Raw genomic sequence first — 144,179 nt, forward strand, 5'->3', positions numbered from 1 at the left:
CCTCCCACCCTCCCTGCTCTTTTTGTCTCGGCAGGAAGCCCGAGAGCTCTCCCTCCCTTTTCATTAATTACAAACATAACGCTAACAAAACCCTGAGCCAGCGAACACTTCTCACTTGGCTTTGGAGTTTATTCATCCCTAAGGTAGAGCTATTATTTCATAATTGGAAGCACCTCCAAGGGACTCTTTTATCAGCAGTTTAATAGATACTCACAGCTCTGCCACTGCTTCCTTGTGAATCTGCCTTGGCGTTAAAGGCTTTTATCTTGGCTCAGCTGTTTGCAGCTGCTCCGGGGCTGCCCCCTTCCAGGACATAGTTTCACCCTGACCGAAACCAGCATCCTACACAGACAGCTTCACTCTGTCCTGGCTGTTTCACCCTGACCGAAACCAGCATCTTACACAGCTTCACTCTGTCCTGGCTGTTTCACCCTGACCGAAACCAGCATCCTACACAGCTTCACTCTGTCCTTGCTGCAGACAGGTGCTCCCCATATTCCCTCCCGTGCTGCAGGAAGAGATCATGACCTCAGTTATGTAAAACAGTGGATGGAGAGAACATATGTACTGGTAAAGTCATGGTCTGGTATGCACAAGGCCTCTAGACTTTCTAATTAGGGCCTGAGCTAATTAGAACTGGCTAAAATGCCCATGTAGTGGACATGTTTTTATTTCGTGGGCTTCAAAAGAGATATAAGCCTCTAAAAGGTTTAGCATTTATTAAATTGAAACCTGACTTTTCAAATGAAGTCTGTGATTACATGAATCAACAATTTTTATGAGAGTTTGGGGATTGCTTTAATGGCTTTGATAAGGGTAAGGTGTTTTCACAAACATTTTTGGGAGTGAATAGCTGAGGCTGGGGGAAATGGCATGAGACCACAGCTATGGCAAAGAGGGGCAGTGCAGTGTCACAACCAACACAGCCTCTGATTTCTCCCTTTCTTTATTGAAGAGCAATTATAATGGTCAAACCATGACATGAAACATTCCAGGGGATCCTTTGCATCAGCTTGGGATGTAAAACTACACTGGCTGAGCCAAAATACAAAAAAAATTCCATTCTTTCTAATGAAACTTCTCTTTTACTATTTAAAAACCACATGAAAATAACAAAGACCCAGGCAATCCCCTTTAATCACTTTCTCCCATGGTTTGCTCTGTAGTGAAAAGCTGGAATGACTCATTTCTGGCTAGAAGCAGGTGAGACAGCAGCAGCACTGACTGTGTCACCTATGGCATTATTGCTAGGCCAGCCTTCGAGCAATGAAATTTTTTATAAGGGTTTCTGTTCACTTTTTAGTGGAAAGAGGAAGGAAAAACCAGCAGAGAAACTTGCAAGAAAGCAAACATAAGCCAAAATGTGGACTTGGATTCCTTAAGATATCTCTGTTTGAAGGAGTGATGGGCTGGAAAGGGTTTGGGCCCTGAACTCCAGTGACTCCTTGGGAATGGCTATGATATACCAAAATTACTAAGAACTCTGAGCCAGCACATAGTTTCCTTCATACCAGCCCACTCAGGGACTTGAAATAACTTTTTTTTTTTTTTTTGGTCAGAAGCAAAACTCAGAAATGAGAGAATGAAACACAGCTTGTCCTGGAAATGTTGTGACCTTCTACCTGACTGTTTCTGCAGTAGCTATTGGCACAGGAGAATTGTTTTTTTTCTTTTTATGAAGCAGAATGAAATTCAGAAGAGTTGGTGCAGGGGTTATGATGGAACAGAGGAACTGGAGAAGGAAGAATAAAAGGTGGCATCTGCACTAGTCAATTAAACACAGTCACAGGTGCTGGAACTTGATCATCCATAGTGTGAAATTGTGAAAGCAGTCCTCCCCATGGCTTTGGTGAGAGGCTAGCTTGCCATCTCCCACACATATTCTGCAATAGGACCATTCCCAGCCAAGCTTTAGGCTGTGATTTGCAAGAATGTTTACTCAGATGAATATCACAATTTGCAGATTAGGTATTTTTGTGAGTCACTGGGATGCATAGAGCGAAGCCTCTTCCACCAGGATTGCTCTCTGGTCAAGAACAGCCCCATGGTGACCAGGCAATGCCTTTAAGAGAAAATACCATGCTTATATAACAAAAGAATTTGGAGAACATCAGAAATAAAACATGTGTGTCTATTTTTCATATGATTTCAGGCAGCTGAAAATTAAAATCTAACTCATTTTTCTCTCATGAATTTGTCTAATTCTTTATGAACATGAAGACTTTTGGCATTCACCATTTCCACTGGCAGTGATTTCCACTAAGTACATGAACAGACTCTAGGGTGCAATTGATCTGATCACATATGGGTGCCTACCTTGAGATGAGATGAATTACTCCCCAGACTCCTTTGATTGTGATGAATAGAAGTCCACTGAGTCTGAAGGGAGCTTTGTCATCCATCTTTGATGTAGATACACACTAATAGATACCCAAAAAATACTTGTGCAGGATGAACCTCTCCTCTGACTTTTAGCTATGCTTATGAAGCTGAGGGGAAACCTATCCAGGCTGTCAGTTTCTGCTGTTCCTCAGAAAAAACCATCCAGTATTAACGAGACAGCCTCACGTAACTTCACTTTGAACATCCCCTGGGAGCTTTGCTGGACCTTGAGGAGCCTCTGTTGTTGCATGGGACCAGCAATGTGCAGTGTGAGCTGGAGCTCCCAGTTTCAGAGCACCCACCAGTGACTGGGTTGTTTACCAAGCCATGCCAGACCCTTGCCCTGAAGTGAATTCTGAGCTGCTGTGATTTGAGGAATCAGAAACTCCCCTGTGAACCTTCTCTAAGCCTGAATTTGGTGCAGTGGAATAAAATTTACTCCAACATGAGTAAAACATTTATCACACTAGATTGTATTTAATTCTTTTTGCAAAGCTATGTATTATTTAGATTCTGCCTATCAGTGGTTGATAGACAGCCCTTCCTTTTCATTAGAAAACATACAAGGTACGTAGAAATTAAAGACACTTATGTGGGACTATCCTTAATTCTCCAAGGTATAAATGGACATTTACATTGTGCCTTTGAATATGAGCACTTTTAATTATAGGTTCATAAGAATAGCTATTACTGTTAGAAGGATTAATTGCCTGTTAGCTCAAACCATGTTGAGATCAAGACACGACTAGCTGTGAAAAGATGCCTAAGATAGCTTAGGCAGAGGTCTTAGGCCAAGGTAGCACAAAGAAGGGTCTGCCTTCATCTACTGCAGGCTTTAGCTATTCAGTCAGAAAATTATTCATTACTTTTCTCCACTTTTAATTCTGTGCTGTGACTCAGAGGTATATTTTAGTGCTCCACACAGGAGTGATACAGTTTGGAATACAGTGCTTGATAAGAGAAAGGTGATAAACAGTTTAATTACACAGGTGAGTAGGGAACCAGCTCTTGGCAAGAGCAGAATCAAAAGATCTGTTAGACCAAAACAAATCTCACTTTGTTCTTTAGTAAGGCTGACAATCAGATAGCTGCAAAAAAATGTCCTTCACTTGCAAGCTGAGACTGCAAACACAAACAATAGGCATGTTTGAATTTTTGTTACAGCTTCCACTGGGTGCTCCAAGAGAGATGTGAATATTGAGGATCACAATGGTGACGTGGCTAACAAACAGAGCAGAGTGAAAAAGCATGTGTTGGCCACTGTCCACTCTGCCTAATACAATTTGCAAAAATAATCTGCTGGCAAAATGGAAAAATTTTACAAATTCCTTGCTGATTTTTCACAGTACAACAATTATCTTCTCTGAACTGTGGATAAAAGTTCCTCCTTAAGGCAGAAAATTCCTTTGTAGTGTCATGGTGAAAGAAGTTCTTTACTGAGTTGGTGAGAAATCTGGGTTCCTTTTTCTACAGTCTTTACTTTGGTTGTTCCCTCGTCAATTGATTTTCCATATAATGCACAGTTATATAAATAAAAATGGCTCATCTATTAGTTGAGTCAGGAGATGGGGAGTAAATTGACAAGTTCATGCAAAAAGCCCACAGCATCTGCACTTTGTGAAAAAGTGCTTTTGTAGTACAGAGAAAGAACAGAAAGAAGGAATTGATTGTATGTCTATGTGTAGGTGGTAAGAGTATTTTTAGATAGAGGTGAGAGGCTGGAAGCTGTCAAAAAACTGAGAGTAGGAGCAGAGTACACAGGAGATGTCCCAGGTAATGTGTTTTAGATCAGGCAAACTCAAACATTGTATAAAATACATTTGTAAGTAGGATTAAAAATAAAATAAAAATATATTCTATTTATATAAAAAATATTTGCTGAAATAAGTGCATTTGTCTAAATTCAGAATGGTTTCTCTAGAGCATATCACTGCTAAGGTTATTAGACCAAAAAGGGAAAAGGTCTCTAAAAAGGAATGAAAACTTGAGGGAATAGCAAAATGAGCAAGGTGGATATTTGCAGTATCTGCCTGTTAGATGTGACAAAGCTTTTTGTATTTGCCTTCTTAGTCATTTCCAAAAGAAAGAATCAACACAGTTCATAATGAGATTATGTTTGGTAAGGAGGGGTGGCAAACAATGAATAAACAACCCAGATTTAATACCAATCACGTTTTCAGCAGCACATTTCTGCTGGTTACCTAACACCAGTTCTGGCACTATGAGTAACAGGATGGCAGCAGCCACTCTCAGATACGCATTTCTAATTAATTAAAACATGACACACATCTAGAATTACTGTGACTGAGGCATAAAATAATGGACAGCTGAACTTGCAGAGATTTGATATAGACTCAGAAGAAAAAAAATAGAAAAGAAAAATATGGCAATTTCACCTTCAAAATGAATAGGCTCAGCTTTTTATGCATATAACACTAGTACTTGAGAACTTTGAATCTGAGAAGTGAAAGCAACATTTCTATGTCTTATTCAAACACCAGAAATGGATTTTTTCACGACTGGATTTTTCAGAACTGTGAAGCTTGTTTTCTAGGGATTTGTGTTTTATCATAGATAGTAACTATCATCTTTTTTCCCCCACAATTGCAGTGTTTATGATGTCACTTTCTTACGTAGATTCTTCTCCACCTCTATGTGGCTGACTGCTTCCACAGATCATGTGGGAGCTTAACCACATTTAAGGGAACTCCCTTTTGGCAAACACAGCTAAATTTGGACAAAGGTTTTGAAGGTTTGGCATAACAGAACAGATAGAGACTTCAAACACTGATGTTTCCTAAGGAACCAGTTTACAAAGAGAGAGATTGATGTTGTTGTGTGCAAGGTATGATGCAGAACAGTCAGAACACAATGGGTACATGAATTGAGTCCTGTACTCTCTACCATAGCTCTCGTGTACTACATAAAGCAATTATAGCTGGCAGTTCTTTCAGCCTGGGATTTGTGAGGTCAGTACATCTACTGCATGTTTCCAACTAATAAAGACATGCAGTCCCATATGAGGCATGAGTATGGCAGCATTCCTACATCTCTGGGAAAAACAAGTCACGGTGAGTAAAGGTTGTGAACTTTAGCTCTTTCTACTCCAGTGAAAGGGCAGAGAAATCCTTCATGGGCAGAATACGCAACAGATACTAAAATTGGAACTTGGGCTTGGGCTGGACAGTTTATTTGTAATGTGGAATCTTTCATGACTGCACTTGGGCAGGGACTCAAAATTACATATCTTCTGGCACCTTCAGCTCTATTATGCCTGTTGATCTTATGTGGGACCATTGGTTCAACCCTGACTCAGAGGGAAGAGTGCCTCAGACTGAATCACTAATGCCATATCCTGCAGCACTCTAGTGCAGCCTTGGCAGTAAGGAGGGATAATTACAATGTGGTTACTGTGACTGATTTTTGGGATGCTTTTATATACACCTCAGGCATGTCAGCAGGTAGAATGCAGTCAGCTTGCTCAGAAGTACCCAAGTGTCCCAAGCACATTATTTTTTACCACAAAACTGGGCATACAGATAGAATCCTGCTAGACAGAAACATCCAAAATTACTCTATATCCTTTTCACATATGTGTAATTTACAAAAGAGTGAGCATGAATAAAAAACTACTGTCCTTTTCACATTTATTTTGCCTTTTAAGGGTAACTAATGGACATCTACATACAAGATGTTGTTTCTCTTACAATAGAAGTGCTGGTGTCTAGTCTGTTTTTTCCAGACCCTGTGAATAACTGCTGAATGCATGGGTGTGACAGTGTTATCAGTCTTACAATACCAACAGAATTTTAATAATTATGTTTTGTGAACAGACAGCCCAAAGTCAAATGATCCTTGGAGTCAAGGGGACATTCTCACAAGTATTCAGGCTTGAGAAGAAAAAGCTTTAAGGTGTATGCAGTGTTTTCCACTTGTCTTGCAAATTTGTTGCATAACACACATGAGATTTCAAGGAACTATCAGTATTGAAAGTTCAAGATGGACTACAATTCCATATGAAAATATGTCCACATCTTCAATTAAACCTATTGATGCTGTTTTAATCTTTTCCTCAGTTAAAGTCTGTTTCTCTCTCTTAATAGCACTTCTCAGGTCTTTTCCCATTGCTTGTCCCTCCCTCAGCAAACCTGTTCTTTCCACCTTTTGATGGTTTTACTGTCTCCTTCCTCCTTCCGTGTGTTAAAATAGTCAAAAAAGAAGTTAGACCAGCATTATCCTTCATTAGATTAATAGAGAGCAGACAGTTTACACATCTCCATGCCATTGTTTCAGACTGTTTGCAGATTCATTCAGATACTGCTGTATCAGTTACAGTCAGTTCATGCTTTCAAGGTTATCTTTGCAACCAGGAGAACCAAATACTGCTTTTTCAAAGAGAAAGATAAGATTACTTACAATTTGAAAATGCTATGAAGGCCTTCTAAATATTTTCAAACATTGTTTGAAAACTTTTTTTAATATAGTAAGAGATACCAAGTGAGTTAACTCGAAATAAATGTCGAGAACTATTTATTATTATTTCACTTTGGGTAACTACTTAAAAAATGTGGTTTCTTCAGGTATCGTCTATTGAACAATCAGACCGAGCCTGTTAGCAGGGAGGAAGGTGTTTTTGTTTTCCCTCTGTTCGTTTCAGCAGGGACAGAGAGGCCCGGGTGTTTCACACACGGCATCACTCGGGCGCTGTTGGCATCGCCCCAGCGGCCACCCCGGAGCGCTCCGGCGAGGCGGACAGCAGGGCGGACGGACGGACCGGTGCGAGCGCCCATTTCCCACCGGGGGCCAGGCGGTCCCGGGCACCGCCCCCGCCCCACCCCCGCCCGGGCCCGCCCCGGCACGTGACCCGCGGTGACGCCGCCGTGCCCCGGAGCCGACACTCGCCGGGGCCGCGGCGGGAGCGGAGCGGGAGCCGCCGCAGCCGCAGCCGGAGGGGGCCCGGCCGGCAGGTGGGTGCGTGCGCCGCGCCCCTCGGCCCGCCGGGGAGGGAGGGCGGGGACGGGGCTGGGGACGGGGACGAGCGCGGCGCTGCCGCCGCCGGGACGGGCGGGCAGGGCTGGGTGGCCCCGCGGGGGAACGTCCGCGCCCGGGCCGGCGCAGGGGCCGCAGCCCCCCGGGCCGCCCTCCCGCCCCGCCGCTCCCGGGGCGCCTCGCGGAGCGCTCCCCGCGCCCGCCGGGCTCCGGGCGGCGCCGCCCCGCGCTGCCCCCGGCGGTGGCGGCTCCGTTCCGCGGGCGGCGCCGGGAGCGCCGAGTCGGCGGCGCCGGGAGGCAGCTCCGCACCTGGGCGCCGCCGCGGGCCGCGCTGCCGGGCCGGGCCGCCCGCGCTGCCGTGTGCGAGCGGCGCCCGCTCACCTGCGGGAGACAAAGGGAGGCAGCGGCGGCCCCGCCGCCCTTCCCGGGCGCCCCCGCCGAGCCGGGGGGATCCGCCGCCCTTGTGTGAACTTGAGCGCGGTAACTTGGGGTGGCTGGGCCGGGCTGGGCCGAGCCGCGCTATTTATAGCCAGCCCTCGCAGTCAACAACTTAACAAAAGCCCGCACCGAGGAGCGAGCGGGGCTGGCAGGGAGCGAGCGAGCGGGGGGAGGGGGGCGCGGGCTGCAGCGGCGCTGAAAAGTTGTCCTGACACTTGTTTAAAATGCATCGCTTATTCAGTGCTCTGAGTCACGGGCAATTATTAAATGGTTGCTTATTATGCCTCTAGCGTTTAAAGACGGGTGAGCTCCGGGTAGGTAGTTTACTTGCGAGTAGTGCTCGATTTCGAAGTGTGTTTGAGGAAAGAGCAAAGGGCTGAGCTTGTTTTCATACAGCTTGTAAGTTGTCTGTGTTTTGGTTTTATCTGTCGTTTCCATTTGCCTCTATTTGTGTGCAACTTTTGCATGCTCAGTGCGTGCTTTGCAGAGGGTGGCTCCTGCAGGCGCTGGTCTGCAGGAAAATACTGGCTGAGGATCAGGTGTGCTGGACAAGCAGTGGTGCCCCTTGGGAAGAAAGGTATGAATGGGTTTGAAGTCTGACAAGGGACCAGTCCCTCAGGTTGTGGTCATGCAGATACAGCCTGAACCCTTAAGAAAACTGCCCAGGGAGAAGCAGAATCATGGAATCTATTGCGGTGTAGCCAGGGCATCTCATCTGGCCTGAACTGTTAAGAATTTATCTTAAATTAGCCTTCGTAATTGAGTTTATTTTTGTATCAGCACTGCGCAAGGGTTCATTTCAGTAGTGGGTGAAGTTTGATGCTGAAAATGGAAAAAGATTACACAAGTCAACTGCTGCTGCTTTTTAGGACACTGTGAACAAGGTCACACAAAGAAATTTAAGGCGATCCGTTAGTACTCAGTAACACTTTTAACAATTTATCATCTTCTTGTATTGGAAAGTAAGTAACAATTCCCTGACCCCAGAAGGGGCTTTTTTTTTCTTTCTTTTTTTCTTTTCTTTTCCCTAGAGGAAAAGAAAAGAAATAGCAAAAAGTATTTTAGGTTATTTCCCAAGACTCAGTTACCTGGTTCATGAAGATGAGAAGTAAATCTTCTCATCTTCCAGAGATGCGCTGTGCCTGATAATTTCAAAAGAGAGAGTGGGAGTGAGTCTTGAATTCTAGGATAATGCTGAAGGTAGAGGTGATCATGTCTCATGCAATACATGAGCATACTATATGTGTATCACATATGATCATATTTATGATTCTGTGTCTTAGGACCGTGCTTCTTTCAAGCATTTCCATGGACTTGAGGATCAATCGAGGGAGTACCATTCTGTAGCTAAGGCTGGATGCTGTAAGGAGGTGAGGGTGCAGCTGCAGGGGTCAGGTTGCTCCAGGAAAGGCTGAGCTCTGAGCGGACCTACAGTTCTTGGAACCCTGCCTGTCTGAGGGCGATTGGAGCTGTCACATCGGCTCTAGATAAAAACGGTCTCGTTTTGTGGGGACGCGCATAAAAACGTAGCTAGAGGCGAGGGTTGGCATGCCGAACCCCTGGTGCACCCGCGTGTGGGGAGAGTTCTCCGGAGCCCCGAGTGCGGAGCGGGCCGGGCCGGCCCCGTGCCGGGAGGGTCCGATGGGGCAGGGCCGGCCCGGTGCTGGGAGTAGCGGAGCCCATGGGGTAGGGCCGGCCCGGTGCCGCGTGGATCCGATGGGGCAGGGCCGGCCCGGTGGATCCGATAGGGCAGGGCCGGTGCCAGGAGGGTCCGATGGAGCAGGGCCGGTGCCGGGATCATTGGAGCTCATGGGGCAGGGCCGGTGCCGATGGGGTAGGGCCGGCCCGGGCTGGGGCGCGCCCGCGGGCGGACGGGAGAAGGGAGGAGCTGACCTCTGCGAACACCCCGGGCTGGCAGCCTTAGTCAGCCTTAGCTGAGTAAGAGATGGGAACGGTTCCATGGCAGCCCGAGTCCGAAGGGATCTCCCTGCCCCGGTGCGGAGTGAGAGCCCTGCTCGCCTCTGCCGCACCCGGGGCCTGCCCTCGGCAGGCTCCGCTCCCGTGGGACAGCGGGAATGCTCCGTGAAATGCTGGCTTGTGTGTCCATGTGGGGATGTGACCCACCTTAGATCACCTGCCAGTAGTGATTGGGGTTTTCTTCACCAGGAGAAATGCGAGGTCTGAGTCTCTTTTAGTGTTCATGAACATAGGTTTTCTTAGTGAGGCCCTTTGTTATTAATCTCTCAATCAGATACTGAGACTTTATTTAAGGTATTAAGCTATGAAAGCTTACAGATGTTCTCTGTGGAAGTAAATGATTTTTCATACTGAGCATCCTCTAATTAGAGTAATTCAGCCTTCTTTACCAATGTGGATGCCATCGAACATGAAAGGTAAATGGTAAGGAATAGAAATACTGTGAGGTTACAAGGACTGACCAGCTGTGTCACTTCAGCTGTTGGCTGGTAGCACAGTGGAGTCAGTACTCCAGGTGTCAATATTGTGCATTCACACCTGCATTGTTATGGGCCTCTTACTGCAGAGGTTTGACCAAGGCTCCTGTTCTAAAACTGTTCTTAAAACTGTTCTATTTTCTTCTTTCTTCATGAAAGGACATTACAATTAGCTGTCCCCTGGGCTGTACAGAGAGTACATGCAGTCTACCTTCTGTGACACAAAAGCTGCATTAAAAAAAAAAATAAAGCAAAACAAAAATTAATTCATTTGAATCTGTGAAATCAAGGCCATGGTAGTTGTTTGCTGATCTTCAGGGTTAATTTCCTACCTGTACCATATGTATTTATTGCTTTTTTGGGTTGAGAAGGAGAATTAGAGCCTTGCTTGATCATGATGATGTGATCTGTTTGTAAATCTGTGTCAGTATTCTGGCTGAATGCAGCCTGTCTCTCTTTAATCATATGTTCAACATTACCAAATGTTTGCTATTGACTTGATAATTTTGCAGCTTGGATGAAAGACCAAAAATTGTGCTGCTTATTTTTGTTGTTTCTTTTTTGTTGTTATTTTTTGGAAATGGATTAGACTGCAAAAATTACTTCAAAAGTGGGTAGAGTTATTTCTGTAGCGGTTCTGTTTTATTTAACTTGTATTATTCAACATTTTGGGTTTTTTTAAGCATAACATGCAACCTGTTGAACCTTTCTGTCTCAAAAAAATGTTAAGCATGCATTCTCAATAAGTTGTCATATGGAACTGGCAAAAAAAGGAATGAAAAATCCAAGCTTTTAAACATTTGTTAGTCCTGTGGGAAACCAGAGGCTTATGTTCTCTCTTTGGTTTCTGTGTGGGAGAAAGATTTTGAATGGAACCTTGTCCTGTGGTTCAGCTTTTTGAGGTAACAGAGCTTTGAGATAGACTGCAGCTTGGTAAGACTTGCATTTTTCTGGTGTCTGACCTGGAAGCCTTGAAAGGGGTTGATAGCAGCTTTGAAGAAGTGTTGGAAGGAGTCAGGTTTGCTAAGAAGAAAAAAATAGCATTTGCATGGCAGAGCTTCCAAAACTGGGAAGAGAGTGGGAATAGCTGCAATTTGTTCATGTTTACCTTCTGCTGCTGTTGCTAAACAACTGCAGAGCTGCACTTGAAAACACCTATTTATGTAGACTACCAGGTAAGCAAGTTGTTTTGTACCAAGGCTGTAAATAGACTGAATGTCAATGTACCATTTTATGGTAGAGAGTAAACGCCAGAATCCTGGCATTCTTTTCTCCTGCTTTGTGTTCCTATTGTCAGCTTTGTTGAATGTGGTACCATCATTCCTTCTGTCAAGTCTTTGATAAAATTGTAAACCTGACCTTGTGGTTCAGTGTGGAACCTTGGAAACAGTGGTGGCTTCCTGGTTACCTGTAGGAAATGCTTCTTGGAAGTAAAAGAAGATGGTGTGTAGGAGAGAGACATAGATTAAAGATGGGCACTTCTGTCTTGGTGTAGTATTTGAGCTTTTTACCTTCTACTTTGTCTCTGAGTTATGATCTAAATGTATTTTTTCAAGGCTCAGATCAAATAACAGAAATGGCAAAAGAAAATTGAATGGTCCTTAGTGGTTTCTGCTTTAGATCTCCCCAGAAGTTCTCTTCTGTTGTTATTTCTGTCCTTGGTCCCGTTTAGCAGCTGAGTTCACTCTGCATGTGTGTGCCTGCATGGAATTGCATTAGTTCCACTCTGTGGCAGGGTAAAGGCCACAAATCTCATCACAAAGTCTTAACTTGCAGGGCTGCAAGTTTCTACATAACTCTTCTCATTCGTCAAATGTGCATTTAAGAATAAAGAATGTGTTTGTTAATCTTCATAAGATTAAATATGGCAGCATTTTACTTGAATTCTCCTACTTTCTGTGTGAATGATGGAGATCTTACATGCTTTGATTTTCAAGGTTAAAAATCCCACCTTTCATGTTAATTTACTATATTGTGTTCAGTGCAGGTTGGCAAGACTAATGCTTACCCAGCCATGAACTTGGACATTGATGGTACATGATTAAATAGAATTTGTTTGTAGGTGTGGATGCAGTGGCATTATCTGGATTATAAAGATGCTGAGAAGTGCTTTTTAGAATTTTCATATATTAGTAATTATTTCATTACCCGTTTTGGTTCATAGTCCTGTTTTGTCACTGTGTCACTGTGTTTTGTTTGCATTTTAATTTCTAGCCCTTAAATATTTGGTTAGATCAGGTTTTCTGTAAGGTAGATAAGTCTGCTTTGGAATATTTTGATTAAAACTAGTGTATTAACAGTTCATTTAAGAAATTAAGCCTATATGTAAGCAAGAGATTGACTCAGATCAGTCCCCTCACCAAATCCCCAGTGGTTAATCAATATTAATCAGTAATAGAAGCAATAACTAATTAATTAATGAAGCTAATGAGCCACTTGATAGCAGGAGGCTTGTGTGAATAGGACAGTTCAATCAGTGACCTAAGTTGTTCTACTGATTTTCTATCTCAACACGCAGAAGGATATCTGAAAATACTGCATTTTTCATCAATTAGTCTATGTAGGCAGGATTTCTTCAAAATTATTTTTATCCAAAGTGCTCTTAAACAGCCACTTGATTACATATACTGTTTTTTTTTCTTACAGCTCTGAACATCAACAGGAAAATAACACTGAAGCAGAATGTCGCTTACCTTTTGTCTGAAAAGGTGAAATATCTTCAGATAGAAATGGCTGATAAGGGGGGGAAGATGCTTCCAGGACAATTTTACATTCAAGTGGAGTATGACTACGAGTATGAGGCCAAGGATAAGAAAATTGTGATCAAGCAAGGGGAGAAATACATCTTAGTGAAAAAGACTAATGATGATTGGTGGCAAGTCAAAAGAGACGAAAATTCCAAACCCTTTTATGTGCCAGCTCAATATGTGAAGGAAATACCCCGGAAAGCACTGATGCCACCTGTGAAGCAGGCAAGCATGTTGCCAAATAACACCTTGAAGTTGACACATGGATTACAGAGATCAACAGAAAATGTGAATAAGTCACCAGAGCTTTCTAGTTTTGGAAAATCTTCTCCAGTTCAAGTGTCTTGCTTAGTTCGAGATGCCAATCAAAACCTGGGACCCAACAATAGCCCCTGTCAGACTTTTGGTCTGAGTCTGGACCTTACCCAGAACAATGGAAAACTTAACAATGAGTTGCAATCTCCCAAGGTTTCCAATCAGATTAGAACCATTTCCATGGGTCATTTCCCATGCCCAGAGTTCTTGGAAATAGAGAAGACCAGCTTTTTGCATGAACAGTCTTGTGATTCAGCAGGAGAAGGCTCAGAAAAAATTCACCAAGATTCAGAGTCTGGAGATGAACTCAGTAGTAGTTCCACAGAACAAGTGCAGGTAAGCTGAAAAATGGCCACCATGTCTGGTTTGTTTTCTTTTGTTATTGCCATAATTGTCTGCTACTGTTTTGAGATTTATTCCCAAAGTTTCCAGTTGTTCAAATAAAAATATTTCTCTCAGCATGAAATTGTTACTAAAATCAAAGCAGTTCATGTGTTTAGTTCTTGCAGAATTTCTGTGCTATGGGAATTGATTCCATTCACATTATTCTGTGATTTAAAGAGAGAACAATAGTGTTTCCATATTAATGTTTTTATATGACATGGAATTTGAGTTGTATTTTCTTTCAGAGGAAGGGAGCCTACTGCTGTAACTCCTCATGACTTGGCCTGTTGAAATGTGCAAGTTACTGTCACTTTTCCCTAAGTGTGTATAGATAACATAAGAACTGTAAATCAATGTCTTGGTGGGTTTAATTACACTTAAGAATTATATGGAGTTGAATTTTTGGCTTGATCATTTTATTTGTAGACTGCTTTAATGAGTCAGCCCTGCCAATTTTGCTTCTCACAACTTTACTCTGGATTAAAACTCAAAACATGTGAGTTTGTTAATTAGTATGGAAGAATCTCAGGAATGATGTACTCCTACTTCTGGTTCAAACTGAGCATTGACGGCCTTTGTCCTTGGTAGAGCAGTTTCTCTCACTTCTTAATTTTTTTTTTAACAGGCAACCCCCACCCCCATCAAAAGATTAGAACTGTGACTTAATCAGGTCGCTTCTGGTACGGGTAACCAAGTTAATTAGTCTGTTGTAATCCAGGTTTGCTCTTAAACCAGTGATGTATGTGTGCATACACATAGTTATATATTTACATATGTGTGTATGTAGATAATTCCCCCACCTCACACTTGCCTTCCCCATCTTTCCTTAGGGACATGTTCAATTATTTTAAATTCTGTTCAAAGCTCCCTACTCTTGAATTTAAGCTGTATTGTGAAACTGTTTTTGCTTGGATAAAAAGTGATTGTTACAGTAAATCCCACTTGGCAGCATGTGTTCAGAGTACCAGAGTATCTCAAATCAAACTTGATACTAACATTAGATGTGAAAAGTTTTACCATTGAGAGCTGTGAATCAGTACTTTGCTAATAAGGAACAATGAAGGCAAAGCTGCTTAGGAACGAGTCAATATGGGAAGATCTTAAAGATACAAGATTGATTAGGTGAATTACAGAGTCTTGAACTGTGTGTATGTATATTTATTGTAATATTTAGAATCTGTAGTTTTCAATATCCTACTATGTTCTTGGCCTCATTCTTGATGTTCAGTTTCTATAGTTATAGGTCACCATGTCTCTAATATTTGTATATTTTATGTTAGTTTTAACTTTATCACCCCTCCCCCAAATATTATGGAATGAATAGGATTACTGAATTTAATTTCTTTTCTTCAGTGATGTCTTACACAGTGTGAGAATCCATGAGCTTTCTTGCACTTTCTTTGCAGCACTGCCCTAGCTCAGTGTAGTTGATATGAACCACTCAGAGCTTGGCACGATAAAGTGATTAAATAATTAGATATTTATTTTAGAAGTGTGTGTTGGCATGTTACTGCCATATTGATCAATTGCCAAACAAATTATGAAAATACCAAGGAATGTTTAGAAAATATATCCTACTTTAAATAGTTTACTACATTAAAATTCCTATTACATGGTAGGTCAGTTCCTTCTTCTGTGTTGACTATAATTTGATGCATTTCCTTCTCTAAAGCAGATGGAATTAATATTACATGGGTGTCTTTTGTCAATAATAAATATATGACCTGCAGCTCAGTTTCCACTGGACTTTGTGCCTCTTGATGCAGTGACACTTAATCTGTTCACCATTCTCCTCTCTCCCCACTATACTTTATTCAACACTACAACTGATTTATAAATTTATATTTGAGTGGGGCAGCAATGCATGTATTGTAGACACTGTGTTACACGTCTGAAATGGGGGAGTTTTCCCAGTGTTTAAGAGTGACAAATGCTAAAAATGCCACATTTTGGCTGTGTAAAATGCTTGGCAGTTTCACTTGCCATTATGAGAATCTTGGGCAACAAGAGTGTGGATGCTTGCTATGCCTTGCAGTTTGCCTTATTTTGTAACTTAATCTCATGGTGCACAATTGCAAGCTCTTTAAATACAATGAAAATGTTTGACATTTAGTAGCCGTGGGGATTAAAGCAGTGGTAGAACTGATGTCACTGTTAGCTCAGTCTAGATGTTCAGAGTGCCAGCCTTCTCACTGGAACAGCTTGGCAGTTTTTTTAGAATTCTTTCAATAATGAGCATTGTTTAGTAGAAATCAGCTGTGCAGAAATTAATGGCTCAGAAAGCTGTTTTTATTGCTCCTAGTCTGTAGTGAGAACATCAAGTTCCTGGCTTTCACGCACAAACAGGATTTCACTTCACAAGACTGACTGCTTCTCCCTCCCCTGCCTGCTGTGGAGTTCAGTTTTATGCAGTCTGCATTATAATAAACTCTAAGCTACAGGTGTTTTCTCTTAAATTTGTAAGATTAGAAGTTAGAATTACCTTATTAATGCCTTCATTAAGTAATTTTTTGGTGGTGTTGAGGTGATAGCATTCAGTTTTAGCCGGACCTTCAGTGTGTTTTCACTGTCCTTGAGTACAAATATATGAGATATAGAAGAATGCTTCTCTTGTGAGATCTTTGTAAGAAGTGGTTACATTATTCTCTGAAGATTATCCTCCTCCTCCTTTCCAGTAATGAAGTGCTGGTTCTGCAGCTGTACAGTCCTGAAGTCATAAGCTTGCTGGCTGTGGAAATACTGGAAGATCCAGAGCCTCCAAAGTAATGCAAAAAGGAAGGATTTTTTAGCAGATGAAATATGTGAAGGACAGAGAGGTAGCAGCGTGAGCAGAAGGATTTGCTAATGAAGATGTAGCAAGGGATTTGGTCGAGAGAAACATCAGGACTGGATAATAAACATTTTTGATGTTTTATGCAAAGAAATGATAACTATTGTTTGCCACTCTGGCGGATAAGGCATTGTAAGAACCATAGGTTAGTTTATGGACTTGAACTGTGAGAGGCTGGAGGTAATTAGAGGAAGTAGGGCTTGAGAGGAAACAAGCTTCAGTTTAACCAGATTTAAATCTCTGGTGTTGTCAGTAACTGCAGGTCGAATTGGAACTGAATGAAATGGTTTGGGTGAATGCACAGCTGGCTGTAAGAATCACTGAGACAATGGTGGCACTCAAAGCATCAATGAAGTTCAATGAAATTTCAGGAAAATGGTGCCAGGTGTCATGTTCTGATCCCAAGGAAAGGGCAAAAATATTCCTCAGGGAGGCCAAGCATATGGGGAAGAAGGAAAGTTCTGAGTGATTCTTTAGCAGATATGGACAGTACTTGAAAGAGGCAGATGGGATGTCTGAGCAGTATGCAGTAGAAGCAGAGACCTGGGTAATTGTTCTGAAGTAAAAAAAGAAAAAACAAAAAAAGGACTTACACATTCAGGCATGCCTAAACAGGCAGGAAGAGCTGAAGCAAAAGAAGACATTAAAATGGTCTTTAAAAACCACCATGGGCAATGCTTCCCTTCTTACCAAGTTTTGAAAGAGAAGGTGTGCAGACAGGGAGAGTTGGATAAGTTCAGAGATCATGTTAAGAATGTTTAGGTGATATCTTTGAGGATGATACTTTATGATAAAATTACAGACAGAAATAAAAATCTGCTTGTGGCAATGCTAATGGATAACCTATGGGAAATAACTTTGTTTCTGATGCATGTTACCTCCTCTTTTGTCATAGGAGACATAGAATGTATTTAAGAGTAAATACATGGCACTGTCTAAATGTTACTTTTTATGCTTATTAAAAGTTACTTTTAGCAGCAGGTTGGTTTTAATCATTATAAATATAGACAGTGACCTATTTGCAAAGATTGTTCTGTCTTTCATCCTCTTTAGTAATTGACTATTGCATAAACTGTGAAGCACTAAAGGGGATTATCACTAGGATGGCTGTTTTGCTTTGATTAATTCTGAGTAGTAAAGATCTTAAAGAGCTCTTTCTGTCTTGCCTTTGGAATTTCTATGGGATTGCAGTAACTTTTTAGTCTGGAAAATAAAATATTTTCCGTTTCTGTGGATGTCAGCATATCTTCTGGAGGTCTTGGTGTTCTTGGCTTTGTCACTTAGTTGAAAGACTGGTGGCAGGTTTTTAGTGTTAGACTGCCTTGCTGGTCAAACATTAAACCTCTTAAATAAATGGCTATCACTGTTTTGCTGGCCACAAAATCAGTTTGCTTCTATGATAAAAAATTTAATATTACTTTTTTTATTTCATTCATTTGTCCAAGAGATGAGTAATTTTACAGTATGAAGGAAGCATGCAAAATTTTTTTTCTTAATAAAACTGAACGTGTTTGCAGATTCATGGTGATATGTATAATGTAGTAGTTTGAATTATGTTTGAAGTACCATCCTTTAGTCTCTTACCTTCTTAAAAACAGCATTTGTTATTCTAATGATGTTAAATGCTGAAATATGCACATTATAATGAGGTGAAGAATAACTTTCAATGACAAGGAACTAAAAGCTTTATAATTTAAGGAGTTTTATAAAACATTAATTTAATATTTTTTTTCTGGGATTTCGGTAACTGCTGCTAGAGCTTTGTAAACAGCAACAGCTTGAAATGTTTGCTAAATTATGTTAATAACTGAAAGGTTCTGGACAGATAATATTAAGGAATATTTTTCCTGGCTGGTTTTGTGTATGTGTTTTTTTTTTTTTTTCCTATGCAGTGTCAACAGGTGTGGATAGTTTTACTTTACAGTGCTGCTGTTTGTGATCAGCTCAGCCTCTGTAGTTTTAATAAGTAATTCAGGTTGCTGATAGTTCTCCCTCTCGGTCCAGGTGAGTAAATCTGGATTTAGGTGCCTTAAAATGAGTAACCCTTGTGTGCCACAAATGCTGTCTACAGTCCATATCCCATGCTTCTCTGCACATCCCTGCTGCAAATCAGATTGAGCTACCTTAAAAAAATAAACAGCAAGCACCAGTGTTATCTGTGTGAGGCAGGCGTCAGAAAATCACGACCTGTGAGACAAGTTGGTTTTAGTTGAGTGCCTTGTTCTAATACTGGTGTTGGAATGCTCAGCTCAGTAAGCTACAGATCTGCTTGTACATGCAGCTTTGTGTTCTGCTCTCAGACTTGAAACAAACATCTAGTGCACTGTCAAAATTCTGCAAGTGCCAATGCAGTCTTTTGACTCTTGTACCCCTATTTACCCTAATTTCATGCAGGAAATGATGAAGTGGAACTTTGAAGGCACTGGTTTAGATGAATAAACCTGTGGTTTTTATCCTGGTAGAATTACTTCCTAGCTCAAATACAGCTCAAGCTGCGCTGCCTAAGGAATAATAGTCATAATATGGAATTGATTTTTCTGTTTTTACCTAGAAAAGTGTAATTTCTGGTGTGCAATGTGTAAGTTTTGGTGCATGCTGTCCCACCTGTCTTTTCTTTTGAATTCATGCCAGGTGCCAGCCTCAGCAGGGTGATGACAGAGTCTTTAGGGATGGTGGAGTAAATGCTTTAACAGGAAAGCAGCCCTAGGAAAAGGAATTTGTCTCGCTGCTGCCTAAGCTGAAAGCAGCTGGAGATGCTGGGGACTTGCTCTTTCTCGTTGGCAGTGCTTCTGTCATTTGAAGTAGGAAACCATCAGACACAGGAAGGACTGTGATAGGTAAAACTCTGCTTGAGACTGTTTTGATAATATTTGATCATCTCTTGTTCTTTCACATAACTCTGGGTACAAACAATTGCTTTTGCTATGTCTTTACCTGGTTACAATCTAGGCAGTTGTTGAATATTGCAGTGCTTGCCTATAGAACAAAGGTGCTGTTATTCTGTGGAATCCTAAAGAAAGTATCATTTGTTTCACAGCAGTGTGACAAAACATCAGGGAACGTATGACTCTGTAGAATAAAATGCAAAACACTTTTTTCAGGCAGCTCTCTGGAATAGTAGACATTTGTGTTTAAAAAAAAGGCAAGCAAAATCTGTGCATATCTAGTACCCAAGCAGCTGATATGTCTCTGACAGGCCTTGCCAGGTATGTTTGCTTTAAAAACGATAGGGGCAAATGGGTTTTGCCTTTATGGGGAGTTTGTTCTAAAGCTGAGGACAATACTTCTGGACAAAACACTCTTTCAGGACAGTAAGAACTGAGGATTTTCAAATGACTTCTGTGATTGTGAGTAACTGGACAACATACAGTTAGAATATTTGTATCAATTTTGAATTTAGCCTATCTTAAAGGTTTTCTGACCTAGCTCTTGGGAAAGACAGTAGGCTTCTAGTAGGTTATGGTTCTATTCTGGTGGATATGAAAGTGCTAGGTTAGTGCAGAGAGGCATTCAAACAAGCATAGAGAATGCCAGTAGTAGGAAATGGTGCAGAACGAAGATGCAGAATGCAAATTTCTTGGTGTTTCTGTATTAGAAATAACATGCAGTTGCTGGCCTCTCTAATCTTGAGAAGGAGGTAATTTTGGTATGCTTTTCCTGCATCTTTTGATAGTTTGTCCTAAGTGTTCATAAACTCTTTTGACAGAGATTTGGAGCTTGTGCACAATGATGTTGTGAAGACTGGCATAGATGTTTGTAGTCTGTATTTTAATACATTCTAGTTTTCCATCTGATAAGTTTTGTAAATGAAAGCTAGAAGCTGAGGAGCTGTCTGAATGAATTTAGGTTATTGTTTATGTTGAGTTTTGATGTTAAATTATCTGGCTTCACCTGCTTATAATCAAAATCATGATTAGAAACTTGGATTCCTATTTTAAATCTGAAATTGCATATTACATTTTGAATTTAAATAATATCGTTCTAATTATTCCTTTTTAAAATAGTTTACCTAAGGCTTCTGGATGATCTTTAGATCATCTAGTTAAATTTAAGTGACTTCCCTGTATTTTGTTTAAATGCAGTGCTGAAGAGCAGAGGTTTATGTCTGTTTTCTGCAGGTGTGTAGTGTACACAGTTGCCATCTTTTGCTTTTGTGGATGGTTGTTCAGCTCCAGTCACCACCTGGCTCTACAAATATTTATTTCCAGTGCTGCAGGGAGGTGGTGGTGCTGGCCTGGGCAGCGTTGTCACGAGTGTGTCACTGGCCTGTAAGGAGCTCCTTTATGGCAGTCTGGATAGGCACAGTCTGGTGCAAAGTCAGCAGATGTGAAGGACTCGAGGACACACTTGCCTTTTTACTGTCACTGATGTGATGGGACTCGGGCAACAAGTGTGCTTATGCAATACTGTAATAAAATGTCATGTCTGATAAAAACAAAAATACAGTTAGCAAACTCTCTGGACTCTCAGCTGGTTGTTCAGCATGTCTAGTAATATTGCATGCTCATTTATTTTCTAGAGAGCTTGAAAGATCAGCAGGATATTGTTTGGAAACAATTCATGGTACCACAGAAATGTTACAGAAAGTGTTGCACATAACTATTGTTTGTGTTTTAGATATTTTCTATTTATAGGTGAAGCTTCTTCCTGCACTAAAGTGTTGCAACAGTAAATGAGGTTCTTGAGTGACTTGGATTTGCTTTTCCTATTGAAATTGAATGCAGGTGTATTTCCCTCCTCCCCCCAGCTCCCACCACTGAAGATTTATCAACATGCTTGGCACTATCCTTATCAATTCTTGGGTATCTTCATCCAACTGGAAAAGCTAAAATAGATGTTTGTCATGCATAACTGCACTGTGCTTGAGGCACAGGGAACTCTGTGTGTGTGTGTGTGTATCTATATACCCATGTTCTCTGTATATATGACATATAAAAAAACAGGGGCAGCTATTCTGTTTCTTGATAGCCCTTTGATCTCGATTTGCACCTTATATAGTGTGACTACCAACTTTAAGCTTTCTCACAACAACCTCAGGAGATGTTCTCATCAGTACTGTCATTTTCTGCCATCCAGATGTCCTGGCTGTGACTTTGCTGTGTTGATCCCTCCTGGGTGCTGCACTCTAACTTGTAATGGCATTTTCATGCTTCCCTGAGGCTGTGTGCTTTTCCTGCTGCAGGATGTGTTCCCCCATGCTGCTGCTGCCCACCAGCTATGCCAGGGACCTGCAGTGCCTCCTCCCAGGAGAGCTTTTCACAGCCAGGCTCTGGGGCTGCCTTGCCTTGGGCAGGGAGCAGGAGCTCTGTCAGGGGCCTGGTGCTCACACAGCTCTGTCCCTCTGTCCCTCTGTCCCTCTGTCCCTCTGTCCCTCTGTCCCTCTGTCCCTCTGTCCCTCTGTCCTTCTCACATCAGCTCACTGAGCTCCTCACAGTCACCCATTGCAGCTCCCTCTCCAGCCTCTCTCTTCCCTTGCTTTCATTTTTGCCTTTACCAGCCTGAAGGCTCATGCTGCCTGAAGAGACATAGGGTGAGGGATGCTCAACTTCAGATAGTTTTTCTTTTTGTTTTTCCGTTTTTCCACACTTCAGTCTCCAAGAGAGACCTGTCTCGGTGTTTCACAAGTTTGTGGGTTGTGGTCCACCATGGTGTAAATTTTATTTTTAAGTTTTGCTTACTTTTCAGTTAATTATCTATGTGAAAACTGCATTGCATCAATTTTTGCTTTTTGCTAGTTCATAAGTTGCTACTGTAACTATCATTGGAGCAAAACTTAGATTTGTACTTAGGCTTGTGGGTTTTTTTTTCTTTTATGGAAAACCAGAAAAATCTAAATCCTGAGTGTTATGCTAAAAATCTAGCTCTAAACTCTTATTCTTCTTTTCTTGTTTTGTAAATCTTTAAAGCCTCAGCAGATTGTATCCAAACCTAAGAAGTGATGATTCCCTGTACAGCATTGTGAGGGCTGTAAAACAGCTTTTTCCAGCTGCTGCAGGTCTTTGGTTGCTGTTTGTTAAAACAATTGAAGTGAACATTGTGCTGAGATGGTACTACATTGACAAATTCTTTCTTTGCAATCAGTTTTCTGAGGAAAGTAGCTTGAAGGGCTGCATTTAAATTCTGTGCCCATAGATGGTCTCAGGAATTGTGTGTGCTTGTCCTGCTCTCATATCACTACTGTCTATCCATAAACTGCTGCTTTGCTTCTCAAAGTATTATGTGAAATGGTGATTTGAGCCCTGAGCTAGCCTTCTGTGTTTTCTGGATCTGCTTGAGTGCAGCCTCAGAATTATAAAGTAATAAAATTCCACAAATACTCAGTCTTTTTATATCTTCTTAAACAAAATCTGAAACAAAAATTGCTGGTTTAATTTGCATTGAAGTAAAGTGGAAGTTGCATTTAAAGTGGAAGTTAATTTAACATTTTCATGTTGAAACACAAAATTCAGTGAAAAATGTACACTTCTTTTTCTAGATACAGATTTGCAGAAATAGCTGTTATTGGAAATGAAAGACATTCTTGCTAGTGTAAGGAAAATAAAGAGGAAGAAAAACTGCAGAAATGCATGGCTGAGTGTTTCATGCTTTCTGTCCTTACAGTGGGTGCCAACAAACTGTCTGCAAGTAGAGAGAAACAGACTAAGAAATACAGTGAAAGAACAAATACTTCTATTTTCAGTAGTTGTAGAGAGGGAAAAAAAGATGCAACCTGGTTGAGGTTCCCATGAGAATTTTATTGCTTTGTTTAATTCTGCTGTAAGCAGTACATACAGTCAATTGCTGGGTATTTTGGGAATTTTGAGAAAAGTCTGTACAATTATGTGCTTGGCTTAAGCATTTTAAAAAGCCCTCAAAAGTGATCTTAAAAAGTCTCTAACTTCTTTAAGTTAGGCACAGTGGGTTGGATATAATCCTAAAAATGTTTCTCCTGCTATTCAGTATACTTTCACAAAACAGAATCCCAGTGTTAAAACTGGAATGATCACAGCCTGTTCTAGCTCAGTTAAATTTGGAAATTAAAAATATATTAGAAGCACCATGGCACAATTATGTACAGGCTTCTTTTTGTGTGGCCTTAAACAGCTATCAAGGGCAATATTCCTGCTCTGTTCAAAATTTGAAACACCTCATATAAATATATGAATATGCTAACTGATACCACTTATTTTGCTCATCCTATTGTGTCTTTTAAGGCAAAATTTCAAACTGAAGTCTTGACCTAATGTTCTCTGCATGTCTTCTTTGGCATGAGACTTGGCTTTCAGTTATCCTTCATTACCAGAAAGAAATGTTATACGTGATGTAATAGGAGGCGTTCTTTGTCCTAAGTCATTAAAATACATGAGATTGAGGGGGTTCAAGCAGCCCTAACAAAACCTCAGAGTTTTGCTTGTGTGCCGTAGCACGTACATTGTCTTGAGAATAGAGGCAGTGTCTTGGGAATTTAGAAGCCCTTGTGACATTTTGTCTTAATTCTTTATATCTCTCTCCCCTCCAGTATAAGTGACAGATGCCAATATATGTGGGGGTTTATTTAGAAATTTCAACATGCAAACTAAACAGCCGAATACTTATGTATAGTGGAGGTGACAATATATAAAGAGCCTGTTAGGAGCCCAACTTATAATGGGAATTTAATTTTAAAATACTTCTCTAGTGGAGCTGTGAACTTCATTTCCATAACTGCCGAAATCAGAGGTATTTTTCCTGGTCAGAGGAGTTTTAAACACAAAACACATGCAAAGTACTGGAAAAACAAAAAATATATTCATTTCAATGTTAAGTATTTTTCCCACCTATTGCTTTTTGCCTTAAGGTTTGTTTGCTTCAGGCAGGCTGGTGAATGTCCCATTCCAATATACAGGTAGACAGGGAGGATTCCAAAGAAATGCAGTGTCCTAAAATACCAGACTCCTTTGAAAATGAAATTGTAATCTCCTCTCTAAGTCCTTATACAGTGACTTTGTCTTGCACCTTGTAAAAAAAGTCTTGCTGTCTGTCACAGAACCCACTAATTATATTCAGTGTTACACAGTAAACATGTGAGAGGATACTGGATCTGAATACAGATTTAATAAAGGAAAATCTAATACAGGGACTAGTGGGTTTTCAAGACAAGAAAGCCTTATATGGTGACCGTTCTTTGAAATCTACCAGGTGAAACTGAATTTAGATTTTTAAATAATCAAATTTTAAATTATCTAATAATGGGATAAATGAGTAAGTGGGAGAATGATGCTTAATTTTAATTTAAAAGATTACTTGTTAGCTGAAATTGGTTAAATATATTAAAAAATTTGAATAGTGTGGGGAAAATGGTTTTTGTGTAATCTCTAAGCTTCAGTCTTTATTGAGGGAAGGCTTATGTGGAGAAAGAAGCCTATGAAAAGCCGTCAAAACCACATCAAACAGCTTCTTGGTCTGGATCTTCTTCACGTTGAATGATCTTCTCATATTAATGCATTATGCTAATCATATCAATAAAGACATGGTTTATGACAAGTGACTTTTAAAAAAACTGATACTTGTAACTTCTTGCAGCTACCAGCATACCATACTATGGTATGCCAGCCAGTGTGGCCCAAAGCTCTGCAGTGCCGTGGCAAAAGGGGCCATAAACCTTCAGTTTCTGCTCAAAATAGATGAATCCAAATGCTAAAATGGAAAGTGTGTGTTCTTAGCAGAGTTTAGCAGTTTAACATCTCCCTGCATTCCTCTGAGGGGATTTATGGCTGCAAGGCTCATCTTGAGGCTTCACTGGAGGTTTTGTTATGATTGCTGTGCTGTTGCTGTGCCAGATAGTTTGCCTGTCCTCTAATCCCCATTTCAGTGGCAATCAGAAATGCACAGCTAACGCTTCCAGTAAGTGTTATTTAGGAGATAGAGCTAATCACCCTCCATACTCAATTACTGCTCTTGTGAAGACAAAAGCATTTGGAGCAATGTTAGCCTAAAGCCTATTCAGGCACTTAAATTTTCCCAATAAGCTTTTTATCTTTAATATAGCTGTTGTACTAAATCTGGCTGAACAGCAAAGTCGTAACAGTCATGCAGCAGGATAAGCTGTGGCACTGCCAGCAGTGTTGCAGAAGGCTCTCTGGGCAGTGGGCTGATCAGCTTTCAGCACTGTTATTCTGCAGACCCTCGTGGGACCTGGAATCCAGAGCTCCTACAATGCCTGCACTTGCATAATTCACCTTTTTGTATGAGCTCAATGGAAATCTCGCTGGAAAACAACAAAGAAATCAACAGCAAAGTATTAGTGTATCCAGTAATTCCAAATACATTAATTATTAATTTTTCTCTTGAGATTCCCAGAAAGTTTAGCTTCCATTCCACCTGTGTTTTCTGCAGATGAACACCAGCTTTCAAGAACAGCTTCATGTGCAGAACATTGCTATATACTCAAGCAAACATCCATGTCCTTTAAAGCATTTTTTCCTCTGACAGCTTGGCAGACAGTGCTGCCATACTTTGTGACACTTGCAGTTTCAATGAGAACGTTCTCCAAAGGATGGTGGCTCCAGCTGATCCCCTGAATGCTGAGCTTGGAGTTGGAATTCAGCAGCACGGGGGAGGGCTGGGGGAACAGGGCACCGCTCACTGCCTGCTGCTTAATCAGCATGAAACCATTAGCAAATTCTTGCCATCTCAGCTATAATGTACTGCTAATAGGTTTGCTTTATTGCAAAGGACAGTCAAAAAAGCCTGGAATGTTTTAGTAATTTTGAATAAGCATAACATTCCTCTTAATGAAGTTTGACAAGGTTTTCAGAACTCCCTCACGCTGTATAACAAGAGTGCCATTACACATTCCTGTGTACTGTGTGCTGGTAATTTATTTGTGTCTTTTGCTGCACAACTCTTCTTACATGAAAGCTTTTACATTAGAATTTAAAATTATGTTATTTTACAAAATAGATTCCTTGCAACAAAAGCATCTGTGTGTTTTTAGTCCATTTAAACATGCTCTCTAAATTTAGTCACGGTTTTACACTTGTCAGATGACTTTGTAAATCCTACTTCAATGAAAAAAAAATCACAGAAATTATTTGTTGTTTTAAAAATTAATTTAGATTATGTCTCACTCCCCAGTATTTTGGAACATGCTTTGCAGTCTGGAGCACGCAGTGAATGTATGTGCTAGTGTGGCCTCTTTCAGAGAGGATTAGTGCCAGATATCTGAATCTGACTGTTTTCTTTTTCCTCTCTGTCTTTTGTTTAGGGGCAGGTTTTTTTTTAGGGCAGTTTAATAAGTCCTTCATTTTACTGATAAATTGGAAGGAATCTCTTGATACCTAGGGTTTGGATGATTTTCAGTTTTTTCTTGTCAGCAGTGAAAAATGGTGTTGGACGGCAGAAGGAATTATGTCAGTTTGTTTTACTAAAAGTAAGTTGTGAATTTGTCTTACAATCATAGGAGAAGTGAGAAGGGTCACTGTGTTTCCCCATTCCCCAGTGTGGTAGCAGACAGTGAGCCCAGGCAGTCTGCATGATGGGCAGGGATGTGACAAAGAACTCTGCTTCCTATTTTTATTGCAGGGTCTGGTTCACTTACGGCTGCTCTCACACATTTCTCTTAGTTCTGAGACCCTTATCTCATTCCTGGAGCCCAGAATTCAAAAAAGGTTTTTATGATCTTAATCCAGCAGTGCTGCTATTGGTCAGAATGGCTCTACTTTGAATGCAGTGCCAGCCCTGGGAAGACCAGATGCAGTATTTATGATCAGTGCAGCTTTAGCAGACCCTCTCTGGATTGGTATGACTGGGACAGCAGGCTTTGGGAGATGGAGTCTACTTCAAATATCAAAATCCTTGACCCCCTTCCCTCACACACCTCCTCCTCCTTTCTGGCAGGCTGTGCTTCTGGTTCAGGTCTTCATAAGAGGCCTTTCAACCTCAAACTTTGTTGGAGAAGGACCTGCAAACAAGCAGGGGGATTTCTGTTAAACATTTGATTGCAGTAGATGTTCATACTTGTCTGAGTGAATGAAATCCACAGAGAAAACTAGAGTGAGACTTTTTGTGTGTGTGTCCTCTTACTTACACAGTTGGCATCTACAGCAAACACAGCATTTTATCTTGCATAGATAGTACCAAGCCTTTTGATTGCTCAGCAGTCCATGTAGCACATAAGGGACCATTGGAACATGGTCTGACACCTGTTTTGCAACACATACCAATGGACATAATGCAGGAATTTTCTGTGTGAAACAAGGAGTATTGTTGGAAGAGGAGAGATACTCAGATTTAGTTTTGGCTTTGGAGGGTGGATAGCTGTGCTGATCTTCTGGGGGAATTGTTGATGTGCCCATTCATTACTATTTTTGAGTATTGTGGAATACACTCTTTCTCTCCCCCCCTTTTTAAAACCAGTTTCTAGACTATGTGACATGCTGCTTTAGTCCTTTCACCAATTGTTTTATGTAAGATAGAACAGACATGCTATAGGCACTATGCATTGATGCTATTTTGTGGTTCTTTATTGATTATTGTAGCATAAAATCAACTGAATTTCTTTTATCCTCATGGCCATGTAGAAGATATGTTTGTACTGTGAAAATTACAATTAACTGCTTCTGAAAGGATGAATACTGGATTTTAGATTGCACTGCATTTACTCAGAAGCATAAAGAAGTTAAGCAAAAGCCCCAAAGCCCAGTTCATTTAGTTTGCAGGACCTCTATCTCATATTACAAAATTCAGCTTGCTTCATCACTTGTGTATTTGCAACTTCTCAGGGAAGAAAAATGACTTTAAGTTTCCTGTCAGTGCTGCAGCTGTGAAAGCGAACCAGGGGGAAATGGCCCCAGGTCCAGTAAAGCTACTCCTGATTAAACATGTGTGGTTTGCCAGCTCATAACATTTTAGGGCTGTTTTTGCAAGTTGTACCTGGGAATTGACTTCACAGCGGCAGTTCTGAGGATGGTGAAGTTGATAATTCACCGTCAGGGGAGAAGTACAGTGGAAGCACAAATATTCCCACTTGTTGGCACATTTCAGGTATTGCCTTGGGTGACTTAAATTCTGTGCTGGACAGCTTTTTAGTGTAGAGATGATTTTACTGCCTTTTTGATCATCTCTGGACATGGAGGTAGGTTTGTCCATTCTTGAACTTGCTTGTTCTGAAAAAAATGCCTATTAATCCCACAAAGTAGAGCATTGTGTATTTTCTTTTCTGGTTTGTTTTGCATCTTAGTAATTTTTGGGGGTTAACCACCTCAGTGAACTGAAAATGAGGTTATGTCCCTATTTTTTTTCTGAAATCTGTAAAGCTTGATTGTCCATAATTCATTCCTCACATTTGTGGGAATGTCTGAAATTGGAAGGATGACTAGATCCAGTGGTCACCTCTTGTTTTGTCCCTGCTAGTTTTGCTACAGGTTGAAGAAAATTGTCCTTAACTTTTTCTTTTTTTTGCGAAAGTATGCAGAGGGAGGGGAGAGAAAATGTCCTCTTTCCTTACTGGTATGATTTTATGACACTTTCTGGGTTTTGATTCATTTTGAGTATTAAGATACCCTGGTGGTTTGCAGAGGAGAGGAAAATATAGCATCTTCCCTGGCTTAAACTGATTTAAGATATTCCCAACATTCCTGACCCAGGTTTCCTTACTAAAAATTATTATTAGTAATATTTTTTAATTTTTCAAGATGCTGTGAGGAAAATGTTTTATTTTATACTTCAGATGTAAAGTATTAAACGTGTTAGATCTAATGTTCAATGTTTAAAACAGTTTTTCTCAAAATGCTGACACAAACCATGTTCTTCAGAATTCAGTTTTTTCATTCCAAGTGTGGGACTTCAGCTAGTAAACAAAATACCTTTCACTTTTCACTCTTAGCTTTCATCCAACTGCTGAGTTCTGTACTCTGAGGTGGCAGGAAGAGCTGTCTTTAGTCAGCTTAAAATATTTGTTATTCTCTGCCTGAGCTACTTGGGTTACTTCTTTCCTTCTTCAGTGACATGAGGTCTCTTCAGCTTTATTTTTTGAATGCTCTGATCACCGTGATCTTGTATTGCTCTTTCTTACAGGCTGCTGGTTTTTCTTAAGAGAAAACAAGGCCTTAAACCCAGCATTTCACTTTGCATATCTGTACAATCAATCAGCTTTTTACTATATACTTTTAATAGCTTCTTCATTTGTTTCAGACTTCAGATGTGAATGTGCTGCTTTTCAGGATGAGGGTTAGAGATTTGTAATGTAGCCTTGTTTACAAAGCTTTATGGGAGTAAGGAAAATAGAGAACAACACCATTGTGGTTCTTTCTCACTGCCTAGGGACAGAAGCAAGAACACCACAAGTGCTATTGAAGGTTGTGGACTAAACTGCACTTAAGCTTTCAAGGAAAGTTCCTTATTTTGCTGATCAGGCTGTTGCAAAATTTAATTCCTTGTTTGCTCTATATGTAAGCAACTTTTTTGCCCCACTTCAGTCTAGCCTTTTTTTACCTATATCTGGGAAAAATAGGCAGTTCTTTACTTATTATTGTTTCTATAACTGATTCTGTTTTAGATACTTGAAGATAATTCCTTCTCTCAGCCACCTTTGGAATTTAATTAAGCAGCTCAACCTCCTTAAGAGCTAACACAGAGGTTCTGAAGGAGGAGGTCCTGCTCTCCTGTCACCTCAGTCAGACACTTCAGAAGTGTCTCTGGCTGACCTTGCAGTGACCTGCAAACACCCAAGGAGTCTAAATATGGGAGAGCCTTTTGTTTGTTTGTGGAGTTTCGTTTGTTTTGTTTTAAAAGTCTCAACGGGGTTAGTTTATTGCCATTCTGGTTTTTTCCATCCCTTTGCTGCAGGGCCACATCAGCATCAGGGGTGCAGAGGGCAAGGCAGATGGGGTTGCTCCTTCTGGTAGTCAGTGGCAGGTAGACCAGCCTAGCTGGGTCTTAAGAGTGTGTAATTAATCTTTGATTTTCTGAAACAAATACATTTGTGGTTTTTCTTGTTTTCTAAACTTTGGGTTGTTGCCTGACTCTGTGCCTTATTCATTTGGTCACCTGAACTGAATTAGCAAAAGTATTTGCTGAGCTTCTGTACAAGCAGAAGTGTCAGTGTGGTTCTGCCTTTCTGCACGAAGGAAATTCTTTGCTTGTGTGCATGGGTAGTTAGGGTAACTAACTCATTTAAAGTTACTTTGGCAAGTTACTTTTCTCTTGGCTTCCCTTTCTTCTAAGATTAGCTGACCAATTTTTTCAAAAGGAAAAAGTGAAAAAAAGTTTTTTTTTTTTTTTTAATAGTATACATTCTGATGTGTTAGAAATGATAGCTCTTGTGTGTACAGACTTAAGAACATTCTGAGATTATTATTTCCCTAATCCAAGTTTGTTTTATGTTAGAGTATGAATACATTACTTGATGAATAGATTTTATCATAATTTCTCTAGACTTTGGGTGCATAATTTATGTTTTGGTTTGTAATGGTATAGAGTTAGACAGTATGTAAGATGTAGCTCTTCAAATCAAATGTTTTGAAATTGTTTAGCCAGTCATGATCCCTAGAATATGCTTTTTCAGGTGTTCCTGTGTATAAATTGAGGACTGTTGAAACTTGTTTCCCAAGATTTTAATACAATATTTGTGGAAGTCAACGTGAATGGCTACAGCTACATCAGCTGTTTCTGAGGTTTATTCCTGAGTGGGCAGTGTAATCAAGGAAATTGCTCTCTGGAGTTTTGGGGCACATGAGAGGTGTAGCTGCTTGTGAATGGTAATTGCAGGTGATAAACTCAGGGAATACTTGGAGAGGCAGATGTGGAGGGTACAGGGTAAAAAGTGACTGGAGCCTACCAGTTACCCAACAGAATGTATTACTGTTAATATATTAGTGAGGCAAACCAACAGATGCCCTTCTAGTATTTGATTTGATACTTTGCTTCCTAGGCCATTTAACTGTGTTCTTCTTTGGGGTTTGCCACCTTAATTAATCCCATAAGGTATTTCCAGTATCCCAGTAAGTGTGCTCATACATCAGCTTTGCTCATATGTTTGAATACTGGTGATATTCTGCAGTTGCACATGTTATTAAAAACTTCTAAGTGTTGATGTTCATAAGCTCAAGAAGATATTTTGAAATTATTCTAACACCTAACAAAGAAACACTACCATGACAAATGCTTGCTGGATTTGCTGCCACGAGCAACATTTGGTGAAGCAGTTTCACACAAGTGAAATCTGCTTTTGCAGCAGAGTAAAAGGACAGCAGCTGTAAACTGAGTGGGAGTTCTGCATTTTCTTGTCAAGTGTTTGGAATGAAGTACCCTTTCCAACAGAACACATATTTGATGACTGTTCTGTTTTAGAACTATCTCTTGCAAATTGTTATTTTCCCTATTTTTTTAAGAATCCCCAACTATCTATTGTGAAAGTGAACCATTATAATATACATATAGAGTTTCTTAATTGTTCTGGGCTTTTCCTTCTCTTTCTAATAGGAGAATATTACAGTTTTTGGTCTACTGAATGATGGGATTTTGGTGACTTGTGTGGTAGTATTTAGACATCATTTTGTTCATTCAAGTGGTTCTCAAGCTATCTTTTAGGTTTTTGACTTGCTCAGTACAACTTCAGTAACTTGAGAGTTTTATCAGAGGTGGTGTTTATTTTCCCACCTGCAGTTTCATGGGTTCCTGGCTTTGCACTGCTTTGTGTAAGCACTGGACCCTCAAAAATACACTTAAAGGCTATGGGATTTGTACTTTTGAAAATGCAAAGTGTAGAAAAAAATTGCTATTCAGTTTGAAATGACTGAAATGGAAACTTTTCCATGACCTTTAGGCTATTATGAATTCAAATGACACCATTCTACACTATTCCACAATAATATTTCATAGGAGCACTTCTTAGACGTGCTGTGTTTCTGTAATGGGTACAACATAGAAGTGTTCCATGAAGATCTTTATAATCTGCCTTTAAGAATAGTTTCACCTCTCTGAGGCAAATGAGACATACAGCTATACATTAAACCAGTTAAAACCGTAAATGCTTTTGATAAGTGAGGAGTCTCCACTATTTCTGAAACTTCAAGAGATTATTCTGCTGTAAGAGCTCTAAAGCTACTAAAGTGCTTGTTGTGTTCTTGTGATACTTGCCATCTGAAAACAGTACCTATTGGCCTATTACAGGATAATTTTCCACTGGAGAAAGCAAGCTAGGCTTTTCTTGTGCTTTCTTAGTGTACTATTTTAGTTTGTATAGAATATATTCTTGAGAGAGATCACAAATGATTCCCAACAACGTTATTGTTCACAAATCTGCATTCAGACATGGACTCTGGGCTTCACAGAGCTCAAGAACTGGGAGCAATTGAGCTAAAATGCAGAAACAACTTGAAATTTAACTTCCCTAAAAGTGGAAAAATAAATGTGTAAATCTCCTTCTGTATGGCATATCGAGGTTGTTAAAGATGTGGGCTAAATTTCTGAATTAGGTTGCAGATACTTTCAACACACATAATAAAGTTACCAGCATTTAATCTGATGAACAGGGGGAAAAGGAGTGAAGGAAATTTACTCTCTGACTTTTGAACATTGTCAAATTTGGCTCGTCTTTCCTAGCTGGGGTAAGCTTGCTGTGTAAGCATGTATGACGTAAAGCGTTTCATATGGTATTGAAATTTTCTGCTATAGGAAAAGCAGCTTTGTCTATATCCTTGGACAAAAGCTTTTTTATGGAAGGGAGAAGCAAGATTGTGCAAGTGGCAAAGTACAAGTACATAAACACTGTCATCTTTGTGCATGTTTGACAAAGGATCCCATTGTAAGATCTTATTTCCGTTTTTTAAAATATTTGACATCACTGTTGCTGTCCTTCAGTATACTTTCTTTTATTGCTGTAAACTTCCTACGTGCATATGTCATAGTTTGCTCATGCACTGAGCAACTGCAGGGATGTGAATGGGAAGTTTGCAGTGCATACAGGGGAAAAAATGGTTTTCCATCAATTTTCTTTGATAAGCCACTTGTGATGGATGATCTGGGAGTGGTCTCTGGTACTCCAAGACCCAGCCAAATGCTCCCTCCTGTCCCAGGCTGTGTCCTGCTGCTGCAGCCAGTTTCCATTCCTGCTCCTGAGTGCTTGTCAGTGTGGCAGAAGGAGCCACCGTTCGCTTTCTGTACTGCAGGATTTTGCAATGCAATTAAATGAATCCTTATCTTAATGAGTATGAAAATAATTTAAGTTACCTCTTTTGGGCTACAAAGGGAAGGAAATGTATTTAGTTTGAAGGTCTTTTTGCTATGCACCTAGATATTGATAGATTACAGTAGCTGTAGATAAAGATTTATATTTTCATCAACTATAGGAATTTTTTTTTGTTTGTTTTATGAGAGAGCTGAAACAGAAGGGAATTTACATGGCTGAAATAACACAAGCATATTCAGGCAACCCCAATGTCCTAAGACTGTTTCATAATCTGGTTTTATTAAACAAAATATTAATAGAAGTATGTAAAATAAAATTAATTGTATGCAACTATCTCCAATAATAGAAAGAAGTAATATCTCAGCCTGTAGTTCAGTGTAAGTAGAATACAGACTTTCCTGAAAGATAAAATTAGCAAAGGTGAATCAGGCCTAATTTAACTGTTTCCAGCCCAATAGGAAGTTATGACTAGTCATTAAAAAAATATTTTGAATCTATGTGCTTAATTTTTAAATGGGATACTTTTAACTGTTGAATGACCTTTATTAGGCAGATATATTTGAGAGTTGATTTTATTTCTGTATTGTTTTGCAGTGTCATTTTTTTCTTACCAATTTATAATGGCAGATCAACTGAACACAAGAACTTCAATGCACTTAAATAATATTTGCATTACTATAGCTTGTCTGAAATTTATAATCAGCTGTTAACAGGCTTGTAGTATTCACTCTCATTGTTTTATCTGTTCCTTAGACTTACAGTGTGAATTATTCAGCCTATGTTTGAGAAGGCTAGAGTGTAAAAAGTTGTTTCAGTTCCCATTTTAATTTGGCTTGTTAAATTAGCTTGCTCTGTTCACCTCTGAGGTTGTAAAGGACTCACTGAAAAATCTCCTCTGTGTGTTTTTGGATATAAATTGTAAATATGCCTGTATCTGTTAGAAAGAAGACAGAGTCTGGAACATGTTTGTAAAAATATAAACCAAAAGCAGAAACAGGAAGGAAAAGATGAGCTAATTATTCCAGTTGAAGCTGTCACTTTATGAACATGAAACTGTAGAGTTTTTGAGATTTCTTTTGTATCGTTCCTGTTAGAATAAAGCTGGTATTGAAGTCCCAGGCCTTCCTAAAAGGACAGTGGGAATTCTTTGGCAAGAAGCTCAGTTGTTGAGGGAACTGGGATGCTTCATTCCCAGTCTCAGGATGCTTTGGGGTTTGCCTGTTCTCCTTTCTTGAGCTTACTGCTGCAGACACAGCATTCCCTTACTTTCCTTCAATATAATGCTCCTTTTTTGCATGAGTAAGGATAATCTGTTGTTTGTAACTTCATCAGGAGTATTGAGATTTGCCTTTTTTTTAAAGGTTCTTCATTTTTAGCAGCTACTTACAGCAGTCTGAATGCTGCTACTGAAATGAAAGCTTTTACATTCATGTTCATTGCTAACAGAGGCACCATAGTGAAAGCAATTTAATGTGTGGTCGGTCATGTTTTGCAGGCTAGCATTGCAGTCATTCTTTGAGCAGTTGTTATGTTCTACAAGTTTTTGTCTTGAATTTAAGTTCTATAAAAGGAAAAAAGGTAACTACCAGTTGCAAGTGAACTTTGTTTTCTGGCTTTTTGTTGCTGGCATACTCTGCCCCTTCACCAGGTACTTTCATTACTGAAATGTGTACGTTTGCTTCCCACTGCACTGAGTTCAGGTTTCCAGAGGCCTGATAGCATATCTGTGGCCTTTGTTAAAAATGTTGACTGTTCATTCATGAATGATTAACAGGTTGGTTTTTTTTTAAAGGCCCATATCTGCTTCCTACTGTGCCAGTATAAAAACTGTGTTCTGAAAGTGCTGTGAGTGCAGTCTCTGTTTGAAGAATGTTGTGTGTTGATCCTTGGAAAGGAAGCTTGGTCCTGCTTGCATGAAACTCTCTTCCTTGTCAATTACAACAATCTAGTGTGAGCAGACATTTTGGAGAGACCGAGGTTAAATGTGGCAGATTTTTACAGTATTCTACAGAGCATTACTGGGCTCTGGGAGAGGCCCTTATGTTCTTGTAGTTGCTAGTGTGCTTAATGGGCTGTACAATTTTAATTCATGTTGTAGTGTCATAGAAGTATTTCTGCTTGCTAATTTTCCTACATCACTTTTCCAGCAAGTGTCCTTCACTGTTCTTAGCAGGAGAAAGCAACATGAAAAAGTCTGAAATCCATATCAAATAGCAAATGAGTGTTGAAATGTTTGGAGTAGAAAGCATTTAGTGCGTGCATGCATGGGCACGTTGAAGGACGTGTTCTTGCAATTCTGATAGTGAGAAGACAAGGAGTCTCTTTGGGAAGGTTTAATTCCATGTTTATGAGCAGTCAGAGTTTGATAGTGCAAAAAAAAAAAGGCCTCAGGGAGGGAAGTTCTCACTGGAAGTCCTGCTTAGTGTTTAGCATATATTTAAATGTCCCTTAACTGTGTATGGTTTTGGGCATACACCCATGGAAGTGATCAGGAACTGTTTTGGTCTAGGTAATGCTTTGTCTAATCATATTAATATATTGTCAGTAAGTAATGATTTTGATAAATGAAAGTTAAATTAATCTACTTTTTGGCTTAAAATTATTCAAGTTTTTTGCAGAACTCAGTTGTGAACCCACAAAATGATCATTTGGAAGGAAAGGAGGAGGTGGTGCAGTACCTGGGGGCCCTACAGGCCATGCACTGTGACCTGCTTGAGTGGGACTCCCCAGCCTGGGGGGGATTGACCTTCCTGCCAACGCTGGCATAGAACATACACTGATGTAAATTTCACAAGGCTTTGAACTTGCTAAAAGCTGCTTTATTTATCAATAAATAAGACATTGACAAAATTAGCCTTGTTAAGGTTGAGTTCTGTTGAGCTGAGCAAATCCTAGACAAAACAACATACCTCATCATGTGGCTCAAGGTATGAGGAAGTTTCCTTGTGTGCTGCAAGGTTATTATAAATAGATCCTGATAACAGAGTCATATCCCTCAAAGACGTACTTAGGAGCTAAGCTGCATGTTACAGTCAGATTGGTGACTTTGCTTTTTCTTAATGCTTCGCTGAAAACAGTAATTTCCAGATGTCTTTCAAAAATCTTGCAGTTCTCCCTGAAAAATCTGTCAGAAGAGAAAACAACAGGGAATGAAAGGAGCTGGAGGGCTGGCTGGGCAGGACAGCTAGTTGTCTTGCTTGTTGCTGAGGAGAAAAGTTCTGTCTTCTCCTTGAAAACCAGAAATTGGTATCTTGAGTTTGGAAGCATTAAGTATTCAGAAGAAAATCCCTCATTTACACTTTCATATTGTTGTGTTTTAAACTTACCTTGTGTGCTGCCTGAGTTAGGTGGCAGTACTTTGGCTGTGAGCTCCCAGTATTGGCTGAGCACATCCATGTCCTGCAGTTTCATCTGGAGTTGTGCTGGTTATAATGCTGGAGTGGTTGAAAACCTCCATGTGAAGCCTCTGAGCCATATTCCTATTGCTTGAGAAAATACTCCAATGCAAAAATGTACCAAGCATTCTGTGTTTCAGGCTATTTGGAAAACATTTTTACTAATACATACAACTGTTCTCTTAGTGATGGCACTTAGCTGTCTTAATTAAAACAAAATAGTGGCTGTTAAATGTGGGCCAGACAGAGGAGCTGCCTTATTGCTTTGTGTGGAAGAGGAATTTCAGGAGGAGGTGAGGGTTGTGGAAGCCACCAGCCCCCCTTGGCAGCAGCCAGGGTGCTTGGTGGTGCCACTCTTGCCACTTCCTTAAAAGAGAGGAAGGAGCTGGAGGTTTGTGCGTTCTGTGGTGTCATTTCAATGACAAACCCTGTGGTTTATGTGGGAGGTGCAGCTCTGAAGGCTCTTGGACACCGAGGCAGAAATTGTGCTCTTGAATGAGGAGGCATCGAGATTGCTGCCCCAACATCCCAGGGAATTGGTTCATCATCCCTAAGACATTAGGGTGGTCTTCATTCACAGTAGTGTTGTTTATACTCTTAAGGCTCTCAAGATCAACTCTACCAAAGGTAGCTGTTCTACCCTCCTCACTAAAAAACCCAAACCAAATAAAACAAAACAACAAAAAAAGTCAACATGTGTGACTTGGATAGTAGAAAAATAACCTTTTACTGTTTATCAAGTTTTGTAGCAGATTTTTTCCTTTGATTCAGGTATAGGAGGATACCGATTGGTTTTGGCTTTCAGATTTTGCCAGTGCTGCAATTTTTTTGTTTTCAGCATTTCACTTGTGGTTTGCCTGAGATGTACTGTACTTGCTATATCTGGCAAGCTGTGTTGTCTCTTTTAAAGGCACGCAAAACAAGTCCGTGCCCGTTATAATCTCATTAAGTTCCTCTCTAGCTGTTTCCCCCTTTGGTTGTGGATATTGCCCATATTTGGTTCTACCTATGGTGCAATCAGTTTATATCTGATTGTGTGGTATGATACGCTGTCTTGCCTGAGCAAACCCTGATAATTTATGATTAGATGTGGCCTAGATTAGCATCTTATGATTTTAATGTTTAAAAGTACATTATAAAAGGTCTTTTATGTAATGTAGTAGCAGCCGGAGGCACAAGGACTTGCCTACAGCAAAGCTGCTCAATTAAAACCAAGGGGGATGGTATAAATTGTATAGTTTTTCCTTTAGAATACCTAATATTATGCCTCAAAATACAAAAATGGCAGTGCATTACTAGGAAACTCTTTAATTTGGTTTAATAACTAGCTGCTTTCACAATCTCATAATCACAGTTCTTGTGAAAACACATGCTCTTACTCTCTGCATGGCGTATTTGTATTAGGCTTTAAAAATTGAACATCTGAGGCTTTATTTCTCTCCTAAACACTGTAGGGGCTCATTTGGAAGTGCTTGTGGTTTCATTAAGTTCTTTGGTCTTCAAACCATAATTTCTGCTGTCTGTCACATTAGCAAACTATTTATTAATAAGCAATTGTCATTAGTGTTTTGTTTTCTTATGAGTATTTCTTGTTCTACTTTTGTGCGTGTATGTGAACAAAATAAGGTGGATAAGAATATCCACTTAGTTTTTACAAGAAGAGGGGGGTAATTGAAATACTTGGTGATGTTGCCTAAAATATTTTCAAATAAGCATGTTTGAAAAGGCATACAGGCAAACTGTCCAGGTGTTTCTCAGAATTTCTTAGTCAATTTCTTAATCACAACATTGTGCTCATCTTTCCGACTGAGCTGCCGGTTTAGACCTTGCTGAGAATGCAAAAGTGCTGCTTTACATTCACCATCGCTGTATCAACAGCGAGGTGGAAAGGCTGGGGAACAATCTTTGCCTAACAAGTGGCATCTCAGAAATGCTATGTATTGTCTTCAACAAGATCACATTACTTACAGTTTCTGAGCAATACTTGAACTGTAAAGCTGAAGTTTTTCAGCAAGGCATGGCAAGCGTATAATTTTTTGATGATGATTCCAGTGTATTTCAAATCCACTGTAAGACATAATTATCAGCTGTCATCAGGAGGAATGCTGAAAAATTGGTTCAGTATTAAATAATATAGCTTGTGATATCTACCTTAGAATTAAGAATCTAATGTTCTTATACCCCAGCATTTTATGGCTGTCCTTTGTGCTTTTGTATTGAACAACAAAAGAAGGAGTTTGTTGGTTTGTTTTACTACTGCATTCTGACTTGTAAGGGAGCATTCAAAAATTCATTTGCTCGTTAACAGTGCATTTCTTCTCTCGATAGCCAACTACTCCACCAAGCCAAGGGAGGCCTGATTCACCTGTTTATGCTAACTTACAAGAACTGAAAATATCTCAGTCTGCACTTCCACCTCTACCTACAAGTGCTCCAATCCAAATAAATGGGGAATGGGAAACCCATAAAGATACGACAGGACGCTGTTATTACTACAACAGAGGATCACAGGAGCGAACCTGGAAGCCTCCGCGGTGGGCCCGAGATGCAAGCATTAATAAAGGGGATTCCCAGAGCCATGCAGATCATGAGGTAGTTCCTTCTGAGATCAAAAGCAATGAGATTGTAATGCATTTGAATGGTCTTTTGCTGTGGGATTTGGTATCTCTTGGTTTTGAGGCGTCAAGGAGTGTCTTCCTTTGTCTTTTTGGTTATGTGTCTTGCTATGAAGTGGTCAACAGTTTCACTCTTGGGTTGCTTTTGTGTGCAGGAATGTGTGTGTAACTGTGTGGAAGAGTAGCAACTTGTAAAAAAATGCCTGTAAAAACAGCCCCATAACAGATACTGCTACTTTTGACTAGATTCCATTCAGACCATGAACATATTCTTTAGGGATATCAATGGAGTTTTTTCATTGTGTGAAAGTTCTGTTTTTGCAGAGCCTTTTGGTAAAGCTTTGCTGCTGACCTTGCTTGAGGTAGTTGAAGCTTACTGTGAAGTTATTTATGTTTAAAGATGATTTGGACTAATATTTGAGGTGCCAATTTATTCTGTGCAGCCAGTTGCTAGGGAAAGTCTGATCGTGACGTGTGTTTATCTGAACTGCAGTGGTTCAGATAAAGCAAAGGAATAGTTGGGAGATGGATATTACTATTTAGATATGCTTAAAATAGTGTTCTTGTGTCCAAACAGTACTGAGGTTAACTAGCTTCCTGATCGAAAGAGAAAGCAAATATTTATCAAAAAATCTTCTGCATATTTCACTTCTATATTCCCTTTTCAAATATATACATACACTTTTTTTTGGTGGATTTTCTCCTGTGACAACTATATATAGTGTGTCTATATATCCTATATATTTTATATATATATATATATATATATATCTCTAAGCTATAAAACCAGAGTTTAGTTTTAAAATTGAATTGTGAACTGCTCAAAATTTTGATTGCTGGAAGCCTGTCACAGAAGTCTACCTCTGGAAAGGTAGTAAGAGGAACAGGTGAGAAAGGGAAATGGAAACTTTTCATTTCCTTTGGCACTGGCCTTCACAGCAGCTGTGACATCCACAAGCATTTAAATAGCCAAATTTTCTTGCCTCAGGTGAATGGCAGCAACAGGCAAACAGAAGTAATGTTTATGCCTGTCCCTTTGGTATCTCTGGTGATGGTCTCTTAATTTATCCCTGACTGTCCTTTTGCTGGATAAGACTGGTTTTAGTTTGGGTCAGCTGATTGCTTTTTTGAGAAGTGATTCTCCTTGTCCTGGTAATAGTTTTCTCATTGTAGTTCCATCTCCTGGTAATGGTTTTCTCATTGTTGTAGTTCCATCTCCTGATAATTGTTTTCTCATTGTTGTAGTTCTTCTTTTCATGGAACGATTGCAAGAGTTCTTTCTTCCTCCCCATCTGCAAGCAATCCCTCTGACTCTTGCTCATACATCTGTACCATCACTTCACCACATGGTTGCATCTTTGGAATGCTTGATTTTTAATTTACTTTTTAAAAATTGCCCATACCTTCTTTCATCTCAGTTCTTCTGTTTATTTGTGGTGCTTCAGGTATCACAAGTTGGCCATCAGGTGCTTATGTCTATCAAGTTTTCAGTCTTTGTGAGACCAGTGGAGATACATGTTTTGATTTTTAAATAGACACTAAGTCTGTATTTCCAGTAGCATAAGCTCCTTAGGTAATTTTTGTCTTGGTTGGGTTATCAAAACATGGGTCTAGGGAGAGATACATGTTGCATGGTCATGTCAGTCCACTTCCCAGCAGTTGTGTTTTGATTTTGAAGCTGCCTTTCCCCCCACCCCTCTTTCCTTTTGTTTCTTTTCTGTTCTGCATTTGGGAACATGCTTCACACTCCACTGTTCATGTTCCTTTTTGGAACCTCTGGGTATTTAATCCCATATAAAGTAAAGATTGAGATCCAAGCCTGAGCTACAGGAAAATGTAGGACGTCTCAAATTTTGTCTGATCAGGGAAAGTTAGAGCTAATATATCTTAATAATTGTAAGTTGGCTTTTGTGCTAGCCTGAGTTATACTCTTTTAATAATAAAAGAGTACATGCAGAAGGATTAAAAGCTAGTTTCTACTAATTTGTCCTCAGAGGAGCTTGTGTTGTATTAGATAGCAAAATGGAAGGTGATGTAAAAATGAGAGCAGAGGGATCAGCTATTATAATATATGAGTAATATATGAAACGTGACATAGTTTAGAGTTGGTCTTTGAACTCTGTGATTAGGAAATCAAATTTTATTGGATAATTAACAAGGGGCAGAATTGTATCTTATTTGCTAAAGTAGCTGGTCACAGACATGGCACAAACAAAACAGGAGTAGGTCATGACAGTTAAATGGATGTTATATGTTAAATGGATGGGATATGGGGGAGCAGTGAAGTCCTATGGATAGGGCCTGTAAGAAGGTGTATAAGGTTTTGGAATTACAGATAAAATGTATTAGTGATTTGTTGATGTATCTGAGGAAGAAGGGTTTAACAGTAACTAGGAGGAATTTGTCAAGTGGAGTGATTTGATTAAGTTGAACTGTAAAAGGAATGAGGTGTCACAATATCAGAGAAGACAAACCCTTAACACATGGATAGGAGATCATAATGTGAAGGAGACATCCACAAATTACCCAACAGCTGTAGAAAAGCAATGGATTTTAATTGAATCTCGAAACTAGATTTAAATCATGTCCAGAATGTGATTTCATTCTATGGTTTTTGTTTTAATATAAACAAACGGTAATAAAGGGATGGTAGCTTCCTTAATTAGTATTCTTCCTGATTATTTTGACTTTCACAAGTAGTAGTGATGTTAAAAGCTAGAAAGGTGAAGTGATAGGAGGGACACAGGTTGCTGTTCCCAGTAAATGCATGGTGATGAACTGGTCTCTGCCCCCAGGAACTTTCTCTGTAAACAGAAGAAAGCCAAGAATGACAATAGAAGCAATGCTATGGGGGACCTTTTCTGTAATTCTCTTTAATGTCACAACAAAGTTCTTATAAGGCACCTGTCTGCTTAAGATGGGTTTATTTAAGCGTGGGATAGTGTAACTGGGGATGAGACTTGAGATAAAGCACGAACAATATGAAAAAAACATATAGGCAGTTAAGGCTGAAAAAGTGTTGAAAGTGAAATTGAAAGCTGAGGAACGAGGTTTAGTCAGTGTTCTCTAAACCCTGTTGATGCAGCTTTAGCAGCTGTTCCTGACAGCTGCGGGACAGGGAGTGCCTTGGCTTGGTAAAATTTGTAATAACTCAGGAATTCTGTTGAAGTTTAGGTCTGCAAATGTACAGGATATGAGTTAAACTGTGCAGCACCTAAACTATTATTATATGGATGCCATGCAGATAGACACATTAACATTCCTCCTATAAAACAAAGGCTCTTCTAGGAGAATTTTCATTTTTAGGTCCTCTGTTTAGTTTTACCTGTGTAGGGTGTTTCTTTAGTATCAGGAGTTGCTTGGAAGAGGCAAATAGCAATGTATTATATTATTAGGTCATAATCTCTATAGATAGTAATAATAAAAATGTCCAAAGTCTTCTACATTGATTTACCATATGTCAATGCAATTAATATTTAACTATTAAAACCATGTAAACTTAAGTACATGTATACAATATAGTTATCCTGTGAAGCAGTAGTTCAAATGAGGCCAATAGCACCCGTGGCAACTCTTCAGTCTTAATTCTACAAGTGTAAAAATGGGACTGAAGAACTCCCCCCACCTTGCTCCCTCTGCTCTCCTCCCCTCCCCACAGTGGTTTGGAATTGGCAAGTGCGAATTTCACATTGCCCCATGTGCAAGAGAGGTAGCCTTGGTTAATCCATAGTTTACATGCTCACATTCTCTAAGCTGTAGAGGACATGTGCATTTCTTCATATTCCTTAATTAATGGTCTAAAAATTTCCTGTGGGTTTTCCTGTGCTTGGTAAACTGGGTCATGTCAGTTAAAGGAGTGTGTGTCACACAGGTGCTAAGGTACTCAGAAAAGTAACACCAAAAACCTACACAGAAATCATTTGGATATGTCACTAAACATATAGTCTTTAAACCCTCTGAATTTTAAAAACTGGGGAATTTCTGATAATTTAATATTTTTTGTAAGACTTGATTTTTTTTTGGGAGAGGTTTTTCCCTATTTAAATTTGAAATTGTGTCTCTCTCCTACCTTACAGTTTTTCTCAAAAGCCTTATGCCAGTGTTATTGAACTGTAGTATTTTATTTCTGTAGTTTCTGAGTAGCAGGGTGTCTTTAATGTTTTGCCTTCTGCTAGCTCAGGATCCAAGACATTGTGAAAGGAAATCTGCATAGAATTCCTCAGGAGACCACGGCACAGAGATGTTGTAGGAGATGAAAGGAGGGAGATTTTTTTTTGATGCATGAAGTGCGTGCTTAGAATAAGACTACAGTGTGTTAGCAAGGGGATGAACAAGGTTTATGGGGGTACAGAAATAGTTGGATGTGTGTGTAAAATCTTTTCTCTGCATTACTCATCAAACTTGTTCCTAGGATAATAATTGACTTCTATGTTCAGGAAACGATTTTTAACCTCAGCTAGCTGTGCCTTGTGGAAGGCTTTGCTTTTGCAATGCTCTTGGTCATGTGCATCAGAGTTGGAAGGAGGAGAGTGGAAATTCATAATATTTTAAGATGCAGTGGACAAATACTGTAAAATGCTGCCATCTAAGAAGGTGAAACTGAAGTTTCAAGTTGCCCTTAATCATTCCTGTGTTTCCAGATGTATTTGAAAAAAGGAGAAGGATTTAGGTATGGAATTAGGGATGATCGTAGATGGTGGTAGAAAACTGACGTAGCAGGGCTCCCAGGTTGTTTTTTTTTAAGGCAATGCAGATTACTAAAGCTAACTCTCTTCATCAGTAATGTAAATTTGTAGGAATAAAATTCGGATAGACAAAACCCCTGGAGTTTAAATTTGATATTGTAGAAATTAAAAAAAATTATCAGTAAAAGCTAGTTCTGAAAATACTTTGAATTGTCTGCACTGTAAAAATGCATCTCATTCTCTCATATAAAAATGTGAACTCCCTGTTTTCATTACTATTCTCTTTCTAGTCAAATAATCTTTGATCTTTCAGATTTTAAAGCGCTTTCATTCTCAAAACTGCCTTGTATGTTTCTGACTACTTGTAGCATCTTTCATCAGAAGAAAACGACCACAGTTCTTGTTACAGCCAGTCAGATAGTCAGTATGGTTCTCCTCCAAAGGGTTGGTCAGAAGAATTGGATGAACATGGTCAAACCTTATATACCAATGACTATACTAATGAAAAGGTACTTTTTCCTTCTTCTCATCATGTGTTCTAAATCTTTTCCACTAATTCACTTCTAGAAATGAAACCTGCATTTTCAAAAGTGAAGAGCATACCTCAGCAGTAGCTCCTTTTGTTTTTTTAAAATATGCATGAAGTTTTAGCAAGTGAACTTTTTTGCTTATGTATGTTTTTGTTATTTAGAAGAAGTTTTATTTCCAGTTGTGTGTCAGATTATATTGAATGAACATACCATGTATTATTTTTTAGTTCCTGCTCTCCCCCTTTCTTTTGGTTATACTTCAGGATTGAACTTCATACCAAAAAGTTTTTCTTACTGTCTTTTCTTACTGTCAAGAGCTGCTCTTGTCTACATAGATGTTTTTAAACTGAATGTAATGTTGCTTTACCGCTTTCATAATTTCCTTTATTAGAGATTTTTCACTACTGCTTTCAGATGTAGACAAACTTCTTAATTAAACTGCAGCCATATCAGCAGATTTATGCCCTGTTTTTGCTATCTAATTGCTACTGACAACTTACTGGGCATGCCATAAAAATTTCTCCCACGTAAGATAAAACACAGTATTTGTTTATATTTGTAAAGCAGTCCATTTTCCAGTTGTTCACTGAAGTTGCATTTTTAGTTTTTTAAACTTCTGAAGTTCACTGAAACAGTACTTTGTTGTATTATAGCACCGCCTGTTCTTGAGCTGAATTTGGCAAGTCTTATTTGCAATAATTTTCAAAATAGTTAGATTTTTTTGTCCATTTTAGAATTTTATTCTCTTTAATCAGTTTCTGACAAACATCTGTAAAGCACAGTCCTATGTGTTAGCAAATATGCAGCCTTCTTTTTTAATTCCATTGGGATTGATAAAAACCAGCCTTTCCTACCACAGTTGTAGAAAGGCAATCTTGTGAAACCTGCTTGAGCCAAGAGCCTTGCTGTGAGTGTTTCTGTGGTTTTCTGCAATCATCTTGTTGAGTTTTGCTCATTACAATTCTTTTCTTTCTGCATGACCAGTCCCAGTTGTCGTGGGTTTACTTCTTTGATTGTGGGAGGTGCTTGTAGAGGTTACAGAAATTATATTGTTGTTTTCATCATTTCTCTAGGGACTGCATCTCATGTTTCCATTGATGTTTTAAAAAAGTTGTTCAATGAGTGCATAAATTTCTCATAGTATCAGCAGTTGCTGGTTGAGCTGCTTTTTTGTAATTTTATGTATAAGATCCTAATGCAGATCTGATGGAAAAATTGTGCCTCCCTAAACTGACAACATAATGTTGATAAGAATGAGATATGGCATCTTTAAAAAAATCTATTTATCACAGTCTCTTGTGTGATATTGCTGGACTTTTTTCTGAGGAATTACAGAAGAAAAACATCAGGATGCTGAAAACTGTTGCTCTTACTGCAATCTAACCTCAGTTAGTTAATGGAGGGTTGTGCATTAGACATGGCTGAAGTGGATGGCACTTAATTAAAAATTAACTTTAAATCTCAGGTCTCAGAGAATTTCTGTTGTGACTGTCACTCTGATTACATTTTCTATCATCACATTTCTCTCTGCAGTGGATAAAACACGCAGATGAACAAGGTAGACCATACTACTACAGTGCTGATGGTTCCAGATCAGAGTGGGAGTTACCTAAGGTGAGTGACCTAAAAAAGAAACTTCAACAGCTTGGGGCTTTCCTCTCTTCCTGGATATGTGTTCTGTCAGGCCTTTAATGTGAGGTATTAACCACCAGAGGACTCAGATATTGCTCTTTGTTATTTATTGCATTTTTGTGGAATTTCTGATTGTGAAGAGGAAAAAACTGTACTCAAGGACATGAAAAATGGATGTATATAGCTTATTTAGATGTCAAAGGAGATCTAGTGTCTTTGCTGAATTGAGCAAAGGTTTTATGCAGGGCTGCAGAATGGCATCTGTGATTTTGGTGTGATAAAGAAAACCTGTATAGGAAAAAGGAGAAATCTTGATGAGAAACTGTTGTCTATTTTTATAACCCTCCAAAGTGGTTATACAAACAAGTGTATAAAACAAAAGTTTCAGCAGTTTTGTGGTATTTTTGAGGATGGCACAGTTTCTCCAGAGTTGTGTTCTGGTATTTATTAATTTTGTAGTGAAAATAGAAATTTGTAGAGAAGTGACAGGTCTGGGGACACTTGGTAGTCTGAGGATGTTTCTAATACTATTTAATTCTCATATTCACTTCAAAAAACTGGGCATTTGTCATATGGATGTTGTTATGTATGTCTTCCCTGCCATTTGTTCAAACTACATAAAAAGCTGTGGCTATTTAAAAAACTGTTTCACACAAAACTGTGTGCATAAATATATGAAAAAGCATGTTTCTCCATTATTGTTTTATCAGTACAAAAATCAGTGTCTTGAGTCACTTGCACTTAGAAAGGAGCAACCTTAATAGGTAGTGCTTTCATAATACTTGTAAAAAAATATTTACATGAAAATTAGGAATTCAGTAGAAGAATGTGCATCTGAAGCACTGAAGAGTTGAGTTAGCTTTGAAAATTCTCCTATATGTCAGTCTGATGTGTTAAGTAACTTAAATTTTGTAACACGTCTCAATGTAACCATATCACCTGTACCTATTGGTTTTTAAAGCTGTTTAGCTTTGGTTAGCTATTGGATTTATTAGAAGTCTTAAAATCTGATAGACCAGGTTTTACCAGAAGCAATTATTACTTCTGTATGTATAATTGAAATATTTTTTGGGAATAATGTCATGCATTCATTCACTTCATTCTATGACTTATGCTGTGCAGAAAGTTTTGACTTGGAAGAAATTGTGTTTCACAAAAATAGCTTGAGTTAGGATTTGAATTAAATAGCAAATTGCCTTTAATCCAATTAGAATAAGTCACAAAGGTAATCCAGAGCCATTACCTGAGGTACATTAGGAGGCATAAGGGACTGGATTCTAGTATTTGTTTAATAGTACGTGTTATTTTAGTGATTCTAAACAAAGTCTGAGTTCTGTTGTATTAGTAGCCACTTCCAAAATGAAACATTGCCTTTGGTTTGTAATTTGAGATCTGAAAGTGATCACGTATTGATGCTAGAAATTTTCGTTGAAAATTATTTCTTATTCATTTGGGTGGAATGCACTTTTTGATTCCTTCTTGAAACTAGTAAATCTTGACTGGCAGCAAATCTAAGGTTAACCGAAGAAAATGAGCAATTGACTCTTAGATTCAGAATCTTGGCTTTTAGCTTTAAATTCTGTGAAATAGTTTAAATATTTCAACAAAAGATTAAGCTAGTTTATGTAACTATGTATTTGAAGATGTTATGCTTGTGAGTAATTAAACAGGATTGAAAATTAGTCTCTCAAAGATCTTGCTGAAGCTGATTGTAAAGTACTTAAAATGAATTAAAGAACACTCAGACCACAAAAGTGCTTTGAAGAAAAATAATCTATGTTGAAAGTTCTCTTGAGCAGTGAGAGAAAAACATAGAAGGATCTCAGCATTGTTACACTTGCTTAAATGAAAAGTAAGTTACTAGGAAAAACCCTACTCTTGCTCAGTTTTTTTTTGTTTTGTTTCCCCTCAGTGTATTTAGCACAAATATTTCCTTGCAAGTCTTGTGAAATAAAGTGATATAATAGCATGGTCATGTAATATTACAAACCAGAAAAAGAATAGAATCTTTTTGTTAGATGGTTCTTAATAATCTGGATTTCATTAGAACTAAGAATGGTTCAGAGATTTCTGGAAATAGCACACTAGCTGAGCTAATACTGTGACATTAAAAATCTTCAGAGTAATAGAATTAACTATAAATGTGCACATGCTTGGGAATAACACTCTGTTCTTGTACGTTAGAAATTGTGAGGGTATATGTTGGGAAGGGAGGACAGTTACAAAACAAATTACTTTAGACAGTCTCACAGAAAGCCCTCCAGTCATGTGGATTTAAATAACATCTAGGAATAGCTGGATGCCTCTGGCTAAAAATGATGTTTCAGATGCAGTAGCTTTGACAACTGCTGAAAAGTCTATTAAGGCTCATGATGAGTGTGACCCAGCTTTCTGCAGTGGAGGAGAAGAACATACTGAATTAATCTTTAAAATGGATAATAATATTTTAATCATAGTTTCTACTAGATCCTGCAGGGGACTGAGATTTCTCATCTGCAGTATTCTGCTGTATTCAGTTTTTGGTTCTTGTCAATTATTTAAAAAAACCCCAACCAAAACAATCAAGCAACAAACAACCCCAACAAACAAGCAATTAAAAGTTAGATAATAAAATATGTTTCTTTCCTGTTTAGTAAAAGAATACTGCCTAAATTCGGTTTAAGAAGGGTTACAGCCCTATTCCAGAAACAGAGTTTTCTAATAGGAGTTTTATGACTTAAGCAAATGAGAAATCTCTAGTAAGGGTGAAGGGAATTAAACTCATCTCAGGAGTAAGAACTCCCTAATTTCTGAAGTTTCAAGAAAAGTTAACATATCAAAGTGTCAAAAAAAAAAAAGGTGAGAAATTGAATAAATATCAAAACGAATAGCTCAAATGAGAGTCATAGGGGATAACCTAATAAAAAGTAGAGATTACAAATCTCTCACATTTTCAAAATGTGTTCCTAGGCCAACATGTGACATAAGAGCATGATGCTTGGCCTTCCTCTGGGCAAGCTCCCTGATCCAAGAGTAGCCTTTGGAAGAAAACGTGTCTACTGTAAGCCTCTGGAGTGAACTCAGTTTTAGTGTTAATATTTACAGACTTGTGATATTGAAATTGCCCGTGTTCTTCTCACAGATTCCTGCAGCATAAGCTCTCCTTGCTGTATCCAGAGAGGAAGGAGTAGCTGGAGGAGTTTCATTTTTGGCAGTGTTAAAGGAGCAGCAGTCTGTGAATTCACTCTGTGCACTGCCAGCATGGGGGTGAGCTCAGGGGCCTCAGTTCTGGTACTTGGTGAATGGTTTTCCTGATGGAGACCTGAAAACTGTCAGAGCATGATAGCTGAAAAAGTTACACTAAAACAGGGGGCAGGTAATGTCAGGAACATATAATGCAATTGAATGGTGAAGGAAAATAAATATGAGAACATGTAAATAGAATTTGGTTGTCTTATGGTAAATTTGTCTTGTTCTGAGCTGTGCTGCTGGATTTGAGGTTTACCCTGCATGCTGGCATTTGAGTCTACTCCAAGTCAATGGACTAGGCAGTTCCATTAGCAGTAGTGACATTCTTGTGCTTAAATTTGGAATTGCCTGGTGAAAGATGAGACAGCCTCAGTTGGTGCAAGGATCCAGGTGGGTTTTACCAACAAACCTGATTTAAGTATGAGAAGGCAGTCAGGGTTTTTTCCCTTTCTCTTTAATATCTGTATTTCTACTCAAAAAACCTGGTTGGATCTTCCTCATTTGTCCTGGGCTTTAGTGGCTCCCACCTCCCCCAGCCTTTGCTTGGGCACACAGCAGGACCTGTGGCAATCAGCAAGGACTTGGAGCTGCTCATCAAAGATGAGCAATCCTGGTGACCCTGAGGATTGATTAAAAGGGGAAGCAATGGATGTCCTAGAGAGAAAAGGGAACAAAGTGGGTTATCCAAAGGTGTCTTTCAGTCACTGGTACGTTTGAGCTCGAGCTGCTTGTGCCATGGTCTCATTCTGCCTGGGTTCTGTTCCTTCTGTGTGGCTGAGGCTCCAACTGCTGCCACCCTGACTTCCTCTGGCAGAGAACTCCTCATTCCCTAAAGAAAGGAAGGGAACGGAATCCCTTAAAAGGACAAAACCAATCCTATTTATTTATGGAGGTTTAAGAAAAATGTGTTACTGATTTAGTTGATAAGAAAAGCAAAAGCTGTAACATAGGTGTTACATCTATCACAACAACAAAAAAGCTTCTTCAAAGCCAAGGACAGTAGGAGCACTAGAAAGTAGTTTTGTTCTGAGGCAGCTTTAATTTAAGGAAGGTTCTTCTATTTCAGACAGTCTTTTGGGACAACTGCAAATAACATATATGAGGGGCTAAAGGGTACTAGGATATCAGAATGTTTTGAAATGCTGCTGTTCTGAATTTGATTGCATTGAGGTTGTCTGAAATGCTTCACTTCAGCTCTTTGCCAGCTTTCAGTACTGCCTGCTTCCCAGTCTTTTCTCCCTTAGCCCACCCAGTTCCTTTGTCTGGCTGAAGATGTTGCTAACACAAACCAAGAAGAATCTTTTTTCTGTTTCTTCAAACTGACAGATCCGTGCTATCTCTGTTAGAATGGGGACAACTGCTACAAATAACTTGGAGGTGTTACATTTGTTTCAGCCACAATTAGGCTAGGACAGAGCCTTGAGCCATGCCATGTATCAGCTTAAAATTAAATAGAAGTCACTCAGCCAGTTCAGAAGGTTAGAAAATTTATACTGAGGCAAAGAAAGCCTTTAAGTAGCTGGAGAAGGTATTGAACAAATTCAGCAATGAAAAGAATACTCTGTGACCCAAATTTACACCACTGGTATCCTTGAACTACAGCGAGAACTGTTTCCAAAAAATCCCTTGTTGTGTTTAGTCAGAGAATGAACGATTTGCTCATGTGCCCCTTGTGTGATAAGAGATGCTCCCAATGAAATGGAGAGTAAGCTGGGCTGATGTGCCAGAGGGATTAGTATATTGGGACAAATTTGAGTTTGGGGAGGATTTCCAAGGAGCAGTAGTGTGTAAATGTGGAGTTGTGGTCTATGTTTTAAAAAGCTTGAGTGTTAGGAAGCAAACACTGCACCCTAAGAAGATGCTGGTAAAGCACATGGTGTAGCAGGGGCTGTCCCACCAGGCAATGTGTAGTCTTGAATGGGTCAGTTTTATTGCAGAGGACAGCCTTGCCTGATCTCTGTCTTCAGGATCACACCAAGTCTTAGGCATAGAAAGCCTGCTTATGGTTATGTAAAACCAGGATTTTGTTTGAGGGAAGGCAAGCCCAACCTAGTTTCTGTTAAACAATGGTGAATACTGCAAATGCAGGAGGAGAGAGAGCAGCTCCTGTGCAGGTGGGAGTCCTGTAGAGATCAGGGAACTGATCTGAAGCAGTTCTGCAAGGCTTTTTGAGCTGAGCTGGGGTGGGGCAGAGCAAAGGGCAGCAGGGTGGTGTCACCCAAGCAGGGAAGCCTTCCTGCTCTGGCCACCTCTCCCTGGCCAGGGGACACTGCCTGGTCTAGAGGGTGGTGAGCTCTGCTGGACAATGCAGAGTAGGAAGTGGTGCCTCTGTCTCCCTCTGATTCTCTTTGGACATCATAGACCAATTCATGTATTTTAAAAGTGGAGACTTGTCCTGAGCTCAGAAACACAAAACTTTTTATTTCCACATCATCCTTCCTCCCAGTGTGTTTTACTATTTATAATGAATAAAACAAACAAAAAACCTCTCTACATCTGAGAAAAAAAGATTTACTTGAAGTTTCTATTGTGAGAAAATGGAGCAGAAATGTCAGATGTTCCCATTAAAGACTTGTCAGTTTACCAACACTGTTTGTATCACCAATGCAAATTATTTAAGCTGCTAAGATGCATAGAGCTCAGTGTTCCTGAGTTATTAGCAGTGCTTTGTTGATGAGCTCCATATACTGTTGCTTTGCTTTGTTGTTAAATATGCTTAGTAAAACTTGAATTTCATGTTACAGTTCCTTTTCCCTTCAAGGTGAGATTGTTTGTTAGAGAAGTTCACTCCTGTGGCTTGTGATAGTATCAAAGGCACCATTTAAGTACAGATCACCTGTGCCCATATCCTAACTTTTGAAATGTACTTAAATTCAAGATAAATTACTTCAAAATACATATTTGTTCATTCAATTCCTTCAGTTACTCAAATGGAAAGTGCATGGAAGATTTCCATAAATAATGTATACCAGTGTCAGTAATGTGTAAATCTATTTCTGAAATAAACAGTTCTGTTTCATAGCAAGAAATGTGTTGGAACTGCCCACCTAAATGGGTTAGAGCTGTTGCAAGGAATGCTGTTTGTTTCATCCTTTGTGATTTAGACACAGTTTGCTGGAAGTTGTTTAGATTTTAGTTTTGCTGGCAGGCAGTTTTGCTGCAGGTTGCTCAGCGTGCTGCTGTGGTTGGGGTAGCAGGAGCTCTGGCAGAGTGGATGTTTCCTCAACAAGAAAGCAAACCAGCACTAGGGTCCTTTCAGCAAGTATCACAGCTCAGCTTCTGATCTAACAAGGAGACAAACTGAGAGCTGGTTAAACCTCACCACTGTGGGGAAGCAGTTGTCATGTGAGTGCAAATGTGCTGAAGCCAGTACAAAGGCAGGCTCAGAAGTGACTTTCTGCAGTGACAGCTGATCTGTTTCTGTCTGTACATGAACTACCAAATTTTATTCTCAGTTCTGCAATATCTGTTCACTTGGGAGTGTTTTACTTATCTTGTGCTTATTAAAATAATGTAACAAAATGCTAAAGTTACTTAGCTTTTAAGCATCTGTTGGCTTATTGGAGCACTAACTCTGTTCATAGTAAACTACAAAGCTAGCTCAAGCATTGTGAGTGCTATAACAGTACTAATGCTGGTTCTTTATTTGTGCAATAAATATAACTGTATTATGCAATTTTGGTTAGATTTAGTGTTCATATTGTTTAGGTTAAACCTTGCCATGCTTTGTTGGTATGTGCAGGTATAGGTTATTTTGTCTTTGAACACCTGAGGCTCTGAGCTTGTAACAGGAATCAATATCAAAACTGTAGAACTCATTGTCCTTGCAGAGATTATTGCTTTAGCTAAAGGGAGCCCTTCACTTTTCTTTGTTATTTCCTACTTAGTGGATTCTAGTGCTTTATGTCACTCCACAAATGCTGCCTTAAGTTTCTTTGTGTGGATTTCAGTCTTTTGATAGTGATTAAAAAAAATGAGATTTTAGTAAATAGCTTAAAACCCCCATACATCAATGTTGTCTTTTCTTGTTTGTGTTTTCAGTGTAACACTTAGTCTGAAATATTTTTAGAATTTTTTATAATGTATTGGGATGATATAAATGGCAACACTATTAATTTAAAATGTACTGCAATTGTGAGATCTAGTTAAATGCTGTGTCCTTTTCATGAACCTCACATTTTCCTCAGCAAGTTTGCATGCTCTTGAGTTACTAGAAAACCTATGATAAATATGGTCTCTCCTTGGTTATTACAGCTCTGCTAGGTCTTAAAATTATTTCCTGCTAAATATTTATCTTCCATGTTTATGGAATGTGTACATTCGTATATGGTAAGTACATTCCAAACCAGCAAATTATTTTATAAGCAATTTGATGTGTTTATTCTATGTAAAATTTGATATGTTTATTCTGTAAAAGCAAGTCCTCACTCTCATGTCTCCTCATCCTAGGCATCCCAAATCTTTGGGTCAGAGTCATACTAGGCAGTCATAACAATCTAAATATTGTTAGGATCACAGATTTTCTTTTTCTTACACAAGAGCTGGTCAGGTGCTGTAGTTCTGTCAATGCAACATAAAGAGTGAATGTTTACATTTTGTATTTCCTGTAATTCCTTGGTGGTTCTCAATACCCTGTTGGGGTTGCAAAATCAGCAAGATCTGCTGCAGAAGAAATCAAACACCTCTCTGCCAACTGAGAGTATTATCCCAACATGCCAGTCTTAGCTGCTGCTTCAGAGAGGACTACAGGAGAAAGGAGAGTTCTGAAGACTAAATGCAGAATAAAACCAAAGCTGTTCTCACACACTTGGGTGGTGACATCAGAAGTATGAAAGTTTGCACTGCTTAGGCATATGAGTGGTATGTCCAGGTCTTGTTTGCATGATTTAGATTCTATTTAAAATTTTCTTTTTCTTTTTTTTAGTATAATGCTTCACCACAGCAGCAGAGAGATATAATAAAGAGTAGGAGTCTGGACAGGAGGCTACAGGAACCAATAGTTTTAACAAAATGGAGGCACAGCACAATTGTGCTGGACACCAATGACAAGGTAGGAGCAAGTTATCAGCATGCTGAAATGCCACTTGTTTCTGATGTGTGACATATTTAATGTGCCAGAAGTTACTATGCATGAATTTCTGAAATTTCATTTTTCTTTTGGTCTCTTGTATCATTGTGTACAACATGCAGCAAAAACAAGGGCTGTTCAATAACTTCACTACTGTTACTTTGTGAATAGTAGCTATTTTATTGTCCTTGAAGTATTTTAACTAGTGTTAGTTCAGGGAAAAAGCTGTGCATGGTTACAACAGGGTTGTAATATTGTTTTTGAAGGGCAGAGGACAGTACTGAAAGTGCAGAAACACTTGGCTTTGATCCTCCACAGCTGAGCTGGTGTTTAGCCTGAAAAATGCTGTGGGTCAGTAACAACAAAAGCTGTTTTCTGCCCATTCCCAGGGCATGTTCTTTTTGGGCTGTACAGGAAGAGGTGCTGTTTAGGCCAGCAAGGAGACTGGGCCTTTCCCTTGCTCTCCCTCTGCTTTGACTTTTTCCATTTCTGCTTGTGCTGGGCCATTCTGCCCATGGGTCAGGAGAGCTGATGTGGGCGGAGCAGGAGGAAATGGGTGATGCACAGTGGTGACATGCTGGTTTCTGTGACTTCACTGCAGTCCATCCCAAGATACCTGGAAAATGAAATAACTTGGTAGTGCTGAAATCTAAGAACAGACTTCTCAGAATGAAATACTAAGAAATGGCATTGTAAGCTCCCTTTTCCTAAAATTCAGAGAAAATTAAATCTGCAGATTTGAAAATGTAAGGAAAGGCCTATGAGTGGCCTTGTGTAATCACAGATGTCAAAACCAAACTTGAATGGACAAAACACAATAGTTGTAATGACAATGGATCTGCTGCCCAGAACCTTACTTGCTCGACTTGTTGTATCCATTTTAATGGACTTGCTTTCCATGAGTTGACTTAGCTCTTCAGAGCAGGATTTATTGGATTTGATCTTGAGCTTTTGAGTTGTCACTTTGGGATAGATCATGTGTGGTGCTGAGGAGGCAGTGGGCCGTGCTTGGCTGGGACTTTGCACCTCTGGGCATTAATTCAGCTCCAGCAGTTCTGAGATGCTGCTGCTGCTCCTTTCCCCTCCCTCCTCCTCCTCTGCCTCATGCATCCTTCTGTACTCAGAGTCTTGTGGCACTCCATGAGACACAGCCTAGATGGAGCCCTGATAAATCAAAGCTGAGTGGACACTTCTAACCTCATGTGCAGTTTATGCTTCACAGGTATGAACAATTTTGTTGGAGATAGCTTGAACTTCTGGCTTCGCTTTTAAAGGAAGATTTAACTTTTTATTTTTTGGCATAAGATATATTGCTGTTTCCATTTTGGAAAAAACTTTATGTAGTGCTGCACTGAATGAAGAAGCTTTTGTAAAACATTAAATAAGTGGAGCTGTTTACATTTCTTCAAGGCTCAGTGTTCACATATTGAGAACTTAAACCTAGTGAAGCAAACATGAAAATGCAAAAATGTTATGGGTAATAACCAAAAGAAACTCTATTTGAGCTGCATTTGTGAAGTCTTAAGTCAGCAGCCTAAAGCTCCTTTAACAGTCTCCAAACATGTAGGCAGCATGTGTTTTTTATTGGTGAGAAGAAAATAGTTTATATGGAGCACAACATTTGAGAAAATTTAAAACACGTAGTGGAGCAATAAACGAATGTTTTATGCAAGGACAAATAATTTTTAGTTCATTAATGCAGCTGTTTTATTAGCACTAGCAGGCACACTGTTAATATATTCTGCTTTAAATTAGTATGTGGAAAGGGAGTGTTTCATTACCACAAATACTGGATTTCTTGTTCCAGAGTTGCTGCTGCTGTATGAAAGCTGCCTCAAATTCAGCATGAAATAGAAAGAAAAGCAACTGGTATTTGTCTGGGTGGCCACATGAACCCCAAACTTTCTTTTCAGCTGTCCCCTAGGGAAGCTGTTTTCTGTTTATTTTCCTTATTTGTTTTTTTCCTGGAAAAACAATGGAACTCTACTGTATGAAAATAGGGCAGTCAAAAGAGTACCTGAAATGTGTCAGGATGAAGGTATGGGTTGCCAGGGCTCATGAGAATTTGATGATACCAAACATACTGGTTAACAGTTTATTGGCTGTGGCACATATCTGGATATAGCCATCAACTAGAAAATTTGATAAGCATAGGAAAAAATACCTTCCTGGGGGGGACAATTGGTTTTCTTAATTTGAATTTTTTTTTCTTTGCAGACATCTGAAAATATGGAACATTTAGGCTGTTCTACTTAGGAGTGCTAAAGTTCTCTGTTATTATGCTCCTAAAAGAACTAGTGGGTCACTTCTAGCTAGATTTGCAAGTGAATTTTAAAGCACAAGTGTGCAGAGTTCTATGTAATGCTGCAAAAGCAAACTGGGTTTAGGAGAGCTATCAAGGGATTTAAAAAGAGAGAGGGGGAGAAATGTGTTAACAGTAACAGAGAACAAGTGATGTTTTTCTTCCATTTGAAATTCTTTACCAGATTTTCAAGCAATGTGTTTGTGCAAGGCAGTCATTACTTCAGAGGAAATGCACATGCCTTTTTTTTCCCCCCTCAGATGGGCAATTTTTCTAGTTTTCAGAGATCAAGTATTTTATTTTGATCTGTTGTTAACAGTTCAAAACAAAATCCCAAATCTCTAGAGATTTTCAGTGTTGGATTATAAGGAGATTAATGATCATGAGCCACAAAAATTAATAAAGTTGGTATGTGTTTTTCTATATATATAATTTTTTTCTGCTAATCTTGTATTTACTGACCACACAGAAACATATTGTATTCTTTAAAATCATTTTATTTGTATATGGTATCATATAATCAGCCATTATTTTAAATACACATTATAATGTAATAGCAATGTTATGCAAAAAATCTATCCCTTTGTAAGGATGAAGGCTTTGCTTGATGCTGATACAGCATGTATTAACATCTTTTTTTCAAATGGTTATGTACTAATTAGCCCAGTTTGAGTGTTGTCTGTAAACCTTGTAAGAACACTGTTTAGTAAGTAAGTTTAGAATGTAACTGTCTGAGAATATTATGACTGCCTAAAAGAGGTACTTTTCTAATCTATGAGCGTGTTAAAAGAAAGAGAGAGAGAAAGCATCTTTAGGTTAAAAAAATAATTGTATGAAAGATGATAACAGTATCTGTTGACATTGACTATTTGAATTTTATAGGAATCATCAACTGCTTCTAAGGCCAGTTTTCCTGAAAATGAATCATCTCCTTCTTCACCAAAGCATCAAGCCACAGTCAGTATGCAAAATGTTTAAATAAATAAGTAGATGTTGTAGAAACTGAGCTATTCGTGATTAGAGAATTGAGGGCAAGCCTTCTTGTTCTTGGGAAAAACAATGGGGTAAAACTATTTGAAGGCTTTGCATTTTAAAAGGAATGCATTACATGCAGCTCTGCTTTCGGGAAAAAAATGTGAATGTCCTTGGTTTAAATGCAACTTAGTGATAGTAGGTTAAGTCAAAAATTCACTGTGGCCAAATTATGCCTGATGATGTAGAGCTCACTTTGCTTCCTCCAACAGTCACATCTTCTTGCATAGCATCTAGAAAATGCTAACAGTAAAAACAGAAAATTTCCCCTCTTCACAGAATCCCTCACTGCTAGTAATAGTTGATATCTCTAATTTTGGCTTGTGTTTCAGCCTTATTAAGGAGACATTGGGGACCTAGCATAAATAAACTGTGTCCTTTTGTTTTAGTAGAATAACTTCTGGGAAAAGAAACCCTTAGTCTGCTAAACAGCTTTTTATATTTTAAACCTGATCATTCATTTTTAAACAGCAGGAATGGATAAAAAAACTTTTTTTTTTTTTTTTTTTTTTTAAATTTTAGAACTGTACTACAGTAGCATTGAAATAAGTAACTTGGTCAGTTTTGCCAGCCCTGTGATAGGAACCTCAGGGCATTAAAGGCACAGCTTCTCCTGTTTATTCCTTACTCTGCATGCAGGGGAATAATTCTCTGGCTTAGTCCTGATAATCCATTCTCACAACACTTCAAACAGTTTTTTGCAGTAAAATAAACATTTTTTATTAAGCAAGCATAGCTGATAATCTCACACAAAAGCAATTATTGCTGCATGTGATCTAATTTCTTTAAATTTGGCTCAGATCTTGAATTATTGAAACTGTATTTTGCAGAAGAGCTCACTCCTGATTTAGGTAATAGAAAAAACATCTGTATTTTCTTTAGCTATTCCCTGGGATTCAAATATTCCAAAGAAAACTGGTAAATTTTGAGAATTTTGATCCTTAACCTGCTTTCCTCTTATTTTTCCTGATTCCATTAATTTTCCCGTTAGTACCCCCTAGTGTTGCTGCAAAGTAGGGCAGTATGATCCTTGCTCTGAATAATTCTCTGGAACATCCCCACTGGTTCCACTGTGAGTAATTGACAAAATCTATGATTTATTTTGGGGAGTGAGCACAGGTTGCTCAATCTCTGTGAAAGTTGGCAACAGGCTGTTCTGCTTGTTAAAAGGGTGCAGTGCATGGGACTGCTGGTCCCTGGTCCACATGGATCACAAATAGAGTAATCTTAAGAATGGGATAATTCCTTTGTTTGGCCTTTTGGAGAGTGGATGAGGGAATGGGCTCACTTCTTCTGTTGAAAATACCAGTTTTGGAAAATAATGCATCTGACAGTGGCTTGGAAAAGCACTTCAGCCCAGTGAAGCTATTAAACTGGGTAAGAGCAGCAGTTACCACTGGACTGAAGTAACATCTGATCCACCAGCTAAACACCTTTGTCCTTGATAATGTGTCTTTTCTGTCTTTTACGTGCTGGGCTTGAAACATGCAGGTAGAATTTTTAAAGTCCATGAAAAACAGATCTACGTCTCTGATAAGAGTGTTGTTCATGGTATCCCAGAAAAAAAAAAATGTTCAAAATTGTATTGTGCAGTTATGGTCTATTTAAATTTGAGATTGAGAGGAAAATTCTGAAGATTTATCTTCTATTTTCATTGGATCTAGAATTGAGGTCATTTTTTAAATGATAAAACTAATTTGGATCCATTCCCTAGTTGATTGTTTCAACTATTACATACATTAGGAACTGTTAGAAGCTGTTACTGAAAAGGAATTCATGATAAAATAATTTAGCATTCTTTTAGCACCACTGGCTGGTTGGACAAGGCTGAGGTGTCAGAAAAAAATGATAGCTTTTCACACCTCATTTTAAGGTGATAGTTTAAGTGAATCTTTTTATCCTAGAATGCTTTTCAAACATTCCTTCATTTCATTATTTTTACACAGAGACTAGAAATACTTCAAATATTTGAAACTTGCAAACAGCCTTCTTGTTCAGCAGTGTTCTTCTCCCACCAATCCCTGACTGGTGTTCCATTTTTTTTTTTTTGTAGGCATACTAATATAGATGGTTTTCATCAACAAGACATAACTAAGTAGTTTTCCATGGGGATAGGAAGAAAAGAGGACATCAAAGAAGTGCTTCACTCTTCTGTTTTTAACATGAATATGTTAATTTTTTATGCACTTCAACCATGTTTTATTTAAAATACAAAATTATATTAAAATTAATAGGAAGAATTTATATGGGAATCTAGGCTGGATTTTTGTCAGCCATCTCCTTTTTTAGTAAAGGACTAGTGTGATATTATTATATTACTATTATGTAAATCATTATAAATTTTACATTAATAATTTTCACTGTCTACTATCACAAATTATTTAATTTGGCTTGCCCAAAGAACCTTGGTCTTGATGAGGGAAAGCTTTTTACCCTCTGAATGGTAATAAGTACTTTCCCAGAGGAATTTTGATTTTGCTGATCTCTGAATATTTAAATATGCTTAAATACAGTTTCTTGAAGTTATGGCATGAGCAAAGATGGCTTACAGCCAGAAATGGATTATTTGGAGGATTGAATTCTGTGATGTGATGTTAATAGAAGCAAGTTTTCTTTTGTATTTCTTATGTCTTACTCTTATCTTACAGGGTCAAGAAAAGTATGGGTTATTAAATGTGACAAAAATCACAGAAAATGGGAAGAAAGTTCGGTAAGTCTTGGACTTGAAAAGTGCATGTGCTTAGGGTTTATCCAAGGTCTTTTGTATTAGGACAGCATACTGGGGTTTGCAACTTCTTACTTTTTGTGTGAATTTGCTTTAGAGGTTTTCCTGTGTGACACAGCTTAACCTTAGCCCATGTGTTTGTCCCAGTGAGCTAAAGCTGCAGAGAGCCAGAGGCTCATGGATCAGGGCTTCACACAGGCCAGCCTTTTCCTGAAGGGGCATTGATGAGAGACAGCTCTTTAAAATGGGATTGATTCATTGATTGATTTACTGAAGAGCAAGTCTGTATAGGTTATAGTGTGCCTTGTTCCTTGGATAAAATCAGTGTAAGAGGAGCTTTCAGACTTTCACTTGCTGTCCTTTAACGTTGAAGGAGCGTACATCCACATGCTCCTTAATTCTTCCTTCACTGTGCTTGTGAAGGCTTTGGAGCAGTGTTTTGCCCAGTGTCAGTCTCCTGTAGGTGATTGACCTAATTTCTAACTTTTCTCTGCGTCCCAGGCAGCAATTTGCACTATAAATCATAGTGTGTAATCAGGTGATGCTGTCTAACTGCATTTCTGGTGTTTTGAATCAATGGCAAATACTGCAGAGGTGTGGCATCCTCAGAGTTAATTTACATTTGCTTCTTGCCTTTTCCCCCCTTTTTATTATTTTTTGGTTAATTTAATCTTTTAGATCTAATACTGTGTTCTATCTAGTTCAGTGTTTCCCAGAGTTGTGATACATGAAGCATGCTTGTTCTGAGGATTAAATAGCCAATTGTTGTAGAGCCACCCTGACCTAGTCCAGTCTGGCTGGGCAGCACATCTGACCTCCAGCCTGGCTCCTCAGAGTTCTACTGAGAGTTTGCTGGGGCTGGGTAGACAGCAGTGTGTGAGCTGCTGCTGGTGCAATGTGCTGTCTTCATTTATGTTGCATCTGCTGGAATCATTGATCTGGATTATTGCACTGCTGAACAGAAAGATGCATCGTGGCCATCCTGTCACTTTGAGAGCTGCTAAGTAATAATTGATGGGCAATGGGAATTGATATTCAGGGCTTGTCAAGATTTTTTTTAATAACCTCAGGAGGACAGGTCTGCTGGCATAAAATCAAATAGTCAGACAACTGAAACAACTTGTTCTTTCTCTTAGTTTTTCAGATGTGTAGGAAGTACTTTTTTGCCAATATAAATGAGCTTATTACATAAACATGGGACAGTTGCATCTCAGATCAGTGAATTTCAGAATTATGCAGTAGTTTGGCATGTTCTGTTAAGTACACAGGGAGCTGAGCGTTCCAGATTAGCCCCTTTGAAATTATAATTGATGGTGTTCTCTTGGTGTACTGCTTCTACTACTAATTAGCTTTGTTTGAGTTAGACTTTGATGGTCAGGCTGGGATTGTTAACATATGTTTCCTTCTACAAATATGATAGCAATTAAGACTTACTGATGCCACTAATGACTATATATGTGCTTAACTATATTAACTTACAGGTCAGCTGAGCAACAATGATCGACGGGTTAAATATCTGCTTTCAGAGTCAATTTATTTTATGTTTGTTTACAATTATTTACAGAAAGAATTGGATGTCATCATGGGCAGTGTTACAAGGGTCATCACTGCTGTTCACTAAAACCCAAGGAAGTGGAACTGGCTGGGTAAGCCCAGGAACAACCCCCACCCTCACTGAAGTGTTAGTCATGTAAAGCACCATAAACTAAAGCCCTCTTACTTGCATGGCCTAAATACCTATATATATACACCTAATACAGGAAAAAATACCTGTGTAGAAGTTGGCATAAAATAGTTTCACATAATGTAATTATGATGTAGAATAAGAAGAAAACCAGTTGTATATATGTATTTTTGACAGGCAAGAAACGGATAACATTCAGGTGTTTCTTAGGCTTGAAGTTATTTCTCCAGGCCAAATACTTCAGTGTTCTTTACTAATGTGCTTGTCTAAACAGTTTGTGTGTTTTACCATTCTTGGATTTTTTTTTGCAAACTCCAGGTAATTTTGAATGTGATACATATAATAAAGAAGATAGTCTGACACATGGCTTCTTGCCTTGGCCTGTTTGAGCAATGCAGTGTTGTTGTCTTATGATTTAGTCTTTGTCTTGCTGGATTCCATATTTTGTTCTTGGTCTTCGTAGTGCATGATAAGTTCTTGTACTTATTATGTTGTCTGATGAAGACCAAAAGAGAAACATCACACTGAACGTGATGATGATTCAATTTTTTAATCACCTCTAGTGTAATAGCACTATCATTAAATTTGCTGTATTTATCCAGCTGCATTCCTGCATTAATAGGTATAGAAATGGCTCTTTATGTATGGCTTTCATAGCCTCTTTTGGAGGTCTGACATTAAACTGTGTGGATCTCCTCTAATAAGTAAAGACAGACCAGAGCCAGTGTTCATTATTTTCATGTATTGTCACGTGAATTCCAGCAAAATTGCCTCTTACAGATCTGTGCTATCTTGCTGTGCTTTACTGGTCTTTCTACCTGCCTCACTTTCTCCTGCTGTGCTTCATTATGGATAATGAATTGGGATTGACAATTCCTTTCCATAGTATTGAGTTTTTTTCAGACCTGTAAACATATTTTTCTCCCCTTCTGTAGAAGGGGTGGCTGGAAGAAAATAGATGAGGATAGATAAATAAAATTTGGAGTAGAAGAGAAAGAAAAAGGTAAAGCTGGGCAAGATGATCATGCAGAGGGAGGAAAGAAAAACAATAAAGATGAAAGGCATGAAAGAAGGTCAGTTCCACTGTATGGCAGGAAGTGGATTTTGGTCACTTCTGTGATTGACTTTTGCAGCCAAAGATCCAAAAAGTGTTTCAGTTTTAGATATTAATAGGCATATTGCAAAGTAAAAGTTCTGCCTATGTAGCTAGTCAAATTCCAAAATCTCATTTACAGCTGCTAATACTCTTAATTCAGATGTGGCTGTAAATCAAAAGAACTGTACTTTACAGCTGTATGTTCATGTCATTAAAACACACAATGCTAAACTCTTCATGAATATATGGTAATGATGATGTGTGCCCAAATTAATTATCCATAAAAGATAAGCTATAAGCAGAGTTGCATGATTTATGGGCACTAGTGTAAGTCATGTTATGCCAGATAGAATAATTTAAAAATAAATGAAAATCTTAACAAATAAATTTAAAATTAAAAATGTGTAAATTTAAGTGGAGCAGAAGTCCCATGGTCAGAATATTTCTGTGAGACACTATCAATTGTGTGTAGTGTAGAGCACTAGAGTAGGGTCAGCAAAATAGATATCAACAGTACAAAGAGAATAAAATGAAGCTGGAAATATTAAAAGAGAATCTCTCTCAAGAATCTAATGTTTTACACCTGCATGATCATAGCTGACTTTGTGGGTATGTAATTGAGTGTTCAGCACACACTCTTCTTGGTCTCTGTAGGCAATTAATTTTTGTTTTTTAGGTATTCAAAATTCCACCTCTCAAACTTTGTTCTGTGTCTATATTTTGATAAGGTGAAGTCAAGTCTAACAGTGTGACATATGATAAGAATTACATTTCTTCTTCACCTTATGAGAATATTTAGCATTCATCTAGTGATTGATATGACCATATCTTCTTTTTTTGTGCATTGTTTTTTGACTTCATCACTTTTCTTCCTTTTTCTCATCAAGTCATTTTGCCAAGGGGGCTCAATTCCTGAGCTCTTGCTCTCGCTGCTTTCTTCTTGGAAAAATGCTCTCAGTCATCGACCTGCTGTCACCTATGTAAACTCTGCCCAAGTTTCAGCTATCACTGTATGTGTTCTTGTTGCATGCCTCTTGTCACTGTAAGGCTATTTGCCGCTAATCCTGAAAGTAAACTTGAATTTTTCCAAGATTTAGTTTTGACACTACATATAACAGCTCATGTATCTTGTTTGCTGTTTTTGAAAGTCATCCAAGGTGCAAATTAACACAAGTTTATTGCAATAATCCTGTAATTGTTCCACTGGAACAAAGTAGAAAGCGTACCTAGTTCATTGGTGCTAGAATTATAATCCCAAATTTGCCTACTATTTGAACCAATAGTGCCTTGACTAAAAGCAGCATGATATTCTGAATTTTTTAACAGATATTTTGTCTGATTCATTCTAACACAACTAATTTGGAATCTTTTTATGGTGCCTATGATACTTTGATACAATGGTGTACTTGTTTGATAATTCTAGCTGTAATTGGAATACCTAAAAATGTAAATGTTATGCATGAAGAGGTGAAAGGAAAAGAGCACAAGGATGTTCTGGCAATATTCCACATACAGAAAGCTGATGTAAATTTGTAGGATTTTTATATGTAATTTAAACATCTGTAGTTATGTTTTGAAAATGCCAAGCACAGAAGAGGTGCCTATCAAAAATTCATTAATTAACCTTGTGTTTAAAATGATGCAACTGTCTTTTTCTTGTTTGTGAAATTAATTGCTCTGTATGTGGAAGCCTGGAACAGATAACTTGTGAACAGTTTGGTAGCCCTGTAAATGGCTACTTATTATAAGGACATCTGGATGTTTTTTAAAAGTATTTTTCATTCAGTTTTTGGTGTGAATGAGATGTATTATTGTCAAAGTGACAGGGCTTCATAAAGCAAAGAAAATGGCAACTGCTTAGAAGGATTCATCTGTCAGCTGTCTGTAATAGTGACATGCCCTCAGTGACAAGTACAGTGGTGGCAAACCAAGTCTGTAAACTTCCCAAACATCATGGAAATAGATGCTCTTCAAGATTCATCTGAGCAAACTCTTGTTGATACAGAACTGTGATTTTAGCCAAGGATGTTATGTGTACATTACCACAGTTCATGTGTTGCACTGCTGATTATGCAGGAGCTCAGATGCTTTTGTGAAAACTTGATGGAATGCAAATGGCCCTATCAGTCTGATTTAAAAACAATCCATCATTTTGCTGTGACAATATAGAATTTCCACCACCACCCCCCCCACACTTTTTTTTTTCTGAAGCTGTAGTTTTGAAACTCTCCTGCCAGCTAAAAAGGTGCATCTGTCTCCACAGCTTTCTTTCCACAGTCCATCCATGGATGAGGAGGGCTTGGAATTAGAGCATCCTACCCAACTCTTATTAGAAACAGAATTACAAGAATGTCAGGTGTCATTTGTACATACAAAGTCTTCCCATAAATAATTTCCAGTTCTGTTTCCAGAGTGCTAGAATGTGTCACAGTTCAGACTGTGTGGTTTGTCCCTGTGCAGGCTTCCAGGACTTGGAGAAAATCCTGAAAAGATTGAAAAGGCCTTCTATTTATTGATGTCAGAATACATCTTTAAGGCTATCCTTAAGCTGCACAGCATCCTCTCTATCTAAAGCAAAGAAAGCACCCTATTCTTTCAAAACAGTTACCTCTCCCATGCAACCAGCATAAGTACATCCCATGACTATGTTTTTGTCCAAATAAAGGTGTCAGCAGTGACTGTGGGACAGCTTCATATCTGGGACAGCTGGCAGCACCACATACAGACCTCTCACTCTTTCTGTCTTCCACTGCCGCCCTTTCCAATAGACAGCTCAAAAGAGGAATCCAGAAAGAGTAAGGTGTCTGCTCAGTAAGAGCTGGATTTCTCTTGACTGGTGCTGACTGGGTAGCACTGTTGAAAGCAGACTCAATGTCTGTGTGGCAGCAGATGCAAAAGGAAAGGCTTTTTTTGAGCTCTGTCAGCAGAACCTGCTGGCTTCAGGAGGGTTCAGTTGCCTTCAGCAACCTTTGTGTGCAGGTTGTGTGAGCAGCCCTGTGCAGCACTTGCTCCTGAAAGCTTTGAGGAGGGAAATGGCTGCTGGCATCTCATTTTCATAGATCTGGGAGCAGAAAAGAACCTTGACAGGAAAGCTCAAAGGAGAGCCTGCATGGTAAACTTAAAATGTCCTTGAATAAAAAGGTTGTGACAAGAATGTAATGTGTTGGTGTTTCAGAAGAGCTTTGCAGGGTAGCTGGGATTATTTGCTTGGGTTTCCCCATCCTTGGCTCTCACACAGCAGTTTGGCCAACATTTGAGTGAAGGAATGGTAAAAGTCTTCTTTTTTTTCCCTTTTGGCTTTAGTTTTACTTTCTTCTGTGCTTCTCTGAAATACTGAGGGGACTCAGGCCAAAAAGAGGGGTACAGTTTAAAGCTGGAGGTAGTGCTGAAATCTGTCAGGTGTGGATTCAGCAAGCTAATGTAGTGGAGGGCTTTTCTTTTGGTCAAAACAGCACTGACAATTGACATTTTTTTCTTTCTTTTGGTCAAAACAGCACTGAGGTAAATTTTTTTCTTGTTATGTGCTGATGTCACCTGTAGCAAGTCCTGTGAATCTCAGCATCATGTGGGCTATGGTTTTAACTAATCACCCCCCTGCCCTAATCCTGTAGAGGACTTTGGCACTAGTTTCCTCTTCTCTTCAGTGCCAAACTCTATAAATTGATTTCATTTTTTTCCAACACGCAGCAAGATTGATCTAGACAGCCAGGAAGTGCGTCTGGGACACTTTGGGTGTGTGTGCAGCAGTTATGTGACTTTCTCTTGAACAGGCAGCTGCTGCAAGAGCCAAAATGGCCCAGAGATTGTTCTTTGGACTCTGCTGCTGAGCTGGGCTTCTCTCAAAAGCTCTGCTATAATCAATGAGCAATGTTCTTGGGTGAGGTATCTTAGACTTAAGTTAGAAAGCGGAAGGTGGAGTGGAGTTTTTTCCCAAGTGCTGATTGGCATTGGGTAAATTAGTAGTACAGCCCTATTCTGATATTTCATGGGTAAAATAAAGAAGTTAAGATGCTGCTTTCCATTCAACACTTCATTGCCCTTAGGACTCTAGACTGGAGATTTTCCAGTGGTAAACAGCCTTTCTGAAACACAATTAGCATTAATTAACATCCATGCTGGGAGTTTAATCAGAAGCAGCAGATTAGTCCTGTTTTCTGAACCATCTTTTCTCCCCTTGGGTATGGCTGTTCTTGCCCAGGCTGGAAACTTGTGTTTGCAACAAGGAGCTTGTCCTGGGGCTTGGGTCCCCCAGAGCTGTCACAGGAGCAGCGCTCACACATCAAAGGCTTCGTGAAGAAATAAGAATCTTTCTGGGGCAGCAGATGCTACAAGCTTTTCCTGGAACCACAGCATGAAATTTCTGTGCTGTAAACTGAGGGACTTCCAACTTTTCCATATTTTACTCATGTCACTTGCAATTAGAGCTTTTTGTTTGTGTGGGCCACTGAACTGGTTTCCTTGAGGAATTACGTTTCAAAGCTATGTGGTATATGTTGAAATCATAGTAAAAGTACTTTATTTTAAAAAATTCTGATATCTAATATAAATGTGAAGGTAGGAGGTAGGCTCCCTGAGGTTTTCCTCCAAATTGTTTGAAGGAGTTACTTGTGGGTTATTTGCTCTTTAGTAGACAGACAGTGAGTTCTGTTTACTTGGTAGGACATATTCCAATATTGCAATAGAAGCACTACAGAAAAGTATAAGTGTTGGGGGTTAAATGTTTTTAAAAAATTATAAATAGAGAAATGTACAAACTGAGAGTGCTCTTTCAGTGTGGATGGATGTGATTCCTGTCCAGCAAGTCTGCTGTTTCTGGTTTGATTTTTGGTTTTGTATACAACCGCTGATTAAGTGGCAGAATGTTGGGGGGTGTTTTGTTCAGTTACTTATTAGCTGGTTTTGTTTAAAGCTTGGGACTGTCTTGGCTAAAATCAAGCTACAGTCAAATGTTGTATGGACTTCTGCCATTAGTCATAGGAAAAAAATCTCTGCTGGAATCTGATTGGCATCTAAATTTGTAGAATTTTGAGGGCTTTAAGCTGAGCAGCTTGTAATAGACGTGCTTAAAGGTTGTTCTGTGGAAGGTTTTTTGTTTTCCTGGTGTCATGCCTGTTGATTGGTGGCAAAGTACTGTATCTGGTCTTGTGGGATTTCTGGGCTGTTCAGATGGTCTGGGGAAAAGCCCAAAGATGGCCTTGGGCCCCCGGGTTCGAAAGGACGAGAGGAAGCTTCAGATTTGTTCTTGGTCTTGGTGTTTATTAATTGCTTATCTAAAAGATTTTCTCTTGGCCTGACAGAGTTCTGCTCAGCAGTCAGCCATGGGCACACACTGAAAGCCCCTGGGGCGGTCACCTATCTTTATACCCGGAGTTACGTATACCATATTTATCATTTTTCTCCAATACCCTCTACCCTTCTTAACCAGTGTTTCCCTAGTAAGGTCCAATCCCGGAGTGCCAACATCACCACAGAAGATGGAGGTCTAGAGGAAGAAGAAGAAGGAGAAGGGCACGCCCCAATTCCTCCATCTTACTTCTCTAGACCCCCCTGTACAGAAATCTTAAGCCCTGTATCTCACACTCCAATTAACTTGTCCCTTCACCATTCACCCCAGTGAAATCCTCCCGTCCTCATACTGATGTCATCTCCCATGTGGGATCAAAGTCCAGCCACCAGACATCTCTGGCAGCATTCCAGGACTCCCGAGCCCCCCAGGGGGGGTCTTGTTCACCCTGCACCCCAGTTCTGAGAGACTGAGATCCCACATCTCCCCCTTCTGTTTGCACCAAAAGACCCTTTTTTGCTTTTATGTGAAAACCCCCCAAAGTCCTTAGTTTCTTTTCATTTCTCTTCTGGGTCGTTTTTCGCAGCCCGAGTCTCGACTTCTGTCTGAGTACTCGTCTCTCTGCTTCTTGGATCAGCATTCTCGTGTTCTCGCGTTCGGAATGGCTTCACGTGCCGTGCCGACACCCACTTCAGACCTCGATCTGTGGAGATACAAGCAAAACCCTTTCCCCAAATGATTAGTTTGAAAGGACCCTCTATTTAACCTGTTTCTGGGTTTCTGATCAAAACCAAAGGATTTTCCCTTAGCTTTGCCTATGTGTTGTTTGAACATTTTTGAGCCTCCCAAAAGATGGGTATTTCGTGACATCAGCTTGCCACAACTGAAGACTTTGCAGCCCCCGCGGATTGATGGCCCCGGTAGAAGAAGGTGGCTGCACAAGCTGACAGTCTGGATAAGCACTAATGATCTCCCTCGCATCTGTAGCACTGTCCTCCTTGGGGGTTGTTCTCTTCCTGCATTGCCGCGAGAATTTTGTTGATGTTTTCGTCCTGCTGATGGAGTAATTTCTCGAACATCTTCTCCAATGTCTTGTCCTCTGATTGCCCTTCTGAGCGTCCCTTTAGCTGTTTCTCCCATTCCTCTTTTAGTTCATCCTTTACAATCGCTGCGACGTGCTGAGGCGTCCCCACCTTGCTGCATGCCTCCACCATCTCTGCCAAGGATGGCCGTCCTGGCATGGTGCTAATCACCCGTTGACAATCCGGGTTGGCATTGCCGAAAGCTAAATTCTCCAAGAGAGGCCTCTTCACTTCTTCTGTTGTCACCTGTCGATCCACGGCTTGCGTGAGTCGGTCGATGAATGACATGAATGGCTCTGTGGGACCTTGCCTGATGCAAGAGAACGGGACATCCGGAGCTCCTGTCGGCGTAATTTGCATGATTGCCAATCGCGCTGCTTCTTTGATGTCGCTTAACACTCTCCGTGGAAGCCGCGCTGCTTGTTCCCCTGGATTGTCATCTGGAGGATCCCCTGCTAATTGCCCTTCTGTGAGGTTCGCATTCGGCCCACCTTGGTATCTGTTCCGCAACTCAGCAAGATATTTTCTCCACCTTTTTTCCCAGACAAGACTCTGTGTGTCAGTGAGGATCATTGCCACAATACTTCGAATGTCATATGGTGTGAGATCATACATAGAGAATGTCCCTCTTAATAGCTGTTTGAAGTATTGTGAGTTCAGCCCGAAAGTCTGAGCTGCCTTCCCTAGGTCTTTGAGTGTCTCATGACCCATCCTTTCCCACCTTGGATTCTGTCCCTGGGCATCATATGTCACTGGCATTGTCAAATCCCCTGATCCCGGGAATAAATGCTTTTCCTTTTCCAATGCTTTTCTGATTTGCCTCCAATCCATTGTCTTCACCGGCTCTTGAAACCCCTCTTCATCAGATTCCATTGGGATTTGCATGAATAATGGTGTTGTAGATGTCATCGGTGATTCATAGTGTCTCATTTTTTGCCTTGAGGTTTTTGGCCTTGCTCCTAAATCCGAAAAGGAAACTCGAGGATCCTGTTGATATTTCTTCTTTACTGCATCGAATGAATGCAAGAAGCTTTTTGCTGCTTCTGCTGCTGATAGCATCCATGTTGGGACACCTTCCGATGCTGTGATTCTTATGACATCTTCCCCTTGTAGCTGTTCTTCATCTGAGCTTTCATCATCTTCATGAAATCCCGAAGTGGATGGATAATCCCTTTGTCGTGTTAACATTGTTTTCTTCGAGGTGCTTTTCTTTTTATATATTGTTGGAAAAAATTGCTGCATTGTTGCAGTCTCGCCACGAGATGGCGCTGTGGCTCCGCCGAGCCGACCCGGCATGTCGTGCACTTCTGCCCTCCTGCCACTAGGTGGCGCTGTCACCGGCCTCCCTGGCTCGGATGACGGTGCAATCTCGACTACCCTACTTCCTCTTCCGGCTCGGCGTCTCCCGTGAGGGGAAGGAACTGAAACTCCGAGGCTCGAGACCAAAGGCACCAGATCTGGAGACGGTGTGGAGCCGCGGGACGTAGAATCCCTAACACGGCCCCTCCTCACCCGCGACGTCACAGGGGACCGGGCTCGGGCCCGCCCGCGTCTTACTCTCTGCGCGTGCGTGCTCTCTGAGCTACTTCCGGTGTCCCCCAAGGTGACGTCATCATCGTCTCCCCCCTGTTTCACCTCCGAGGTTCCCGCCCCTCGGTCTGTCCCAGAATCCGACCCCTCCTCCTCTGATGTTGTGTTCGCCTCCCCCGCCGGCACCCCGGCTCTACCCGCGATTCGAGCTGATCGTCGCACCGGCTCTGACGTTACACCCGCGCGCCTCCTGCGTCCCGCCGCGGCGGCCCTCCGGGGCTGCGCGTTTTCCCTCAGCCCGCCTTGCGCGCTCGCCGCCCCCGCGCTGGTATGTGAGTCTATCCCCCGGTTTTTGCAAGTTTCGCCCTCCGCGGGCGTGTCCTCATCCTCACCGGCGCTGCTCGCGCCCGCCGCCGCCGCCACGTCGCCGCTTTCGCCGCGAGCAGGCCCCCCCCCCGATCCCTTATCTTCCTGCTCCCCCCCTTCTGCTCCTGACTCCTCCACACTCTCTGGAGTTTCAGGACGCCCTTGGGGTTTGTTGCATTTTTTGATCGGGGGTTTTAATATTTTTTCCTGCTCTCTTTTTTCGAGAGCCCTTTCCCCCTGGCCTTTCAAAGCCAGAGCAATTTTTTTTCCCGGAGCTCTGCCGCTCCGCCCCCTCCTCTGAGGGTGCCGCAGCTTCTCGCTGCTTCTCCAGTTTTTTAGACTGGACTGCAATACCTTGTAACATGATTCTTGCCGGCGAGAGTAGCTTTAACGCTGTCTCATCTTTTTTTGTTGCTAAAATATATAAATGCCTATTAATCTCTTGCCAAAACCCGACTTCGAACAAAAGATATGTCTCTGCAAGTGGGTAATTGAGCCTTGCCCATAATAACAGCTGTTTTAATTCTTTCTTTGGGATCCCTTCTGTATATAATTCTGCTACACTTTGTAAGGTGGATAAGATTTCCCGTTGTTCTTGGGAGAGTGTTGCCCCCATAATATTATTTTGGCCTTCTTACCGAATCTGTCGCCAGCGTGGTCTGGAGGCCCTTGTTCTCCGTCCAGCAGATTACGAGGGATGGATCAGAGGCGCCTTTCTGGTCCCAGTCCAGGCCGCTCTGCTACGAGCTGTCTTCAGCAGAAGCTGAGAGATGGGATTTCTCAGTGACTGCTGATTTTTGCAGCTTCTCCCGGCCGGTTTTTTCTTTTTCTTCTTTCTTTCTTCAGGCTTCCCTCCTCTGGAGTTATCAGTGCTGTTCTCTTGGCTCTTCAGCTCTTCAGGGCTTTCCCCCCCCCCGAAAGGTTTGGTGGGAGATAGCCCGCACAGCGGACGCCAGTTGTGGGATTTCTGGGCTGTTCAGATGGTCTGGGGAAAAGCCCAAAGATGGCCTTGGGCCCCCGGGTTCGAAAGGACGAGAGGAAGCTTCAGATTTGTTCTTGGTCTTGGTGTTTATTAATTGCTTATCTAAAAGATTTTCTCTTGGCCTGACAGAGTTCTGCTCAGCAGTCAGCCATGGGCACACACTGAAAGCCCCTGGGGCGGTCACCTATCTTTATACCCGGAGTTACGTATACCATATTTATCATTTTTCTCCAATACCCTCTACCCTTCTTAACCAGTGTTTCCCTAGTAAGGTCCAATCCCGGAGTGCCAACATCACCACAGAAGATGGAGGTCTAGAGGAAGAAGAAGAAGGAGAAGGGCACGCCCCAATTCCTCCATCTTACTTCTCTAGACCCCCCTGTACAGAAATCTTAAGCCCTGTATCTCACACTCCAATTAACTTGTCCCTTCACCATTCACCCCAGTGAAATCCTCCCGTCCTCATACTGATGTCATCTCCCATGTGGGATCAAAGTCCAGCCACCAGACATCTCTGGCAGCATTCCAGGACTCCCGAGCCCCCCAGGGGGGGTCTTGTTCACCCTGCACCCCAGTTCTGAGAGACTGAGATCCCACATGGTCTAAGTTGTACAGACTGTAAATAATACATGTTATATTTAAAAGATTGCAAGACTGTAAAGAATTTCCCCAAGTTTAATTTTATCATCACTGTTCATAATTTTTTCCAGAAGTTTGGTGTTAATCAGTCTAAGCCAGAATTTACAGTGGATCTCAAAGGGGCTTTGATTGACTGGGCCTCAAAGGACAAATCCAGCAAAAAGAATGTTATTGAGGTAAATTATTTTATTTAAATGCAGAATTATATGCACTTCAATTACTGGTGTATGAAATTTTCTTTAAGCTTAAAATTAAAACCTCATAAAACTGAGTTTTATCCACATCTACCTGCTTAAATGTAGCTGTTAGTACCTGCAAGAAATGTCCATTTTTAATATGGCTGTATGGGATATGTTTTGCAGTTTTAAGCAGACTGTTAAAGGTTGTTCTCCCTGGTAAATGTTCTGGAGTGTCTGTGTATTAGCTAACAATTTTGCCAGTGAGAAGTTTAATTTTATTTTAATTATTTTACTTTTGAACTATTGTGTGTTTATCACTTCTGATGATATCTGTTTCTATTTCTTTAAAGCTAAAAACCCGCCAAGGTACTGAGCTCTTAATTCAATCAGATAATGACAGCTTTATTAATGAGTGGTATAAAGTTCTTAACTACACCATCAACAATCAGGTATGTATTTGTATCATGAAGGTTCTATTTTCACAGTAATATTATTTAGAAAACTAATTGATATAACAACTTCTAAAGTTTCATGTGCATCTTCATTTACTGATTTTCTTGAGAGCAGGCAGGAGTTTGAGGATATGGCAGTTCCTGGTGGTGGTAAGTGAAATATAACTAATAGTAGCTAAGGGAGAAAGATGGTCCAGTAGCTTAAGATGCAGAAGGTGTGGGCTGACATCCATCTGAGAAATGAACTTACTTCTCTGGCCAAATACTTGTTCTGTCTCAGTGACCTGAAAGGTTCTGATAGAGAGGGAATGAAAGGGAAAGGATGGCCAAGGGACACCTTAATGACATACATTTATTAGCATTTGATACTGCTCTTCACTTATTATGGCTGCACTGAAGTGCAGATTAAAAGTCCTGGCAAAATACTGTATTATCTCTTCTTATCTGACAGCATAATGCCAAGTATTTAATTATCAGAGAAGTGCTCAAGTGTTTGCTTTTGATATTGCCAAATAGGATTAGCAATTTTTTAATTCAGAAGTTGGAGGAGATCTTGGAGAAAATATTGCTCTCTATCAAGTTTGCTTCATGTATATTCTTACTTTTTAATAGTTCCAGGCTTGGCTGCTGTCCCTAAGCTCCAGTTTTGTTACTTTCAATGCCAGTCAGTGGCTTTCATTTCTCTTAGCTCTGTTAGTGCTTTTCACATATGGGTGTTTTCCACCAAAACACAGCAAGTTGATATGAATGGTTGAGTTTCTTTCTGAGCACTCATGGCTTAGTTCCTAATCTGCTGTCTCCTGCTATGGGAATGTCATGGCCCTTAATACCCAGGCAAGGCAGAGTCACTCAGGGACCCCTTCTCCTGTCTGCCCTGTGTAACACAACGGAGGCCACTCCTTCCCTGCTTAAAAAAGAGTGAAGATGGAAAGGCTGAGATATGCTGAGATGTGGGGTGTTATGTGTTAGGTTGAGGAATGGTGGAATAAGGACATTTTATCAGCATTCTGGAGGAAATGGTGATGGATACTGCTGAGAGCTGGTAGCCAAGAGACACAAGACTACAAGGCATAAGTCAAGAAAGTGCATTAGAGTACCTGATAATCTGAAGCATTGAAGCTTGGGTACAAAAATCCATCAGATCTAAAGCCAACTTTTAATTTTGGAAAGTTTATGGTAATAGCAGCTGTGATCTCTTTCCCATGACCAAGGTACTATTGCTAGCATGACAAGATCATCTTCAAAAGAACAGATCAGATTCTGTTCTCTTTGCTCCCTCAGGCTCTGTTGTGGCAATGTCCTGTACAAGAGGAACCTGCAAAGGATGTGGCTGCTCTTTTTTAAACATGGAAATTTTCATGTTATTACTTTAGACTTGTTGCATAGTACGAACTAGATCCCAGCTGACTTTTTTCCAAAGCATTTAATAGTTTTAAAATATGCCAATCCTAAAAAGCTTTGAGGCCTCTTGAAGAGTGGCAGAGGATCCTTAATGGGGACATGATTTGGACAGTTGAATATATTGATCTGTGATGTGTAAAAAGGCTATCCAAAGCTTTGGAAAAGGAGCAGGAATGAAGGTGTTTAAAGGTAACAGATTAAAGTACAGCTTAGTCCAGGAAGTCATGCTGCTGCTCAGTGCTCTGGAGTGCACAACCTTGCCTCATTTTTTAGGATTTCCTTCCTTGTAAAAGAAAGCACTCTGCAGTCAGATTTTGGCAACTGCATAGCAGTCCTATTCACTTCAGTTGGAGTGAAGTAAGACATGCACAGATTGGGAGGGGAATATATTGCACTGAAGCTGAGGAAGCTTCTTTCCCCATTTCCTGGTATGTCTGCAGTCACACACATAGCCTGGACTGCAGGTGAGATAGCATACTCTGGAATCTGCCTCCACACTTCAACATGATCTGTGTTTTCACTTGAGAATGTTAATTAGAATATGCTGATAGCAGGAACACTGGGAAAGAATTTTAGACACTGGTACACTTATTTTTCAGAGTGAATTCAGTGTATGCTTTGACAGTAGTGAGATTTTCCAACTGACAGTTCTATTTTCTATTAAGAAAATTTTACTTAAAGAGAAAACAAATTGGGTAAATGCTCTAGAAATTTTTTTCTTCTCCATCAGTCAGGCATTTCTGTGGCAGACCACTAAATAGCTGATGTTTGTCTACTGGATATGGAAAATAATCCCAACCAAAAATAATTTCTGTTGTTTATGGGTTGATGCAATGAAGTGTTATCATGAAAGACTGGTTGTACTTTTTTCAATGTCCAGCAACATTTTTTTCATTGAGTCTTATGAATAAATAGTGTTTCTCAAAGTTACTCACTCTGCCAATGAGAGTTGTCTCTGAAGATGTTTAACATCTAGAGTTCAGAAAAGAACAAACTGAATGTCATTTTAGGGGGAGAAATTGTGTACTGTAGAACTGTCTGCAGGAAATGTGTGTGTTAGTGCTGTATTATCTGAACTGGCAAACTGAGCACTGCTTATCTTCTTAAATCCCACAGGTAATGGAGTCTGATGAAGCATTAGATGATGAGGTACCAGATTCCCCTGGAGTGGAAAAACAAGACAAAGAGAAAGAAAATAAAGACTCTAAGAAGCTTCGTTGTGAGTTGAAAATTTTCCATTAATTTATTATAGCGATGGCAGTTTTCATTTTCTGCATCTTCAGTATTTTGTGTAAATAGGGAAGAATTCAAAAGGACAGCTAAAAATGAAACTACTGGAGTTTGGAAACAATCTTAATATAGTTCATTCTACATCTTGGTGCCACTTGGTAAATTTTCTTCCATGTTTTATTAATCATACTTTAAAAAGGGAAGAAGAAGAAAAGAAGTGTGAAATGTCTTTAGCTCCTGTTGTATGACACATTTAAAAACAGGAGAAAATAAGCAGTGGTGAAATTAATTATTTTCAGGGTGTTGTCAAATGCATAGAAATAGTATCTGACTTACCAGGCAAACTGTTTTCTCTCCTTTCCTTCCAGGCTTTATATGAAATTTTCCAAAAAGTCAAGATAGTTAATCTAACGAGAGGCAGGACTCGTTTTGAAACATAGCTGCACTTGTAAATTTCCACATCAATTCCATACATAAGCTACTGTTTAGTTCGTTTTGCAAGTGCTTAGTGACAGGGTTGTCTCTTGGTAGTTTGAGAAATGGATGCTATTTACAAGGAGTTGCAGAAAGTTAAGGAAAAAATTAGGGATGAGTTGCAAATTTGTGTAGATTTTTTGTGTTTTGGAGTGTAATTGTTTTTTTCTTTAATGCTGGTTCCTTGGCTGATAAATGCAGTGTTGGTTCTGTGGGTAGTAACGCCAAATGTGTTTCTGTTTTCAGCAGTGAAAGCACCCAGCAATATAGACTCCACAGATCAGAAGAAGACCAAAACGAAGCTCAAGAAGTTTCTTACACGGCGCCCTACATTACAAGCTGTCCGTGAAAAAGGCTACATTAAGGGTAAATGAACCTTTTTAACAAAGGACATAATTTGAAAAGCTGAATTTAGTAGTTCATGTGTAAAATGGGGTTTAAATGGTCTAGTTTCAGAGTAAAATACATGTGTATAGTTGGTTTAACAAAAGTCTTGGATGTATAGTGGAACTGGTGATTGCTGTACTTCTGAGTGCTGTTACTGGCCATTAAGCTGCTCGGAGGATGCCTCTCCCTCAGCTCCGTGCTGGCCGAACTGCAGTGAGAACTGGGGGCCCAGGAGCCCCTTTGGACTTGGACTCTCTAGCTAAGAAGCACTGCATTCCACCCTTCTGAGCTGGAAATCCAGATATCTGACCCTCATTTGTGCAAACAGGGGAAGAGCAGCCCTTTGGGTACAAAGCTGAGGGTATGTGCTCACCCAAGGGTGTTTTAGTCCGAGTGGAACCAGACAATCATGTGCCATATCATAAGAAATTAAATATTTAGGGAAACCAGGATGAGGTTACAGGAGTCTTAACTCAAACATCTTTTTCCCATAACTTTTTTTGAATGTATACATTATTTTAATTGTTTCAGATACTCTTGAATCAAAGTTATGAAAGATTTCTTTTTGTCACAATTTGACAAAATGGTATTTGCACAGGTTTCAGTTAATGTGTTTGTGTAAATTATTGACTTGTTACTCATTGTAAAACTTCATTTATTTATTTATTTGTATGCTTTAGCAGGACTTGTAGGTGGTGCTCTACTAGGGTCAAAATAGCATATGGGTAGGCAAATACCAGACCAAATCCTACTGTGATTTGCCTCACCGCATACTTTAACAGGTGTGCTTCTGTTGCATGTGGCATTTGATATATTTGTGTATCTGCAAATATAATTTACTTGTAAATGATGGAAATTTTGTTTGGAATAAGGGAGCATTATTCCCAGACTTTGACATTTTGCTCTGCTTTGCAACTTAATATTCATGTCATGGCTCAGTGACATAACTTCTGACATTGGCAACAGTGAACACTAAGCCAAGTTTAACTTGTACATGTGCGTGCTAATGACTGGATTTTTAATAAAGGCATTAAGGAATGAGGAGTTTGGTTTTTATTTAAAAGCATGGTGTAAGTTTTAAAAGTTGGATGGGCACTGTACAGCTTTACATTTGTTGTATGAATGAAGAATACAGAAGTCTTCATTTAAAAGCCCAGTGTACTTTGGTGGCTGCTGCAGAACAAGCCTAGTAAATGGAAAGCTTGACAAATCCAGTATGATCAGAAAAACTAATGAAAAGTTCTGGAAGAAAAAAAATCCACTTGAAACGGCATGCACTAAGTGGAGAAGGAACTGTGTAAAAGTTTTGTTACATGGAAAATCAAAAGTACAGTTATTACTTTTAAGATGTGAAGAAAAAATACTACTTCTGTATATGTTGAAATTATTAAAGTCGAAGGCAATTGTAGCAAATTATTTTATTACATACTACTATTTTCTTCTGCTACCTAATCTGCATTGCTTTACCTGCCACAGCTGCATGCTAGCCTGGCTTTCTGCTGCGTGGGCTTTTTCAATCCTTTGCTACTGATTCTGCTTATAAAGCTTGCTGCGTGAGTAGCTGCCACAGCACCGAGGTGGTGTGGACCTCTGGCCTGATCACATCCAGCTAAGAATGCCATTAAATGCCCATTTTCATACTGTAAAATTGGTTTGGTGTGCTGTTTGGGTTTCCCAAAGCACTAGTCAAGATGCAAGAGTTGTTAATCTACTGAAATTATTGAAATTATTGAACATGAGAAATGGGCTAGGTGCCGTGCATGATGCAAATGCAAGAGCAGTCTCTCTTGCAGAAGCTCTGAAGTAAGACACACCAGATTCTGGGAAGATGGCCACTTATGTACCTAATTTAACAGAGTAAACAAACCGACAAACACCCCTTCCCTTTAAGAGTGGAATCTTTGCTTCTCTGTCTCAAGACCCCATGTCACCTTCATGCGTCTGAACAGAAGAGGCCATCTATTATTTTGGCATCTTTGATGAAAGCCATAGAAATGGATCTATCAAAGGTTTTGGTGATAACAATCTGAGCAAGAAGAATTTACATGCTGCCAATTCACTGAGACATTGCAAGATTCTCCTCTCTGTCCAAGCTAATTTTCAATTTTGCTTCACTTTATGATGGAAAATTCTCCCCCTGGATTATGCAGTTTTGAAAATAAGATTCAGATTTACCATTGCCCATAAATATCTGTATTTAGATTCTGACCTTGCAGCCAGGTTGCCTATGCATAGTCAGACTTGCATCCATTCAGAGCTCTGAGGTAAAAGTCTGTCATTTACAAATTTGCATCAGAATTTAATAATGTCAGAAGACTCTACATTAAAGTAAATTAATATATAATGCTGTGTTAAACAGTGGCTGCAGGAAAGATGACATTTTGCAGGGTTCTTTCCCCAAGCAATGCCAAAAGCTTTCACACCGGTTAAAGTTCATAATCTCTTTGAATTTTTAACAAAGATTGCAATAAATGCATGTTGATCTTGGGACAGGAATGGAGTGTAACAGGACACATTTGCATCCATTACATTTCTTATAACATTATTGATGAAATTACTCATAAAGTATCACCTGATGGATTAAAAGGATTTCAGTAGCAAAACTTCCTTTCTTGTGTAGCTGCTGACACTCTTCTTACTGGGAGCTTTTCTCGCTGGGAGCTGCTGAGAACTCTTTTCAAAACTTTCCTATTTCCTCTCCAATGCTGCAACAATTGTATCCAGTAGACTTTGCCCTTTGTAGAGGTTTGTTTTAACCTGAACTAGTTCTGTCACTCGTGTCCTGTTCCACTGTAAATCAGTCTCTTTACTTGGTTCCAGATCAAGTTTTTGGTTCAAATCTCACCAGCTTGTGTCAAAGAGAAAACAGCACGGTGCCAAAGTTCGTGAAGCTGTGCATTGAGCATGTTGAGGAACATGGTATGGTTGAATTTTTTGTTTACAAATCTCTCTAGCTCACCACTCTTAATGTTGAACGTTTAATCTTAAAATGCTGTTGGTTTATTTGGGGAAGCTAATCTGAGACTTGTATCTGGAGTTAGCATTGGGTTTTCAAGAGTGAGGACAAAGGTGGGATCCAAAGTGGGGAGAGGGAAGGAAATCTTATATCTGAGAACCTAATCTGCTTCAGTGTATTTCAAGCTGGGGAAAAGGCAGGACAGCCCCCTGGCAGCAAGGCTCCAAAGGAAGAGGGAGTACAAGAAGTAGTAGAAGAGCTCAGCTCATCAAGTTTTCTTTTCCAGATTAAAAGTGAGGCTATTGAAATGCAACTATTCATTTTTGGAAGATTTAAGCATGCTAGCAATCACTTCTTTTAAAAATTCCTTGAAATGAACTTTTAAGAAAAAGTTCTGTTCCTACTCTGTGTATGCACTGACTGCCAGAAGACCAGCCTGCTTGTTTGATGCCCTTCAGCCAGTTACACAAATTGCTGTATTTTGTGCAATTCTGGAGATTATCAGTGTCCACATATTGACTCAGTTTTTGTTTGCTTTGATTGAAAAATATGTATTTCCTACCTAACAAGTGAGAACACTTTGTTTGAAAGCTACATGTGACATTCTGGGTTTTCTGCTGTAAAGCACATCTTCACATTTTTGTTGAAAATTTGTTGGTTGTGACTCCTGGCTTGGCTGTAGTCTCTGTGGGTTTTCTTGCCTGTTTCTTGTTGTTGTCTTTGCCTTATCTCTTGGAAAAGATGACTGAGAGGGGATTATGGAATCTCCATAATCATCATTCAGATATTTACCAGTCTGTTAATCTGAGAACAGTCCCTTGAGTATCAGGGTAAGTGTTACAGGGGAGTACATGTGAATTCTAAGGCACCTTCCATGGGATCTTCATTTAGCCTCTAGTCCTCTTTGTCAATGTTTCTATCTTATGGCCTGGGAGGGGAGAAAAACTGCTTCCATTGCATTACTGCAGTCTGACAAACTGCCACATTGCTTGTGGCTGCAGGCTTTATTCCATTTGTGATCTGAAGATTGTGAGAAAGGGATTTGTTCCTTGCTTTGTTCCTTTTTTTTTGGTTTTTTATTTTTTTTATTTTAAAGGCAGGACTGCAGTGAAGATAGTGAAGTTTTCCTTTTTTAAATACCTGAGGGGAAGCTGACAGAAATGAACAGCTTTTTTTTCCTACCTCTCCAAGTCTTCTTCCTTCTGCCAATATACTTCAGATCAGTTCTTTCTGTAGTGGATTTTGGGGAAAAGGGATATGTCAGATGGTGCTGGTAACTGTGCTCTGTTGCATCAGACAACTCCTTGAGGAGCTACAGGGACTTGCAGGTATTCTGGCAACACTCACCCTCTCAGTGGCACTGACTCACCTGCTGCATCCAAGTGGCTTTTCAGATAAATTCTTTACCTCCTAATCACTGCTGAGTAACTGCAGTAGCAACCACAGAGACACAGTTTTCTTCTTTTCTGGTCGAGTGTGCAGTCCTGTGAGGCAGGGGCTGCCCATTTTAGTTCTGTGGGCTGTTGGGTAGCTCTGAGTGTGCATGTGCATCATTCCTTCTTGTAAACCTGGTCACTTGACAACTTTGAGATGCTCTCTATGCATGACTTGATTGGGTTTTCTTAACCATACATTAAAAATTGAACATTGTATCCACAAAATACCTGGTTATTGCATGTTGGACTCCCATGTTTCCCTGCCCACCCACCAAGAGCATCTTAAACAAGACATCTGATCTCATTGGGGAAACTTGGAGCTGTTGCCTCATTACTACTTGAATAGGAAGTTTTAGAGATTACTTTGAGCTTGATGCTGCCGAAGTTGTGCCAGCAAATTAAAACCCCTCTGTTTTATATGCCCTACCCATCAAAACAAGCTAGTTTAACTTTTAATTTCTTTGTTACAAGGTGGGTTTCCTTTGCTTTTAATTTTGCTACTACGTCTACTAGACCTATACATATGTAAGTTATTAAAATGGATTTATCCCTTTGTTTCAGGATTAGATATTGATGGCTTATACAGAGTTAGTGGCAATCTTGCAGTGATACAGAAGCTGAGATTTGCAGTCAATCATGGTAAGCTTCCTCCAGTTATATTACAATGGCATATATTTTTAGATTGTTGAAGTCCATAGAAAGCTAAAGAAAAAGATTTCTCTGTAACATATAATGAGAAATGACTGTCATCCTTGAAGTAAAGCTACTTCAGAATTACAGAACTGACTGTGTAGCATTCATTACTTGAAAAACCTGATATTCTGGAGGTTTAGTCTCATGTGAACCTTAGAGGCATTGCTAGAACAGAATTCTAAAAAAAAGATGGTAATAGAGTTTGAAGAAGGGAAATTGTTTCAAACAAAATATCTCACTGCCTTATGGGAAAACAGCAAGCATGTTGAGCTTTCACTACCATTAAAATTGTAAGTTTATGGGTTATTTAGTGAGATTTGCTACTGCCTTTTAGTGGGGAGAGGGCTTTGCTCCTCTTCACTGTACTCTGTGTATAAAACCCTTTCTTCTGGCAGTATCTTAGCATAGCCCATCCAGAATCTGACCTCTCATTTCCTGATTGACAGGATCTAACAGTAAATTTTGTGTTATGTCAGCGGTTCCTATTCCCTTCTGGAAAATGCCCTAGGAGTAGGGGAACTGTATGTAGTGCAGTAGGCAGAGTTTAGCCATCTCCATCTGCTGCTGCAGCGCTGTATCACAGATTGGGATATGCAATGTGCTGAAGTGGGATGAATCTTCACTGCTTTGAAAGCAATAACTACAGAAGAATAGTTGAGTTAATTAAAAAAAAAAGAAAAGAGCCTTTATAGTTGAAGTATTATCATTAATTATTTATTTCTCTCTCTCAGATGAGAAACTGGACTTGAATGACAGTAAATGGGAAGATATACATGTCATTACAGGAGCTCTAAAAATGTTCTTCAGAGAATTGCCAGAGCCATTATTCACTTACAACCACTTCAATGACTTTGTCAATGCAATTAGTAAGTCTGGAGAACTTGCATGTGGTGTTTGGATAAGTCCTGTACAATTTCAAACATGATTTTGGCCATGAGAAGGATGTTTTGGTTGTGAGCGGGGTGACGTGTCCGGGATTCGTGTCGGTGCTGCCGGGGCTGGCCGGGAGGTGGCAGTGTCCTATCTCGGATTAGCGCCGCAAACCGCGGCTTTCCTGCCCAGCCTCTCAAATTCTGTGCTCAAGTTTTAAACAAAAATGCTGAACTTTTGTTTCTCAACCTCACCCTTTTGCAGAGCAAGAACCACGGCAGCGTGTCCCTGCTGTTAAGGATTTAATCAAACAGTTGCCAAAACCAAATCAGGACACGATGCAGGTACTCTTTAGACACCTGAAAAGGTAAGTGACACGTAGAAGGAAAGGCTTTGTGTGGCTGATCTTTCCTTAAAGATAAAGAATCCAATTTAAAGTACCAAGTGACTGTTCTTACTGCCTTTTTATATTGGACTTGATAAAAGCATGTATCAGTCTGTTTGGATGTGAGCTTGCAGAGCACCAGACTTGAGAGTATGTTGCATAGTTGTGATGTTTGCTGCCAAGTCCTTTAGAGGGACTATGAGAGGACCAAGAATGACATTTCAAAACAGAACTTTTTTCATAGAGAAGGGAATTACAGCAGCTGTATGTCTTAATAGCAGGACTGCTGATTACATAAATACTCTGAATAGCCATTTGCTTTGGGATGTGTCTTTTTCTGTTGTCCTATTGCCCTAACACTGGTACATCTCTTGTGTATTGTTTTCTCTTTCAGAGTTGTAGAAAATGGAGAAAAGAACCGAATGACCTATCAAAGTGTAGCAATAGTTTTTGGTCCAACCTTATTAAAACCAGAGAAAGAGACTGGTAACATAGCAGTCCACACAGTATACCAGAATCAGATTGTAGAGTTAATTCTACTGGAATTGAATTCCATCTTTGGACGCTGACATTTTTCTTGGAGGAGAAACTGGAAGTGATGGGTTGGCAGCAGTACTCCATCAGAAGAAAAACCTCTTGCTGTATATGATGTTTTATGTTTGTGGACCAAGCAGCAACTTGTTTTTTTGCACTTTTGGGGAGGGAAGAAACAGGAGAAATGTTTGACCACTTTAATGCGAATTAAAGACAACACTTCAGATTTCTTTGAAAAGTTCAATATAAAAAATTAATTGAAAAGTTTCTAGTTTGCCTTTTTAAAGTATCATTGGAAAAATCTAATATAGGTTCATACACTGGATTTCTTGGAGAGTAAAACTAATAATCTCAGACTGGATAATCTGGAATTTAATCTCAAACTTCTTCCATATGATGGGGGAAAGTCCTACCATTTTTCCCAGTATGGAAGAATTCAGTGAAGTTACATCTTAAGCTTGTTTATTACAGCCTACTTAGATCTGTATGACACTTTTCCAAGGGGTTTCTGCATGCCTGATTGTCCTAGACTTGTGCTAACAGTTTGGTTTAGTTATTTAAATCTAATTCTTCCCTTGATGTCTGCTGCCCTCTGTTCTTCTTTTTTTCCTGTTTTTCTGTTGTTGAGGTTTTTGTTTTGTCGTTTTTTTCCCCTTTGTTTGTTTGTTTGTTTTTCAGAATTTTTTTTACTTCTTTCTTTCTTCCTCTTTTTTCCCCCAGCAGCCTCTCTGGAAGTTCTTTGCTGCTTCATAGAGCAGCACACTATTACACTATTTCAAACACTGAACTTGTAAGAATATCCAGCTATGGTTATTTGTCGTGGGGCATAATAGAAGTAATATTTAATAAACATGTTCATTTTTTCAGGGTATGTCCTGAGCTAAGTTTTGTGTTATACTGATCTAAAGCTAAAGTCCTAAGTAAATACCGACTGTAACACTGTATTGAGTTCTGGTTAATGCTGTGGTAGTGGAAGTTCATTCTTGGTGTAAATACAGGCTGTCCTTTTGATTCCTGTATATAAGTCAGTTCCTGTATAGTTGAAGAACACTTTAGTCACACATTTCTAATCATGGGTAGATTAGCTACAGTAGCATAATGTTTCCAGTGGATGTCTGGGTTTCAGCAGGGAAACAGGTTATGGGGAGGGAGGGAGATCTAACTGTGTGCACTTTTAGATGTTAATTACATTTGCGGGCAAATAACTGTAATGCAAATGGTACTGGAGAAATACTGAGTGTGCTTGCTAAATTGTTAATGCACTACAAGAAGAGCCTTTTAGATTATTTAATATGTACAGGATGCATTAGAAAAATGTATTATGAATTCTAACATCTGCAGATAGTGAAAGTCATGTTTTGATAGATAGATGTTTGATGGAATCCACTATGCTAAATTTAAGATTTTCTTTTTACATTAATGTAGAATAATTTGTAAAATTGGTTTTGAAAGATTTTGTTACAGGGAGCATGGTCTGCTGAAGATTTTTTTAAATGTATTTTTCTAGACTAACTGCTGTATCTGACATATTTGTTACGTCTAACCTGAATAAAGAAAACCAATAGTTCTTTTAGAGTTTACCATACCACTTCAGACAACACGAACCCCCTTTGAACAAGACCAATGTATCTCACCCCTTAGCATGGATGGATACCACTTGTGACAAAGAGCTGTCACACTGGACTGAAATATGAATGCCTAGTTTATAACCTGACAATTTTAGGAACTTCCCAGTCCCCTTCTTTAACAACTTGAATTCTAACATGAGGTTCAGAGAGGGCAGAAGTAATTTATGGATATAAATTTTCAGTCTTTGAAACACATCCCAGCTTGGAGCCCACCGTACAGGAAGCAGTTACGTTGAGGAGGGGATTGTGTCAGTAGCCCTGGCTCTGCTGTGTCCCTGTCACACACAGCCCTGGGGACACACTGAGCTCTAACCGGACTGATGGTACGAGAATTTCACGAGAACTTCATAGGGCTTGCATGAAAAGTTTTTGGAGATGAGTGAGGAGATTAGTAACCTTGTGGCTTTCTCAGTGTCTTCTTGTGGTAATGGTGAAGTCTTGTGGTTTGTTGCAAAGCGACCTGGGTGAGAGCTGTGAAAGCCCTGTCTCAGAGGTGTGGTGTCAGCCTCCCTCTGGGCTGTCACACCGAGCCGTGCTGAGCCTGTGCCCCGACCTGCTAGAAAATATTGACTGAGTTGGAATCTGTGGCTGTGCATTATTCAAACCCTGCCTTTGGCTGTAAAGGAAGAATTCCTGCTGCTACATGAGAGGGCTTGTTCACCGGTCACCTTTTGTTGCAAGTGTTACCTTTTTCAAAGGAAGAATGCCTTTTTAAAGCAATTTGATGATGAGGATGTCACACTTTTCCTTGTATTCCCCAAAAATAAAGCATTTTGTTATTACAGTATCTAGTATGGTTTTGTGCAGTGAAGTTGTCTTAATGTTCTAATTTTTAGTTTGGGGAGGGGAGAGGATTCTTTTTAATTGAAGGAGGTGTAGGCAAACACTTGAGACATTCAGAAGAGGAGGAGTTCCAAGCTGATGGTACATTTGTTGTGGCCAACATGAAACTATGTATGTCACCACATTAGGTTTCTTCAGTGCTTGACAGATTTTGTCTTGTTCCTGCAGTTAGCTTTCTTTTAAGTCAGCAAAATGAGGGATTTGCACAAACTCACCAGGGGAAAGCTATCTGTATCAGATGAAACATAGTTAATTTTTTATATTCCTCAGTTCAGGCTCTATATCAGATTTAGTTCTGGTTTAAAAGCAATTTAAAACCTGAATATAAATTTTTGGGTCCCATGACCACTCAAGAGAAACTGGAGGAGCAATATGCATTGGTGCCAGCTGAAATATTTGTTCCAGCACTAGAGCTGTGTTCAGCTACACAGCAGTAGTACCAAGCAACTTTCAGCTGTGCTTGATCTGTACTGGTTGCTGATTTCTTCACTTTGAAGCTGGAGAGAAGTGGGCACAAAAAAGGCAAGGCAAATATGCACAGTCAGTTTACCATTTCAGGTAAACTAGTTTTTTTAATTCTGAGTTGCATGCAGGAAGCTTTATTTACTTGCAAGTGGATAGGTCATGCTTACTGTCCAGGCTCAGGAAAGCCTCCCTATTTTCACAGAAATGCACGATAAATTCCCTTTGTACTCAACTCACTGTATCCTGGCAAGCGAATCCTCGCCTTGCAGCATGAGAGAGAAGGGAGTTTATAGGTAACACAGTATCAGTTTATTCCTAGGCCAGCCCTGACTTTTTTCCCCTTGAAGGGAACAGCTTTATTTAGCCCTAAAGTAGTGATATTTTCAGAATCAATTGGGTAATTCATAAGGCATCACGTAAGGCAGGCACAGTGGGGCATTCTGCCGGCCCAGGGGGAGGGACAGCATGTCTGATGAGGCTGCCTGCAGCCGCTGGGGAGAGCAGAGCTCCTCTGAGGAATCTTAATTAGCCTCCACAATTGGGAAGTTTTGTGGGCAAGCAGCTGGTAGGACTGGATCAGGCCTTTACAAAAGTAGCCCTATGTGAATGTGGGGCTTAAATGAACATTCCCCCCCTCTCCAGCTCCCCCAGCATTCTTGTAAACAGAGCACTTGTAAAACAAGCTCACACTGTGTAACAAACCAACATGAAAGGCATGCAGAGGCGACTTGGCCTCTCAGTCCATTTTATTGCCCTGAGAATTAAATGGCAGCTCTAATATTAGTTTCCTACAACTTTCCCAAACAGATTCTAGTTTCAGCTGCTACTTTAAAAAAATAAAAGAAATCTGTGTTGTGTTCAGCAAACTTAGAATGCAAAGTGGAACAAGCCGGTACAGTGTCAGTTTTGTTTTTCATAGAATCTCATTTTACAGCTTATTGCACTAACATATAGTGGGCTGGGGAAGGGGAGAGAGATCCTGAGTGTGGGAATAAGTAAATGCAGAGCACTGAAGGTAACAGACAAAGCAGGTGTGATGGACAAACAAGATAGCAAAGAAACATTCACTCAGAACTGCAGGAATCCAGGCCAGAGACCTGGGAGAGAGCCAGGCTGCCAAGAGTGTGGGCTGGAGTTGCTTTTTATTTTCTCCTTTTCTTCCTTTGCATGTCTTAAAGTACAGATGAAGGCCCAGCTATGTTTTTAAGGGTCATTTGCTCTGCAAACAGGTGGAGTTAAGTAACATTGCAAAGCAGCAGTGCCTGCCTTTCTCCATCTTTTCTGGAGTGGCTTCTGTGTGTCAGCTCCTCAGGGATCCACTTCTGTGTAACTTCCCTGGGCATGAGCACCTGAGTGCTAATGGGAGTCAAGAACTGTGTCCCTTCATCCAGCATCTGTGCAATACAAAAATAAACTTGTTCTCCGTTTGGCAATGTTGCTCTGGTGGCACTGAGGGCCCCATCCAAGATCCAACCCTTGTGGCAGCAGATCCTGAGAAGCACAGGTGGTCCTGTCTGCTACAACCTCAGCACACAGAAGAAACAAATGCATGAAGCTCAAAAGTGAGAGTATGCCAAAAAAATAAAGCTCCAAGCTAAACTATCTTCACAGCTAGTTCAGATCTGTTTGCACAGTACAAATCTGCTCAGAATAGCTTGTTAATTCATTATGTGAAAGAAACAGCTGTCCCCTAAAAATTTAAGTACTCTAATTAAAAGCTGTCATTTCTTATATCAGGCATTGGAAAATACATGTTAAACATTGGTCAGCCTGTCTAGTTCATCAAGTGCTGCAGCCAAATGACTGGAATCAAACCCCTGGCATGTTTCCTGGCCCCTGATGTGCCAGTGCTCTCTGCCTTTATGAGGAGGCTGATTCTGAGCTGGTGGTGGCTTGGTGGCTCCTGCATGCACCTGTCCAGTTGTGCCAGTAAAGGAGGTGACTAACCTGGAAACAGAACTGAAAAATCACCTCTTTACAGGAAAACCTCTCCTATCAGCCTGGGCTGGGTGGTGCTTGGCTGCGGGGGCTTGAGCTGCACAGTGCTGTCCCCAAGCTCTCCTGCTGCTGCAGGGATGTTCTCCCTGGCACTGAGAGACTGAGTGCATCTTCTGTGGGTGCTGGCCTTGCCAGGCCCCTGCCACACACATGTGAGCTGCTCAACTTCACAGCTTTCTTCTGTGAGGAAAAACTGAGACATGGCTGTGCAAAAGGTGCAACCTGCCCCTCCTCTGGCAGGTTGAGGGGTGCCACTGTGTTTCCTGCTATGACAAAGTTCTTTCAGAGCTGAAGTGCTGTTCTCACTGACACGCTAGTCCTGCTCTGATCCAGCTTGGACCTTTTGCTTCCTTATTTGTACAAGAGTCTGGAGCCCTGGAATGTGCTGGGCTCTGCCCAGGGCGCTGCTTCCCTGGCAGGGCTGAGGCATGGCCACTCAGCCATAGACAGAGCACAAAGCAGACATCAGTATAAAACCAGGGGCTACAGAATGAGAGAAATGTTCCTTTCCAGGTGATAGTTACAGCAGGCTGTGTGCTGCTCCTCTGGTGCTGCAGAAATGTCTGTAAGCTGAGCAATCAGGTATTGCATTTGGCACAGGGCTGGAGGAAAGCAAAGTGTTTCCATGCAACCTCTGAATCCCTATCTGCATTGCTTGTGCAGGCTGAGCTGTGAGCCAGCTGCTAAGAGGACAGCACAATCTTCAGGTTTGCATTAAAACACTGCAGCTGTAGGCCAGGATCATCCTTGTTGCTTTCTTTTGCCTGAGCTTCCCAGCCTGTCCAGTTCAAATGCATGAAAATTAATAACTTTCTGTCCACCTTTCCTATTTATGGAGTACAGCAGCTCTGTGCAGCAAGCCAGGTGCTCAGGGCCCTTGGGTATAGCTTCCCACCCTGTATATGCACAATTTAGTTAAGAGGGGGAGAAGACAGTTTATTATAAACATTGAACAGTGGGCAGCATCATTAGCTTTTAAAAATCATAACCAACTCCCCAGGTGGTTGTCCTAATGTGTTCTGGGCTTTCCTTGCATCCCTGAGATTAAAAGAAAGCCTGAGCACATGAGGGTGGGATGCAGCACAGTGAAATGTTGAGTGTTGCTGTTGGTGGCACAGCAAATCCTGCTCTGCCAGCACCAGTCTCAGGTGGCAGAAGTGCTGCCCATGTTGTACAAGGCAGAGCCTGGGGACCGGAGCCTTTCCTTCCTTCCTGCTGCCTTTCTCATTTGCTTGGTTGTGATCTAAGGCTCTGGGCATGTTGCAAGCCAGACATCATCATTGTAGCAGTCCTCCCAGGTTTTGGAGAATCTATGAGTGGAATTGGCAGTAGCCTCCTGTTTAGCCATGGGCTTCCTTGCTCCCACTTGGCCATTCATGGTCTCTAGCAAATGAAAGCACTTCTTCTGGCCAAAGGCTTCCTTCCCATTTTTGTCCTAAATGAGCACTATCAGTTGAGCAAACCTGTCTCATCAGCCATGGCAGCACTCACAGCCCTGCTGGTGTGCAAATCACTCTGCTTGACATCTGCAGGGACATGTCCTTGGGAGGAGCAAAAGCTCACATTAACAGCTGATATATCAAAGTGCTCCAAAATTTACAAATCTACTCAGAAGAGTTGGCAAGGAGAGCTGGCACTAATTATCAGGGAGGAAAGTGAAAACCATCATGGGCAGCTGCACTGGGTCTGGGCAGAGGAGCTGTTTGCTCTGACTCCTTTCCAGAACAGCAAGTTTAGGTGATGTCACACTCAGGCAGGTAACTCTTGTTATCCTTGTGAGCCAAAGCTTTTCTGGAGTGCCAGGGAGCAGAGCACTGGCAGAGAGTTCTGCTCCATGGGCTGGGCTGTGTGCAAGGGTGAGGGAGCCTGGAGCAGCAGGGGAACCAGGGCACTGCAAAGGGACTGCACTGACCCCAAAACCAGACTTTGGATGGGGAACAAGAAGAAGAAGAATGGCTTTCGGGAGCTATCACCAAAGCAGCAGCCCTGGCACACCCTGCTGTGGTCTCCCTAGAATGCCCCACAAAGCCTCACAAACATCCTGGAAGGGACAAGGGCCACAAAATGGGGAAAACCCTGGGGTTCCCCTTCCCTCCTCTTGGCAGTACCCTCCCCTCCGTCTCCCATCACAGCTGCCACACTGTCCTGTCCTGCTCTGTAGTTTCCATGAGTCAGGTCACCTGGGCAAGAGCTGCCCTCCAGCTGTGCCCTGCACAGACAAGGAAAAGCTGGAATTACCTTTCTGCTCATGGCATGAATGTCAACATTGAAGGACCATGCTGTTTGCTACCTTGTGGCAGCTGGAAGAGGTTTTGGACACAGAAACACCAAACACATCTAGCTTGATTATTGTTTTGGAGACAAAGTTTGTTGTGACAATGAACTATTTAACTTCGTAATGGGTCTCAGCATCTTGTAATTATGTACAAAAAATTAAGGCTCTGAACATTCAGAACCAAGATTAAAAGAAAAATAAGGTACTAGCACATTCGGCTTAGTCTAGCAGATTTGGCTGACAAATTAAAAGAACAAACAGAGGTGCTATTTATTATTATTTTATGTGAGCTGGTGATCAACACTACACCGGCCACACCAGGAAGAGGGTGACAAAGCTGAACTTCCTGTCATTTACAGGAACCCATGAAAAGCCTTTAATTCAACCCCTGTAAAGCCATTCAATGGTAGTTTGGGGTCTAGTAATGATTTCCCCACAGTGCATTGCTGTATGGAGGATATGGCCAATCCCCTTCCTGCCAGAAATTCAAGGTCTGCAAAGCAGAGCCTCCATTTCCCTTTTTATTCACACAAAGTGGTCCCCAAACAAGTCACCAAATCCTGGGTGAAGTTGAAAGAGCTGGAAATTACAAGCCAGGGCAGAGCAGATGGTGCAGTCGGAGTGAGTGAGTTACTGCTCCTTTGATCCCACCATCTGGGCCCCCTCCCACCTGCCCTGCACACAAACCCTGGGCAAAGTTGTTGCCCGCCCCCAAAGCTCTGCTCCCCACCAAGCTGCCCAGCATCTCACAGTCTTGCACAAACACATTTTATAATTAAAGCACTGAAAAGAGAGGGAAGACACAATTAGGAGGACTCTGGTCCTCTTTTTGCAACCTTAACCCTGCTCCTGTTCAATCTGGCAGAACAGCACTGTCACCTTTCCCCAGGATAATGAACTTGGCTCTGTCAGACCTTTTCCTAGAGAGGTGAAATATCTAACAAATTCTGGCCCCTGTTACCCATTAAGCACAAATTGCTTCAGAATTGCCTTGACCTCATCACATTGGTCATCCTTGGTCCTGGTCATCATCCTCGTTACATCTCCTCTGCAGAGCACACTTATGAATGCTACCAGGCTGCAAAAAATTCCCTCTTCTCATCCTGATTCTGGAGTCAGACACTGGATGCAGCTCCCTGTGGGCTGGAGGGCCCCAGCTCCAGGGACAACAACCAGGGCAAAGTTCTGTGCTGGCCCTTACCATGACGGGCATGAGCAGGAGGCACAGCCTGGGCCAGGGTGGGCTGGATCCTCTGTCTGCAGAGTGCCCTGGACAGGACAGGCAGTGCCTACAAGCACAGGGCCAAGTGGGTATTCCAGGAAAATTTCCAGGCCAAGTTCTCTCCTTGCCTGGGACCTCACACCCATTTCCTGTTTGTTTTACTGTCCAGTTGTTGGCCACCAGTAGAATGAAGGTCACAACTCAGTTTGTTAAAAATACCCACCCAATTATCTGTTGGATCATAGTTAGCCTGTATTTTCCTGGTTGTAAGCAGTCCTGGAAGGCACAGGACCACTCACCTCAATGAAGGCAGCCAGTCTGGGAGCATGGTGTTCTATCATTCCCTGCTTTCTCCCAAAAAGTGCCATGTGAGGGCTCTGAGCTCCCTTTTGAGGGGGTCTCACAGCCTTCCCTCAGAGTGCTGTGAGGTCTCTGGCACAGAGCAGTCTGCTCACAGCACAATTATTCTCTGCTAAGGCCTGAGAGACCATGAGGCTCCTGACATTTTTCACTGCCTGGAGAGGGGTAATTTTTCATTGCTTTCCTGAGGACTCTTGTACTTTGCAACAGTAATGGAGCATCCAGCTACACCGAGCTGCAGCCTGCAGTTTATTTTTATCTCTTGATGGGCATAAACTGAAGGACTTCCAGCTAAGATCAGGAAAATGGGGAGTTATAAGCAAAGCTAGTAAGTACACAGGAGAATCTCCTAGCAAACCACAGATTTTATCATGGTGCATGCAACATGTTTTTGAAATTGTATAATAACAAGATATGCTTTACTAAATACTAAGTAAAAAGTAACAGGAGAGACTGGATCTTAAGTTACACCAAAAAAAAAATAAACTCTGAAATACAATCAGCAGTATCATACATGCTTCTAACTTCATCTGTCCCCAGCTACAGATCCAGAGGCCACATCCAGCTGCAGCTGGTATGGGACTGTGTCAGCTGAGCTGCTGGTTGGGAAAGACATCATCTCTGGGATACATACTGAGGAAAAAAGAGCCCAGAAACTGTACTTTGGCAGGATCTGCACATCTCCAGCTAGTTATTGCATTTTTTCACGTAGTCTGTTTAAAAGAAAGTAACTGTTACAGAAATCACTCTTGCAAGCAGCTGGTAAAAAAGAAAAACAGCAAAAAAACAGAGCAGAAAAGGATTGAAATTATAGCTCCTATTTGAAGGGCCATTGCATGAAAGAGATGTTTGCAAATACTTCTGAAATCTAACATCTAATTTAACTTAACAAAACAGATAACCAACAATCTGCAAGCCTGAAAAATAAAAACATCTGAGTTTTGCCAAACCTTTCCAGTGATTTGCGAAAGAGTAAATATTTTCATTTCAAGCTCTAAAAAAGGAATTATTTCTGAGAATGAAAATGTAAAGCAAAAATCAAACTCTTTTAAAATTTATTTTTCTGGTAGCATTCCCGGTGCTGCTGCTGAAGGGCAGCAGGCTGGGCTGCCTGCTCAGCCTTACAAAGAGTGTGGGGAGAGGGAGGAGGTACAAAAAGGGCTGGGGACACTGCCCTGGGCAGGGCAAATCCCTGCTCCCGAGACAACTGAAAGCCTTCCTGCCCTGCAATTACTTCTCCCTTGCATTAGACAATCTGCACTTGGGTGACAGAGTAAAAGTCAGGCAAATTTCTTTGGCACAGTCTAGGGCAAAAATTAGGTTGATGCTGTTTGCTCCAGACAGGGTGGGTTTTTTCTTTTATTTTCTATTCCTTTTAAACCCAACCCTAAAATTCAAATTAGGCTCCAGCTCAAAGCCTTTACCACCAGGGCATGAATGCTAAATAGCCTGTTCCCAGTCCAATCTGTTCACTGCTTGGCTAATGATTATTCTCCATAGAAACCTCACCAGAGTCAGTTATTATTCTCTCCTCATGCACTTGTATCTCTCTTGTATTTATATAAGATTAAGTAGCCCTGTTAAGTTTTTACCTCTCTGATTGGAGCTTATTTTAACCTCAATTAAGCCATCAGCCTGGGTTTCTGAAGGCAGAGCAATAGCACAGCCATTATCATTCTCTCCACCTTTTGTATGAAAATGATGTTGGGGATTGGTTGCTTTGGGGATTGCTCTGTGGCAGGTAACCAACGCCGAGAGTCGGAGGATAAATGGTGCCAGACTCCCAGAGGTGCCGTGGCACTGTGTAATTATTGTTCCAGACAGCTGAAAGCAGCAGGGTTTCTGGTTCCCCTGCTTAGTTTCAGTCTGCCATGATTGCTGGCACAGAAAGATGCTGATTGTAAGTAAACATCAATTATGCCCCGCTACCCCACTGCTAACATCTCTGGGCTTGCAAGAAACAGAAGCACAGTGCTGTGCTTGGCTCCTACTACCAAAAAACATCTATATGGATTTCAACTTCCAGGTTTTTGTCTTGCTTGGTCAAGGGACATTGCTCCTAAATTCCATCCTCATGAATAATGAGAGTTATGGAGCTCTTTGTATCACTACTTATGTGCTGTACTTCAATGCTGTTGCTAATATAATGACTAAAGTACTTATTCTTTGAAGAAGGCATACTCAGGTGATGCAGCAAGCAGTTCTGTTATCTGCTCTGGAGCAGAGGAAGCATTTCAGAGTCTTTAAAAGAAAAAGAAAAAAAGCAAGCAACCAACCAGGCAAATATAACTTATCAATCATCCTATATGTCAAGGTAATTCTTTTCAGATGATGTGTTTTTTTAAATGTCAGCCTATTCCTTACCCTTTTTTATGTGGCTTTGGGATTTCTTTTTTTCTTTGCTAAAGGAGGCTTAAAAATGCAGAGCCCAGGCTGTGGCAGATGACAAGCCCTGCTCCTGGGGCTGTGTGGACAGTTACAGAGCGATTTCCGTGGCACTGGAAATGCAGCCCCGACGCTGATGGAATTTCGCTGTGCTGTGATTGCACCGCAGTGCAGTGAAATGGGTTCAATTTGATTATCTGGCTATTCCATTTCGCCTATATTTACAACCTGCCTGACCTCTGGGGGAAGGGGAGGACAGGCAGCCAGTCATGCTGGAGACATTTCAAAAGGTCAAAGCAATACAGCGTTTACCACTATAATTCACAGGCTCTACAATTCGGAGATAGCGCTCTCACGACAAAAAATTGGCAGACGAACACAGTTAATGTGAAATATTTATCTATTCCCAGAGCAAACACAGAAAGAAGAGAATGTTTTCAAAATTCTTCCCTTTCTCCTTTTGGCACATGATGATGTATAAGCGCATAAAAGCAGTGTGCAGACAATACCTTCTCTTTTAGAAGTTGCCCTTGGCTGGTGCCAAAAGGTTTGTGTTGGGCTGGCTACCTTGTTCACAGCCTTGGTGCTGATGTGAACACATCCACAGCCCCGCTGGGAGGATTTTGAGTGTGTTGTTGCTGCTGATGCTGCCCCCACAGGGGTTCTACCCTCTGCACCTTCACCATCTGTGCTCAGCAGTGAGGCCTCAACCTCCCTCCTATGTTGTACCAGCAGCTTGGGGGTGGGTGAGAGCAGAAAGTCCCCTGCAAATCTTAATTAAACTTCACACGCAGTCCTCCTGTCTTGAGGTGCAGATTCATTAAGGTTGTAAACAACCACCACTCAACTGGTTAACGAAGAAAACGGTGTGTCGACTCCAAAGCACTATTTAAAAATTCTTGTGTACTTAGTAGGCCCCAACAGTCAGAAAGTAAGAAAAGCGTCTTCATGCTCATGAGGTCTGTGCAGCTGCCTGTTTCTGAGATTTCCATCCCTCCCTAGCCTGGACTCCAGGCCTGGGCAGCCATGCAGTCTGGATCTACATTTTGCACCTCCAACCTCTTTGTTTTTAAACACTGCTTATTCCTAAATGTCCCCCAAAGTCAAGCCTTCTGGTACTGGGGACATAAATGTTGCAAGTTATATTAGTTTCATTTTGAAAGCTGGACTGGGTTTTTTTTTTTGTTGTTTGTTTGTTTGTTTGTTTGTTTTTAATATGAACACTTTGTATGACATTTCTGAGAGCTGCTGTCTATCATTTTACATCTTATTGGAATAATGTGTAAGACAAAGTGGAGTGTGAGAGGCAGCTATAGGATCTACTTCTTAGCATCTTTCATCTTTGCAGGAAAGATATTTGAAAGTCAGCCTAAGAGTGCAGAGCAGTTTGAAATAAGGTACAGCCTCAGCTCTGTGAGTCAGCACAGATCAGCACTGTGAAGTGTTCACACAGGGAAGCATCTCAGTCAGATGCTGCATCACATCCCCAAAGGATCACTTGAGGCTCATGCAGCCTCTTCCTGCAGCTGCCATGAGCTCTTGGTCCTCTTCTTAATCCCTAACAGGGGTCTCTGGTGACAGCCAGACTCTGCACAGAGCCCAGCAGAGTTTTCTGTGTGGGACAGGGACAGGCACTGGCTTCACTAGTGCTGGTCAGACTCTTTCAGGCAGAAAATATTTCGTTTGTGTGTCTCCCTGTGCTCCAGTCAGCACCACATCACCATCTTCCACCAGTCCCCACGTGGGTATTTGATGACTCACTGAAGCAATAGCAGCCTTTAGGGAGGGGAAGAAGAGGAAATGAGACCTGTGTGCTGCTGGATATGATAAGCCAAATGAGCAAGGAAGAAAAAGGAGTGTGCCAGAGGCACAGACAATGCTTATGGTGTGTTCAATTCTCACCCACAGAGCATCTCCTCTGCAGCCCAGCTCACCTCACAGAGGAGGAACCCAGCTCAGACCAAAGAGCAGCTCCCTGGTTAGAGGGTGGCTGAAAGCAGCTTCTGCTTACACACAGGGCTTAAAAAAAAACCTTTGCACCAGAGGAAGTAAATGCTGCTTTAAGGTCACAGTACCTGGCACTAGCTGGGAGTTTCCATGACCTGGGAGCAGGACATGATTAGGCAAAGTGCTTTGGGGTGTCTCATCCCAGCTTAACCACTGGCACACTCTTGGGGTTATCTCCTACATTGTAAAGGCCGCAACTTGCCTTTACCTCTAGATCCTTTTAACAATTCTCTCTTTTCTCTATCTCCTTCCATTTCTTTATCTTCATCTTGCATTTTATGTCTCCCATAATTCACTCACCTCCCTCCACCCCTTTCCCAAGGCATGTCAGTATTTATAATTATAAATACTGTAAGCAGTCCAAAATTCTTTAATATAAGACCATTTTCTGGTGGATGATAAACCCATCAAGGGCAGAAGAGTTTACAAGCTTTGCTGTGTGGGATTTCTACTTTGCTTTGTAGTGTTTGGGAGGCACTGTCACAAAATCTGCTCAGAGAAACCTCAGAAGGAGCTCAGGGGAAGACCCTGAGGTGAGAGGCCTTCAGTGGGGAGCATTAGCCCATCTATTGCTCAAGGTAGAAATTCAGAAACTGGCTGAGAGGTCTCAAGTTAGTGATGAGATTTTGTCATTTCCATTCAGCTTGACCAAATTTGGCCAATTTTTGAGTCTGTGAAAACTTTCAGACTGCACATGGGCAATAAATTCCAGCTGGAGGTTGCCAGCTAAAATATCTTTGCACTGAACATGTGCCCACTGAGGAGCCATGAGATGCCAGATGAGCTTTCCACACCTCCCCTTGTGGGGCACAAATGACAAAATTGAAATTATTTCAGAAACCGTAATTTTAGAGGCCCCTTTTATTAATTGCTTTGGCTGAATGACCTTACTGGAAGCTGTGCAGACAAACAAGATGAAGATTCCCACTGTAATAAAGCCATTGGAGAAATGAATATTTGCTGTATTTAAAGTATGCAAAATAAAGCTTTTACAAGAAACACATTCATATAACCAAAAATGTCAAAGGTATGTCTTTATTGTTTGTCAAAAGAATGGTTTAATTATTTATTGCTCCACACTGCATTGCCAAGATTTACACATTAGTTCAAACAACAGAGTTGTTTAAAAGAGCAAGATGATGTCTTTACAAAAAAAGCCTGTGCAATTGGTATAAGCTCCTCTTGGCTGGGCTCTGTCATGGATTGTCTGTAATATTACATTGCCAGGACACAGGCTAGAAAGGAGAAAAGCTATCAGGCTAAAGCTCAGGATGCAGAATGCTGAGAAGGGTGAAAGACAGCATCTGCAGGAGTTTCTCCCCTCTGGAAACCAGGCTCAGCAAAAGCCTTCGTCAAAGTGAAGCAAGTAGTAAAAATAACAAGGCAATAAAAATTGAAAGCAAGACAAAAACATCCACACCAAGAAGCAAATGCATCTCCAAGGCAGGATGAGGGAGCAACGCAGGGAATTTTTCTGCAGATAAGAGAACTTGGTAAAAAATCCCCAAACTCTCCACCCTGCAAGTCATGCACTGGTGATGGGAGGATGGAGGATTGGATGTGAGTGCAGCCACAGCTCACCCGTGTGGGGAGGACACTGTGCTGTTCCTAGAGCTCACTGAGACCATGCTGCTGCAGGAACTGGCGTGCAACAAGGGGTCAGAAAGTACAAATCTCTGCCAAAGCCACACCTGCACTGTCAGGCACATGCACACTGAGCAGAGCCAGTGGAAGGAGGATGGTGGAGCCTCAGTCTCCAGGTGTGAGGTGGCCAGAGGGAGCCATCCAGGCCAGGTGAAGGAATGAGCCACAGGAAGAAATGTCATACAATTGACAAAGTGTTGCTTATAGAAAGTCTACAAAGGAAAAAAATGCCTTATAGTGTTTCTTGTTACTAAAGCTCCTTCCCTATTTTTCTTTATTTTATTACAGCTGTGAGCAGAGGGAAAAGCTTTAAAAAAGGGGCAAGCAAACCTCTAACCCTGCATAGATTCCTCCAGGCTGTTAACAGCTCTCCAAACAACTACAGCTACACAGCCTTGGCATTCCTGATCTTTTACAACAAACTGGCCTTTGAAACAAGATTTTCCATGTTTGCTTCTTCATGTTACAAAAATTAGAAAGGAACAAAAAATTACAGGCTGCACCAAAGCACAGGGACCCAGAGGGACATTCCTGAGCGTCCGCCCTGTGTCTGACCCTGCTCTGGCACACGTAACTGGAGCTGCTCTGGAAATGCCAGCCGTGTCAGTGGCCTTCAGGAGTTTTCCTGCCAGGGCTGTAACTCCAGCAGCAGGTTGCTGAAAAGCCACAGAAGAACTGCAAGATCTTTGTGGTACAGATGGGCAGTCAGTGCCACCATTCCTGTCGTGCACAGCTATAGGCTCTCTGGAACTTTGCCCTGATGGCAGCAGTCAGAACCACTGTATCACTGCAGGGGATAAGGCTGCAGGGGACTTCTGGAGGTCAGCCAGGGACACCTAGAGGAGGCTGCCTAGGACCATGCCCAGATGGCTTTTAAATATCTCCAATGATGGAGACTGCACCACACCCCTGGGCACTGTGCCAGTGTTCGATCACCTACACATGAAAAAGTGTTTCCTCACTTTCAGAGGAAGCCTTGCACTACCTAAAATGTTTTGAGCACTTAGGCTTTAGGTTCTTGTGAAGAAGCAAGAGCAGAAGGGAATAAAACCCACTCTGCCACTGCTTCTTTGGCAGCTGGCAGGCAGAGTCTCCAGCCTCCTCCCTTCCTACCACGATTTTATTGACTGCTGGAATAGTGGCTGTACCCATTGACAGAGCAAAAACGAACATTCATGCCCAAATTGTTAACAGATGTTGGGAACATCTCAGAAAACACATGAAACCCTAAATTGGTCTTACAGTGAGATTAATATTAAAACGTCATCCCGGCATGGTGCAGTTCACAGCAATCTGCCAAGACAAAGAAAGCCATTTAAAAAGTTAAGACTGTGCTGTAAGACCAAATAAGGGAAGAGAAAAATGGAAGTTTACCCTAAGCTATCCTTAGCTCACCTTACTATGTCTAGATGTGGCAGGTTGTCAGAGAACTCTCCAAGAGCCCTGGGAGCAGGTGTGCAGCAGATCAAGTTTTTCAGCTCCCAGCTGGCAAAGACGTCACTGGTGCTTGCAGACTGGAGCTCACTGGGAATCTCAGCAAACCTGATTGGACTTTAAGCCTGTGTTTTTCAGTCTCCTGACATATTTAGGCATGGGATGAATTTGCAAAAACTCCAGCACCACAAGTTTTATACAGAGAGCCATGGGACCTTTGTTACTCTCTTGCTGTCCCTTCCAGGTGTTTCGGAGGAGTCTGAAGAATGCCTCACTAAAGAGATTCCCACAGAGCATCCTTCCACTTGTTAGCTGATTTACAAGAGAAAGACAGTTAAGTATCAGTTTAAGGGCAATACAAAAACCCTGAAAATTTGCACTGACTATGATTTGACACCACAAACTGCCTACTGCACATGCACAAAACCCACACTTGGGAAGGAATATTGCATTGGGCAAGAGAGAGAATGTGTGTAATGGGTTGTGGATTCAATGACTTCAAAAGAAAATGAACATGTCCAAAGAAAAGGGATGTTCAAAGAACAATTTAGTCTTCTACATTTTGGTGCCTTTTGAAACTGTCCTGGTGCAAAAGAATTCTCTTCAGGCACAGGTTTTCAAAGAAAGGCTTTGAGAGGTTTTGCCTTAGAAATTAGTACTTGTGATGCAGCAGTAGAAGGAGATCATGATGAGCAAGAGCTGGTTACAAAGAAGGAAAAAGATAGAAGCCAAAGGGAGCTGGGAAAGGTCAATAAGCACAAGTGGAGCACAAAGCAGACTACAGCAATTACAGCATCATTCTGCTCTTATGCCAGTACTGTACTTTGTTGAAAACATGGTGCTTTTCTGTTCCCTGCAGCATAACCCACAAACTGGCAGGATTGCTGTGCCAAAAACCTTCAAGTCAACATGCTGTGTATCATTAAAGAAATAAGAGGTCACTTCATCCATGGTATTTAAGTTGATATATTCAAGACATAAGCATGTTTTGAGTGACAAGGCCTAGTAAAGTCATTCCATAGTTTCCTGCTATGAAATTTCTCCAGAACTGCTGACTGACTGTTGCTACAGGTGCATATGGGCACAGCTGGAATACTCACTACAGCAAACTCGTGCTCCTGCAAGTCTCCATATTTGCTCCCTGTGCTCTCCATATCCCTCTGAGATCAAAGATACCACCATGTCCTGGTTCACAGCACAGCAGGAGCTGAAACTGGAAGTGACACGTTTAGAGAGTGGTTCTTTAGCGCTAGTACAGGCGCCGTGAGTTGCCACTCGTCTTGATATTAAACAGGTGTTAAACAGTAGGCAATTTTATAAGTTTCTTTTAACTGGAAAGTGTCTGGAAAGCAGTGAAAACTTCACAGAGAAGTTTTTGTGAAATGTCAGAGGGAAACATCTGTTATTTGAAAACCTAATAGGAGGGAAGCACTGCAGTGAGAACTTTCTCTTTGGAGCGTTTTTCCCATGCCGGGAAATGCTCTGCTGGGACTCTCACTCTCACCTACTGCAACGCTGCTGGTTGAAGGTTTTGCCTGCAAGAGCTATAGAATCTAAAACTGCCAGAGCTTCAGGCAGGACCTGAGCCACCAGAGAGCAGGTGGGGTGAGGCAGCCCAGCATTGCACAGGCTTCCTAGGAACACACGGCCACACAACTTAGCAACATTTTGCCTTTAATTTGTTGCATTTCCAGCAAAACTTTAAACACCACTACTGTTCATTAAATTATGTCACTTGGCAGGTTATTTCAGGGTCTGTCACTTAACTGAAGTTTACTGAAGGCATCAAGGAAGATTACAAACAGAGAATAACAGGTAGGAATGAATCAGGAGCACTTACAGTACAGACAGATCCAACACATTCCTCCTCCCAGCATTTACTACTGACTACCCATAGGTCACTGGGCAACTCAGACAGAGCTTATCCTAAGGGATAAATTTGAGATGGCTCCTGAAAAGCTGTTGCTTCTGTTGCAGGTGCAGCCCTGGCTGCTTTGCTGGGGCTCAGGGAGGAAAAGTGACACTTCTAGAGCATCATGCAGCTGGTGTTTCAGCCTCCCCTGACATCCTCTGCTGCCCCAGCCCCAGGCACAAAGATGCTGTGGGTCCCCACTTTGTCACAACCTCAGAGACTCTTGACAAAAGCAGTTTGACTGGTGATGCAATGTGTCCTAGGAGAGAGAAAAGGGGCTGCTTTTCTACTTAGACCTAAGGCTTGAGCAATATCCTGAGTCTGGTGTATACTTCAATATAATTTATTTGCAAACTCAGGAGATCTGAATTACATCAAGAGAAGCAAAACAAGTTATACTCAGTAAGATTCTCATTTCTCCAGTAATTTCTTTATTTTTCAACTCAGTCAGAGAGTAGCAAGGACTGGTATCCTCTCACATCAGGGGAGAGAGGTTAGCAGGTGGAACCGCAAAATTTTTCTCTCTATCCTATGAACAGGTGATAACCAAAGCAGAAAACAAACCAAGCCTTGGGAGACTTCTGTTAACTCTCAGCTTGTTCAGCTTCAGACAAATTCTCAGAGCCAAAGCAAGTGGTTGTTTACTGTTGTGCTGTCAGCTTTTAACTGCTTGGTGTGACTGTTTTGGGTAGAAGAAACAGTTCTTGTTCCCTTCCTCTGCTTTAGTTGCATGCCTGCACTGGTTTATTGGATTGAAATATACAGATTGAGGGGGTAAACCAGCCAACAAACAGGCATGGAGCTCCACTAGGCTGGGGCAGAGGTGGTGCAGTGCAGGCTGCCAGCAGAGCATCCACACCTGGGAGCATCATTCCTCCCTGGGCACGCCTCTGTTGGGGCACCTCTCCATGGGCAGCACCAGGGCTCACCCCTGGGTGAGAAGTCACGTCCATGTTCTCTTGTCCTGGACACTTCTTCTGGGTTTGTGGGGGTCCATTTGTTCCATGTCTGCACCTGCCTAGAGAGCTCCTGGAATAATTTTGGACCCTAACCAAGTACTTGCAATGTCTGTCCTGGAAAAAGCCTCAGGTGAACTCAGTCCAGGGCCTGTGACACAAAACTCTACCTATGGGACATGCAGGCATTAGTTAGTCACACGTTTTCATGGTCCTATTTAGCCAAAACAAGATGATTGGCACAGGATGGAGTTAATGTAGGAGGCAAACCTTTACCAGACACCCCTGCACTGAATTTCCATGAGCACAAACGCCATGTGTTGGTGTGCAGGCTGCTGGTAGCATTGAGCCACTAGCTGACACTGTTTTTTGTAACCCACCAACGTTTAAACAACAAAAAAAGCAAAAAACCCTAACAAAAAAATCCCCCTTGATTTTGGGGGGTAGAGGAAAAGTGACCTGTGCACATACAGGCACTTTCCTGCTCAGGCAGGGGCTCAGCCAGGTGTGCTGCTTTTCCTCTGAGTAATTTGCAGAGGCACCAGGCTTGACTTGTGCCAGCTCTGTGCAGGCTGTTTGCTGCTGTGCTCTATCCCCACAGTATTTGCCATAAGCCAGGCTCCTAAAAGGCTTAGCATGAAGTCCCTTACAGGAAAGCTATTTGGCATTCATCTGCTGCTCAGTTCCAAGGCAGGTTACCTGGGATAGGCTGCAAAATCATGATGTAAATACCTACAGATTTGCATTACAGAGCTAACCCAGCTCCTCCCACCTCAGAGCCTGCAGGAGAAAGGCAGCAAGAGCCTCCACAACCCTCCTGCAAAGAGCTCTGCCCTCCCTGGCAGCAGAAAGGCTGCTGCATTCACAGAATCACAGAATACTCTCAGCTGGAGGGGACAACCAAGTCCAACCCTCAAGCAACAGCCCCTGCTGGGATTGAATTTGTGATACACAGACATCAGCTCACAAGGCAGGCAGTGTCCTTGAGCACAGAGGATTAACTTCATGACTGACAAATTAACTGTCCCATCTTCATTATTGTTCCAAAAAATTCAGAATGTAGCAGGAAATCTGACCTCCGCAATTGCCTTTTTCTCCAAAGCAGAAATCACATGAAATAAAAAGGCTCCAACTTCTCACCCACAGGCACGCTTTTAACCTCCTGCAAATACACAAAGATGATGCACAATGCCCATATTTCATCTGCAAATGTTACATTGGGCTAACAGCCCAGGCTGAAACAGATGGGCTTAGGTTCTAAAAGCAAATAATGTGTCCTGAAACACTATTTCAGCATGTGTTCCTTTTAGAAGTACGGCCTAAAGTGAAATTCTAGGTGCACTGATGGACAGCTGCTTCACCTCTGAGCAAAGTGAAGCCTGTGCTTTCCTGAGCCACAGCCTCTGCTGCACAGACCAGAAAGCCCAACCCATTCCTACCTGTGCTCTGCCAGCCACTTTCTCCATCCTCTGCCCCTTTTGTCTCCTTTCAGTTGTCTTGATTTTGTGGGCTGAAGCATTTGGACGCTTTCTGCAGGAGCCTTTTCCCTCACAGAAGCGCCAGGTCTTGAGTGAGGTGATGAGTTTTGCATGAATGGCTTAGCCTCCACTAATTAGGAGCACCTTTTAAAAAATATATATTTTTTAGGCTATACTGACATCTGCAGGTGCACCATAATGGATTTTGGAAACTAGAGATGCTATCGTTGGAGAATCAGCCTCCAGGTTTGCAATGAAAAGGATGTTTGGGGTGATTGCATCCTTGGGAGTGAGGGGAGGAGGAGCAGGGCCAGCTCCAACGAGAGGGGGCTGCACACTGCAGTGGCCAAGCCCTGATACCAAACCCTCCCTGCTGCTAGGAGCACTCACTCCTTCTTCATGGAATTGTTCTCAGGCCAGCAGGCCAACTTCATACAGAACCTGCAAGGTGCAGCTGCTCAGAATTAGCAAAGAATTGTATTTAGTGATATTTTGGCTGGTATTCAAACCTCTGTTGATCAATGTTAGCCTTAGTTTAAACAATAGCCATAAAAACCTACATTTGGAAAAATGCAGGATATTGTAGATGAGAATGAGGGTCAAATTAACTTAGGTCATTGTTGCTTGAATTTATAAATGCCTATTGAAATTGTACTCAGCCAGAGCATAATGTGCTTTGCAAATATTCTCAATTTTCTACAGTTCTGATCTTAAAGTGAACAAGTGAACATCTCTGATGCTGGAGATGTCACCGCAGCAAGATGTCACACATTCTTCTAAATCAAGTGGGGTTCAGAGTGCCTTGCCTTTAATGAAGCTGTAAACAAAAATCCATGAGAGGTGCCACTTGAAATAGTTGAACAACAGGTGCCAAGACAGGTGGGAATTTCTGCCACTTCATGCATGCCTGCAAGCTGCAGAACTGAAGGAAATTGGCTGAAGCTTAACTACCCATGACATTGGAATAGTATAACAGTTTTGTAAGTTTATGATATACCAATAGTTTTTCTTAGATATGTTCTTTGTGAAGTAAACAAACACACAGAATTGTCCTCATTTACCTTCCAAAGATTTTTCTGGCTTCTAAAAATATTCTATAACCAGCACAAGACTTTCTGTAGTATTTCATTCTGAAAGCACTTCAAGGCATAAGGATTTGGACAGTCATTGTGTTGCTTCTAGGTATTATTACACTATGAGAAAAGAATAAATAAATTAACAAGACAGAGTCCTTTTTGTTTAAACAGAGGAACTTCCAGTATCTAAGTTTTGATTTGCCTCACATCAAATTAAAACTTAGGCTCTTTGCCCAGGGTTTAGAGGGTCCCACCAGACACCCAAGCCTGCCTGACCACAGGGAGGCCTGAAGCAGGGGCCTTCAGGGACACAATTCCAACTTTATCCCTGCAAACTGTGCTTGTGGAGCCCCAGGACCTGCACCTCTGAGCCCTCCAGGCACTTTGTCACTCACAAGAGGGGCAGCAGGGACTGATCCTGGAAGCTGTTACTTTTTAAAATGAGATTGCCGTGGTTGGGTACCAGGAATTAGGTGACAAACAGATGAGCACAGTAAAGCAGAAGAAAGCCTGGTATGAAGAAACTACACTTTTTTATGTCAAAGGTCAGGCTCTGCTCACTTTGGCTTTCCAGGTAGTCCTACTGAGGCTAAAGCAGGTCCTGGAGCAGCTAAAGAGAAGGAAGTTGGACTGTGAGTGTGCTAATGTTAGAAAGCCCTTTCCCCTCCCAACAAAGACACAACATGTGAGTGCTGCCTCAGTGCTCCTGCAGGTGCAGAGCTGCACTTGTACCATTTCCTGGGGCTGGCTGAGCTGCTGGGTGCCTGGAGAAGGAGCTGAGGTGCCATTTCCCCTGTGAGCTGGACAGGAAGGGGCTCGGGCACCTCCTCTTCTGCTGAGATCTAAGTGCCTCAACCACAGCAAACAAGAGGAGGCAAGTCAGCCAACACAGCTGCACAGTGCCTGAGAGTCACATCCCAGAGTAGGACTGAAACCTTTGAGCAGCCCTCAAAAAATCGCTGCAGAGCTTAAAAATGATCCCAGCGTGTGCTGGTGCAGAGTGGAGCCAGCCATGGGTCAGGGCCTGTGAGCATGAGAAGTGACCGAAGTGACCCTCTACTAACACCACACTCTCAGTACACATCTCTCAGGGCAAGATGCACAAAAAGGGTTTTTGAGACCTTATCTGCCAACTGGAGTCATGGCCCTGAGTTATGTCCTGGAGGTCTCTGCACACTGTATGACTGCAGGGAGTCAAGCCCCTCTGGGTTTTCAGCACACAAGGAGTGATGAAAACCAAGCTGCAGGGTAAGAAATACCCTGAACAGCAATTAGGCAACACTCAGATCTGTCTTGTGCACTGGCCCATGTACCCAGCAAACAGAGAGGTCCTACAGCAAGGGCAGTGGCTTATCTCTAGCTGAGATTGACACCCTTGGAGATACAGAGCCTATATCCCTCAGGCAGAGCTGTCTGCAGCTTTTTATAAATCCTGCAATGGCACATTGCCTGATGAGGTAGGAGGCAGAGGTACAGCTCTCCCTGGCTGTGGTAGCCTCAGGCATGTCCCTGCCAGCCCCAGTGCAGTGAGGGTCTGACTGAGGGCAAGGTGGCTCTGCCAGTCGCCATAGCAGAAGCCACTTCTTATGCCTCACAATACAGGACAAGGCTGGAGCCTGAGTGGATCAAAGAGAGAGAAAGCTCACTCAGCCAAACAGGGATAGCAGCTCTGAGGCAGATTGCACTGAGTGTGAGCTTCTCTCTTCCATCCATTTAACCACCACCATGAAGTGCCTCAAACAGAGAAAAGCTAATCCTTCTGACTTGGCTGAATTAGGGAGGAAGGTTTTCAAACATTCTATGGAGACAATAAAGGCTAAAACCACTAGAATATCAGCAAATCTTTACTGCCTTCACTCAGTTTATTCTGAGCATCTGGACAGAGATTTTGCCTTACATGTGAGCTGTGGAGCAGCTCAACAGCCCACCAGGCACATCCCAGAATGCCTGGAAGCATGGAATCTCCCAAAGGAGTTCATCACTTAGCCACGCTTTTGCCATGTGGTATTTGCATCCTTGTTCTCAAATTCAACAAGCACAACCCCAAACCAAGCAGAGTGTCCATGGAGCCACCATTTCCATCACAGCTTTACACCTGTGGAGAGAAAACAAACCTCCTGTCTCCGAGATTCCACAAGAAAAGCTCTGGGTCAGGTAAACTCTGCTGTAGTCATACACTGTGTGCAGCATGGCTGACAGCCATGGACATGAAGCATGTGAGAGGAGAGGAGAGGAGAGGAGAGGAGAGGAGAGGAGAGGAGAGGAGAGGAGAGGAGAGGATGGGTGCTGTTCTCACATCCCAGCACTGGTGGAGATCTTGGGAAGAGGTGCCCAGGAGGACAAAAGTGCCAACTTCTTGCTTCTCAGTGCCAAAAGGCTTTTAGTACAAATTACCTAACAGACAGAAATATAAAAGCCATGACCCTAAAGGCCAGGGCAAACCTTCCTCTTCTTCTGTTATGAAGATTAGACATTTAATAAAACCAGGACAATTCATTATATACAAGACCTGTTGAAGGCCCTGGGCTGAGGACCTGGCTCACGTGCTGACATGACACAGATTTAGTTCAGCAAAGAGGAACCTGAGGGCAGGAAAAATCCTCATCCAAACTCTACTTGGTAAAAGTGATGGGGAGAAAAGAAAGAAAAAACCAGAGTCAGTAGCCAGAATGTATATTTTGGGTTGTGCTTTGTGATAGTCTGAACCTGAAGTCTGATCTGAAAACATCTGAAATGCAAGGAATTCAAATTCAGGTATGAGTTCATATTTGGATTCATTCCAAGCAAAACAAAAAAGGACTGTCTTCTGCTGTTTGAAGATGAAACACCTTTTTTCTGCCAAACTGTCATTACCAAGCACGAATTTAGCACAATTTAAAAAAAAATTAAAAGGGTGTGGGGGGGAGTGGAATACATTTACTTGAGTTTTAAACAGATATGAAACAGTCTAGATATGGAGGTGCCATCTATGGAGACATAAGACACTAGCTCAGCTCTGAAACTGGGAGTTTTCCAATCTTTTAAAAAAACATTTTACACATTGTCAAAACAAACTACAGATAAACAAGCATACAACAGGTGAAAAATGTGACTGCAAGGGCTGTGATGACAGTTCTGTTTGCACAATACATTCATTTCAGGGTACTTGAGCATCTGTTACATATTTAGTTCTTTCCTGCTAAAGACAATAAAGCGGGTGAGCATCACTTACACCTAAGAGACCATATGTTTGTGAGATGCTGGGAGGTTCACTCAGCAGAGAAAGAAATGCATTCCCTTCAGGGAGAGCAAAGCAGATCAAATTTCTTCTTTGCACTTTATTATAATGACATTATTAATGCAAGTTATAGAAAATAATCTACACAGAATACAGCATCTGGGCTAAATGCTTCCTCTTCCTTGCTGCCAAGACATTAAAAAAGAGTTTTGCTTTGGGTTTTGTGGACCAAAAAAGTACAGAAAATAAAGTTAAGAACAGCCGATTTCCTCTACCCTTTGTAATGAATCCACTTCTGAATTGTTAGAAGGACACACTGGGCATGGCATGAAAAGGTGGCTTCCATGCAGGTTTCCCCTACTGGAGAGAAACTCCCAGATGCTCAGCTTAAAGCCTCAGCTGAAGACAGGAAAAGAAGAGGTTGTTTTGATTTGAAAATTCTTGTTTATGATGCCCCCATTCCCAGAAACACAACAATGTCTGCTTTTGCTCCCACAGTTTGAGGCGATTTTTCATGTTTCGAGGAAAGCCATGATTAACATTCATTCAGAATTATGTACACTGGGAGTACCATGTCCACTTTTGGACTGCCCAGAACAGAGCAGACCTTGAGATACTGAATTGTGCCCAGTGGAGGCCACCAAGACTGTTGGAGGCTGTGCATGTGGACAAGGAGGGGCTGAGAGGGGCCTGGCCAGCCTGGAGAGGGATGGATGTCTGGGCTCCTGCTGCTGTCTACAGCTAATGGCCGGCAGAAAAGAAGGGAGAGGGAGCCAGGCTCTTTTAAGAGGTGCACAGCAAAAGGCAATGAACACAATCTGGAACCTGGAAAACTCCACCTAGATACTAAGCTGGACATTCTGCTGTGAACGGAGTGAGATCTCCCAAGGTTACTCCTAAATGACATCATTCTTCAATGCTCAAACTGGAGGAACAATCCACCCTCTTCGCATCTCAGTTGTGATGGGAAATGCAAAATCAAAGTAGAGGAATCATATGAAAACAAAGATGCATTTTTTATTTGACTACATGGTGTCCAGGACAATTCAGCCAGAAGGGCCCAAGCAAAGAAAATTTCCCATTTCTAACTTCTAACAAAGTTCACCCAGCTCAAAAAACTTACCAGGTGAATGCATCTCCTCTTCATTGGCTGCAGCTCTGCTGAGACAGACAGGGGTCTCAGCCTGGAGAGAGGTTGTAAATTTAGAAATTAAATTTAGGTGTGTGCACTAATTGGCCAAATGAGTTTGTGTTAGTGTAGGTGCAAAAGCAGAACTCCAGGGGAGTCTCACTGCAGCTGAAGATGCTGGTCAAATCATAACAAGAAAATATTGTTGGCTGTGAAGATACCCAGGTTACTTGCTGAAGGGGTTTTGAAGTGCTTAGGTAAAAAATAAGATGCTACTCTTCTTTTCCAGCTCTAAGAAATTCAGGTCTAGACTGCAAATTGCAGTTATACTAAGAAGACAGGAAAATTACCCTGAAAGACATTTGGAGAGGACTGAGTTTCTTTGTGCATACTGAAGTACAGAAGTGCAAATGCTGTGATGAGACCTTTCCCTACAAGTATGTGTTGTAGTAACAAAGGGGAAATTTTGTGTGAGAAAAGCCAATGGATTTACTGCTTGAATGGGTTTTGTTTAAAACAAAAGCACTGATATTCTAAATAGTACTTACTGTGGGGTTTTTAACAATGCATTAAATGTTTGTTTAGCAAGGAACTGAATGGTATTTCCTCACTGATGCTAACAGGAACCCCTGACACCTTCAGTCAATAACTGAGATCTGTGTATTGCTCTCTGGAAGAACAGAAATGATGCTGATGTTTCAGTAAAGGGTTAAACAGAGATCCTCAGTAAAGGAGAGCTGGATGGTTACAGCAGGACTGGCAGTGAAATGAGGTTGCACAGGCATGCAAATGGAGAGGACAATTCCTACAGCTGAGCACTCTCTCACTGCTTCCCTCTAACCAAATCAGGACAATGTTATCCAAGATACCCCAGCTCCTTGCTGGACAGATCTCCAGCCCACCAGATAAGGGCCCTGAGAACTGTAGCAGTCAGGCAGGACAGAAGTGCTCCTTTGGGGAGCCAGCTGGCACGGGAGGAGAGGTGGGAACCACCACCCAGCCTCATGTCTCATCCCATGAGAAGCAATAGTGGAAATGGATCTGCCCCACAAACGCTCCTCCTTCTGCATGGGCATTACCAGCTGGGGGGGTTCCCACTGACAGAAAAGGCAGAGGAAAAATCTCAGGGGGCTGTGCAAGCCTGCCAGCATTGCAGAGCTGGCAGTTTAGGGATGCACTGTTAGCCTTCCCAGGAGACAGGCAGGCCTCAAAGACATTTTGCTGGGCCAAAGGGGTGGTGCCTGGGGCTCCTGCTTTGCCCCACACCAGTGCTCCCAGCAAGGCAGTGGTGGCAGAGGGGAAGCAGCCCCAGGGGAAGCAGAGCTGCTGGGCTGCTCTCTCAGGCACACTCTGGACTAAAGCATTGGTCACCCTGGAGCATTAAGTGGGGAACAACTGAGCTGTGCAAAGTCCCAGGGGAAAGCCAGAGCTGACCTTCACTGTGCCCTCTCACTCCCCTGCTGCCTCCTCCTCCTCCAGGCTCCAGCAGCCCAGAGCCCACCGAGCCCTGTGCCTGCTGCTTATTTATTTATCTTGTAAGGATGAGCCCAGGGCATTTCATGTTTCAGCCTTTTGTGCCCTTGAGGGAGGAGATAATGGAAGACCTGGCAGGAGATGCACACACTCATCAGCCCAGGGATCCCCCACATCACCTTTGCAGGGATCCCTGGGAGGGCACCACACTGGTATAAATAAATATTTACCAGCAGTGCACCATTAATCCACATACTTTTTAAAACAGAGAATGTGAACATAAATAAAGCTGGGCTAAAGCACATATATAAAATTTGCAGGAAACACTTGAGACTTGGAGAAGCATCTTTCCTGTGCTAGTGTGTTTCCTTCTGCAAAAACACAACAATAAATAAGAAGTACTTCAACTAACAGCTATAAATAGCATCTTGTGTACACACTCAGATGATTTACATGCTTGTCCGGGAGTGATTGGGCTGGAATGAGTTGCAGCCTGTTCCTCTTCCTACATGGCAGGAGTTCTCCCATTACCTAAGCTTCATTGTTTTTGCACTTTTTATTCCAGGGCTTCACGCATGGCTTGTTTGCTGCTCAGTTCCTTCCCGTGTCCAGCTTCCCTCCTTGCCAGCGTTTCCAGCCATGGAGATGACACCTGATGGTGAGCTGATCAATGGCTGGTTTCCTTCCTCTGAACTCACCCACAGGGTGAGTTCACACACACACTCACCACAGTCTGTCGGCTTCGCAGATGTTCCCACTTGTTTTCATGGGATATTTGAAAACATTTCAAATCCACCACTGACTGAATGAAAATAATTCAAGCCTGAAGTAAATGTGATGATTTTAATCATATGAATCCTGTTGTAGAGAGGGACACACACACATGCATATACATTCCACACTCTTTCTTATGCAGATAATATGTTTCTTCTATTGTTTTCTCTTGGTATGAAGCAGTATCTTTAGAGACAGGAAAAATTGCATAGCACTGACATGAAGTTTTCACTATTTGAATTTTTATGGCAAAGGCACTAGTGGAAATTTCCCTTGGGAAAATACTTGGCATCTGAGATTTCTCCCTACATTAAGGAACATACATAAATGAATCTTGATTGTATGAATTGCTAATTGAGAAGATACAATGTAACTCTCCTTGCTATCATAACTGTAGAATTGCATTTGCCTTCTTTAAGACTTTGGTACTGCCTCAAGTAAGTAAAGGCCAGAGAACGTGAAGTACCCCAGTAAAACACACCATTGTCCCAGAACAGGCGTTCAGAGGCTTTTTAATCTGCTGTGCCAGCTCTCAGCCTTTCAAACTGCAGCTTCACAGATGAGTGCCATCTCCTCTGCAACCCACATGTTGCTGGAGGTGGTTCAAAGACATATGGGGAGTGAGAGCCTGTTACCAGCAGCAGACAGCACAGCTTCTGCTGGAGGCCAGACACAATGCAGCTGAGAGCCTGTGGCGTACAGATGAAGTCAAGGCTGTGCCTGCTTAGCCCAGTGCTCTGTCAGCCTTGGCAAACCCCACAGGCCAGCACAGAGTCACAGCCATCGACTGGGAGCTGTTGGAGGCTGAGGAGAAGTCACCCATTGCTTTGTTATTTCTTGTAGGAGCACATGGAGACAGACCTCCCAGTTTATCCCTGTGGAGCCCTGTGAAGATTCCTGTTCCTCAAGCAGCAGTAACAGCTGGATGTGCTTGTGCTGAGGCTCCACACAGCTGCAGGGAGCTGCAGAAGGGCTGGAGGCACTCCTACTCAAAATGGTTGTTTGCCTGCAGCTGGATTATGCACATGGTTGCTTCCAATGTCCTCAAAAGGTTGAAGAATGCAGAGAAAACAGCTCAGACAACTGTTTATTTGTTTTCACAAAAAAAGGAAAAGAAGGAGACTGTCTCAGTGGAGAACATCAATTCATAGCCGAGTACCCATCTTTGGGACTAGAATAAATGGTGTCTCCACCAAAGGAGATGAATACTGGTGTCTCCTGCCAGGCTGGGCCATGACACCACCTCCTGCTTTTGCCTCACCCGGAGCGGCAGAACAGCCTCTTCTCGAGTGAAGTTCAGCAGAATTAGGGTCTCAACCTCTTTGGGCATCTGTCAGTAGAGGGCAATGTAGTTACAAACAACTGACCTGCTCCAGGTCCCCACCCAGCAGAAGGCATCGACCTTACCTAGTGTTTTATATTGCCATGTGTGACCTAATAGTGTATCCTGCTGTTATGTGCCGTGTTTAACATACCAGCAACACTATGTCATGCAGCTGATACTAGAATTAAGGTCTAGGGTATGTGTTTATGAAGGCAGGTTCCCTTGTGATCACTGCTATTTGTGGCAGGGGAAAGGAGGGGACACAGCCCTGGAATGGGTTTCCAGTGGGCGTTTGTTTACTGTACTTTCGATGCACTGGTTTATCAGCCCAGGGAATAAGTTATAGCTTCCCAGCCTGCCTGTCTGGTTACAAATTCCAGTCTGTTTCTCCAGGCTGAATATAGAGAGCAGCTGGCTGAAGCTAAATGAATAATACTGCCTCACAAAACAATAGTGCTGGGCTCAACATGTTGCACAGACATCTATTTTGAGTTTGGATATTTAAAGACTAAGGAGGCATGACAGGCACATTTATGGGGCAGCAATTACCAGCAGCCTACAGACTGTGCCTTGGATGTGAACAGATTAACACCTTCTTCTCTGCGTGTGTCAAATACTCTGGTAAAGAGTTCACCTTTGCAAAGAAAGTGTCTCTGAAGAGTTGACAAGTCCTTCCACTTCCTGTACATCCAGCACTTTCCTGTTGGATAACCTTAAGCAGAAACTTTCTGTGCTACAATCAATCCTATCTAAAATAAAGAGACAAAATGTGCTGCTGTTATTTTACTCCATTCTGTAATTTTATTGGTGGGAAATGGTAGAAAGATCTAACAGATTTTTCTGATTATTAAATTTCTAATTTCATTCTGGTCTAATGAAAGCACTAAGAACCTCCTTAGCACATGAGGTACCTCAATGCTCAAAAGGAATCATTGCTGTTTGAAAGCCAATGGAAAAGGGAGGTAATTTTCTGCTTTTCAAGACAATCAGAGCTAGGACATAACCAGATACATAGGTTGCTTTTGGAGATACTTCACTTCTTTCAATTTCATCATCTCACTACAGCTATAAATGTCTGCATATACCAATAATCCAGAAGTAGGCTGGATTCTCATTTTTCTGAGTACAACCTGATAGCCTCTATTCATTTCAGACCAAGCAGAAAGGGGATTTGTTTGGCTTTGTGGCCTGAGATTGCAAGTACGTACTGAAAAGCACAGCGACAGGACACTGTCACGACAGATTGAAACACTCTCATGCAGGGCAGTGCAAGGATGAGGCTTTAAAATGTATTTGTTTTACAGTTCATGCCTTAAAATCATATATACAAGCAGTCATAGGGACTTGCCTGAGGTTTTATAAGCTTATAGTAGCTTCAGGTACTCGGAAGTTCTAAACTTTGACTATTCTCTCCAGCAGGAAGGAAAACTACTCTCAATTAATTGGTGCTTAAGGGAAAAATTGAGTCTTTCTTAAGAAGTTCTCTGGCCAGTGACTCTGGGGTTAAAGAAAGCTCTAGATCACAGTGGGAGGTCACTCAATAACCCAGGTTTAGGGGCTCAAATATAAATTAACATAGGATAAGAAAGCTCCTGGCCTAATCTCCAGCTAAATTAGCAGTGTGGACTGGCCTGCAGATAGCTTAGGCACCGATGCATTAGTAGGTTCATGGCAAGTAACTAAAAATACCTAGGAAAAGGTATTGAGATGGTTTGGTAAAAGAATGCTAGGAAATCCTAAACTGCTATTCATGCTAGAATTTGCTGGGTTTTTTCTGCAGTTTTGAAGCTGTTCTCCTATCTCATCATGTAGTTCTGCATAGAGAAAAAACTGTTCTCTTATCTCATCATGTAGTTCTGCATACAACAAATGACTGGGACAGTGAAAACAAGCAGCAAAGAGAAAATCCCAGTGAAAAATATAGTCTATCACACTTCTGACTTTTGTCTGAAGATAGATTGTGATACAAGTACTTTGGTCTAACCAATAATGTCTGTAATCATTAAGCTGAGCATGTGTTTAAATGCCTTGCAATACTCATAGAATTTATCTGAGGTTTTTGGAAAGCTGAAAAAATAAGTATTTAATAATTTTTTAAGAAACAAAAAGATTCAGAAATTAGGTTGTGATTTCCAGAAAAAGGAGGATCTAGTAGAAATTTCAGTAGAATTAAGCGTTCACACCTGTATTTGTGTCATCAGGCTTACAGATAATTAAAGAGGATATTCCCACAACCAATATTGCACACTTATTTACCCACACAATCTCTCTAAGCTCTCAATAAGGAGTAAAAGGCTTCTTAGTGGTCAGTTCAAAGAACCTAACCTGGAACTGTGCTCTGGAGCACATGCTTGAAGAGACCAACTCAGCAGTTAGCCTGGATCGTGCCTTAGAACCATGGAGTAATTTAGGTTGGAAAGGATCTCTCTCTGCAGACCATCTTGTCACCCTGCTGCTCAGAAGGGGTCAACTGCAGCACGCTGCTCAGGGTGTTGATAAGCTGGGCTTTGCACAACTGCAAGGATGGAGACTCTACAACCTCCCTGGAAAGTTGTTGCAGGGTCAGGACCTTCCTCTGCCCTGCTGATCAATCAGGTTTTCCCACTGCCTGATTTGAATTTCCCATGTTCCAGCTGGTCCACTGCCCCTCACTGTGTACCACTGAGGAGTCTGACTCCACCTGCCCTTTTGTGGACCCCCTTCTTGAAGCTTTCCTTTCTCCATGCTGAACAAACCCAGTTCTCAGCCTCTCCCCATACATCACCTGCTCCAACCCCCTCACCTTCTCTGTGGCCTCCTCTGGACTCAATCCTGTTTGTTGATGTAATGTGGAGCCCAAAAGTGGACAGAGTGCTCCAGATACACTCTCATATGTCCCTGCCTGCTGCCTCTGCTTCATTTTCCCCCAGCTCAGTGTGGAGCTGGCTGCCTTTGCTGCAAGGGCACACTGCTGCCTCACGTCCCACATTTGGTCCACAAGGACTCTCAGATCCTTTTCTGCCAAATCCCTGTCTGTTTGCTTCACCCCCACCCTGTCCTGCTGTGGGGGGGTGTCTCATCCTAGGTACAGGACTCTGTGTTTGTCATTTTTGAGTTTCATGAGATTCTTCTCAGTTGATTCTCCAGGTTGCTCAGCAAAGCCCTGAAGCACAGCAGCTCTGCCCTCCAGCATGTGAATTATCCACCTCCTCCCATTTCAGTACTGCCTGCAAACTGCAGAGAAGAGATGAAAGAAGTTAATGGGACAATGTGCATCCAAACTCCAGACAAGAAGTGTTTGAGGGGGTGCATGACATAGCAGCCATGCACAGACGTCCTGTGAGTCAGCAGCGGGCACACTCACAGCACCTGGCAGTGCTGGGGCAGCCAGGACAAACTTCCTGCCACGAGCAGACAGTTTTTCTGGGTGCCTGTCATGTTTCAGGCAGACAGAAGTGTAGGGCTGCTGTGACTGAATGTCTAGGGAATGTGCCTGCTCCATCTGAAGGGTTTATTTTTGCAATAATGTAATAGTGGTACAGTAAGCAGGAGACAAAATGATATTATATATTTTTTATCAATTTCTTTGCCATCAAAAGGCACTGTGAAATTTTTTCCATGCCCAAGCAAAGGGACATGGGAAATAAGAATCACTATCTGAGCTGGCAGTTTCCCCTAATTTCAGCTATTCCCTATAGCAGTTTTTATCCAGATTTTGAGGGTTTTTTCTGGGACCAGCTGCGTCCCCCACTGAAAAAGTTGTAGCTGGTCCAGATCTAATGGGTTAAATGCCCTGTTCCTATCTCTGACAATGTTTCACTGTTCTGGAAACTCTTTTAGGGCCGCGTGACCAATAAAATTCAGTATCTAGATGGTGAAGCAAACTGTGCAGAATACACTGAGTCTGTCCTCTGCTCACCAGCACTGCTGGTGCTGCACAGCTCCTGGCCACAGCCCTCTGCCAGCATGGCTGGGAATGGCTCTTTGTGTCCAAAGGAAGATACCAAAGCACTCCTGTACCAGGGAGAGCCCCAAAGCAAGAACAAACCACTTGTCCTCACCTCATGCAAATGTTTCTGAGCACAAAAGGCTGCGCGGTTTCTCAGGGATGCGATTACAAAGGCGGAGGATGCACATGCTCTGCCTGTTAATCACCCCTCGGGTGCTTAGAAAATGTAAATCTGGTCTCTGTGTGCTGGGCTTTGGCAGTGCCAGCCTCAGAGAGCTCCAGCTTCACCCTGCAGCGTGCACAGCGCTCCCTGACTCCGCACTAAAGGCTCCCACCTGCTGCAAGGCCTGAGGAACCACTTGGCACGGCTTGCTTATAAATAGCACACACCTAATCCCAGCAGCAAATTAAATTAGACTTAAAATATTCACACAGTCTACACCTGGCTTCCTGCTAATGGCAGCTACACTAGTAAATGTTCTTTTTCTCTACCAAAGCTGTCCCCTCCAAGGCAGATCCCACAGAACTCTTTGCTCTGAGCAAGCATGGCTGGGATAAGGGATGTGCTCTGCCTCTGCCCCTCGTTTGAGCCAAGTCTGCTGCCCAAGCAGGCCAGCCCTGAAGCCTGCTGGCTTTTTTTTTCCCCCAAAGAGATATCTTCAGTTTGGTTTTTTTTGCATCATGCACAAAGTACCATCTTCTTTTAATTTTATATACATATATATATATGGGGAAAAAAAAAAAGACAAAAAACCCCACCATTTGCATTTTCAGAGATGCTGGCAGAGTGTGTACTGGGCCCTTCTGAAAACAGAAAACTGTATTTATTCAAAGTGTCCAATAGGTGTGCCCCTGAAGTCTTCCATTTTCTCAATGACACACTGAATACAGAGATTGATGACATGACTTATGTCTTGAGATTTGCTGTATAACTGTTTCCATATAATAATATGATAAAATGTGTTGCTTTTTTTAGCACCTATCTTTGGCCTAAAAGGCAACTTGCCCTGCTAGACTTCCAAGGAACTGCTGCAGGAGGAAGCAGCTACTGCCATACAAGTGGTTCAGTAAGCAGAGCCTTTATCTGAGCAGTGTTGTTCAGCCCAGGCTGCAGCAGCTGTTTCAGCCAAGGATGGTCCAGAAGTTTGCAGGACAATCAAATCTGCCAGTGTGAACTGTGAACCACCTGGGCTGGACCCTAACAGGCTGCCCCAAAACAGGAAGAAAACTTTGAAACTTCTACATTATTCATTTATTTTAAAACTCAACATTACTTGTTTTTGTTTAACCTTGATTTATGCTAATCATAATGGTAAGGGCAAGTAATTCAGAAAAAAAACCCCCAAAAACCCCTATCTTTATCTCTGGCCTGAGGATAGTATTTGGGAGTTCACTCTTTTGTAACAGTTCTGGCTGCCAGATTAAAAAAAAAATCATTATTAATACATCTCTTTTCAGAATCTATCAGTCTACATGTCCCATATGACAAGGTTTAGGCTTTAAAATATAGTAAATATAAAATATTTATGCAATTTTGGGGTAGGGGGGAAGATGGAAAGACCAGGCAACAGTTTATAATTCAGGTTCTGTTAATTCCAAGCTAAAAAATAAACTTTGAAAACCACTGTGGAGGCAGCATTTAATCATGTGAGTGTCTAAGTCAGAACTATATCTCCTGGCAAAGTTGGAACTGAGTAAGAGGCACTAAAACCAGCCTTCACAAGCCCTATAAAGCCCTTGTACAGTTCCTTTCTGCTAGTAGTTATGCGCCCTGCTCTTAAAGATGTGGAGGATGTGCCAAAAAGCTGTATCCATGTAAACAGGACTTCTGATTTCATCACTTTGGAAAAGATAAAATAGCAGTTACACTCAGGGCACCTGAGGAAATGACAGGCAAAGTTTGGAAAAACTGGTATAAAATATTAATTGTTTGCAAATTGCTTATTATTTGCAGAGCACCATGTAAAAATAGAGAGGTTGCCTGTTCTGGCAAGCCTGTGGACTTTGTTATTTTAGCCAGTAGCAAGAAGCCAGACTGCTGTGGCTGAAGGGGAACCAGTGCTTTAATCTGCACTTCTCACCAGCAGACCCACACATTAAAAGCTGCTGCCTGAACAGCCAAGCCACCCAGTAGGAAAGATGAAAGGGAAACCGGGATTTTGAAAACAGTCTTTCTATTCCTTGCTTTGCCTCAGAGACTGTGGGCAAGCCAAAGGCTCATGTTCTCCATCTTTTAAAGGCTGGTGACAACAGTTTGCTGCCCTGCAAGGATGATGAAGATATGTACATTTAATACTCTGAGACTCTCTGGCACTAAAAGAGAGAAGCATCCTGAACGGATACAGAGTAGACAAGCTGCCCTGGAAAGGAATGGCTGAGGAATGTGGCTTAGTATTTGCAAATTATAGTTGACACTTTTTTAGGACTTAGTATTTTCTGGCAATGATAATGTTCTCAAAGGAATAGACCAACAGTCTCTTGCAAATCATGCACTAGAGCAGATGTCATATTTCTGATATTTCATTCCATTACGTTTATTTTTGGAACTCTAAAAATTCCTAAATCCTCCAAATCTAGACAGAACACCCTATCTGTGTTATAGCATAAATATGCATAGCTGAAGCCCTGGTTATGACTGTCAATACTAACTAGAGAGCCCTAATGTACTTAAATTTAAGCCCACTTAATTTGCAGAAAGCTATTCAGATGCTGTCAGTCAAGCTGGGAATTTGAAGAATATTTAAGTTGTTGATTAAGTACTTAACATTACAGGTTAATCCAAAATTGTCTGTCCTACTTTTCTTGTGGTTATATGGTGACCTGTATAAATATTAGAGTTCTGTCTCACTCCCTCCAGTGCAGTCAGATCTCATCACTCCAAATTATCCAGGACTAGAAGAGGTACAAATCTGCATTCCTATGTCAGGCTGCTCACTAACAGCTCCCTTGTGTTGCCTATTTGCTCTCCCTGATGAGATGCAGATATTCACTAGTTGAGTGTGTGAGGCCCAAATAAAGCAGGAGGAGGAGGAAGAAGAAGGAGAAGAAGGTCCTCAGAGCTGCTCCTCTTTCCATACCTGTGGTGAGGCCATGCATGGGCAGGGAGAAGGTGAATGCCAGCAAAGGCACATGTGGGAGCAGGCACGCTCCTCCGAGAGCCTGGGTTTTATTAGAGCCCCAAAGTGCTGTGAGTCAAGGTGAAACTGGCAACACTAGATCCCTCTCTGCCCAAAACAGCTTCCATCTGAGAAAATCCTGGCCCTGTCATCATTTTGCACATGAAAGTGGGAAGGTGAAACAGTCTCCCCTCTGAGGATTTGTGTGCAGGACACCAGGTCAACATCACAGAGCAGAACAGAGCATTTGTGCTGCCAGCACCAGAGCTTTCATGGGGAGGCTTTGATTTCTTTTTTCTTGAAGCCATAGAGTCTGCAACAAGAGTTTACAGAATGTTTTTAGCATAAAACAAACCAAACTATATACAAAACTCCCCATCAACTTTCTAACCCTTCTTCTTACAGAGAAATGCCAAAAAAGATGAGCAAATGCCATGTAACAGACTTAAAACTTAAAAGTCTCTCATCTTTGTTGTGGCCTATTGTAAAATCTTGTAATTTTAAGCAGATGAACAGGTGGAATGTTGAGGCTGCCAGCCCTACTTTGTCGAACACCATGCAAGCCAGGACAGCTCTGTACTTCTGGAGTTTTCTCCAGCCACTGTGTTAGCAGAGTTGTGCTACAAAGCCTCTCTGCAGGTGTGTATCTTGTGAATTTCATGTAGGGAAGAAGACCTTAGGTGCCCTCTGTTCTCATAGGCTTCACTTGAGGTGTTTGGGGCCAGGAAGAGTTCACATTTACCTATCTTTGGTGCTGTTTCAAGAGATGAAAAAATGCAGTGTGGTGATTGAAACTCACCAACTGATTGGAGCATCGATCACCCAGTGTCAACATCCTACAGCACTTCACATTGTCACAGAACCCACCTCATCTTCTTCAACAATTCCCATAGCTGCAATTGCCTGCTCTTCCATGTGAGACCAGGGAAGAGTATCATTGATTTCTTGCCTGTTTTAATGGAGCTTAGCAATTACAAGAGAGGTAGAACAAACATTGCATCATCAACCAGTTCTCACAGGTAAGCACCAACTGATCGTCACACCACAACTGGGACAACAGCTGGTAAAGATGAGAGGTACAGACATATACACAGATTCAACATGATGGAGGAGTTCCTGGTACTAATTTTGGGGGTTATCTGCACGAACTCTGTGTCTTTAACAAATTACTTTCTCTGCAGTTAAGGAAATTAAAGTTAGGTTACAACCTGCCTATTTGTCTCCTGGACTGTAAGGATGAATGGCTTGTTAAAATAATATATTCCTTAAACATGATTGACATGCTTATAACTGCCTAAAAATCCAGGTCTAGTAAAATGACACATGGAGTATGTGCCTTTGTGTTAGTTTAGTCTTAAATGTACATGGGAATTGAACCAAATGTTGTTCCCTTCAGTGTTAAAGAAAAAAGCTCATGGCTTATCTGTAAGTGTTTATTCTAGTACGTGTTCACTTCTCTGAGAGTTAGTTTTTTAGCTGTACTCCCAGGGTAGCCAGGATGTTGGTAAATATTCATTGGCAAAAACATCCCTTCATGATTGGAATTCACTCCCAGCAGGCATTAAATTGGAACAGAGGAACAAAGGATATGCCAGACTTGATCAGACCACTGGTCTGTCAAGCCTGGTACCCTGCCTCTGGCAGTGGCCCATTCTTTATGCTTCAGACAAAAGAAAAAACATTTTAAAAAACAATGCACCTGTCTGGAAATGCATCCCAAATACCTAACTCAGACTTACTACCTCATCTCAATGTAGCCGGGACCAGAGTAACAGAGAACAAAATAACTTAATACAGTACTGCAGGGAAGGTTGCATTAATTTTATTTTTGCTTCACGGTATTGATCATTTCTTTAGAAGAGACCTTACTTTAATATTCATGCAGTTCTGAGTATCTCTGACACTGTTGAAAATGAGCTGTGGCTTCTCAGGGATAATTTTGTGGGTGACTGTTTCAGAAATCAGATTTTACTCTGGCAGTCTGGCACACAAAACCTGCCTTTCACTTATGGTTCAAAAGCCCCTGAAGTCACCAGTTTGGGTGGCCTCAGCAACAATTGCTTGATTCCAACAATTAGGTTCTGCTTTTATTATTGCAGTTTATCCTGTATTAAGGCTTTATCAGGTCACCCTGCTCAGGACCCAGTGTAGTAGCCCATGCAGAGCCTATCTCAGTTTTGACACCCCCTTTCAAAGGTTTACTGTCCTGAATAGAATCTGTGTCAAGAGAATGGAATAGGTAAGCTAGCAGGGAAGGTGAAGGGCAAGTTTCTACACTCATCAGGAAAAATTAACAGGATTCTCCCACACTGGTACAATGACAGATCTGATCTGCTCATTGGGTATGTGGTTTCATTGGCAGTGTCAGGAGAGAAACTGAGGTTTCAGTGACATGGAAGCTGAGTGATGATCTCAGCCCAGGTATAATTGCCTTCTGGAGAAGATCCGAGGCCTGCTGATGAATAAGGTGCTCAATACTAAGCCTTGGGTGCCAAATAGCAGCTCTTAGCAAATCCTAGAGATCCCCAATGCTGTGTTCTTCATAGGCAACACACAAATAATACAAATATGCCATGTCTTTGGGCAGGTCAAGTCTCTTCAGGCCTGTGAGCAACTAGAGCATCTCTGTTTCCAGGTGAGTAAGAAGGGCATTTAGACAAACTTCCTGCACACTTTGAATTCCCCTGCCTCAGGCCACTCTCGAGCACTGCAGCTGAGAAATCTTTGATCCCCAGTGCACTGTATCACACAAAGTGTTTGTGTCATGAAGTCCTTGCTTTTGTCCCTGATAAATTGTAGCCACGTATGTCTAAGGCAGAGCTTTGTCAAACCAAGGTGCGTGAAGAGCAATCTCACAAAGACGGGCGTGGGTGACGCCACCGGCAGTGAGTGCTGAGGAGCCCGGTCTGGGGAAAGGGACCAGTGCTTTGGCCTTAAAAGCTGTTCTGAGCACGTCCAGTCTGCATGGGAAATTCAGTCAAGAGCAGACATCTGTGTTTTCGGTCTGTTAACTTGTATTTGACAGCTTGGGTTTTGGCAGCCTGAAAAGATTAAAAAAACGCAGCCTGGCCAAGGCTGGCCTTGCACCGAGGCCGATGGCGGCGAGGGATTAGAGGTGAGGGAGGCCGAGGTGCCAGGCACAGCGGTAGTGGTGGGCCCAAAGCTATGACAACAGCCACGCTGCTCACTTTTCCTCAGCTGGTAGCTGTTTGTTTGAGGATTTGTGCTGCCTGCCCCCTGGGTGAGGGTTTGCAAAGTGCCTGCTTGGAAAACATTTCCATCTGCGTTTCTGCACACAGCTGCCGGGGGAGAGGAGCACGGCCTGGGAGTCTGACACTGCTCCACACACCCCATCTCCCGCGGGTGTGCCCTGGGCTGGGTGATTTCATGGCCAGATCCAAGCTCTTCCCAGTGCCTTGAGAGCTGGCAGAGCTTTCCCCCTGCCTCTACAGAGTGTTCACCCACTGAAGGTAATTCAAAAAAGGAGCTCACGAATCTGACTGCCATGGGGTGTAAAGCTGGCTGAGAAGGAGAAGTGTAGAGCCTCCAGTGGGTAATGAATTTCTGAGTCTGCATCTGTGGTCTTATTTTCTGGTAAAGTTTTTTGTTTCATTGACACAAGAAGGGAATCAAGATTTTTGCCTGATTGAACCTGCAGCAGGGCAGCAGATTTAGAGAAATGTACTTGTCCACTTTTTGCTGCTGGAAGCTAAATGCTGAGAGAGCCGCATGCAATACTCACAGCAAGACTTTTATCAAATCCTGCCATTGTTAGGACTATGTCAGGCCAAAACACCTCCATCACATGGAATCATCTAATGCTGATGAGCTGAGGGTATGCTAGGGACAAGGATTTTGCAGGCATTCTCCTTCCCCCAGAAGCAAGAACCAAGCTTCTTCCCTCAGAAGCAAGAACCAAGAAGCTGAGACTGCTGTGTTGCTGGTGCATATCCTGGTAAAGAGGTACTTCTGTGCAATGAGATAGGAGCTCAGAGTAGTGTTGAATGTCATTCTGAAAAATGTTGGTTTTGTGGAGGGGGCAACTGTTGTAATACCCAGCAGTGGTGTCTTCTGCTGGTGTGATGGATGAAGGAGCCAGCTGGAAGGCAAGGCTGTGCTGCTCCAGAAACCCACCCTGTAGGTGAGCAGCAGGACTAGCTGAACCTTCCAGACCTCTGAGAGCCTGTGACCGTTCTAGCTCAAGGTCATTTAGCAGTAGCACCTGACAGAGAGACCATTTCTTACAGGCTAACTTGTGATTGAATATGTTTTGTGACTGAAAAAAATCCAGTCAGTAAAGAGCAATAGGAAATGCCAACCTAGCTGGTCATTTAATTCAATAATTTGTTAAAAAATGTGACTGGTAAGAGGGCAGGCTTACATACCCAACATCTGTAAGGTTTATAATAAACTACAGAATAGTATGGCACCACAACAGCCCAATTCTAGTCTCTGGCAAGGCCAGAAACACTGAACATTTGGAATTATTTTTGATTACTCCTCTAGAACAGCATGCACAGCCCTTATGGAGTGCCCAAGCTGCCATGTGTCTTGTTCATGGGAGCCGTGAGTGTCTGAGCAGACATATGGTGAGGCGAGGAAGCAGCCGGTGCGGGTGATGCACACACTGCCAATTCACTTGCTGCTGCTGCTGCTGCTGGGCAATTAGGCACATCAGGAACTCACTGAGCTTCTTTCCCTCTCTACTTGTTCAGAAGTGAAAAGACAAAGTGTCTGCAGGGCTCATGCACGCTTTCCCTGCCATTGTCTTCATCTGAGTCTCCTCTGGCAGTCACCAAAAGTAAGACAAAAATGTCACTGTTTGAGCTGAATGTATCTCTGTGCAGAGAGACCCTGTAATGCCTTCCACAGCATTCAGGCCTTGCCTTGGGCCTGCATGTGGCTCATGGCTGAAGCAGCCGTACAAAGGGGGCCCTTGTGCTGGACAAGTTCCTTTGGCACAATAAAAGTCTCTGCCGTAAGGATAAAGCTTCTTTGTGCCAGCAGCAGAACATTTCCAGTGTGTGGCAGTGGAAGGAACACCCCTAGAGACTGGGCAGCATCAGGCACTTTCCCAGCATGAGGCATCTTCCTCTGATGCTGCAGAGCACACTGCAGCATTGATTGCAAAGATGCAGGCTATGGAAAGGGGCTTTCTCCTGCACCTGCCTCTCCCCCAGGCCATGGGCCAGCTGTGCCTGGGTGGTCACCTCACTGCTCTGTGAGGGAGTTTGGGGCTGCAAAGATGAGGATTTGCTGCTGCAGGGTTGTCTCTGAAAGCATGAGGTGGCCAATATCTGCTGCTCTAGTACAACCAGGCCATGCTGGGACCTTTGGCAAGGGTGCCAGACATGGCCAGAACACCAGGAGTTGGTAATCTCTTCTCCTGCACCCTGCAAAGCTGGGGTTGTGGTTCACACGCAGGCTGTACAGCTGGAAAGCCCCAAACAAGTGTTCATACCCCAGGCAGAAATGCCATTACTTAAATGTTCTCCTGCTGCTGGTCCAAACCCAGCTTGTGAGCTGAGGGGGCCACTGCTGCCACTGAAAGGAAAAACACTCTGTACAGACAGGAGGACTTGTGAGGCTGGTGCTTAAAACCACAACTGAAAACAAACCATGTCAACAGAATATCAAACCAGACATTGACTACGTCTGAAACCACACGCAAGTCTGACTTCAGCTGAGTCTGCCAAATGTGCGTGGCAAAATGGCAAAATGTGCATGGCAAAATGGCTGGTGTGGGCACATTTCCTGCTGTGCCCAGGCCTGGGTGCTGTGGTGCTGGGAAGCAGAGCATTCATCCCAGGGAGCAGCCAGGGGATGGACCAGCCTCTGGCACTTTGTACAAATGCTCCCAGTGCTGCCAGGGGATGGACCAGCCTCTGGAACTTTGGTACGAATGCTCCCAGCGCTCCCCAGCCCCATGGCTGCTCCCCAGCCCCACAGCTGCTCCCTGGCAGGTTGTCCGAGCACTCAAACACTGAGCTGGGAAGTGCAGTGAGACCCAATTCCATCTGCTGGCATCAGTACAGCATTTGTGTGTGGGCAGGGTGGTCCCAAACCATCGTGGTATGCTTAGCTGTGGGTGGCTGAGGGTAGCAGGCCCCATGGGCACCTTTTGATGAGCAGCCCAGAGAAGGTTTTTTTATCTGGCTTTAGTTACAGCTGGAGCTGTGGTAGTTAGGAGGACCTTTCACACTGGCTTAGGGGATTCAGGCAGAGCCTGCAGGTAGAAAGAAATATTTCTGGATTTCAGACTTCCCTTTGGTTTGGGAAAGGGATGTTGATGGTGGGAAAGCTGGGCTGAAGAGAGGTCATGACCTGCTGTGATTGCTCCTGTTGACAGTGCAGGAGGCACAGTCTAGTCTCCTCTCCTTGGCTGAAGGAAAGGCTGCCAGCTCCCAGATCCTGTGATGGCAACTGCCAGGGCTTTGTGTGTGAGCAGCTACAGCTGTGCACCACTGGAATGCCTGGGGAATTTCTGCCTTAAAACCCACCCTGCCTCCACAGCAATCAAGTGTCAGGATGAGAGGGACCAATTAGAGGGACCAGTGGAGAGTGGGAGAGGCTGCAATGCTATTCACTCTCTGTCACTTCAAAAGGGTTTTATTTTCTGTATGTTTAATATGCAAATATTTAATGGGGTGTATTAGAGCATTACAGCCATAACTTGAGACCTTTCAGTCAAGAGTAAACAGGTGCTGAGTCTTTCTTTTCAAGGCCAGGCACAGCTGCAAGCCTGCCCTCCCCAGTACATGATTATGGGATGCTGCTGGGACTTTTTCCACATCCCTCCCCCACGATGCTGCACACGCTCCTGCAAAGACCCTTTTTTTGTCTTTCTGCAAAAGACTGTCCTCACTGTTCAAAAGGAACAGGAAAAAAGAAATGTGATTTATTAGCTCTGGCACAGAGGGCAAGGTTTTGACCTCAGGTGTGAATCTGAGAAAAATACTATTTTCTTGACAGCCAGCCCTCTTGGAGTAAATTAAAACTGCTATTGTGAGGAAATGGATTAAAGCCGTTTCAGCTTTTATGACAATACAAGCTGGTTACTTTATAGACCATCTAGGATGTAGACTCGCCCCAAGGTGCTTTATAATCATGGGTTTAAAGGGAGAGAATTTGCCTGCAGAGATGAATCAATGGGTGTATTTTATGAAACATTAATGACTGCTTTTGTAGATGTAAATTTGGGGGTATGCGCCTGCATCTCTCTGCGCTGTCCTGCAGCTGCAGCTTAAGCTCTTTTGCTGTTAGTGAAGATCATAATCCAGCAGTGCAGTTTTGCTGGAGGAGCTTTACATCATCTTGTAATGTAAACAATATTGTAAGAGAGCCCGACAGCCCCACAGGATTTTCATTGAGCTATGATTGATGTGGAAAAGGATGGAGCTGCAGTGATTCTGCATCAGTCACAGCTCTTGCCTGGCTCTAAAACTGACCCTGTTAGCACAGTCTGACTTGGATCATTTGTCTCAGAAGTACCAAGGGATTTTAAAACAGCTGTGGATTCAACCATTTCAAATGGGAACATATTTTTGGTTTGTGGTAAGAACAACATAAACCGTATGTGTTTCAGAACTCGGGCCTCAGCATTCCTGGCCTGTTTTGTCAGCGCGTCTTTGCTCCTCGGCAGCATTCACACGTACGGGTCCATGGAGGCTTTTTTTGTTTGGTTTTGTTTTTCCACTTCAAGTCTTCCTCCCTTCTTTTTTCCTTCCATCCTCAAAGAAAGACAGACAGAAAGAAAATGCATCACCCTTGCTTTTTGGGGCTAGGCAAGGTTTAAGCTGAGGCAACACTTAAGCAAAGGGACAATTTGTTTTTCAGCCTTTGATGTATCCCTCATCTGATGTGTTTCTCCTAAATTCTGTAGAATGTGCAAGTGCCCAGTGGTGAAAGCAAATACCAGGCACCATGGCAGAGCCCTGAGCAGTGCCTGCCCTGTCTCTGTGTCCAGATGGGTAACCTATTTCAGTCACGCAAATTATTCTGCTTTTCTATTCCTCAGCCCTTTAGATCACTCCTCCCCTTCTCCTTCAGCAGGTTCCTTCCCCACTGACATCTGTTCCCAGGAATGATGAACTGAGCTTCGGAGCAATTACCACAGTTTGTATTTTCCAAACCAGCTTGCAGCATGTGTATTAAAAACACCAGCATTAAAAGTCAACAGGGTGTAAAAGGTAACAGAGTCTCCCACCTCAAAGCTAATAATGTTTTGCCATGTGAACAAGAGCTGTGTATCCTAATTTGCAGGCTCCTTTCTCATTTGTACAATTTTGAGCCGTTGTTTAATGAAGCCCGTCTGGTTCCCATGATGGGAAATTATATTATCACAATGCTCATGTTAAAGGCCTTATATTTCACCCCAAGCACCTGTGGCTGCACAGCAAGGAGGAAAGCAGTAATGTGCCAACTTGGATTCAGATTTTGAAGCAGGGAAAGGCTGATTTAGGAAAAGCTCCTCTGCCTTCTCTGCAGCCAAGCACAGCAGGGGCTGGGGAGCTGGTGGGTTGTTGGGTGCCTGCAGTCCAAGGCAGCTCTGTGCTGCAGCCAGCAGCTGGGGATTAATATCACAGAGAGAGTAAGAGCTGAGTTATTTCCGCAATCCGTTCACATAATGGATGTGAATGTCAAGATGTCGCCATCTGAAGTATGAGCACCTTGGAACAAAACAAAAAATTACTGGCAGTGTCAGCTTTCAGGAATGCTTTTCAGAGGTGGTGGAAAGCTGCACACACAGCACCGATTTTCTTCAGCATCTTCCTTTCTGAATAAAGGGTGACCTCGGGCCCTCTCCTCTTCCCCCGCAGGCAGTCATGCACAGGTCTCTTTTAAACTAAACCCTATGCACACTTACTACCATGTGAGCAGATATTTGGCAGGCAGTTTCTCAGGCAGGCACCCTGCTCTGGGTGGATTTGTGGCTCCAGTGTGTATTCAGAATCTGCCAAAGGGCTGTGAACAGACCTGAGCATCTACAAATCCTTCCTGAGATTTTATTCCCTACTTATCTGCAGACTGCCCGGAGCTCGTGTCAAACATGTGACATGGGCTGATTTGGCAGTGTCCCACTTACAGACACACCCTGAATCTGTAGCTCCAGGACCAAAGCAAAGCTGGAGCAAGGTTTACTGCTAACCAGGAGATGGCTGTGATCACACTGGTACTGAACTGGAGCACTTCATGCTCAGGAGCTTCCTGGCTGGAAGTTTAAGTAGTGTCCGCATTGTCACCATCAGCACATTTTGTCAGAATAACCTACTCTGTGAGCTCTGATTATACTGGGCAGCCAACGACTTTGCAACTGTTAAAATGCTTCTTTCTCTATCTGGGAACATAGGCAGGGGAAACCGCATCAATACATCTTGGCCTTGGATGCCCAACAAGCCTCTGCCCCCAGAGCCCTAATACTGCTATATGACATTAGTAGGAAATTTTGCCTTGCATGTCCCATAGAAAAATGCTACTGACTTTGCTGTGGGTCAGCATGTGGGACAGTGCTCCTTCCCATTTGTAAGGATCCTGGCCCAGGCCCTGTAAGAGCTTTGTAACAGGGCCATGGAGAACAGAGAGGGAGTTTATACAGGAGCTCCTGTATTTGGTGCCTGTGCTGAACAGTTACTGATGTCTTAGAAATAAAATGCCTGTTGTATCAAAAGAGATGTGAAAATAATTTTTTTTTCTCAAATAGACACTGCTGCCCAAAAGTGCTCCCCAAAAATTGTCAGTAGGGAAACATCAAAGCTGGGTTATCACTCCTTCACCGTTCCAAGTCAGCTGCAAGGGGATAACTGGTATTGAAAATATTGGATGCAAAATAGGTATCTGATAATTGGATCCATCCCTGTCCATGGCCTGTCAGGATCCTTCAAGGGCTGAACAGTATTTCCCATCTCCCACCCCATGTCACCAACTTTCCCATTAGGTAAAGAAGTCTAATCTCCAAGAGAACAGAAGTGCCCTGGCATTCAGACCTGGCTGCCTGATTTGAATTTAGATTATTTCATCAAGGTAATAACAAGATCTGGGATCCAAATCTGCTGGAATAATTTAGAAAGCCATGTGAGGTCACTGTTGCTTCTTACAAATAGAACTTAGACATAATTTACCTGGCAGTAACTTGACCTGGAAGAGAGAGGTTTATCTTCTTGGCATGCTGAGTCTGAGTAGCTCGACAATCTCTACATAAATTTGAGATCTTTCATTCTCCAGCTGGTTGTTATTACTTATAATCTCTTAATGCAAAAAGTATTCCTTCCAGGGGCCCCTTTCTTTGCCTTTCTTACCTTTGCTTTTTTTTTAAAAAAAAGATATATTGCATGTCAGCTTGCCTTAGGATCTCAGACCCATGTCCTTGAAATCATAATTTGGTCAGTACACCTAAAGCTTTTGTTATGTTTTAGGTGCCTCTTCAATTCTAAGTGTTTCATTGTATTATAACATACAATTTTCAGGAAAGATTGAGACCTATATTGAAAATTTTGCGTTGTGGGCACACCCCATAGCTTTGCTTAGAATCCTTTTTGTGAGGAGATTACAAGCAGAACAGCAGAATTGCAGGATTACAGTAGAAATGGGGAAAAATTGTTGCAGATTCCTGAGAGAAGCCTGGTCCTGACCTGTCTTAGGGTAGTTATAGTGCAGCTCTTACACATCACACTCCACTCCTCTTTGGGTGTTTGAGACTGGCAGGACATTGCTGTCTCCCCTCTCTGGGCCCTTCTCCATGTCTTGGGACACACTCCCTGTCTCTTGTCCCTTCCTTGGTGGCAGCAGGGACTAAGCAGCTCCTCCTCACTGCCTCAGCTGCCTGTCTGATGTCTGCAGTGCTGCCCCTTCTCCCTCACCTACTGCTGACACATCGGGGGATTTCTGCTGCCCTTCAAACCTCTCCGGCTGGTGGAGCATGAAGCACCTCCTCAGCAGTTCCATGTTCTAAGAAAGGGTGGTTTCACTTCCTTTTGGGGTTTTTGACTTTTCTTAACTCCAGGAGCACAGCCCACTGTGGGTTCTGCTTGCTGCTCCCTTAACCAGACAGAGTCAGTGCAAAAGAGCTGCCTTGTCCTCATGACCAAACACTGTGGGGAGCCTGTGCCACCTCCACCACTGTGCAGGGAAGGAGGGAGAGACAAGATCAGCTGGAAATGAGCTGTGCCTCTGGTGTTTGCCCAGGGCTGGCAAGAGTCACTGTGAACCAGCGTCTGTGTCTCATCCAGGTCACCCATGGTCCCACAAGCATGAGATGGCTGCTCGTGGCTGTGCACCAGAGCTTCCCTCTGGGAATCCTGGAGGCATGGCCCATGGCCGGGGCACGTGCAGGGTGAGTCCCAAACGACTGGGATGCTGGGAAGCCTGGTGGGGTCAGCCTGCCATGGTGCTGTGTAAGACCCAGCCTGAGAACTGGAAGGCAGCAGATCCCTGGAGCCCAGCCTCAGGTTCACTGCTGGAACAGAGTCAGTGCCCTGAGGTGTCTGGCACCAGCCCTGGGCTGAGAGCATGCTGACCAAAATGCAGCCACACTAGAAGGGAAGAAGCAAGAAATGGTGCTGCAGAACATATTTGCATCAATAAAATGTACTATAATACAAACATCCAGTTTGATACATTCATTATAGTTATTGCCTGTCCCTCTGCTGTTTCTGACAATATTTGCTCTTTTCTTCTCTGATTATCTGGACCCCAATCATTACCAGCACCCTTCCATTATTACTGAACCTCATTTTAGCAATGTGACAAACAAGAGCAGCCTCAGAGATGCCAGTTTTAACATGACTAAACCCTCACCCACACTTTCAAACTGGGACAGCTGAGAAAGAGCTTTTATGTAAGATGATGCAGAGCATTACAGCCATCCCCATCAGGTGTTGGCATTTTTTTTTTTCCTTTTTCTTCATCTTTGCCTCAAGATGTTGCAGTTTTAGCTTGTATTTGTTTTTTTTCCAGCTCATGACTCCACGTGTGACTGGAAGGCAGAGCTGGAGCAGGCTGTGCTGATGTGTGTAACATTAGTGCGGGGCTGTCGGGGAGCAGACGGCATGTGACCAGGGCAGGCTAAACTGGGACATGGCACTCACATACCGCCTTCCCTATTTCTGCCTCTGCCCCGGGCCCAGGTTCTGCCACTCCCTCTCTTGCAGGGGCAGCACAGCAGGCAGGGCCAGCAGCCAGGCCCCGGGCTGGGCAGGAGAGGCAGGCCTGTGAGGAACGGCATCGGCCATGAAAGGGGAACCAGCGAGGGGACAGGGCTGGAAACACTCCAGGGAACCCAGTCCCACTGCAGAAGCTGAGGCATTTCCTGCTTCTCCAGCAAAAAGAAACACTCAGCCCGGCAGGGAGCTGCTCTGTCCCCTCTGGCTCCTCTGCCATTGCTTTTGGTTTTGCTGTGAGTTTCTCAGCAGCTCTACCCACAGCCTGCCACCCCCAGCTCTTCCTCCCACCGCTCATCAAGTGACTGTGATGGATGGAGGGTGGAGGGACACTCCTGGGGAATTTATCCAGCCACCTTCGAACTGTGCAAAGTGTACAACTTCAGCAAAGTTTTATCTTTATATCCTGAAAGTTGCAGGTTATTTTTTATTGGAAAAGAGATTTAACTGAAAATTCAGGACTATGTCTCCTGTTGGGTTTTTACCTATGTGAGTTAAAACATGTTACATGCAATTTTACTTTTAAATTATGGGGCAGTTATCACACAAAAGGGGCAAAATTTCGTTCTCCTAAGAGCTGCCTACAGACATCTGAGAGCAGTGCTCCTCCTACACAGCCTGCCAGAGGCCTGAGTCTAAAATGCATCAATTTACAAGAGGTAGAAAGCAGAAATGAAACTTGCTCACCAATCTCCACTGCACAAACTGCTAAAAAAAAGGTTGTTCTATACAAAACACCTATTTAGGTGTCATCTGTCATTTCAAATATTACCAAAACACCTATTTAAGGCTGTTCTGATACTGCAGCTATTATGGCTGATGACAAAAAGGGGTGGAATAAAAGCTCTTCTCCTTTGGTGTTCAGCAAGTGTTCAGAAGAAGCAGGTACTGCTCCCTGCCTACAGGTAACTTGTTAAAGCTTTAACAGGAGAACAAAGAGTGAGAGCCTGTGGCACAATGCTGGCTGCAGGCAGCCTTCTCCTGCCCAGCCAGTGAACCCATTAGAGCAGGCAGAACATCAGGGCACAACATCTGCCTGGATTTCACAGCTCCTTCAGCCCAAACCTTCAGCCTGAAGCTCTTGATCAAAGGCCTCCCCAGCTCTGTCCCTCTTCCCAGTCCCTCTCCCTGCTGGCCTCAGTCTGCTCCTGAGCCTGGTTCCCTTTTTTTCCAGTTTTCCTTCACAGTCTATGTATTCTTTTCTAGCCCCTGTAAATCTCTCTTGCTGCCTGTGGCCCACCACAGAGAAAGAGGTGTCTCTCCCACAGTCTCTCCTCTTTTCCTCATCTCCTACCCAAATTTTTGTGCCCCTAGGGAAATGTCACTTTCTGCATCTGGGCTGCTTTCCCCCTGCCCATTATCTCTGCCCAGCTTCTGCTGGGTCTTCCCTCTTGTATCTCCTGATCTCCTCCCACAACTGAGTCCAGTTCCACCCCTGCCTCCCTCTAATTGCATCTGCTTCAGAGAAACCTCCCGCTGCCTGGAAGCAGCTTTAGACTCAAGAGGACCCAAAGCAAAGTGGAGATTTGGATATTCCTGCTCTATGAGCAGATGGAAAGAAGCTGCTTAGCCTGACCTGTGAAGAACCCCTCCATTGCCCTCCCTATGGGCAATTGGCCTAGCAGAAAAGGCTTTCCCTCCTGAGAGCCTCTCTCCTCCTCTCTCCAGCTTGCACTTTGCCTCTGGCTTCTCATATTCCTCACCAGCCACCAACCATCCCTTCCCCTCTGCCATCCTCCATGGGCTGTGTGTGGTTTGGCAGTGGCAGCATCACCTGCACTGTCACCTCTTGGTGATGCTGTGCTCTGGCTGCCCTCTGCACCTGCCCAGCATCACCCCATACCTCACACACACACTTTGAATCCTGCTCTTGCTCTTTGACTCAGACCAGACACCCACCAAGGTGGCAGGATGTGGAAAGGGAAAGGAGATTATCCTCAATCCCCACCTGGTCTTCCTCGTGCCAGGTTTTCTTTTCCTTTCCCCCCACTGTCCCTCACTCCATCACAGATTTTGTATGTTAACATGCCCTGATTTGATTTTTAAATTCACCCTGAGAGGCAGTAGTTCATCTCTCTTCTTGGTCTTAGCTGATTTTATTTTCTCAGGAATTTTTGTCACCTTTTTAGAAACCTTTCCTGCTCCCTCCAGCTTGGGCTTTTCTGTCTGCCTGTGCACCTGCCACTCAAAGGACTCCTCCCATTTTCCCCCTCCCTCTTGCATCTTATGCTCAAAGGCATATTAGATTAGAAGAATTGGGGAAGCTTGTGACTTTTAAGTTCCAACAATGCTCTGGTCTTAGCAGATTCCAGTGATGTTGTCACAGATGAATCTATTGCCTGGGAGACTGGAGCACCCCACCTGCGTCCTGCCCTGCCCTGCCCTCAGCAGTGACACACACTTGGACTCGGCTGCCTTTGATGTAATCATTCCTCCAACATGTCTCCGGGCTTATTATTTATCCTATGTACCATTCCCTCTTACCTCTTTATTTCTGACACTGGCCACATCTCTCCTGCCATGCTATCCCCCTTACCCCCACATTAGCCGATCATTTCAGTTCATTTCTTAGCAAAAATTATGTGTCTTCATAAGTTTCTATTATAGTGCTTCTCTCTCCAGTCAAAAAAACAGAGGTGTCATGAAATTGAATGAGTTTTTGTGTTTTCCTCTGCATATTTGTAATCTCATCTGGAAGAGCACTTAAAAAATGTTGCAGATGATCTTGTTATGACTAATACAATTCTGTCATGCAATTAGCAGCAGACTTATTTAATAATCTAGTATTCAGAGAAAAACTGCCATATCAAAAACATTTATCAAACCCCCATAACACAAACCACCAAGGTACCAATCCATCTTTTCCCTTCGGTCACTTGATACTGTATAACCTCTGTTAAATGCAGCACACCTGCTTATGTGAGCCCTTTTCTTCTTCAGAAATAATGGTTAGCCACACCATTCAAGAAAAACAACCCAGCCCAGGGGCTCTTCCCTAGCAACATTTGGTGTCCAACATTTCAGAGGAATGTCTAAGCTTCACTTTCATGAAATAAGGTAATTTTTTTTCCTGCCTCTACCCAGCAATGAGGTTACGGTACTTAGGGAGAAAGCTTGCCTCTCGTGTAGTGTTACAGTCCCTGGCATAAATACAGGTACAAATCTCACTGTTACCAGTACAAGGACTTAATGTTTTTGGTTTGACTGCTGCAAAAAGCCACCAAAGCCTAATCTGAGTGGGAAGCTTTCCCTTGCCCCTGCAGTTTCTGGTGCTGTCTTTCATCTCCCTCCTTTTGCCTGCCCAGAGTGGGCTGGGGTGAGCTGGGTGTGCTCAGCCTTGCCTGCAGCATGGAGAAACCATTTCTAATTCATCTTTAGCAGCGCGGTGTGAGCAGCCAGCTGAACTTGTATCAGGAATCAAAGCAGTTCTGTATGCCATGACTCTGGAGGAGAAACACATGCTGCAGTAAGTACAGGTCTAAAATAATAGACACTGGGGGGAAATGAAAAGCATGTCAGAGTGTGGATTGTTAAGCCCTCACAGTCAAATCCTGAGAGGTCTTTAGCCCTCCTAAAGCAACTCCTGTTGGCTTCCAGAGGCCTCCAGGTGCTCATCTCCCTTCAGGATCTGTACACGGGGCTTTTACTTAATGAAAAGATCTTCACTGACTGGTAGGAGAGTGAAAGGGTTTTGAGCACAATAAAACATTTTCCCTGGATTTGTGGAGCAGGCAGCACAGACTGGGGTCATAACAGCAGTCCCTGCTCCCCTGGAAATTGGGGACACAACTGCTGGTTCTGGAATGTTGTGCTGCTTCTCAACTTGCTGCAGTGAAACAGCGTGTAAAATGGGGAACAAAAAGAGCTGCTGTCAGAAAGGCTGGTAGGTAGCAGATGCCTGTGTGGATCTCTGGAGAGAGGAAAATCTCTTAATTCTGATGGCTTTGACCTCCTGATTCTTCAACAGACTGCATATTGTAAACCCCAAATCTTGCATTGAAACAAAAGGCACTTCCTTGTTTCCATATGGAGTGGAGGGGGTCCCATGACTCTTTCCAGGGAGGCAAAGTGATTGCTAATAAAACAGTTTTTCAGTGCTCATGCATCCCACAAAGGGCAAGTAGTATTATTATTATCATTATTATTACTGTTATTATTATTAGACATTGAACAGAAGTGCTGTAACTCAGAGTATTATTTCCAGTAGTTCCAGCTCTGTCTGCAGGACACCTGCTCTCTCTGTCTGCAGGACACCTGCTCTCCATGGTCATTTCAAGACAGCTCCTGCTCTGTTGTTATTGGCTCCATACCAAGAGCCAGCAAAGCAAAAAATTTTTCACTTAAGCCCAAACTTACTGTTCTCCTGTCAGCTTCCCCATAATGTATTACTCCACCATGTCCTTTGACCTACTGCATTTCTTTATAGAGAAATATAATTAATTTTGAGACACAGCTTAGCTCTGGGGTTCAAAACAGTTTCATGTGTTTACTCAAAACATTAATTTTTTCCTTCTTTTTTAATTTTCAGGTAGAAAAGGTTATGAGAGTTAAACCAAGCATTGCTCCTCCCAAGAGCTCCAAACGCCAGCATGGCTGGAGGAAGCTGATAGAGGGAGGAGGATGGAAGGGACAGAGGTGGGGCTTTCTCAGCCAGAATTCAGGAGCCAGAGCTGTTCCCAGGAGCTCAGGTACAGGAAGGAATGAGAGACAGCTCTGCTGCACAAATAACCAGTGGCGTATGTGAGGGCGGATCTCTGCTGATCACTCTGAGCTTTGAGGGAAGATTTGTTGACATGCTGAAGCTGCTGCTGCCCACAGCTACACCATCACCTGCTCCCCCTGGCAGGCTCCCCCATGGGGACAGCTCAGCCTATCCAGCAGCATGTCCCAGGGATCCAGGAAAAGTGCAGCACCTTTTTCTCACAAAACCAGGACACAGATGGGCTGTTAAAGTGACCTGCCATCCTCCTTGTTCATACATTCATTCATGAGGATTTGTCATATGAATGATGACAAATCTTGTCACCGGCAGAAGGTCTTACTTGTCACACCAATAGCACTTTCTTCATTTGTGGATTATTGTCCCAAGACTGAAGTGTTTCTAGAAGCCATGAAGGACCCAGTTAAGCCTCTTTTCTCATCTTTTCTTTCTGCAGCAGAATTGCTTACCTTGTGGAACACACTCACAGTCCATCTGAGAGCAGGTGCTGCAAATCCAACACGTGGGTGCTGTTAATCCCACAGGAATTATTTTAGGGAATGGAGGGGGAAGGGAAGTTGCATATAGGTATAGGAATTAAAAAAAAATCCCAATAAAAATTTAGCACATTACTGAGGCATTCAGAGCCACCCAGCACCATAAGCAATCAGTCACTGGAAAGAGATCTATTTAGTAATAATGAGAGATGCACTTGGCATCTTATGTTCAAAGGCATGTGAGGTTTTTAGTCCTTACAATTTCAACAGTAGTCCCATATCTGATGCTCCACAGAGAGCCTTGATAACCCTTTGCAAGGCCAGTCAGCACCTTTGAAGTCAATGCTGCCACAGTAATAGCTCTGAAGATCTGTGCTGGCTCTAACCTCGCTGGAGGAGTGTTACCATCTATTTTGTAATACTCAGGTTCTTTGAACTAACAGCACTCCCTGGGCTTACAGCACCTGACACGTCTGCTGCCAAGCTTCTTTGCTTCTTTCTTACTGCTTTTCCAATGCAAAGTCTCCTATAACTTCATTTTTTTTATTGCTTTCAATAGAAAAGAAACCCAAAAATCCTAGTTCCACATTAAACTCAATGTCTAACTTTGCAGGAATGCTACACAAATAGCCCTGCTGGGATTGAAGCAGTAACCTTTTGCTGGATACTTGTGTTTGTACATCCTCTTGGTTTAATTCATTTTCCTCAATGAGAATGAAAACACACTTCCTGAAAACATACTTGCATGAAAACTAGTGGGAAAAAGTCTAGATTTAATATCAAGAAAGATGTAAAACTCGTTAGAAAATTGACTGTGGGCTGTTTTATTTTTTTTAAGCCAATATTTCATTGTCATATTGGGAGGATTAAATAATGTTCAAACAAGGTTTGTCACAAATCTGGCACAGACTAGGCAAAGGCAGTGGTCCAAAGCTATTATGAAAGCCATAGCTGGCATTTAACATCATGCATCACCTATGAAAACAAGAAACCTCACAGCACACTCTGATCTAATCATGATACATTTGACAGCTGAATGCCAGAAAGTCCTCTGCTGTTGCTTAATGCACTATGGAATATCCAAATGGCAGAGTGACCCCTGCCCAGGCCTGGCCTGGGGGCTCAGCTTTGAGGCTGTGGGGTGAACCAGGCTGTGCTCGCCTGGCTGTGCAGGATCTGCTAAGCTGTGTGAGACTGCACACCAGGCCAAACTTACCCTTTGTTGTTTCGAGCATTTGGGGCACAATGAGAATTTAACAGCTCAGTGCTGGGTGCTCCTACAGATCCCACTGTGCCTTGGCAGTGCTCACCCCTCCCATACTGCCCCAGAATGGAGAACCTAGCACAGAACTGAGCTGCCAGGCCACATCACAGGCAATCTTTAGCAGGGGCAGAATAAAAACAGTTCTATAGTAACTGGTTGTAGCCAGGGACAGGAGAGCAGCTCACAATGCAGTGAACAATCTCTAGATTTTTTTATCTAAATATCCATATCATTATGACATCTAATAAAGAAAGGAAACCAATAGTAATTTATCTGAAGTGTTAAAGCCTTTTGAGTAAACTAATTCTCCAGCCTGTCAAGCATAAGTCCATGTAGCCAAGATTCAATACTCTTTGGTACCCAAACTAAGATAAATGATCATCTTGTCCACAAGTCATCTTATACCATTTCCCACAGGAAGACAAGGTTTGAATCCAAATTGATTCTGAAAACCTCTGAGGTATGGTCAGAAATCAAATAGATGTCAGTAAAAAGCACTTAAGAGGGAAATTTCAAATGCAAAAGCTACCAACAAGCCTAGCCTGTGGCCCTCATGAAGAGTGACCTGCCAGGCAGTGCAGGCTGCAGAAAGGGACACACAGTTTTCAGAGATCCAGCAACTGTTTGAATGTTTGGTGTTGTCTGCCCACAACAAAAGAGAAGGCAAATGCCATCCTGGGACACACACACCTGTGAGTGTGTTTCATGTAAAACATGGAAGAAATTATTGTGCTCTAATTGGCACCAGTGCATTCTCTGTGTAGTTTGGTGTCCAGTTCACAGCATCATGTGTTAAGGAAAAGGGATGGTCAAGGGCCAAAGAGTCTCATATGAAAGCCCAAAAGTTTAGAAGATGCAATCCAAGACAAAAGGCTGATGAATTGGGCATTTTCTGTGTGGAAATGGGAAGTTGAGGAAAACTTGAAACTTAGCTGTCTACCAGAAACCTGACTTCTTTCCTCCCATTATGAACTCGTGATGTGAAATATTATGTCTTCCACTCTCTGCTTTTGTTTGGTAAGGTTTGGTACAGTAGGACTGTGCAAATTTGGACCATGTGTTAGGGAATTTTCAGATCTTTTCTCTGTCTGAGCCAGAGCTTCCTCACATTAAAGTCCTGCAAGACTCCCCTCAGGATCCAGTTGTTGGGCCAGCATTCATCACAACTCCTTTTGAACACAACCGGTTGTCTGGGATAGTGCATGGCTTAGCCCTGAAGTGCTGCAATGAAACTGAGATGAGCTCTGGGACACGATGGTTCTTGGTCACAGCACCAGTGTGAGGAGTGACTGCTGGCTCTTGGTGACACACCTGGACACAGTGTTGGAGGCATTTCCAACATGGGCATCCTCAGTGTGCACCTGCCAGGGCTGCCAGCTGTGACACAGGATCTACAGAAAACCTGCAGCTGGACTCAGGTGGCACTTCCTAGGGGAAAATGGCCAAAAGCCTGTGGCCAAGCCCCTGAGCTGTGCATGCTGTGAGCAGAGGAAGAAGAACTGGGGCAGTGGAGTGTTTATTAAAGCACATATGACAGGGGCACGCAGTGCATGGATAAAGAATGACATCATGCTGCAGTGACAGCGCTGGGCAGGGTCTGGGGTTTCTGTCTGTCCTACAACAGAGAGTCCCAGACTGAAGCCTGGGGCATCCACAAGCCCACCCTGTTGATGAACCAAGGGCAAGGTAGTGCCCAGCAGGGCTGGCAGCAGGGTGCACAAAAGAGCTGTGCATTCAAGGAAGGCAGTAGAACAAGGGGAATGGCTGGGATAGGGGCTATTTCCCTGCATGTTACTGCAGCCACTTGTCCCTGCAGGCACTGCCCCCGTCCCCTGCTGGAGCTGTCATCACCAAACCCGCAGCTCACCCAGGGTGTGGAGCTGGCACGGACCCCATCGACCCCAGATCCTGTTTCTGGGCTGCACTGACCAAGAGGGCAATCATGCACACTTCCTTCCACATTTATGCAAAAAGCATCCACCCCACACGTATTTCCACTGTATTTGAGGCCTTGTGAAATCTTGGCAGAAGTGGATGGATTTTGCCCAGAATACACAATTTAGTGCTAATTATCTCTTCCTGCTGGGCTTTAGAGCACAGAGCTTTCAGTTCAAGAACAACAGCTACAAGAGCTAATGGATTGCTCTGTTACCAGGAAGCAAACCCTTTGCAGAGCGTGGAGGATCCTGCCCGGCTGCAGGTCCCAGGGAAACTCTGCAACAATAGGAGGATGGAATTCATTAACTCTTCAGGGAAGGAGAGCACAGCACCAGCATCGTAATTGCCTTCCGCTGGTGCTGCTGGGGAGAACATCCAAACACAAAAGAGCATCTCACCCCTCCCAAGGCACAGCAAATTATGTTGTAAATGTAGAAAAAGAAAATTCCCCTCGTTGGGTCAGTGAGAAGGTGCAGAAGAGAAAAGGATGAACTGTGGTTGTGATTCATTCCCTTCCATGTCACATACAGTAAAGTCCATATATTCTGGGAATGAATGTACAGGATATGGATTAAATTGTTGCTTTCCAAACCCCACTTCCCACGTGCACTTATCTCACATCTAGAAAGGCCTATGGGCCTCTCTGACTGGCTCCACTGACAAACACTCCCTGAGACAAGGAAGAGACTTGCTCCACTCTGCTGGCAATTAAGCTGCAGGTAATGAATTAACAGCATATAGGAGTCACACTGGGAGCCAATAATAATTTAATTCTCCTGCACTGGCAGTTAACCACCCAGCAGTAACCACCCCAGAGCTGCTCTCCACACAGCTGATTTTGGAGCTTTACAGACCCACATATGGTGATCATTTTGGTGATTCCAATGCTGACATGTAGCCTGAAGGAGAGCCCAAAGTACCTCCTAGCACAGCGAGCATTTTGGCTGGTGGTGACCACGTCTTAGCTTTTCTTTCAAATGCAGTCTTTTGGTGTGGCTACTCACCTTCTCAAATATCCTTACAAGTGTAAGAAAAAAAAATACCGAAATATAGAGCAGATGCTTCAGTACCTTGGACTAGATCCATTATTGACACAGGACCAACATTACACCCTTCTCAAAGACACTTTCTCACTTGCTCATATGGTGCACAGATGTAGGCTGCTGGCAGTGATCTCTAAAGCAATGTGGGCAACTTCCAGATTTTCAGGTACCCTTTGTCTCCATTTCTTGTGCAAGATTCTGGACAGTTTATTCTCATTTGGGTCTTTGTAGTTATAAGGCTAAAATATCCTTATTGCTGCTGCATTTTTGCTTCCTCTTGGAAACAGAGTGGGGGAAACACTGCTTTGATGAATGGAACAACACCCAGCACTGAAGGTGAGGAGTGGTGGTGTTGCCACATGTCACCAAGATAATCCTGTGACCTGCCTGCCCAACACACAGAGGTTTTAGTGGCAGCTCTTCCAGAGAGCATGCTTCTACCAGTGGGAAAGGTTTTCACAGCTTGGAATCATGATTACCACCACCAAAAAGTAGAAGGCTGTGAGACTAAAAGGAGTGAGAATAATTCTTCCTGAGCTGACGAAACAGCCGTACCAAGCCTGACAGCTCTTTGCTGGGACAGTTGTAAGCATCCTCTATCATGTCCAGACAGAGTTCCCTGTCTCAAGAACAAGTTGTTCAGCACTAGTTCACTGGGAAACACCAGAAAAAAAAAAAAAAAAAGGAAACACCAAATTGATTCCAAGGAAGATTTTCTTCCTTGAAATGAAGATAAATAATTCTGCTGCTTTATGACTGGTGGTTTTACTGTGAGGTATTGCACAACAGGATTAAACAATGTTCAAGTATGACTGCATCCACTTCTATCTGGCTGTAATATTTTCCTTAGCTCATTGTGTCTCAGACAAGGTTAGCTATGAAGAACAAAAGCCTTTTAGGTCTGCAGATTACATGCACATGAACCCCTCTCACCTGAGTGTGGTAACAAGCATGTGGAATACATATTGAACTCATTCTTCATAGTGTTTTGTCTCATAACATTTGGAATTCAAGTAAGCTTTGTATCTTAATAAATAAATATTGAGCTAATTGCATTAATAAACACAAAGCAAAAGGCAGAAAATACCCTTCCCCTCCTGTATGTGGGCAGCCTCAGTTTCCAGCATGAGCTGGAGGATGGCCATGGCCAGGGACCACGGGATTAATCAGAGCAGCTGGACACCCTGTCCAGCAGGCCCCAGGAGCCCCAGCCTGGGCTGCAGAGGGCCCTGTCTTCCATCTCCCTGCCTGCTTGGCCTGCCCCTTCTTCCACATTTTTAGCAGGGGTTGCCATGCTCCTTTTCTTTCCAGTTGGTCTCTGCCTTGGTACCATCCCAAGAGACAGGAGAGGCTTGACCTCCACAAACCTGCTGCTTGCCT

General features: G+C 42.1%; 1 protein-coding gene across 4 annotated transcripts; it reads left to right on the forward strand.

Moving 5' to 3' along the window:
• Positions 1-7,278: 7,278 nt before the first annotated feature.
• Positions 7,279-86,475, forward strand: ARHGAP12 (Rho GTPase activating protein 12). Of its 4 annotated transcripts, none has more exons than XM_054273538.1 (18): positions 7,279-7,349; positions 12,909-13,660; positions 39,411-39,674; positions 44,751-44,891; positions 46,446-46,526; positions 54,697-54,822; positions 58,025-58,099; positions 60,823-60,884; positions 62,464-62,545; positions 73,634-73,738; positions 74,092-74,190; positions 76,711-76,813; positions 77,545-77,664; positions 80,506-80,604; positions 82,639-82,716; positions 83,502-83,636; positions 83,905-84,007; positions 84,420-86,475. In XM_054273538.1, exons 2-18 carry the CDS (start codon positions 12,992-12,994, stop codon positions 84,592-84,594), a joined length of 2,517 nt encoding a protein of 838 aa, XP_054129513.1. In that variant the 5' UTR covers positions 7,279-7,349; positions 12,909-12,991; the 3' UTR covers positions 84,595-86,475. The 4 variants fall into 4 exon arrangements, with proteins under 4 accessions (XP_054129513.1, XP_054129514.1, XP_054129511.1 ...); XM_054273539.1 differs by having other exon boundaries at positions 73,637-73,738; XM_054273536.1 differs by lacking the exon at positions 7,279-7,349 and having other exon boundaries at positions 77,548-77,664.
• The last annotated feature ends 57,704 nt before the right edge of the window (positions 86,476-144,179 follow it).

The sequence above is a fragment of the Melozone crissalis genome, unplaced genomic scaffold (assembly GCF_028551555.1).
Source record: "Melozone crissalis strain CALT ecotype California unplaced genomic scaffold, PUWL_Pcris_2 ptg000016l_1, whole genome shotgun sequence".
Taxonomy (NCBI): Eukaryota; Metazoa; Chordata; class Aves; order Passeriformes; family Passerellidae; genus Melozone; species Melozone crissalis.

Excerpts from the sequence above, each read along its gene's own strand:
- ARHGAP12 (XM_054273538.1), top strand. The coding sequence starts at position 12,992 with ATGGCTGATAAGGGGGGGAAGATGCTTCCAGGACAATTTTACATTCAA. Across the intron at positions 46,527-54,696 it reads CAGAGTGGGAGTTACCTAAG|TATAATGCTTCACCACAGCA; the intron begins GTGAGTGACCTA and ends TCTTTTTTTTAG. Across the intron at positions 60,885-62,463 it reads GAAAATGGGAAGAAAGTTCG|AAAGAATTGGATGTCATCAT; the intron begins GTAAGTCTTGGA and ends AATTATTTACAG.